General features: G+C 27.6%; 37 protein-coding genes across 40 annotated transcripts; 20 read left to right on the top strand and 17 right to left on the bottom strand.

Moving 5' to 3' along the window:
- Positions 1 to 1,183: 1,183 nt before the first annotated feature.
- On the bottom strand, positions 1,184 to 3,074 carry OCT59_027959 (uncharacterized protein). Its single transcript, XM_025321280.2, has one exon. It carries the CDS (start codon positions 3,050 to 3,052, stop codon positions 1,463 to 1,465), a length of 1,590 nt encoding a protein of 529 aa, XP_025169261.1. The 5' UTR covers positions 3,053 to 3,074; the 3' UTR covers positions 1,184 to 1,462.
- Positions 3,075 to 9,062: 5,988 nt separating this feature from the next.
- Positions 9,063 to 10,186, bottom strand: OCT59_027958 (uncharacterized protein). Its single transcript, XM_025321281.2, has one exon. The coding sequence runs from the start codon at positions 9,971 to 9,973 to the stop codon at positions 9,503 to 9,505; it is 471 nt and encodes a 156-aa protein (XP_025169262.1). The 5' UTR covers positions 9,974 to 10,186; the 3' UTR covers positions 9,063 to 9,502.
- A 2,527-nt stretch (positions 10,187 to 12,713) lies between these two features.
- On the bottom strand, positions 12,714 to 14,240 carry OCT59_027957 (uncharacterized protein). Its single transcript, XM_025321282.2, has one exon. The coding sequence runs from the start codon at positions 14,204 to 14,206 to the stop codon at positions 12,809 to 12,811; it is 1,398 nt and encodes a 465-aa protein (XP_025169263.1). The 5' UTR covers positions 14,207 to 14,240; the 3' UTR covers positions 12,714 to 12,808.
- A 1,228-nt stretch (positions 14,241 to 15,468) lies between these two features.
- OCT59_027956 (uncharacterized protein) lies at positions 15,469 to 17,133 on the top strand (the record flags this gene model as incomplete). The annotated part of the gene is made up of 1 exon (XM_025321283.2): positions 15,469 to 17,133. One exon carries the CDS (start codon positions 15,469 to 15,471, stop codon positions 16,921 to 16,923), a length of 1,455 nt encoding a protein of 484 aa, XP_025169264.1. The 3' UTR covers positions 16,924 to 17,133.
- Positions 17,134 to 17,310: 177 nt separating this feature from the next.
- OCT59_027955 (uncharacterized protein) lies at positions 17,311 to 18,738 on the top strand (the record flags this gene model as incomplete). The annotated part of the gene is made up of 1 exon (XM_025321284.2): positions 17,311 to 18,738. One exon carries the CDS (start codon positions 17,311 to 17,313, stop codon positions 18,736 to 18,738), a length of 1,428 nt encoding a protein of 475 aa, XP_025169265.1.
- Positions 18,739 to 21,176: 2,438 nt separating this feature from the next.
- Positions 21,177 to 22,378, top strand: OCT59_027954 (uncharacterized protein; the record flags this gene model as incomplete). Its single annotated transcript, XM_066146981.1, has 3 exons — positions 21,177 to 21,252; positions 21,433 to 21,962; positions 22,037 to 22,378. The coding sequence occupies 3 exons, from the start codon at positions 21,177 to 21,179 to the stop codon at positions 22,376 to 22,378; spliced, it is 948 nt and encodes a 315-aa protein (XP_065993742.1).
- Positions 22,379 to 23,703: 1,325 nt separating this feature from the next.
- On the bottom strand, positions 23,704 to 25,225 carry OCT59_027953 (uncharacterized protein). Its single transcript, XM_025321285.2, has one exon. It carries the CDS (start codon positions 25,152 to 25,154, stop codon positions 23,736 to 23,738), a length of 1,419 nt encoding a protein of 472 aa, XP_025169266.1. The 5' UTR covers positions 25,155 to 25,225; the 3' UTR covers positions 23,704 to 23,735.
- Positions 25,226 to 26,422: 1,197 nt separating this feature from the next.
- Positions 26,423 to 27,757, top strand: OCT59_027952 (uncharacterized protein; the record flags this gene model as incomplete). Its single annotated transcript, XM_066146980.1, has 5 exons — positions 26,423 to 26,496; positions 26,647 to 26,703; positions 26,790 to 26,865; positions 26,950 to 27,016; positions 27,088 to 27,757. 5 exons carry the CDS (start codon positions 26,423 to 26,425, stop codon positions 27,156 to 27,158), a joined length of 345 nt encoding a protein of 114 aa, XP_065993741.1. The 3' UTR covers positions 27,159 to 27,757.
- A 534-nt stretch (positions 27,758 to 28,291) lies between these two features.
- OCT59_027951 (uncharacterized protein) lies at positions 28,292 to 29,615 on the bottom strand (the record flags this gene model as incomplete). The annotated part of the gene is made up of 6 exons (XM_066146979.1): positions 28,292 to 28,396; positions 28,469 to 28,500; positions 28,642 to 28,663; positions 28,991 to 29,007; positions 29,091 to 29,138; positions 29,567 to 29,615. The coding sequence occupies 6 exons, from the start codon at positions 29,613 to 29,615 to the stop codon at positions 28,292 to 28,294; spliced, it is 273 nt and encodes a 90-aa protein (XP_065993740.1).
- A 644-nt stretch (positions 29,616 to 30,259) lies between these two features.
- OCT59_027950 (uncharacterized protein) lies at positions 30,260 to 33,043 on the bottom strand (the record flags this gene model as incomplete). Its single annotated transcript, XM_066146978.1, has 8 exons — positions 32,782 to 33,043; positions 32,609 to 32,700; positions 32,293 to 32,517; positions 31,799 to 32,218; positions 31,627 to 31,725; positions 30,832 to 31,537; positions 30,693 to 30,767; positions 30,260 to 30,615 (listed from the first exon to the last, which is right to left on the bottom strand). The coding sequence occupies exons 1-8, from the start codon at positions 33,017 to 33,019 to the stop codon at positions 30,260 to 30,262; spliced, it is 2,211 nt and encodes a 736-aa protein (XP_065993739.1). The 5' UTR covers positions 33,020 to 33,043.
- A 1,823-nt stretch (positions 33,044 to 34,866) lies between these two features.
- OCT59_027949 (uncharacterized protein) lies at positions 34,867 to 36,054 on the top strand. The gene has a single exon (XM_066146977.1). The coding sequence runs from the start codon at positions 35,141 to 35,143 to the stop codon at positions 35,882 to 35,884; it is 744 nt and encodes a 247-aa protein (XP_065993738.1). The 5' UTR covers positions 34,867 to 35,140; the 3' UTR covers positions 35,885 to 36,054.
- An 81-nt stretch (positions 36,055 to 36,135) lies between these two features.
- OCT59_027948 (uncharacterized protein) lies at positions 36,136 to 37,385 on the top strand. Its single transcript, XM_025321288.2, has 5 exons — positions 36,136 to 36,302; positions 36,373 to 36,530; positions 36,632 to 36,757; positions 36,830 to 36,889; positions 36,967 to 37,385. The coding sequence occupies exons 1-5, from the start codon at positions 36,152 to 36,154 to the stop codon at positions 37,183 to 37,185; spliced, it is 714 nt and encodes a 237-aa protein (XP_025169269.2). The 5' UTR covers positions 36,136 to 36,151; the 3' UTR covers positions 37,186 to 37,385.
- Positions 37,386 to 42,894: 5,509 nt separating this feature from the next.
- Positions 42,895 to 44,415, bottom strand: OCT59_027947 (uncharacterized protein). The gene is made up of 7 exons (XM_025321289.2): positions 44,086 to 44,415; positions 43,910 to 43,986; positions 43,747 to 43,827; positions 43,457 to 43,602; positions 43,281 to 43,389; positions 43,096 to 43,216; positions 42,895 to 43,031 (listed from the first exon to the last, which is right to left on the bottom strand). Exons 1-7 carry the CDS (start codon positions 44,387 to 44,389, stop codon positions 42,958 to 42,960), a joined length of 912 nt encoding a protein of 303 aa, XP_025169270.1. The 5' UTR covers positions 44,390 to 44,415; the 3' UTR covers positions 42,895 to 42,957.
- Positions 44,416 to 44,562: 147 nt separating this feature from the next.
- On the top strand, positions 44,563 to 47,311 carry OCT59_027946 (uncharacterized protein). Of its 2 annotated transcripts, XM_025327841.2 has the most exons (11): positions 44,563 to 44,890; positions 45,020 to 45,138; positions 45,212 to 45,297; positions 45,355 to 45,468; positions 45,543 to 45,673; positions 45,742 to 45,821; positions 45,888 to 46,016; positions 46,093 to 46,384; positions 46,461 to 46,587; positions 46,658 to 46,805; positions 46,889 to 47,311. In XM_025327841.2, exons 1-11 carry the CDS (start codon positions 44,571 to 44,573, stop codon positions 47,284 to 47,286), a joined length of 1,944 nt encoding a protein of 647 aa, XP_025169271.1. In that variant the 5' UTR covers positions 44,563 to 44,570; the 3' UTR covers positions 47,287 to 47,311. The 2 variants fall into 2 exon arrangements, with proteins under 2 accessions (XP_025169271.1, XP_065993737.1); XM_066146976.1 differs by having other exon boundaries at positions 44,563 to 45,138.
- Positions 47,312 to 48,127: 816 nt separating this feature from the next.
- On the bottom strand, positions 48,128 to 49,555 carry OCT59_027945 (uncharacterized protein; the record flags this gene model as incomplete). Its single annotated transcript, XM_025321290.2, has 1 exon — positions 48,128 to 49,555. The coding sequence occupies one exon, from the start codon at positions 49,553 to 49,555 to the stop codon at positions 48,128 to 48,130; it is 1,428 nt and encodes a 475-aa protein (XP_025169272.2).
- Positions 49,556 to 49,580: 25 nt separating this feature from the next.
- Positions 49,581 to 54,174, bottom strand: OCT59_027944 (uncharacterized protein; the record flags this gene model as incomplete). Its single annotated transcript, XM_066146975.1, has 16 exons — positions 49,581 to 50,535; positions 50,627 to 50,711; positions 50,790 to 51,190; positions 51,272 to 51,350; positions 51,448 to 51,522; positions 51,596 to 51,654; positions 51,729 to 51,864; positions 51,946 to 52,047; positions 52,126 to 52,190; positions 52,268 to 52,310; positions 52,383 to 52,619; positions 52,714 to 52,734; positions 52,810 to 53,219; positions 53,291 to 53,305; positions 53,563 to 54,007; positions 54,099 to 54,174. 16 exons carry the CDS (start codon positions 54,172 to 54,174, stop codon positions 49,956 to 49,958), a joined length of 2,829 nt encoding a protein of 942 aa, XP_065993736.1. The 3' UTR covers positions 49,581 to 49,955.
- A 653-nt stretch (positions 54,175 to 54,827) lies between these two features.
- On the top strand, positions 54,828 to 56,722 carry OCT59_027943 (uncharacterized protein). The gene is made up of 8 exons (XM_066146974.1): positions 54,828 to 54,847; positions 54,985 to 55,037; positions 55,118 to 55,535; positions 55,600 to 55,630; positions 55,723 to 55,765; positions 55,851 to 56,138; positions 56,207 to 56,267; positions 56,335 to 56,722. Exons 3-8 carry the CDS (start codon positions 55,206 to 55,208, stop codon positions 56,389 to 56,391), a joined length of 810 nt encoding a protein of 269 aa, XP_065993735.1. The 5' UTR covers positions 54,828 to 54,847; positions 54,985 to 55,037; positions 55,118 to 55,205; the 3' UTR covers positions 56,392 to 56,722.
- Positions 56,723 to 56,978: 256 nt separating this feature from the next.
- On the top strand, positions 56,979 to 58,357 carry OCT59_027942 (thioredoxin-disulfide reductase). Its single transcript, XM_025321292.2, has 2 exons — positions 56,979 to 57,284; positions 57,357 to 58,357. Exons 1-2 carry the CDS (start codon positions 57,003 to 57,005, stop codon positions 58,185 to 58,187), a joined length of 1,113 nt encoding a protein of 370 aa, XP_025169275.2. The 5' UTR covers positions 56,979 to 57,002; the 3' UTR covers positions 58,188 to 58,357.
- A 64-nt stretch (positions 58,358 to 58,421) lies between these two features.
- OCT59_027941 (uncharacterized protein) lies at positions 58,422 to 60,207 on the bottom strand (the record flags this gene model as incomplete). The annotated part of the gene is made up of 9 exons (XM_066146973.1): positions 58,422 to 58,633; positions 58,691 to 58,893; positions 58,975 to 59,189; positions 59,264 to 59,324; positions 59,389 to 59,511; positions 59,587 to 59,702; positions 59,769 to 59,840; positions 59,915 to 59,988; positions 60,066 to 60,207. 9 exons carry the CDS (start codon positions 60,205 to 60,207, stop codon positions 58,422 to 58,424), a joined length of 1,218 nt encoding a protein of 405 aa, XP_065993734.1.
- A 108-nt stretch (positions 60,208 to 60,315) lies between these two features.
- OCT59_027940 (uncharacterized protein) lies at positions 60,316 to 61,869 on the top strand (the record flags this gene model as incomplete). Its single annotated transcript, XM_025330768.2, has 5 exons — positions 60,316 to 60,543; positions 60,606 to 60,713; positions 60,783 to 60,800; positions 60,877 to 61,267; positions 61,331 to 61,869. The coding sequence occupies 5 exons, from the start codon at positions 60,316 to 60,318 to the stop codon at positions 61,423 to 61,425; spliced, it is 840 nt and encodes a 279-aa protein (XP_025169277.1). The 3' UTR covers positions 61,426 to 61,869.
- OCT59_027939 (uncharacterized protein) lies at positions 61,529 to 66,223 on the bottom strand (the record flags this gene model as incomplete). Its single annotated transcript, XM_025321293.2, has 20 exons — positions 65,974 to 66,223; positions 65,799 to 65,907; positions 65,500 to 65,722; positions 65,274 to 65,438; positions 65,124 to 65,205; positions 64,803 to 65,037; positions 64,646 to 64,734; positions 64,336 to 64,554; positions 64,169 to 64,272; positions 64,000 to 64,081; positions 63,763 to 63,921; positions 63,521 to 63,691; positions 63,079 to 63,457; positions 62,851 to 62,978; positions 62,627 to 62,782; positions 62,344 to 62,559; positions 62,154 to 62,265; positions 61,895 to 62,073; positions 61,675 to 61,824; positions 61,529 to 61,600 (listed from the first exon to the last, which is right to left on the bottom strand). The coding sequence occupies exons 1-20, from the start codon at positions 66,142 to 66,144 to the stop codon at positions 61,529 to 61,531; spliced, it is 3,201 nt and encodes a 1,066-aa protein (XP_025169278.1). The 5' UTR covers positions 66,145 to 66,223.
- A 126-nt stretch (positions 66,224 to 66,349) lies between these two features.
- On the top strand, positions 66,350 to 69,275 carry OCT59_027938 (ribose-phosphate pyrophosphokinase 1; the record flags this gene model as incomplete). Its single annotated transcript, XM_025323323.2, has 8 exons — positions 66,350 to 66,413; positions 66,483 to 66,556; positions 66,629 to 66,725; positions 66,808 to 66,943; positions 67,020 to 67,174; positions 67,257 to 67,861; positions 67,946 to 68,253; positions 68,322 to 69,275. The coding sequence occupies 8 exons, from the start codon at positions 66,350 to 66,352 to the stop codon at positions 68,488 to 68,490; spliced, it is 1,608 nt and encodes a 535-aa protein (XP_025169279.1). The 3' UTR covers positions 68,491 to 69,275.
- A 256-nt stretch (positions 69,276 to 69,531) lies between these two features.
- Positions 69,532 to 73,201, top strand: OCT59_027937 (the record flags this gene model as incomplete). 2 transcript variants are annotated; one of them, XM_025321294.2, is made up of 9 exons in its annotated part: positions 69,532 to 69,613; positions 69,682 to 69,810; positions 69,881 to 71,142; positions 71,214 to 71,346; positions 71,770 to 72,407; positions 72,513 to 72,561; positions 72,628 to 72,714; positions 72,800 to 72,959; positions 73,042 to 73,201. In XM_025321294.2, the coding sequence occupies 9 exons, from the start codon at positions 69,532 to 69,534 to the stop codon at positions 73,196 to 73,198; spliced, it is 2,697 nt and encodes an 898-aa protein (XP_025169280.1). The 2 variants fall into 2 exon arrangements, with proteins under 2 accessions (XP_025169280.1, XP_065993733.1); XM_066146972.1 differs by lacking the exons at positions 71,770 to 72,407; positions 72,513 to 72,561; positions 72,628 to 72,714; positions 72,800 to 72,959; positions 73,042 to 73,201 and adding an exon at positions 71,445 to 71,449.
- Positions 73,202 to 73,429: 228 nt separating this feature from the next.
- On the top strand, positions 73,430 to 74,998 carry OCT59_027936 (uncharacterized protein; the record flags this gene model as incomplete). Its single annotated transcript, XM_025311674.2, has 1 exon — positions 73,430 to 74,998. One exon carries the CDS (start codon positions 73,430 to 73,432, stop codon positions 74,741 to 74,743), a length of 1,314 nt encoding a protein of 437 aa, XP_025169281.1. The 3' UTR covers positions 74,744 to 74,998.
- Positions 74,657 to 75,704, bottom strand: OCT59_027935 (uncharacterized protein). Its single transcript, XM_025321295.2, has 4 exons — positions 75,639 to 75,704; positions 75,366 to 75,552; positions 75,229 to 75,285; positions 74,657 to 75,159 (listed from the first exon to the last, which is right to left on the bottom strand). The coding sequence occupies exons 1-4, from the start codon at positions 75,659 to 75,661 to the stop codon at positions 75,007 to 75,009; spliced, it is 420 nt and encodes a 139-aa protein (XP_025169282.2). The 5' UTR covers positions 75,662 to 75,704; the 3' UTR covers positions 74,657 to 75,006.
- Positions 75,705 to 75,804: 100 nt separating this feature from the next.
- On the top strand, positions 75,805 to 76,775 carry OCT59_027934 (uncharacterized protein). The gene is made up of 6 exons (XM_025321296.2): positions 75,805 to 75,933; positions 76,001 to 76,095; positions 76,182 to 76,199; positions 76,274 to 76,362; positions 76,434 to 76,487; positions 76,575 to 76,775. Exons 1-6 carry the CDS (start codon positions 75,819 to 75,821, stop codon positions 76,654 to 76,656), a joined length of 453 nt encoding a protein of 150 aa, XP_025169283.1. The 5' UTR covers positions 75,805 to 75,818; the 3' UTR covers positions 76,657 to 76,775.
- Positions 76,776 to 76,864: 89 nt separating this feature from the next.
- On the bottom strand, positions 76,865 to 78,672 carry OCT59_027933 (uncharacterized protein; the record flags this gene model as incomplete). Its single annotated transcript, XM_066146971.1, has 2 exons — positions 76,865 to 78,569; positions 78,642 to 78,672. 2 exons carry the CDS (start codon positions 78,670 to 78,672, stop codon positions 77,137 to 77,139), a joined length of 1,464 nt encoding a protein of 487 aa, XP_065993732.1. The 3' UTR covers positions 76,865 to 77,136.
- A 2,190-nt stretch (positions 78,673 to 80,862) lies between these two features.
- On the top strand, positions 80,863 to 82,871 carry OCT59_027932 (uncharacterized protein). Its single transcript, XM_025321299.2, has one exon. The coding sequence runs from the start codon at positions 80,973 to 80,975 to the stop codon at positions 82,491 to 82,493; it is 1,521 nt and encodes a 506-aa protein (XP_025169286.2). The 5' UTR covers positions 80,863 to 80,972; the 3' UTR covers positions 82,494 to 82,871.
- A 1,063-nt stretch (positions 82,872 to 83,934) lies between these two features.
- On the top strand, positions 83,935 to 84,483 carry OCT59_027931 (uncharacterized protein; the record flags this gene model as incomplete). The annotated part of the gene is made up of 1 exon (XM_025333816.2): positions 83,935 to 84,483. One exon carries the CDS (start codon positions 83,935 to 83,937, stop codon positions 84,481 to 84,483), a length of 549 nt encoding a protein of 182 aa, XP_025169287.1.
- A 39-nt stretch (positions 84,484 to 84,522) lies between these two features.
- On the bottom strand, positions 84,523 to 86,850 carry OCT59_027930 (uncharacterized protein). The gene is made up of 9 exons (XM_025321300.2): positions 86,563 to 86,850; positions 86,406 to 86,479; positions 86,251 to 86,335; positions 85,980 to 86,171; positions 85,569 to 85,909; positions 85,475 to 85,494; positions 85,199 to 85,390; positions 84,912 to 85,120; positions 84,523 to 84,838 (listed from the first exon to the last, which is right to left on the bottom strand). Exons 1-9 carry the CDS (start codon positions 86,778 to 86,780, stop codon positions 84,673 to 84,675), a joined length of 1,497 nt encoding a protein of 498 aa, XP_025169288.1. The 5' UTR covers positions 86,781 to 86,850; the 3' UTR covers positions 84,523 to 84,672.
- A 1,137-nt stretch (positions 86,851 to 87,987) lies between these two features.
- OCT59_027929 (uncharacterized protein) lies at positions 87,988 to 89,913 on the top strand (the record flags this gene model as incomplete). The annotated part of the gene is made up of 7 exons (XM_025327842.1): positions 87,988 to 88,199; positions 88,273 to 88,346; positions 88,419 to 88,503; positions 88,579 to 89,114; positions 89,183 to 89,394; positions 89,468 to 89,676; positions 89,745 to 89,913. The coding sequence occupies 7 exons, from the start codon at positions 87,988 to 87,990 to the stop codon at positions 89,911 to 89,913; spliced, it is 1,497 nt and encodes a 498-aa protein (XP_025169289.1).
- Positions 89,868 to 91,962, bottom strand: OCT59_027928 (uncharacterized protein). 2 transcript variants are annotated; one of them, XM_025311675.2, is made up of 6 exons: positions 91,781 to 91,962; positions 91,519 to 91,655; positions 91,386 to 91,457; positions 91,086 to 91,219; positions 90,457 to 90,994; positions 89,868 to 90,389 (listed from the first exon to the last, which is right to left on the bottom strand). In XM_025311675.2, the coding sequence occupies exons 1-6, from the start codon at positions 91,932 to 91,934 to the stop codon at positions 90,189 to 90,191; spliced, it is 1,236 nt and encodes a 411-aa protein (XP_025169290.1). In that variant the 5' UTR covers positions 91,935 to 91,962; the 3' UTR covers positions 89,868 to 90,188. The 2 variants fall into 2 exon arrangements, with proteins under 2 accessions (XP_025169290.1, XP_065993731.1); XM_066146970.1 differs by having other exon boundaries at positions 91,386 to 91,655.
- Positions 91,963 to 93,040: 1,078 nt separating this feature from the next.
- OCT59_027927 (uncharacterized protein) lies at positions 93,041 to 94,427 on the bottom strand (the record flags this gene model as incomplete). The annotated part of the gene is made up of 6 exons (XM_066146969.1): positions 93,041 to 93,088; positions 93,171 to 93,363; positions 93,440 to 93,517; positions 93,619 to 93,717; positions 93,801 to 94,255; positions 94,359 to 94,427. The coding sequence occupies 6 exons, from the start codon at positions 94,425 to 94,427 to the stop codon at positions 93,041 to 93,043; spliced, it is 942 nt and encodes a 313-aa protein (XP_065993730.1).
- A 459-nt stretch (positions 94,428 to 94,886) lies between these two features.
- On the top strand, positions 94,887 to 95,813 carry OCT59_027926 (uncharacterized protein; the record flags this gene model as incomplete). Its single annotated transcript, XM_066146968.1, has 7 exons — positions 94,887 to 94,974; positions 95,045 to 95,053; positions 95,120 to 95,150; positions 95,219 to 95,247; positions 95,334 to 95,388; positions 95,478 to 95,509; positions 95,584 to 95,813. 7 exons carry the CDS (start codon positions 94,887 to 94,889, stop codon positions 95,811 to 95,813), a joined length of 474 nt encoding a protein of 157 aa, XP_065993729.1.
- Positions 95,814 to 98,138: 2,325 nt separating this feature from the next.
- Positions 98,139 to 99,031, bottom strand: OCT59_027925 (uncharacterized protein; the record flags this gene model as incomplete). Its single annotated transcript, XM_066146967.1, has 3 exons — positions 98,139 to 98,179; positions 98,260 to 98,449; positions 98,897 to 99,031. 3 exons carry the CDS (start codon positions 99,029 to 99,031, stop codon positions 98,139 to 98,141), a joined length of 366 nt encoding a protein of 121 aa, XP_065993728.1.
- A 7,907-nt stretch (positions 99,032 to 106,938) lies between these two features.
- On the top strand, positions 106,939 to 110,001 carry OCT59_027924 (uncharacterized protein; the record flags this gene model as incomplete). Its single annotated transcript, XM_066146966.1, has 5 exons — positions 106,939 to 107,127; positions 107,211 to 107,539; positions 107,648 to 107,662; positions 107,736 to 107,939; positions 108,017 to 110,001. Exons 2-5 carry the CDS (start codon positions 107,224 to 107,226, stop codon positions 109,999 to 110,001), a joined length of 2,520 nt encoding a protein of 839 aa, XP_065993727.1. The 5' UTR covers positions 106,939 to 107,127; positions 107,211 to 107,223.
- A 7,333-nt stretch (positions 110,002 to 117,334) lies between these two features.
- On the top strand, positions 117,335 to 117,652 carry OCT59_027923 (uncharacterized protein; the record flags this gene model as incomplete). Its single annotated transcript, XM_066146965.1, has 1 exon — positions 117,335 to 117,652. One exon carries the CDS (start codon positions 117,335 to 117,337, stop codon positions 117,650 to 117,652), a length of 318 nt encoding a protein of 105 aa, XP_065993726.1.
- Between the last annotated feature and the right edge of the window lie 4,244 nt (positions 117,653 to 121,896).

Below are 121,896 nucleotides of genomic sequence, written 5' to 3'. Positions count from 1 at the left end.
GATATAAAAAAAGTGAGTTGCGGTATTGCGATTCACTTTTTTTATATTGATTTTGTGAGTTGCGGTATCGCGATTCACCTTTTTATATGATTTTAATATAAAGATGTGAATCGCAATATCGCAACTCATTTTTTAATATGATTTTAATAATATAAAAATTGTATTGCAATATTGCAGTGCATTTTTTTATAATTTATTATTACTTAAAATCAAATTTACAGCAAACTATACATATATAATCTAATATAATTTTATATAGATCTCTTATAACCTACATATTTAATGTTTGATTTCTATCTAATATATATTGATACTTTATTAGCTAGGACTTTTTAGGACCTGTTCCGCTTCTGGTCCAAAATTTGGACTTAAAGATCTGCAGACCAGGTCCTAGGATCAGGTCTTTAGGTCCAGGACCTAGGACTTTACCATCCCTACATCACAGGGATTTATTGTTGCAGTAATTTCGGCTTTAATTTTGCCGATTTCTTCAACGATAGTGGTGTTGATTTTGGTATCATGATCGTTTTTCTCATTGACGATTTTTGCCCAAAAAGAACCACATAAAGATTAAACCTACACAAGTGGATATTTTCGGAGAACATTTTCGCAACGACAAAAAACAAAGCGGTTAAAGCCATAAAAGTCATATTTTCTCGACGTTAAATAGATGATGCGTCTATGCAAAGAAAATCCGATTAAAATATTAATTGTGGGAACGCACAGATATTCTATTATCAAGCGAAGATAGGTAAAATTGAGTTCGACTGGTTTATTTTTGCTAAATTGTTATTTGTTTATTAACTTTATTTTTTTTTTTATTTCTAGCTACAGAATGACATTTTATTATTATCAACTGAACTGATGGGCTTTATTATACTAGTGAATAAGAATATCTAATAAACCTTTCAAAAACTGCAATCAGGGAAAACCTTGATGTTCTTCGAAACAATGTGAAACGAATAATTGGAATAATTGTGAGGTTATTAAAAGACAGGATAACGGCATGCATGTAATGAATCAGAAAGTAAAAGGCGGTATCCCTATACCTGAAGAGCTTGCGTGTACAAGAAAAACAAAATAGATAATTTTTTCTGTTTAATTTATTTTTATTAGTACGCGACTATAACTATTTGCCTCATATATTTTATTCGTAACAATAAAGCGTATTTTTTTTCTGAATTTATTTTTAAATTTTGATATTTATACATACATCATCTGGTCATATTTCATATCGAAGATCCATGGATCCAATGACAGTTCTATTAAGCTCAATATGTGGGGAAATGATATATAAAATAATAATATTTAATTACTATTACACTATTCTCTTTATAAACAACAAGTTACATAAAATCTAAAAATCGCCAGTATAAATAAAAATCAAACATATTAGCTTCAGAAAACGTCTATGCTAGTTCACTAAAAAAAAAGATGGTTAAATTCAAATAATTTCCCCATTTTATTGGTCCAAAGAAGTTAATCCAAAATGGTTTTTTGAAGCTTCCAATCTTTCATGTATCAAGTCCATTTTTGATATAAATATATCCTTTTGATCCGTATTCCATTGACCTTTTAACAACAATCTTGCCAATCCCCATTTTGTTGTCAACGCTTGCAATATCAAAGTGTTCAATGCTATTCCAGAACAAGTATTATTTCTTTCTGATATCTCCTTTATCGTAAAGAATATTAATATTAATAATGAAATAATATTCATAAATAACCAAATATATAATAAAGGCCAATATTGTATAATCGTTACTTGAATATTATTACAATATTTCATCAGAAATGTATCATTGGTATACTGTAAATAACTAAGAGAATAGTTATTTTCCAATATTCTATCTACGAGAACTATAGAAGATGCGGCCATGTATTTAGCAAAGTCCATTTCTAATCCAAAAATGTATCTCCCATCATATTTGTAAGGATCAATATCTGGATTGGAATTTCCATTTGATAAGGTCAAAGCATCATAATTAAATCCTGTCATTTGAACATTTAATACTAGCGTATTTACTGCGCTAATGGGTACAAAATTTTTTATCGAACTTTGTAATGAATTGTTTTTTTGGGTAATATCCACCAATCCGATTCTTGCTGTATAATTACATTGTACAAGAGTTACTATATTACTTTTTAAAGTTTTCACTGTATCATTCAGCCATCCTACTTTACTTTGATCTGTGAAATAATCAGGCGACACTTGATCAGATAAAATAATAGCAAAAGCAATTTTGTAATCACCGGCATTAGTCAAGACGTATAATCCCTGGAAATCCGATATAGCAGCATTGATGTTGATGTTGCTATCTAAACTCGTCATATTTATTAGTGGAAAAGTTGCCTTAGATGGTCCAGCAAATTTGTCAGTCGCTATACAGGAAGTATTTACCACGATCGCACTTAGATTGTAAATATTTACTTCATTTGCAGAAAATAATAGGTCTTTTCCAACATGAGCTGCAATAGCATAATTTGGATTTCCCAAAACTGTGATATTATTATCGATTCCATTTTTTACTATTGTAGTTGCTCTTACAAGTCCTGCTGGGGAAAGACCACCCATAGCAAATGAATTTAACCCACAAGAAGGTGCGTCTGTGCAATTTATCAAAGCGTGAGTTTTTCCTTCATTAAAATCACATGCACCTCCAATTTCGCTTGTACTTATTCCTTTGGACAATCCCCATGCTGTAGCCGTTGCTAATAAAGCCAATAATAAATATGCCCCAACTTCTATGGAACTTATATTTGTAATACATGAAACAATTCCGGTTTTTATCGAATCAATAGATTCTACTATTCTTATCAATGATCCTCTATCTCTTATTTTTTGCCATTTTCTTGTCGTTAAATGAATAAACGTAATTGTTAATATCGATGTTGTTACTTTATCAACTATTGAAATTACAAGAGAAGCTGTTCCCACATCAACTGTGATGTACCCATTTCTAGATATATAATATATAGCAATGGATATTAATATAATTGTGCTAAAGCACAGAATAACAAAGAAAATATTCTTTATTTTCTCGATGTTCATAATACGAAATAATTGTTACATTAAAGAGTTCTGAAACTGTGTACGTACATTTTATATACTTATTTGTGCTTTGTAACGCATTCCATATGCGGTCAACAAATACCACCCGAAAAATTCTGCGGTCACGTGATAAATTGTCGTAAATTTATCACGTGACAGAAAATTGGCACGTGTATTACAAATTGTAACATTTTTTTTTTATTTTGAATAACCACATTTTATATGAAACAATAATCTAAAATCGATTCATTGAAGGAATTGAAGTAGTCAAATTGATAAGTTTAGAAAAGAAAATAAACAAGCTGCAGAGGTAAATGCTGTGCTCAAGCTCAGATTCAAAAGAGCTAGGAAAGAAAAATAAAACAGATACCGCCAAGTTCACTGCTGAAAATGCTATTTGATCTAAAGACTTTAATTCATTATAGGAGATTATAGGTATAAAAACCAAATCATTATTAGAAGTCTAACTCATCTGAAATTCTTTCATATATAACACAATAATCTTTGTTGTCATAAACACAAAATGAAGGATCTATACCAAATGATTTATTATATTGTTTAAAGAAATGGATTTTCATATTCCAAACTCATAAGTACCTTATAAATATTTAAAAAAGGTCTCTTTCTTTTACACGATCAACTTTCCTTTACAATTCCTCAACTTCAATCTAGTTATAGATTCACTTTTGCCATTTCTATCTAAGAGTTCTTTTATTTCTCTATTTGGTATGTCAAATATTTCTTCAAATGAGGGTTAATAAATACTACATATTCACATGAGGCAAAACTAGGGATGTTATCTAGTTTCAGTAAACCAGAGTTTGTTTATGGTCATGTGATTTTACTAATAATATTTAAAGTTTTAAACTCGATCAGATTCAAAATCAGTTTTCGAGCATATTTGAGCGTAATAAGATTAAGACATGACAAATGAAGAAATACACCTCCATTTAATTATATATTCAGTTTCAAAGCATGTTTTAAAATCCGAGTTTTATAGGTGAGTTTGAACTGGATTCAAGTTGGTTTGGACCAACCCATTTGAAGATTTCTTTTCATACAACAGAAATATCAAGAGTTTCTGTTCCAAGTGACTTTTTTTCAGATTTTTTTTTCCAAGTTTTATTCAAGACAATATTATAATTTTTTTTTTTACAATATTTGTTCACTTCAAATAATATGATTAGTAATCGAAGGTGAGAATTTTAAAAGTCTATTTTCCTTTTTAGTGGAACTGAAAATGGAAAGATGTTTTATCATCTTTTTACCCTTAAATTCTTGCTAAATATCCAGTCTCTACCAAGAGCGCTCCTCCATAGGGAAAGTGACCTGCTATGAATTGTGTATTTACCTTTTACTTATTTTTTAGGTTAAACCAGCCTATCACAATAATCCCAGCATACCATCTTTCTGATATCTTTTAATAATATTCCCACCACACACCATCACGTCTATGATGTATAATCCTTCTGACAAACATATGACCACCAGTTATCTTATAGCCTATGCCTATACCAACCATAATGCACTTCTGGTCCCAGATTATTGTCAAAGCTTCAAATTTTTTTCTGCAAATCCTATAAATCCTGTGGAATCATTGATAAGTTTAATGACGAATCATGCAAATCTATCGGCTATGAAGTAAATACATATCCAATATTTCTTTTTTGGGTTTTGGGATAAGGATGACACCTATTTATAGAAAATATACATATGTATCATTGCTAACCTGCGATGTCAAGTGTATCTAATCATGTAACGCTTTATTAATAATTTTTCAAATACTAAGATGACACGATATAGCATTTAATAAGTAGTAAGATTGCAAAAGTTCATTGTGTAGAAAAATCAAAATCATATTATAAATATAAAATTAAAGTTCAATATGATAATTATGCTAAAATCAAACTTGCCATTCTGCAATATTAAGCTCATTAATAATTTATTATATACAATAGATAGACTATACCATTTGATGTCACTTTTTATTTTTTAACTACGCTTTAGTTTTAAATAAAAAGACTTTAAAGCAAAAAAATGATCAGTGGTTTCCAATTAACACGCACGACATTTCCGAAAGAACCTTTTCCTATTTATTGTACATTTTTGAAGGTCCAAATATTCATAACATGTGATACATTCTTTAATTGACATTAAAATTTTAGGATATTTCTATTATTTTGTTTGTGAAACCGTAAACTTAATACAGCTAGTATCATGTAATTCCGGCCCGAAGAGATACGTGAACATTGAGTATTGACATTGTATAAGTTTTTAACTCCGTTGTATTAAATCATTAAATGTGTGTCGTTCCTGTAATTACTGTATCGCTGTAGAACTGATTGATATTTTTGGTGATTTTGCGTTTTTTTGTCACAATTGCTTTAGAAAATTTTGACCAGATTAATTCTTTCATTTCCCATGTGTCAATTAGCTATATTTTTTAATTTGGACATTATATTGAGGTTAAATGTTAAAAAAATCTATAATTTTATTTACTAGACATTATTTACAATTTTACTTGAACGAAAAGGGACTAATTATCTGAAAAAAATTTCAAAATATTTACTTTAAAAAAAAAAAAAAATGTTTGTATTACACAAAAATTACAAGTAAAAAACTTGCCTAATCAATTCATAATTTCCACCTGGAATTCAACCCTTTTTTAGATGTTCATTTAGGAAAATTTTGGGTTTTTCACGAAATTTTTTTGGAAATCGATTTCCTTAATAGGTCGGTATGACTTTTTAATTTCCATTTGAATTAGTCAAAGGGTGAAAGTCAATGGTAGAACATAGTAAGGCACTAAGGCTGATTATCTGTCTCACGTACCCTTTCCTTCCTTTTTTCAGTATTTTTTTAAAAAAACAGGCCAGAATTAGAAAAATAATTTTTTAATTTTGGCCAAAAAGTTTATTTGTATATCATACAAAAATACATAAATTATATTAATTATATTCCAATTATAATTCCAGCCAAAATTAACGATAATTCTGGTCTTTTTTAATATGATGTATGTTACGCAAATTTTCATTGGTTATCATAGTTATTAAAACCAATTAACCAATTCTGCGGAGAAGGTAAATATGATTTATAAAACAATAAATCCTCTACAATATAATAATACTTTGTAAAAAAAAAAAAGTTTGTTCCATGTTCTACATTTACCTCAAATTATAGAATCATGAATCTTTTACAAAAGTAGAAATATAATGATAAAAATATAAGTGATAGAGACTTGAGAGTGTCTCATTGTCTCACTTGTCTCACTGTCTTCTTTTTGTTTATTGATAATAAAATTTATTGTATCCAAATTATAACGAATTTTATGAAACAAAATAATAATAATTCCATACGATTATTTATGTTATTCATAGTACGTGATATAGTAATGCTTTTTGATCATTTAAAAATGAGAATATGATATCAGAACAATAAAAAGGTATTTTAGTATTTTTTACCATTTTAATTACTAAAAATTATTTCTGCTGCGGGTATAACAATGTATAAATTAAATAATGATTGTACTTGTAAAATTTTACATATTATATTTCACATAATAACGTATTGTTTGAAACTTCCGAACGTACAGTCATCGTCAATCAATAAGAAAAGATCATATATTATTGAACTTCAAACGATCGTTTGATAGGAAAGTCCCTGTCTGTATACTTAAAAAAACTTTTTGGCATTATCACACAATATGAATAATTTTATTATTTAAATACAGTATAGAATGCGAAACCTTTGAAAATCAATTTATCATTTATTATAAGTAAAATAATCGATTCATTCAATATGATAATCAAATTATCAACAGTTAATCTTTTTATTCATTAACCTTTTTTATTTTTCATTATAATGTAACAAAATCATTTTTCGATGAAACACTAAAACTAACCCTTTGTTAGAGATCGATGATTTGCTGAAACTTTAATCACGTTAAATAAAAATGATTTACATTTCAAAAACCCGAAAATAGATGGTTTTTCCCTTTTCAAACATGCATGGCATAATATAATATTTATGTTGTATGATGTCGTGCAAATTGTATTTAATTACCAACAATTCAAAAATTAATAATAAAAAATGAATTTAAAGTATCCAATGAAATTTCGTAAAATAATTATGAACTTGTTATTTTTTTAAAAGAAAAAAAAAAAAAGCAAAAAGAATGTATAAAAAAAGAAAGCGTTCTAAAACAAATAACAGATAAAGGGGATTTAAAATTTTATACTCTCAATATTTGCAATATAAAATAGTATTCGTGTATATAAAACTAAAAGTATATTTTTTTTTTATGCGCCAATTATAAGGAGCTCTTAAGGATGGTTTTAACACATTCATATATTTTATTGGTTGAAAACACTGTTCGAAGGTTGTTAGAAGAACAATGTATCATTAATCATAATTTTATTATTATTCAATTATTGTGCGACGACACCAAGAACGAAGTAGAATCCTAACGGGTCAACCATATGATAAGTATTGTTAATAAATTATATTGTCCTCTATTGGAGTCATTGGGAGTCCATAAGATACGTTGTTCATGTTTCTGCATATTATTTAAAAAAGTCGAGGATTCATATATGTTTGCGATTTTCTTCATGATGGATTTGCTGTTGATTTCGATTGTTGAAAAAAAATAAAAACAATTTGTCTCCATTGTTGACTTCTTCTGTTTAACTTTTGGTTTCGTTATTTGTAACTTCCGATAATTAATGATATTAATTCGGAAACTCCTTTTAGCCTCAGTTGTTACAAGTTTCTTGCATCTATCAAGTTCCTTTGTAATACGATGACATCTTAATATTACATGTAATGCAACAGGTTGTTTTTGTATTTTTTTTAAAAAAAAGAATAAAGACAATTAGAAGATATTAGAGATTATTTTTATTTTTGAGATTGATATCGTACGGTTAATATTGAGTTTTGAAAAGTACATCAATTTTATCGAGAGAATTCCAAGTAATTGCGAACGAACGAGTTGGAAACCATCAAGAAATAATTTTAATTTAGAAAAGTGATTATTTTCTTTTTGATTCGTTTAAAGCCTTAAAAATGATATTCGGGGGCAATATATAAAAAAAAATGATGTGCAATACACAGATATGCAAACATTTAAGCTGGATTTACGGCAAGTTAAATTACTTTTATCCCCTTCATATCCATATTTAGATTAGGTTAAGTTGAACCAAAAAATTAACGTGTAACATGATCGTTTACGATTAAGTCATTTATAAAAATTGTCTTACCGTTTAAGGGTTAGGAGATTTATAGTTAGTATGATTGTATTATGTTCCCCATGTATTATTGGGGATAGTTTTTTTTTTAAGTCGTTTTTTTTTTCGAAATTACTAAAAATTACCTTCATTATTTTATAAAGAACATTATATCTTATGAATATCAAATGTAAAAGTGAACAAGTTTAATAAGATAAAAAAACATACATATACATATTATAAATATATATAAAATGTATTTTTTTCATATGAAATAAAAATACGCCATATGGATCAAACATAATGGCTGAAAATTTTGAAAATGAGGTATACAAAAAATTATTATTTATTTATTTTTTTTTTTTAAATAATAATAACAATAAAAAAATATATATTATTCATTTTCTAATAATAAGATTTATTACGTTTAAAATATGTAGCTTTTCTCCGTATTAAAAAAAATTTTATATGTTTTTTCTTTACAATAACAAATTCGGCGTAAAAAACTTTTATCGCAATTGAAAAAAAATTTGAAATCAATTAATAAAATCTGTGCTTGATTTGCTTAATTTATGTAATGACATGCATATTCGAATGTAGGATAATTATTTCGTGGATTACAATGACAATGTGAATCAATTATTATTCGAGGAAAATTACGACAGACTTTTTTATGTACAAAATGTACAAATTTAAAAAATTTAATTGTACAATTTACCATCATTGCATATGAAAAAAAAAAAATTATGATTGAAATTTGTAAAAAAGTTTTTATTTTTTTTTATTTTTTATTTTTTTTGTGAAATCTATTCACGAATAATATTTTTTTTAAAAAAAAAGATTTTTGAAAGAAAAAAAAAAATAGAAAAAAAAATGATTTTTTTTTGGTTTTTTTTTATATATATTATAAACAATAAAATAAAATAAATAAATAAATAAATAAAAAGTAAAAAAAAAAAAATTTTTTTTTTTTAAACTTAAACACAATTGATGCTTAGAAAATAAAAATCTTAAAGGGTTGAAAAATACATATAAATTTTTTGATCTTAATTATTAATTAATTAATTAATTTTTTTTTTAATGCTAAATTAAAAAGGGTTGAGAAATTCTATTTTACATGATTTTGATTTTTTTTTTCATATATATGTAATACATATATATGTATATTAATTTTTTTTTCTTAAATTCTTAAAATTTAAAATATTTTTTTTTAAAAAAAAAAATTGATTTACGATCGAGTGTCTAATTCGATATTATTTTGATAAAAAGCGATCCAAACGGCTCTAATTGCAGGACCAAGACCTAAAAATTCTATATTTTTCCATACATCAAAATAATTATCTTGGGTAAGAGTATCGTACAACTTATCGGCATCACCATCATATAAAAATTCTAATAGGGATTCAAAAGTTTCAGGAGAAGGAACTCGGATTTTAATTATACTGTCATTTGATTTGACACCTTCAAAAACTTGTTGAAAGAAACTGGATTGTAATATTAACCATTCTTTATGAATCCAAAATGGTCTATCTATCCCATCAACTTGTAATTCCGCAATTGACGACGATTTATCATCAAAAAAATTTGGTCCTATTTGATGTAATTTGGATATAATGAAGGTAACAGGAATACCATCAATTAATGATGTGGCTGCGGAAGATAAGTATCGAATTCTTAATTGGGAAGTTGCTCTTGACATTTTTATTGGTTGTTTGTTTTTTTATTCAAGGTTAAACAGGTTAAACAGGTTAAACAGGTTGAACAGGTTGAACAGGTTGAACAGGTTGAACAGGTTAAACAAAGAAAGATTGTATTGTTGTTATTTTTGTTATTTGGAAAGAAATTGAATTTCCTTATATAACTTTTTTATCTTTTATAAGATTAAGATTAAACTGTCAAAATCTTTAAGTGCGAAGAAAAACCAGGTCATGAACCATCCTATATTTATTCATTTTTTGGTATCAAAAAAAAAATTATTGTTTCTTTAATTTACTGCGCATAGACAATATACAAGGGTTGTCGATCGAACGGTATTCAATTTAATACCTAAAATGGTATCCTTTGTTTCAAATTTTTTTTTTTTTAGGAACGAGGAACAATTAAATCTCCTGAAACACATGTTTAAGACATTTTAATCAAAAAAAATTTTAAAACTTGGAGAAATTTTATTTTTATTTTATTTTATTTTATTACTTATTTATTTATTTATTTATTTATTTATTTTACACACCTAACACACAAACATTTTTTTTTTTTTTTTAACATTCATTTTAATTTTTACAATATATAATGGACAATACAATATGTATAAAACCATTCTCCGAAATCCGAAAGTTATAGTCGTAAAATGATTTTCTGTACAGTCTTGTTTATTTAACTGAAACTCTATTTTGTTTTATAGTTTAAAATATTATGTATATAATTATTATATTATTATAATATATTATATATATTATTATATATTATTATTATATATTATTATTATATATTATTATTATATATTATTATTATATATTATTATTATATTCTAATACAATCATATTTTTAAAAATAAATTAAAATTGACTTTATTTAGTAATACTTTTTTATTTATTTATTTACTTATTTTATAAAAAAAAAAGTCGTAAAATTTTTGATACAGATTTCCCTCTTTTTTTTTTTTTTTTTAATATTCCGAAACAAAAAAAAGTTTAAAAAAATGACACCATGTTTAATTTTTTTTTAGAATAATAAGTGACCAAAACCGCAGTAAAATTACCATATAATGCAATCAATTCAACAAAATATTTCTCTTTTGTACAATAATTTACAACATTCCCTTTTTAAGGAGGTCATACCCCTTCGATGTATGTAAATTATAAAAAAGTGATAACAATAAAATTATATTATTTTAATTGTCAAGTTTTAAAATGTTTTATTATTATTATTATTATTATCTTTTAAAGCTACGAATACGCCATACGCCTTGAATCCTTTTTTGAAACCTTTTAATCTTATCAAATAATATTCATATTTAAAAAAAAATAATAATAATAACAATAAATGTTCAATTTTGTTACAAGTTAAAAAATATACAGTATCTTATAACAAGAAAGCTTGATTAATATATTAATACCGCAGGCAAAAAAAAAAATTATTTGTTTAATAAAATAATAATGTAACACTAAATATTTATCATCATCCCCCTTAAAAATGTAAAAAAAAAAATTATTGCTCCCTGTGAGGTTCGAACTCACGACCTTCAGATTATGAGACTGACGCGCTGCCTACTGCGCTAAGGAAGCCAAATCCCTGTTAGGTTTGAAATTAAATCATATAAAAATATTATTATTATGAATCCGATTATCGTTATAGCGCCAACACTAGTATAAATATATATAAAATATTAAATTATTTTTTACACGTTGCCATGTCACACCCCCATTAGTGGCACTACTATAAAAGTTAAAAAATTCTTATTACTACAAAAGGAAATTTTGTGTGATGTATGTTACACATACAAATTCATATATTATAATCGATTTGAAAAATTCGTGTAATGTTCATCAAAATTTTTTTTTTTTTTTAAAAAAAAAAAAATCTTCATCAAAAATAAAATATTTAAAAAATTTTCAGCAGGTTTATATCCATTAAATTGTAAATTTCCTCCTCTACCTCGGGACGAGCAATAAAAGAAATAAAAGTAACAAGAAATGCATCAGAAGAAACAATTTCCATAAAGGAATGAGAAACGATATCAATAGAAATTAGTTATTATAATACAGTTAAGTATTAGTAATATTGTATGACGCAGAAACAAAAATTTAGTACATGATAGAATTACTATGTGAGAGAGAACGTACCATACTTCGAGAAAGTTAAAAGTAAATTTCTATCAAAATAACAAGTCATATCAGCACCTAAGCTAGTTGATTATTATGTCTGGTAAATAGGAAAATAATTCAACTGTTTCCTCTTGAGTTTTCGAGCAACTTCTGTTAATGTTTACTAATTTTGACATAATTAACAGTTTGATGATTTTGATCACAGTTCAAGAATGAAAGAAAAATTTTCTTTTGCAAAAAGATTTGGTGGTGTATAGATGACAGAAATCGATGTTACAATTGATTTCCATCGCGAAAAATCGGAAAATAATAATACACGTGAATAATTTCTGGATCAAGATGAAATGTTATTCCGTCAAAATCTATTTTATGGTTGTAAACGCGAACTTATTGCTTAATCAGTCACAGTTAAGATAAATAGCGAATTCCTTATGTTATAAATCATAATTTACATTGTTATATCGCAAAGGTATTTTTTTTTTTGATATAAATTATTTTACAAAATAAGTCTATAAGTTAACGCACATATAATAGTAATTAATTCCAATCGCAAATCACAAATATAAAGTAAACACATTTAATTCATTCAATTCTGTAATTAAACTCTAGGAATAGAACAAATTATAATAAATCTTTACTTTTTATTGATTTTAATGAAAAGTAAAACAAGTGATCGTATAATAATGGCGCAGTAACTATTACTAATGTTATCAAGTTCTACCAAATAATGGTTCAATTCTCGCCACTCCTGGTAACATTAAAGACACAGCAGGATAAACTTCATCAGGTAAATCGCGAAATGCTATAGGATATCTGGTTCCATCAATAGTAAAAGAACACGTTCTTTCCCCCATATTCAAACGTACGGTAATTCGACTTTTTTCATTAAACTTTTGTCCGTACTTGTTTTTGAAAGGGTCCTTATCTTTTTTATGATGACAGATAAATCCATTCGATCCAAGAACCCAACCGTATGAGTGTTGCCCAAGCCACGAGTTGTTATTAACATTAAATCCATTATCTGCACAAATTCCAACCCAAAAAGATTTACACATTCTTTCAACCACGATATCCCACTCAACTATATCTTGTCCACTAAAAGGAAATTTTGTTCTAACCCATTCATGTGTATTAGATTGTGAGTCAAAAATAAAGGGATTCTCCAATTGTCTATACCTTTTAACCTTCCACTTAAAGGCATTTTTAAGCATAGAAAAGTAATTTCCAGCCAATAAAGCTTGTTTACGATAAACTTCTGTCAATATATTTGAATCAACTAAATCTTTAATAAGTTCATTTGAAAATACAAGTGGATGTATTACTTCTAAATTCACATAATTAAGTAATGTCGATGTCTTTGTTACAATTTCGGACCTATACTTTATATGTAACTCTTCCTTAAAAGGTATATTACGATCCCATTTTTGTGTATCGCTTGAATCAAGAATTCTAACAGTTTCAGAAGAAGGTAAATATAATTCATAAAATGCTAAAACCTCTTCTGAAATTTCGCTCGCGGCCCAACATGTGATATATCGAAATAAATCATAACCTGATGATAGGGAGAACATATTTGTTTCTTCCTCTTGATTATATAATAAAATATATTCCAATGCTTTGGAACTCAAATTATGATAATCGATAGACTTTAGTGAAACTAAATCAATTAGATCACATATAATATTAGCCAACTCTCTACAAGATGATTCTAAAATTCGGGATAAAATTTTTGACAAAATATTCATCTTATCCTCCATATTATTTTTAACGAATCTGATAATGTGAAGCATGAGTACTCCAAGTAAGAAATAATCAGCACAACATAAAGCTTCAAACACTATTTCAGGTTTTAGAGTTTTTTTTGATACTTTTCCGGTATAGAAAAATTCAACAATAACTTGCAAAGCTTTCGAAGAAAATTCTTGAAATTCTATTACATCTTGAGTAGATTCTTTCATTTCACTTAATAACATACGTTTAAATACTTCTGAACGCGCCACTAATATCAAACGATGAGCGTTTATTTCTTCTCCATCGTTTCCTTTTATTTTGATATCACTAAGTGATGGATCTTGTAATATGCACATTAAATCGCTTGACAGAGACATTTTCCGATAGTTTAATTATAATGTTTATTATGTTTAGGAAAGAGAGAAAAGAGAGAAGAGGTAAGATTTTACGAGTGATTTATAGTAGTTTATAAACTGCGCCTGATTTGCACGCTGATGCATAACTAAATTTTACTTCCGCACGCATTCCACTTTTCCAAATTAAAAAATTTCTTTATCTAAAGACATGACCTGATCATTTGATCATTCAAAAAAATTAAAAAAAATTATCTCTACACGATAACCATGTTTCTTTAATTAGTATTCGTTCATATAAAAATATTTTACATTATTACATTTACGGATTTAAAACGCGAAGTCGCGACTCGCGAACAATTTGTTCGTGTGACAGATTCACGACCATAATTCACGTGACTTAATGTGGTTATCTCGTTTATTTTTAATGTATGAAATAATAGATAATTTTAAATGTACTTTATTATACCGTAAATATTAAACAAACGTACTATCGCCGTTAAATTTATACATGAAAAAATGTACCGAATTTCAATTAAGGATTGTATTATATTTTAACAAATCTACAATTACATTATAAATGTAGATAAAGTACATGACTATTTTTGTATTATTTAGATACGATCACTCGTGAAAAGTTAGTGTCAATTATCGTGCACTTAAGATAATCCAAAAGGAAACCGTAACGCAAAAATACTGTATTACAGTTATCACGAAAAAGGAAACGCGTAACATTTTTTATATTATACTTTTGTAAGTATAAAAAATTTTACATATCCATACTTCGTAATTTTTTGATAAATTTTATTGATTTATTTTTCTTAATCCTTTTTTTAATATATTGAAATTCTTATTAATATTTTCTTGCTTAAAATTTATAATGATATAAATTATATTTCTTTTATTCTTCGAATAGTTAATACGTTTAATCTGCTACGTCATAGAAAGAGCATTATCCTTAAAGTTCAATTTTTGTCTTCTAGTTAATTACGCACCTCTACATAAAAATGAGCTTTCAACAAAATAAAAGGCCTTAAATGCTTTAAATGGCATTACAACGAATTCTTTATCCCAAAAAAATATATAAAAAGGGATATCTTTACCTAAAGGAGAAAAGATTAATCGAATGATTCATGTGACTTTGTGATACAGTGATGCATAAACGCTTTATGCTTTAATAATTAATGTTATTGTCGTTTTTATTGCCATATTTGCCATAGTGTGATATAAAATGCTCAGCCTTAAAATTCAACTGCAGCAAAATTTTTTCCCTCATCAACTCAATAATGCAACCAAATCCGGCGGAAGCATTTCTATTAAAAGATATAAGAACTCTAGTGAATAATACTTTATTTAGTGATATCAAAATAAAAGGAAATGACGGAAAAGAAATAAATGCTCATCGAGTGATATTAGCGGTGCGTTCAGAAGTATTCAAACGTATGTTATTAAACGGAATGAAAGAATCTTCACAAGAAGTGATTGAATTTCCGGAGTTTTCTTCAGATGTTTTACATGTCATTATTGAATATCTATATGCTGGAAAAGTGACAGAACACACTTTAACAATTGAAATAGTTGCTGAAGCTTTTCATAGCGCTGATTATTTTTTACTCGAACAACTAAAACTTCAAATTATTGAATTTTTCAATAATCATCTAAGAAATAATACTGAAAACAAGTTGAATCTTTCTGCTAAAGTTTTATCCCGACTATTGGAGTGTATGGAATCATCTGATAATGAATTTATTGATCTACTATGCGATTCAATTAACTCAGTTTCATTAAAGTCGATCGAATATTGTAATTTAACTGTCAATGCATTGGAATATTGTTTATCAAATGTCAAAAGAAAAGAAATCATGATGTTTTCCTTATCAGAATATGAGTTATTTCATTATATAATATTATGGGCTGCAAGCGGAATCTCAGAAGAGGCTTTATCATTTTATAAGTCATGTCTACCTTCTTCAGAAACAGTCAAAAGTCTTGATAGGAATAGCAATCCGCTTATTTATATACATAATATACAAGGTCATGCAAAGTATCAGTCAATGATGTTAACAAAAACATCTCCTTTACTTAATCTTGTAAAATTAGAACGAATTCATCCATTTATAATTTCAAATATTATTGAACCCCTTAATGGCTTGATTGATTCAAAGACTTTAATAGATGTATATCGGAAGCAGGCATTATTTGCTGGAAAAAGCGCTTACTTTGATTGTGTCTCATTTCAGTGGGATGATAAAGCTCATGGTAGTAATATATACCTAAATAATACGTCTCTTATTACATCAAACTCTTTGTCACATGAATGGATTAGAACGACAATTCCTATAAGCAGACAAAGTAGTATATTTGAGTGGAATATCATGGTTGAGGAAATGTGTAATGGTTTTTGGGTTGGAATTTGTACAGAAAAAGGATTTAATGTCGAGTACAATTCATGGCTTGGGAAACAAGCATATGGCTGGGTTTTTGGTTCTAATGGAGTTATTTGTCATAATACACAACAAGAAAATGGACCTTATACAAATAAATACGGAAAAGAGCTTAAAGAAAATGATAGAATAACTGTACATTTGGATATGGGAAAAAGAACTTGTTCATTTTCCATCAACGGAAAAAGATATCCTATTGCATTTCGTGATTTACCTGATGAAATTTATCCTGCTGTATCTTTGAAGGCACCGGGAAGGGCGAGAATTGAACCTCATCAATATAATTCAATAAAATGAAAAAATGTAAGGTTAGTTTATTTTATTTTTCCAGTTTTTAAATCTATTCATGTTTAAATTTCTTGATTATTTATGTTACAGTATTTAAAATTACAAACAAAATAAGAGACATCTTATTAGATATATTCAAAGTTAACAAATAATATTGTACGATGAAATTATACTAAAATAAAATATTCCCTTAAAATTAAAAATTTTATTGTAATGCAATTTTGTACATTTCCAACACATACGTTATTTAGTCACCGATACGACTATCTAATGTGATCATCATTTTTGTGTATTTATTTTTCATATGATTTACCTTTTTAAGTTAAATTACTAATGTTCAGCCTAATAAAATTCGTTCAAGTTTCTTTAAATTTCTAACATTTTTTTTCCTCAATAATGTATGCAGAAACACTATCAAATGATTTAAAATCTCTATTAAATAATACTTTACTTAGTGATATCAAAATAAAAGGAAATGACGGAGTAGAAATAAACGCTCATCGAGTGATATTGGCGGTGCGTTCAGAAGTATTTAAACGTATGTTATTAAACGGAATGAAAGAATCTTTACAAGAAGTGATTGAATTTCCAGAAGTTTCTTCAGATACTTTACATGTTATCCTTGAATATCTATATACTGGAAGAGTGACAGAACAAACTTTAACAATTGAAATGGTTGCTGAAGCTTTTCATGGCGCTGATTATTTTTTACTCGAACAATTAAAATGTCAAATAATTGAATTTTTTAAAAATCACCTAAGAAATAATAATGTAAATAAGATAAATATATCCGCTAAAGTGTTGTCCCGACTTTTGGAATGTATGGAATCAACTAATAATGAATTTGTTAATTTATTATGCGATTCAATTAATTCAATGTCATTAAAGTCAATAGAGTATTTTAATTTAAATTTTAAAGCATTAGAATATATTTTATCAAATGTCAAAAGAGAGGAAGGAACCAAGATATTCTCTATATCGGAATATGATTTATTTCATTATGTTATATTATGGGCCGCTAATGAAATTTCAGAAGAGGCTTTATCATTTTATGAGTCATGTTTGCCTTCTTCAAAAACTCTTAAAAATTTCAATAGAAATAGTAACGTCTCTCTTGATATATATAATATACAAGGTCATGCAAAGTATCAGTCAACGATGATAACAAAAACATACCCTTTACTTAATCTTGTAAAATTAGAACGAATTCATCCATTTATAATTTCAAATATCATTGAACCTCTTGATGGTTTGATTGACTCAAAAACCTTAATAGGTGTATATCGAAAGCAGGCTTTATTGGCTGGAAAGCACATTTGCTTAAATGATATCTCACTCCAATGGGATGACAATGCTCGTGGTAGTAATATGTACTTAAAAAGCACGTTTGTTGTTGTTTCAAATTCTCTTTCACATGAATGGATTAGAACAGCAGTTCCTATAAGCGGGCAAGATATATTTGAATGGGATATAGTGGTTGAGGAAATATGTGATTGTTTTTGGGTTGGAATTTGTACTATAAAAGAATTTGATGTTGATTACAATTCATGGCTTGGGAAACAAGCATATGGCTGGGTTTTTGGTTCTAATGGAGCTATTTGTCATAATACACAAGAAGAAAATGGACCTTATACAAATAAATACGGAAAAGAGTTTAAAAAAAATGATAGAATAACTGTACATTTGGATATGGGAGAAAGAACTTGTTCATTTTCCATCAATGGAGAAAGATATCCTATTGCATTTCGTGATTTACCTAATGAAATTTATCCTGCTGTATCATTAAGAACACCAGGAAGGGCGAGGATTGAACCTCGTCAATGAAATATTTTATTAATTAATTCTGAAGAACTTTTTTTTTAATATGACGATATTATTTCTGGATTTTAAGATTCAATATTAAGGTAAACCATAAGCATATTCAAGAAACTTTTAATAATAAATAAATCTGAAACTATAATTGATTATTGTTTTGATTCTGACTGAAGAGTAATATTTTCTATTGTGTTACTCTTTGTACATGTACACATTCAAATTTTATAATCTGATGATGTTCTTATCGCAATAATTGATTTTGAATACTTATTATAAAGAATATTACCCAACCAATAATTTACTAAAAACAATGTAATTATTACTCTTTTTTTTGAATCCACGATCACAACAGACTTTCAATAATGCAAGCGGAAATAATCCTATCAAATAATTTAAAATTCCTATTCAAGAATGTTTCATTTAGTGATATCAAATAACGGAAAAGAAATAAATACTCATCAAGTAATATTAGCGGTGCGTTCAAAATTTTATGGAATGAAAGAATTTACTCAACGTAATTGAATTTCCAGAGTTTTCTTCAGATATATTACATCATGTTATCCTTGAGTATCTACATTGTAAAAGTGACAGAACTTGACAATTGAAATAATTGCTGAAGCTTTTCATGGCGCTGATTATTTTCTACTCGAACAACTTAAACCTCAAATTATTGAATTTTTGAAAATTATCTAAGAAATAATACTGAAACGAGTGGAATCTTTCCGCTAAAGTTTTATCCCGACTTTTGGAATCTATGGAACCAGCTGCTTTGTTATGCAATTCGATTAATTCAGTTTTATTAAAGTCAATCGAATATTGTAATTTACATTGGAATAATATTTATTAAAAATCAAAAAAGAAACCATTATGTTTGCCTTGCCAGAATATGATTTATTTCACTATATAGTACTATGAGCTGTAAAAGCATCTCGGAAGATGCTTTATCATTTTATAAATCATGCTTACATTCTTCGGAAAAAAGTCTCAATAGGATTAGCAACTCTATTATTTATATACATAATATACAGTGCAAAAAACAATGCAAAATATCAATTAACAATAATATCCTTTACTTAGTCATGTGAAATTAGTACGAATTCATTCATTTATAGTTTCAAATATCATTGAATCCTTAATGGTTTGTTTAACTCAAAGGCCTTAATAAATGTATATAGGAAGCAGCTTTATTAGCGTTTGCTTGGATTGTGTATTTAAATAATACATCTGTTCATTCTGCTGTTTATATGTCAAAATACACAAGAAAATACTGTAGACCTTATCCGAATGAATACGGAAAAGTGTTTAGAAAGTAATAGAATAACAGTTACTTTAATGCAATTTAACAAAAAATAAGGAAGTTTGAAACTTCCAGTTTTTTAAAAGAACTATTACCGTATCGCTAGGGATGGAGGATGGAAAAAGTTCGGTTTGAGCGACTTGAATCGGTTCGTTCCATCCGGTTTAGTACATCGGTTCCAGATCGAGTTTAATAAAATTTTGATATATACTGACTCGGATCTGGACCGAAATGACAAAATGTTTTTCAGTTTGACTCTGTTCAACTCAACAGTATCGATTCGGACTTCGGAACCGAACCGAACCGAGCGAGTCGCCTCATCCTACGTACCGCACTGCACAAGATACCCCGGGCATAATATATAATACCTGACTTCAGAAGTTATATTGTACCTGGGACACCATCTAATACCAGCAATACTAGAAGGATTTAATATATGAAAGATTTTTTTATTTATAATAACCATTAAAATATGTGGAAATGAAAGACGTATTTGACATACTGGCGGTGGATACTTTACATGGGAGGTATTCTCAAAGGGGGATATCTTGCGACAAAATATAAACTTTCAGCTTTTATTTTGTTATTTGCTTGAGCGTTGGCAATAACATCCGCTAAAACCTTCTGGTTAAAGAACGACAACTATATCCTAATTGTTCACAGAATGTCCTTGTCTGCCATATAACTATATTGCGTCAGAATGATGCATCACATTTTCCAAAAACAAATATGTAAGAAGAACTCTGTTCCATTCATTTCTTCATGAACAAAGTATATAACTCGAACAAAAAAAAGTTTATTAAATAAGTTCAAACATTGAAAATTTCTTTACAGCTTATTCTAAAAATTAAAATGCTAAGATTTTTATTTAACCAACAAAATAAATATAATAATGATTTTCACGTGAGAATCATAGATATTTATTTATAAACTCCTCAATATAAATAGTTCAAACGTGAAATGATACAAAAAACTGACCAATTTAATGATATCTGTCAGCAAATATGGAAGCTCGTGTTGTATATGAATAACTTTTAAAGTATTTGACAAATTACACAATTCCAAAAACTGTCTTTAATGGAAAAAAAAACTTAAATACAAGTATATTTCTTGAATTCTCATATGAAAGAGATTTTTTTCCCTCCCAATAATGCAGACGAAAATAACCCTATCAAATGATATAAAATCATTATTAAATAACAATTTATTTAGTGACATCCGTCAAAGTAAAAGGAAATGATATAACAGAATTAAGTGCTCATCGAAACATATTAATTGTACTTCAGAAGTATTTAAACGTATATTATTAAATGGAGTGAAAGAATCTACTAAAGACGTAATTGAATTTCCAGAATTTTCTTCAGATATTTTACACGTCATCCTTTAATATTTATATACTAAAAAAGTGACAGAACAAACTTTGACAATTGAAATAGTTGCTGAAGCTTTCCATGGCGCTGATTGTTTTCTACTCGAACAACTAAAACTTCAAATTATTGAATTTTTTGAAAATTATCTAAGAAATAACACTGATAACGAGTGGAACCTTTCCGCTAAAGTTTTATCCCGACTTTTGGAATGTATGGAATCAACTAATAATAAATTTGCTGATTTATTATGCGATTCAATTAATTCAGTTCCATTAAAGTCAATCGAATATTCTAATTTAAATGTCAAGGCATTGGAATACATTTTATCAAATATCACAAGAGAGGAGGAAACCAAGATGTTCTCCTTATCAGAATATGATTTATTTCATTATATAATATTATGGACTGCAAGCGGAATCTCAAAAGAAGCTTTATCATTTTATAGGTCATGTTTGCCTTCTTTAGAAACTGCTAAAAGTCTCAATAAAATTAGCAGCTCTCTTATTGATATGCATGCAAAATATCAATCAACAATGATGCCAAAAACATACCCTTTACTTAATCACGTGAAATTAGAACGAATTCATCCATTTATAATTTCAAATATTATTGAACCCCTTAATGGTTTAATTGACTTAAGGACCTTAATAGAAAGCAAGCTTTATTGGCTGGAGAATATGCTTACTTAAATGATGTTTCATTTCATTGGGACGACCATGCTCATGGAAACTACATGCGTTTAGATAAATCAGTTATCTCACAATCTTCTTCACATCATGAATGGATTAGAATGAAAATTCCTATAAGCGGACAAGGTTTATTTGAATGGGATATTATGGTTGAGAAAATATGTGAGTATTTTTGGGTTGATATTTGTACAGAAAAGGGATTTAATGTTGACTACGATTCATGGCTTGGGGCACAGGCCTATGGTTGGGTTTTTGGTTCGAATGGAGTTATTTGTCATAATACACATAGTTAAATATGGACAAACCTTCAAAGAAAAGGATAGAATTACTGTACATCTGGATATGAGAACTTGTTCTTTTTCCGTTAATGGAAAAAGATATCCTATTGCATTTCGTAATTTACCTGGCAAAGTTTATCCTGCTGTATCTCTAAGGGCACCGTGAAGGGCAAGAATTAAAGAAGTTAAATTATAATTCATTTAATACCTTTTTTTCTAAAAGAAAGAAAGATATTTATTTAGCATTATAATATAAATTGTGTTTAATTAATATGTTAATCTCTTTACTTGTTTTCACTTTTTTGTTTAAGATAAATTTACGTACTGTATTTGTGGGGCAAATAGAAATCTATAAAATCTTTTTGCTGTATCAACGGACCATGGATTCTCAGCCTGTTAATTAATATGATATCGCTAGTTTCAAAATCGACAAATTGTAATGTACACACATATCATGGTGACTCAGTGGTGACTCGCTGTGAAAAATTAAATTTAATTAGTTAAGATAAAAATTATAATTCGTTGTAGACAATAGTTAAAATTAATTTATATAGTAAAGCAAAAATAAAAAATAAATAACATTTAGTGAATGAGATTTATTTTTTAAAAAAATTAAATCACAATCAAGATCTTGATCCATTTGGCAAGCTTTTTATACACTAAAATCACATATAAATTAATTATGACGTCGGATTCCCCTGGGCACTGGCCAGCGATTAATTCCTGTGCAGCCATTACATAACTTGGATCTGCGATACTTGAGACGACTTCTTTGCTATCGGGTTTAACTGGCATGCTTATGCCTTAACACCAGAATAACAAAATTTGGTGATCTAAAATATGTAAATTCTGGAAATTCAATTACTTCTTAAGTGGATTCTTTCATCCAAACTCCTAAGTACATCTTAACATCACTTGATAAGCATTATTTCTTTGCTATCATTTCCTTTTATTTTGAGTAGAGTTGTCTACTATAAATTTAAATCTTTTGGTAACAATCTGTTTTCTTCATGTGCTGTCATGCTGTCATTACCGAAAAAAATTCTTGAAAACATTATACACTTCACCGTATATAATCAATCATCTGATAAATACGCGTTCATATTGGTTTGTAGATCAAAAAAGGATAAAAATTTTAAAAGAAAGCATGTATCTTGTCAGCCAATAAAATTTTATATTCTAAAGTGATTGATTTGTAAAATATCATCTTTTATATGAAGTAATGTATAAATTAATGAAATGGGTTACATTACTTTCATATATGCAATTGCAATTGTTCTCTGATTTGTTAATTCTTTACGAGATTTATTATTACATCGGATGGATAAATATAGTCATTCTATTTCAATTTTAACATTTTTATTTATTAAATTTAATAATTTTGATATTTAACATGAGGTTCAATTTTCGCTTTTCCAGGTGCACATAATGATACAGCTGGATAAATTTCGTCAGGTAAATCGCGAAACGCAACAGGATAACTTATTCTATTAACAGAAAAAGAACAAGTCCTTTCTTCCATATCTAAATGTACAGTAATTATATCCTTTTCTTTAAATTTCTGTCCGTATTTATTCGTGGAATTTGATGAATTATGACAAATAACTCCATTCGAACCAAAAACCCAACCATATGCATGGTTTCCAAGCCATGAATTGTAATCAACATTAAATCCTTTTATAGTACAAATCCCAACCCAAAATTGACAACACATCTTCTCGACCACAATATCCCATTCAATCAAACCTTGTCCGCTTACAGGAACGGCTGTTCTAATCCACCCTTGTGAAAGAGAATTTGATGTAACAATAAAAGGACTTCTATATAAGCACATATTATAACCACAAGTACTCCACTGTAAGGAAGGAACTTCTCTCGAAATGTAAATGTATTTTCCGGCTAATAAGGCATATTTCTTACGTATATCTGATAATTTATTTGGGCTAATTAATCCACTGAGAGGTTCAATTATATTGGAAATTACTAATGGATGAATTCGATCTAAATTCACATAATCAAGTAAAGATGAAGTTTTTGTTATCATTGTCGGCTTATATCTTGAATGAATTTCTTGAATATTAAAAGGGATATTAAAATTCCATTTTTGTAAGTATGTAGTATTAAGATTGTTAACAATTTCCGAAGAAGGTAAACACGATCTGTAAAATGATAAGGTTTCTTCCGAAATTTCATTTGCGGCCCATAATATAATATAATGAAATAAATTATATTCTAATGTCGATAACATATTGGTTTCTTCCTTTTTGATCTTTGATAAAATATATTCCAATGCTTTTCCATTTAAATTACAATATTCAATCGTTTCTAATGGAACTGAACTAACTGAATCGTATAATAAATTAGTCAACTCATTATCTGACGATTCCATATATTCCAAAATTTGTGATAATATTTTAGCCGATACATTTACCTTATTATCAACATCACGATTTTTAAAAAATTCAATAATTTGAAGTTTTAGTTGTTCAATCAAGAAAAAATCAGCACAATGATAAGCTTCAGCAACTGTTTCAATTATTAGGCTCTTTTCTGTCACTTTCCCTGTATATAAATATTCAAGAATGACGAGTAAAGTATTCGAAGAAAATTCTGGAAATATTAAATCTTGGGTAGTTACATTCTTTCCACTTAATAAAATATTAAATAATCCTGAACGCGCCACTAATATGCTTCGATGAGCACTTAATTCCTCTCCATCATTCCCTTTTATTTTGATATCACTAAATAAAAATATGGACTTTTCTTGTGCATCAACAAAATTTGATTGCATTTGTTGTTTATGCAGTCTGAAAATTAAAGAATTTCCAGTCGAAATTAATTTTGTTATTGAAATACCAAAAATGAAAAGTTCATGTAACTTACAATGTTGCATTTGACCAATGTGACCATCAACAAAAAATAATGTAACGTAACATCTGTAACATTAGTATATTAGTATTTTTATTTATTTAATTAAAAAATTTAAAAAGAAAAAAAATGCAGAAGTTATAAGTCCTGTTCCTATTCTGCATTGTAGTATAGGACTACCCAAGAGAAATAAAGAAGCGCTTTTTGTGAAAGGAAGTGAACGTAGCGTTAGTTTATAAATAATAAATATTTAAAGCCACTATTAGTTGTACTTTTATTATTATTATTATAAACACCAGTACCTAAAAACCTACTTTATATTCTGATACAATAACTATAAACTCGACCAGCTCTGGAAACTGCTCTAGAAAAAGCTTGCTTACGGTTATCAAAGTTGACGGCCAAAAGGTTAGAACGAATTAAATTCGTTAAGGACGTCGAGAAGATGGTTTTTAAACGACCTATCTTGAAACACGGACCAGGTGGTCTAACATATATGCGAGTGTTTTGAACAAACCTTATGCGCTTATTCATGGACACTTACACGGAGAAATATAGTTGAAAGGAAAATGAATTCAATTCACGCTAAAATCGCTGCGGATTACATCGACGTCCAAATTCATCAACCTATTCGATATTAAACTGTCAAGACCAATTTCTCCTATGATCGGTGAAAAACGACGTAAATACATGCAAATGTTGGACTTGTAATTAAAATTCTATGTTAAATAATGGTATGTTATTATTCATAATTCTTGACTCACTACTTTAAAAGGATATCTATTTATCACTTTAAAAATTAAGGATGTTGACGTAATGGCTTTAAACGACTCATTTTGAAGCACAAACCAAACGATCTAGCGTATTTGCGAGTTCGATTGTGTAAACCCCTTACGAGAATCTTAATATTGAGATTGAATACATAAGATGTTCAATCAAATTCCACGTTAAATAATGGTATGTTACTATTAGTAATTATTGCTATTTTATTAACATCAAAGGAATACTTATTTATCATTTTATAAATTTCGTTATAGTACGCAACCCCCTTTTTGATATCTCGCTTTAATCCATAATCTTATGGAGTGTTCAGAGCTGACTGTATATACTTTTAAAAATACTATCCATTCAAAAAAAATCATTCATAAATGATCTAAATAGTTTAATTATACTATTTTTTTTTTGGTAAATATGAATGTCAATTCTTCCCTATTTTCCATAAATCCTCTTATTGAAAGCAACGACACTCATAAAATAGTGTTACCGTATATACGACGCCTACAAAAGTTCACTATGAATAGCGTAACGAATTGTTTGTTACAAGTGAACAAGATTTTACATGTTTCATTTTTCTGTATTAATCTTAGGGGGAAGATGGAGCTTTTGGAAGACCTTAGCTGAAGTATCACTAGTAGGGCTTGCCTTCGCAAGCCACCACATACTACGAGTCTGGAATATGGTTTAGCACCAACGTAAGTTTTTCAACTGGAACGGGTAGTGTCTTTAGTAAATCTCACTGCTAATTTTTTAACTTTAATTATTGACAGTGATTGTTAAGATTGAACGCTCTTCTCCATGAATTTGTAACACCAAAAATTTTTCGTATTGAAGTTCCGAGACCACAAGACCACAACGTAATTATAATTATGTATAAATATTAATCAATATTGAATCAAATTAATTTAATATTAATTCTTATTTCTTTTTTTCCCATATAGTATAGCGATGGATATAATTCGAAGATTGTGAACTTGATAATGCTTGACAACAATGTTATACTACCAGGTATATTTTGCAAAGTTTAAGTAAGTTTGTATTAAGATTATTACTTAAAATATAATATTTAACTTTTATAGATAAAATCGACGTGATGGATTTATCAGGACGATGTCATTGTCGTTGTGCGGTACTCCAAATTATCAAATAATATGGAAGATTCGCCAACAACTCTGATTGTGAAATTCCTTTTTGTCTTTTGAATATTTCCTCCACCTTACAATCTATTCGTTCCAAGAATTACAATTTGTTATTTCTCTGCTCTATGGAATATATACTGATCATGATATGGCTGAGCGACTATTACGATTACACGATCAAAAATTATGTAATGTGAAAGTGGAATGAACATAGCACCGGCATTTTATAAACTTTGTGAGAAACATGAAATAGAATGTAAAGTTTTTTTACTGCTTGTGGATGAATTACCAACATATGTAACGTCACTAAGGCTTGGAGATGTTGAAAGATTATGAAAATGTTGTGAATTATTTGTAGATACCATTACCGCTCACACTAAATTAAATGGTTTTCCTGATCAACGTGGAAGAAATTAAGCTGCTAATTTTAATTTTAGTAAAATATTATTTATTAATTCTAAATAAAATTTTCGTACTAGATAGTTTTAAATAAAAATTTTCGTACTAGGTAGTTTTTAAATAAAAATTTTCGTACTAAATAGTTTGATATTTCTAAATAAAAATTTTCGTACTAGATATAGTTCTAAATAAAATTTTTCGTACTAATACCACAAAATAACTTATTATATATAATAGTTCAAATATTAGATCAAATATACCAGAGCATGAATTTTAGAGTAGATTAATAATTAAAAAAAAAATATATTATAATTGGACAATTTCATTTCAGTTTTTTTTTTTAATAATAAAAACATTTTATTAAGTTTAAATATAACCAATAAAAATACAAATATAAAATTATAAATAAGAATATGGGGAAACAAATTATGAATAGACGTGGGAATAAACCTGAATAACTCCTTGTATCTATGGAATTCTTTATTTTCAGATGCGATTCTCTCCTTAAACAAACAATCAAAACTAAATATGGTTCAGATATATTATCGTGTTTGTGTCTTTGTGTCTTTACGAGTTACAACTTATGACCGCAAACGCTGACAACACAAATTATCAATTATGTTTTCGTGAATGCGGCCATCGTGCACAAACCAAAGATAATCATCATATTCATAGATAGCCAATTAAATATTAACATCCTTAATCTGTTATCCTTACTCCGTTTTACCCGAAACTTGAAGTCCATCTAGACGCATTTTACCCATTCTATTTTATAACGCAGATTATAAAAGAATAAAACGGAATAAACGTCAATAACGTCATTTAAGGCTAGATTACTATGTAATCTTGTCTATAAATGAATGATGTAATTAAGATATAATTCATTGCAGAACGAAACATATAAAAAATACAATCCATTTACCTCGTTTAACAAATCACGTGATGATAAGTAAACTTATCGATCTGTTTTCTGCACAATGCAAAGAAAATTCTAATCAACGATTTTCTCTGCCTTCATATGTTTTTTCGTATCTTTACAAATTATTCCCGATGAAACTAATACGATACACTACTGCAGTTGGAACTTAGAATTACGTTCCTTCAAAATCTTTAACAACTGGATAAAATATTTGACATTATTTCCCCAAAGTCAATGATTAACCTCTGTCCACTCATCTACTGTCAATATATAATGAATTGACTTTTCAAATTTCAGAAACGGAGAGTTTTATTCTTCCGATACGGATAACTATATGGCATGTACTGTCACAATATGGCCATCTGCACAACTTAAAACTAATAGGAATGCTTTATTATAAATAGTATAAAAGTCAACATTCTAGTATAACCCACATGATCTCAAGAACCCGGTTGCTTATATGCGCAAATAAAAATTCGATTTCTTTTTTTCAAATATATAACAACAAGTCCATGTAATTTATACCTGAGGTTGTGGCAATGCTATACAATTAGAATAATATATAAATTGTAAGTTTTTTTTAAAAAAAAAGAGAGAATTGGTAGATGGCAACTAAAAAACTTACAGCTCTTCAATTCAATATTTAATGTAAAAGGTCCATAATATAGTTTTACTATCTGGCAAATAAATTATTCAGTTTCCTCAAAGTAACAATTATCTTTGTCAATGAAAAAAAATCGACTTTTTTTCGAAACTCCAGAAATAGTAAATGTACTGATTAAGGAAGAATGCAATATTAAAGTCAGACAATTTATTCATTTTCACCTAATGAGTCACTTGTTTTACAACGTTAAAAGCTTTCTTCCTCAGTCTCTTAAAAAGAAAAGATTTGTCTTATTAAATATTTCTATGATACTTCGGAATTCCGCGTAAACTATTGTGGGTAAAGTTAATGAGATAAGCCGAAAGTATGAGGTTGAACCTGGTACAAATATTATGGGTAATAACTGATATGAAAGATTTCTACCGGGTATGCTACTGAGAAATTTGAATGTAGATCATTTGATCACGTGATTACGCGGTTTTGTTTTAGTGATATACCCGAACCGAATCGATGAGAGAAAGTTGCTTTGATCTCATGTTGGACCATCAGCTATCTCGGAAAGATTTTATTTTGCGCATTCACAATGGAAAGCTCATGCGATCTTCAAAAAATGATAAAATAAAATTTTAAACTAATCTTGTATTTTAATGACTTATTAATGATTAAATTTATAATAGAATAAATAGATAAATAAAATGAATAAAATATAAACATTAAAAACTAACGTGTTACTATATCCATTAAACCTGAATTAATAATTAAAACATCTTTATCTAATATTTTACAGAAATCCATTAATTGATTTTACATAAATATGCCCTTTCTCCTATCAGCTATTAATATTCCTCTCTTATTCCCTTTATTGATATATCCAACATTAATTCTTTTAGTCTTTTAATATTTAGATATTATATATAACAAAATAAATAAAAAAATCCATCCATCAATTCATTATTTTTCCTTACTTATTCATAACCCCAATATTATAATTTAATACGCTAACTTCCTAACTGTAATAAATAATAATACTTTTGAGTCAAAATCAAATAATATTAATAATATTAAAACAAAATAAAACAAAATAAATAAATAATATATTTAATTAAACCTTCACTTCTCTAAGAGAAGTTAGCTCCTCTTTTTTCTTTCTTTTTTCCCTTTTTTCTTTACTTTCCTAATTTACATTCTTTTTAACTTGCTCTAAAAATCATCGTTAATAAATGTCTAAATTCATGAAATTGTTGTTCATTAGCAGTTTTAGGTAATAAAAATGAAACAGTTTTAGCATCATTTTCTTTTGCGGTAACATGTTTAGGTAATCTACTATTTTCAATCATAAAACCTTTGGTACATTTTAATACTAATTCACCTCTACGATAAAGTAATTTTTCATCTAAATTTGGATCGGAAAATACATCAACATCTGACGGTAACATTAAAAATGGTAGTGATATTGTCGAAATATCAAATCTGTTTACTGTTCTTAATATATTACGTAATCCATCTATTACACGTGAACGATATGTTAATTCTGATTTTTGAATTGCTATGAAAAAAAAAAGGAAAAGGTAAATATTTTACTTATATAAATCTATTGATAAATAATATGATTAAATAACTTACATTCAAAATCAATCACCAAATGAAATACTACATGAACTAAAGGTAAGTTGGAATGTCTCGTAATAAAGAAATCACCTAATTATATAAACATTTTTATTAGCAATAATACAATTAAATTTTGAATAAGTAGTATTCATACCTTCTTTTAAAGAAGAACTATCAATAGGATAATCATTTTCAATAGCTTCTAATTGAGTTTCAACCTTATCAAAATGAAACTCCGTAGTTTCATTACATCTCTCAAAAAATTTTTTATTGGCACTTTTTCCTAATTTATATTTAGGCCAATCTCTTGGAGTTAATAACAAAATGATAGCGGTTAAATCTTGAGAATATAAATTAGCAGCAGTTTGAGCTATATAAGCCATATTACGAGTAGGTTCATTAGAATATTCAAGTAATTCATCCATATCAGAAACTAATAATCTAAGATTATGAGTAACTTTAACTTGATTTCCTAACGATATTGTAAACGATTCAACTAAACGAGAATCATCCATAATATTATTCCCATTTCCATTGCCTTCTTCAAACCCAAAATTTTCCATAGCTCGATTAAACCATACACTTAATTTTTTAACGGAAGAATTTTGTGATTGGGTCGTCATATTTTTTTGTTGAAGAAACATCATTGGTGTCCAACCTTTTTTCTCTTGTTTTTGATTTTGGTGTGCTGTTATCTGCAATTGTCTACCGCTTGATTTGGTACGACGTAAAGATTGTTGTTGTGTTTGACTAATAATTGGAGTTGAAGAACGTCGTGGAATTGGAGGTATACTTGTTCCATTTGCTATTTGTGCATTTACTTTATCTAGATTTTCAATTAATAATTCCAACGCTTGTTCCTATATAATAGGATAATAAAAATCAGGAAAAGTTAAATCAAACAAAATTATTGTAAATAGATAAAATCAATTATAATATAATGTAGTACCAAGTTTCGATTGGTCATCTCGAGAGCTGTTTTAGCTTGATCGACTGTAAAGCCAAGGCCAAGTTCTTTTATCTTCTCTATTGAAAGTGAATCATATTCCTATAATGAAGAATTCAAAAGGATTAAATTACTAAAATAAATAATAATATATTCGGAAAATAATCATACTTACATTAATATTTTCATTACCATTACCCGTTAACTTTTCATCAAAATTATTCATATTGATAGGAGATAAAGTAGGTGAACATACAACATCAGCTAAACTACTAATACTTCCAGCCCTACTTCTATTTCCAGCAGATTTACTACCATTTGTAGATTTGTTTTCTAACTTTAATAATTCTTTTGATAATTTATCAGTTTGATTTTCTTTTTCTTCTCTTTTCATTTCATTTATAACCTCTGATACAATTTCTCTACCATCTAATCTGAATACCAAATTAACATCCATTGTATTACATTGTTGTTCCGTTAACAAACGTTGATGCGCTTCATATAATTTTAAAACAAAATTACAATATTCTTTCTTTTGCAATCTTTGAATTTCTTCTAATTCTGATATTAATGTTACCTTAAGAAATTCAACTTCCTTAAAAAGTTAATGTATTCAGAAAATTAGAAAATTTTTTATAAGAAAAAAAAAATTACAAAAAAAGTCAATACCTCAATTTGTCTTTCCATTACACCATCATCTAATCTATTATTGGATTCTGCCATAGATTCAACCTCTTTTAAATGTTGTTCACTAATATCTGATATCTTCTTTTCTCTTTTACTAATAAAATCTTTTAGCGCTTGTTTATAATTATACTCCAATTGTACAAAAGTATCAAAAATTGATGGTACTGGTGAATGAACTAATGTATGATATGCTTTAGGAAATATATCCTTTTAAAAAGTAAAAGAAATAAATTATATTTAAGAATCAGATTTTGCGACTTAAATAATTTTTCTTTAAAGAAAAAAGTAAAAAACTTACTTCAGCTGGAGCATCATTAAAACGAACTGTATGTTTTTGATATTTTGCTACAAGTTCTGATCTAATTTGGTCCGCTTCTGATTCATTTTTAACTACGAAAATAAAATTCATATATATTTCAATTAAATTTTTATTCTTTTAAATTATTAAATTCCAATTCATATCGTACGTACCTTTAGCATCTATTTCCATATCTTTACGCAAACTTTCCAAAATTAATGCTTCAATAGTAGATAAGATTGATAATTCTAAATAACATGGTATATTATTTTCCATCATAAATTGTCTTACTACATCTAATAATAATTGACCTTTTTTAACTGTTATTGTAAGTTTTATGGGATTATTATTTGGCGGTAAACTTAAATCTAAAACTATGTTTAAATTTTTCAATACTTTTGTTGTGCTCATGGTTTAGAATTTTGGAGAATTGTATGTGATCCTGAAGAAGGATTAATTATTAATTCGTATTAGATCCAAGGAAAAAAGATTAAATCTGTGAAACGTTATACTGTACTTATCCAAAAAAATGACGTACCTTGATTAAATTCTACGATTAACCAGTTTAACCGTCAAAAAAAAAAAAAAATCTTGTAATAATTGATTTTTCCAATTCGTTTATATGAAATATATCATAATTAGATTTTTGCTTTTTGTGTTATATTTATTTATATCTAATTGTTTATTTTCAGAAAAACAAGAATTACATTACCTACAAATCTTGTTTAAATTATTTTTTTTTCTCGATTTTTAAATTAAAGTCTACTAATGCGAGTAATTAATTATTATAATTAAATTAAAAATTTAAAAAGAAAAGAAAAAAAAATTTCTTTAGCAGTTAAGAAAAAGAAAATTTTCGTTAAAAAAAGAAAAAAAAATTTTTCAAGATAGTTTTTAATTAGAATTTGCATCGTTTGTTTTGATTAATGTATAAACGTATAAACAAAAAAAAAAGTGGGTTTTTTTTTCTCATTCAGATTAAGAAATGATCCGGCGGATACCTGAACTACCTGAACGCCAATTATGCACGTGCCACTCTAATCAGGAAGATCGTGGCTTGACAAGTAGGGTATGCGCGATAAAGTACATGACTACATGAAGTACATGAACTACATTAGACGTGAATTGAATAATAATGTGGGGGAATCAATCTAATTGCGGAGAAAATAATGACCTACTGCGGATAACTTTTATGAAGAATGACATCCCATATCAACAATATATAAATTTGAATAAATTGTTCATCTTGAGAAAAAAATTTGATAGTAATTAATTAGACATTGAATATAATATAGATATTGTATGAATATGCACATTTGAACAAAACATCAACAAAACAAAAAAAAAAACATTGGAATAAAAATAATTATTCTCGCGTGTACATAATGAGATACGATACATGTAATATGGCATAATTATTTCTTTTTGTTTGCATCCTTCAAACGCTTTGGACTCTCTCTCTTGCATATAAAAAAAAAAAAAGGAAAATACTCTTATCAAAGCCTCAATATATTATTTCGGTTATAGGTTCGCGTAAATTGGATCTTTTAAGATAATCAATAAATTAACTGATATAGGTTTGTGCTTGGTCAACGTGTTTTGACTGTAACACCTTAATTATATTCTCGTGTTTGACTTGTAGTACGATAGAGAGATAATATAGTATTTACTGCGCATATATATATCACCAAAAATGTATTCATTCATAAAAATTTAAAGATTTAGCTTAATTAAGTTTAAAGTTTAAGTTTATTACGTTTTTCGTGATACATAAAATTTCTTAAGAGGATATGATAGGACAATTTATTTTTGACAATGGGTAAAGTTAAAAAAGCATATTGTTCAAAGAAAAAGTTATCAGTAGAGTATTAGCGGCGAAGTAATAATCTAAGTTTTTTAAAAAAAATCTTTTTTCAAGTGAACGCCAGTTCTTTTATTAGCGAAATGCACATATTTTAAAATACAAACATTTCACCTATTAAAAGATACATATAATAAAAAAACTAAACCATATTTTTCTATAGATCGACTTCTTTATTTACCAAATTAATTTTTTTTATTTATAACACAAGAAGTTTATTAAAAGTATTGTTTGTAATAAAACAATGAGAAATTTTCAAATTCAGTCAATAAAAAAACAATATTAATTATTATAATATGATATGGGAATCGTTTCTATACTAGTAAGCTTTTTATTTTATACTTTAGGAGAAATTAATATATATAGACTTTGTTTGTGAACTTATTTATTTCTCCTTTGGAGCTGTTTCATAAAAACTTATTTGCTGTCAGTCAGTCATTCAGGAAGAGAGCAAGAAAAATAAAAATCATCAAATAAACGTTAAAATAATATATATATATATATTTATATTTATTATATATATATATATATTCTTACACACACACATTATATTTCCTTTTTCCTTTATTTTTTTTTTAAAAAAAAAATAGTTTTTCTTTTCCTTTAAAGGAATAAAATTTGAAACATATTTTTTTTTATCAATAACTTCGGAATAAATAAAATAAGAAAAAATGTCGACAGCAACATCATCAAGAATGACTTCAACAATTCCACAAAATTCTCCTTATCCACAAAACGCTGGATTTCCACAAAATACGTATCCACAAAATTCATTTTCATCATATTCACAAATCCCAAGAAATCTACCGCATCAACAAAATCAATATCATCAATCCGTTATGCAAGTTCAAGAACATTCATCATCATCATCATCCTATTCATCATCTTCTCCCTCAACTTCATCACCAGCATCAGCATCATTTCCATTAAGCGCACTTCCACCTTCATTCGAACATAGTCATTTAATAGACGGCATTCCTGTAACATACATTCTCGAAAAATTACATTTATTAGGTCCAACTTATTATAATGATAAAAAAACTGCTTATGCTGAACTTCATATTGATTCTCTTCCTAATACTTTTTTCGTTCATAAAGAATATCTTATACTTCAATCAATCTTTTTTCGTCAAATATTTGAAAGAGTAAAAATTGGTGATTGTATAACAATCACTCTTCCTACCGCTCCTGAAACTTTTCAACCTATATTGGAATATTTATATACTGGTGATGAAGACAAATGGTATGATACTATGACTATAGAGAATTGGTCAAATATTTATAAGAATGTCCAATTTCTTGGATTATGTTCTGAAGCTAAAGCTGTTTGTATGACTTTCTATGAAAATGAAATTGAACCTACTTTACATGATGAAACTGATTGGTACACGCCACATATTAATGTGGCTAAGTAACTATCTCTATTTTACTTTATTTTTATAATTAGTTATTAGTTTGTACAGATTATTTTAATTTTATGTATATTACAATCTTTAATTTCTTACTTATTCAAAAAAAAAAAAAATGTAATTTATTTGACAAAAATCTAATAAAATTTTTTAAAAAAAAATTTTTTTTTTAATTTATAATGCTGCGGCGTATGAAACTACCTTGTGTAACATATTTTAATATAAAATTGATGATTCTAAAACTTTCCCCATTTTCCGTTTCTTTTTTTAAATATGCTTACCTTCGTTTTTATCTTATCATTATTGATTCTTTTACTTTTCTTAATGAGATTATATAAAGTATTACCACTACATAAAGATAAAATTACTCGATCTATACATCTTCCTAAACCACCATTTAAAACTTGTATAGTATTAGGATCCGGTAAATTTTCAATCTCTCTTTGATAATCTTTTCTTTTTTTCATCTTAATTAATTTACGTTTAATTTATAGGAGGTCATACAATGGAAATGTTACAATTGGCGGAAGGATTGGATTTTCAAAAAATTTATCGACCAAGAATATATGTTATTGCAAATAATGATCATTTAAGCTTAGAAAAAGTTCATGAATTCGAAAATAGAAAAACTGGTGATAAAAGTAATAAATATGTAACTTACGCATATTTCAAATATATCTTGTTTTTCTATATAATTATATATAAACTAACTAACTAAGCACATTATTTATTTTAAATGAAATTCAATATAAGTATAAAGTTCATAAAATACCAAGAAGTAGACTAGTAGGACAATCATGGTTAACGACTCCGTTCAGTATTTTTAAAGCATTATTAGCAAGTATAAACTTAATATTTGAAAGAGATTCACCTGATCTAGTAAGAAATTCAAGTATAAAAATTTTTATTGATTAATTTGAAATTTTACTTATTCTTTTTTTTTATTAATAGATAATATGTAATGGACCAGGAAGTTGTATTCCTGTTTGTGTTATTTCTTATCTTCCAAGAGTAAGCTACAAATATTGAATTAAATATTTATTATAAATAATATATTATTTAAACCTATTATTCTTTTTTTTAATTAGATAATGGGACTAAAGTGGATAAAATTAATTTACGTGGAATCATTTGCTAGAGTTAAAACATTATCATTAACAGGAAAATTATTATATAGATTTGTGGATAGATTTTTGGTACAATGGATTTATCTTATAGAAAAATATCCTAGAGCTGAGTATATAGATATTTACCGGTTGAATGATGACAAATCGGGAATTAGTGATCATTCAGCATCCACTGAATGACTTCAAATGATGGGCAGTCATTCGGGATAATCAAATAGTTATTATTTGGCATACAATTCGATTTGATGTTTAAATTTACAAACTGATTGATAATTTATTAAATACTAGTATATCATTCAGTATACAATTCAGTATGCCGATTGACATTATTTATAATCTGATTTATTATAAATTAAAACCAGTATATTACCAAGTGAATCAAATATTCAAAATTTATATTTATACAATAATATTATTATTCCTTACTATACATTTATTATAATAAATTTTTATTAAAATTAAATTAAAACAAACTTACGCACTATCTAGCTATTGTTTTCATTATCATCATTTGATTTTTCTTGGCAATTATCTACAAATATTCTTGTATAAATTAATTATTTATACAAGTTTACACAAATTGACTGATCTCACAAAAACTATAGCCTAAACTAAACAAGTTGTACTAATTAAAATTGCTCAGCACCATTGAAAATGGCCAGAAAAAAGAATTTGAATAATACTATTTTTTTTAGTAGAGAAATTTTGTGAAATAAAAACAAATCAAAAAACTTATAAAAATATAAGTGAATTATATACTACTTTAGTGTAAAGTATAATTATTAAATTAATAGAATCAGCTCAGTTAAACTATTAATAATATAGAATAAAAGTTAGAGTAACAAATAAAAAAATATAATTTTTAAATATTAATTAAAAGAAATGTAATTTTTAAAAAATAATTATTTATAGAATTAGGCATTTCAAAAAAACAGCTTTTTCTAATTTTAAATTAATACATGATAAATTTGTTTTAAACATACATCTATATCTAATATTAAGTTAATAACTAAATACATGCAGCAAAAAAATATATACAAAGATTTATTATTAGTAAAAATCCAATAATTTACTTTTTGAATAAGAAATTTATTTAAAATAATATAATTTTAAGTAGGCCATTAATATAATTAATTGATTAGCAAAATTTTTATAAAATTCCTCAAATACTTTTATATAATAGATTATCTAATATAGGTATTTGTTATATATTCTTTATATTAGCAAACAATACATTAGCAATTCAAATTTTAATTTATTAGAAAAAATACATTATAAAATTAAATTATTCAACTAGTTAATAAAAATGGAAAATTTTAACTGAAAAAGTTAATTTTTATATACAAATCCAAAAAAAATATAAAGATTGCATTAAAAAAATTTTTGATAAAAAATATATAATAGATTTAAAATCTTATGTATAAAAGTTACTTATATAATTTTTCAAATTAAATAAAATTTTACAATTTTGAAATATAAAAATCTTTAATATAATTAATATTTTTTTATTAAATTAATAAATTTAAATAAAAAATAAATTATTTAAAATAATATAAATTTAAAATAAACTTTTTAAATATAATAATTGTATATTATTATACAGACGTACTTACCGTATTTTTCCAATATTAAGCACCACTTTTTTGCAGGAATTTTGTGCGAAAAGTTTAGGGGTGTTTAATTTCGACAGTTTAGAAAAATGCCTTTTAAACGTCTTTAAATTAATTTAAAATTCATTTAAAAAAATTTTGCAAAAAAAAAGTTTCAGTAGTTAAATTCTTTTATTTGTAAATATATTTTTCAATAATAATGTAATTTTGTAATTTTTGTTTTTTTCGATAATATAATAAAATCAATAAGTAGTCGGAGAGGTGCTTATTTTCAGTTTATGCTTGATATCATGCAAAGTAAGGGAGTGCTTAATTTCAGGGAGATGCTTAATATTGGAAAAATATGGTAATAATAGTATAATGTAATATAAAATATTACATCAGATCATTATTAAGTACCTATTATATAAGCCTAATAAAACAATTATTTGACATATAGTCAATGGAAACAATATCAATACATTGAATATATTACAAGTAATATAATGCAGACAAATACTATCTGATTAATAGGCTAAAATAATTAAATTTCAGTAAAATAAACTGCAAAAGAGTTCAAATTAAATCTTTTACTTGAACTAACTTTATAATGCTGACCTGAATTAATACTAGTGTAGCTAAAATATTAGTACATCTTAATATATGTTATTATAAAGAAATTAAGAAAAAGTATCAGTATATGTTACATTGCAAAATTATATACAATATCGATATAATATAATTTTTTTATTATACATGAAATAGGATAATAAAAATTTATTAGTACAGAAAATTATCAGTATACCAGGAATCGGTACATAAAGGTTTGACTATATATAATTTCATAATTGTAACATTATAGAATCCTATTTATTTCTAAAATAAATTACCCCAAATCTTAAGATAAGGTTTATATATTTATATATAAAATTTGTTAAAAATCCTACTATAAAAGAAAAATTTATGTTATATTATTATAATTTTTTTTTTTTTAGTTAAATAATTAATAGAATTTAAGTAAATCCTAAAGTAAAGTTTCATATAAAAGTTAAAATTTTCTACAATAATATTTATTAATAGAAAGTAAAATTCTAGTACTATTGTACTTTACATATATTTACGATAAAAATATGATTAGTGAAATTACCGAGTAAATTTTACCAATTATATTACTTATTGTAAATATTAGTATGAAAATTATTAAATACAATAATTTATAAATTTTTATATTTTAATAAAAGAGTTGATTACCCTTAGTGCAATTATATTGAGATTATAGATTTAATTTTACTAATCACAGAAATTATAAAAATTTTACTGTAGATACTACCACCAATAGCATAAAAGTATAGGGATTAGTATAGAAGAATTGTATTATAGTGAATTAGTATATACTGGTTAATGATATATTTCATGATATTCTCTTAATGTTTCTTAAAAAATCATTATGAATCCTATTATCCTGTTTGAATGGTCACTATTAGCATACCATTTGGATAAGTTTTTGTTTTGATAGTCATTTTACAATACCATTAAGGATGTAATGAACTTACTGCGAGAATTCATTATACTAAATGGAGTTTATAAATGGTAAAATCTCAAGTGTAATATCTTAGTAGTAGTTTACCTTTTAATAGGTTTAGATTGATTGAGATATTTGTAAACTAACAAATATATAAGATTCTAAAGTAAAGTTCAATTTTTCAATGAATTTGATATACTGGTAGTGAACCTTAGATGGCTAAGTAAATCACTTTTAATATAAGGGAATTCAATACCTTTAGCAGCATATTATCCTAGTAGTCATTACTATTACTATTAGAAGATTTACAGCTGTGATAAGCTGAAATAATAATTGCAGCTTATAATAGACTTTGAATGAACCATATCAGTAATTCTAGTATTGTAGTATTTCTAAGTTAACCACTATAAAAGGATTTTTAGATGTTCACTCCATTATATCTGCTGTATATGTTCTACACTTTTTTAATCATATAAATGGATTGTATTATAGTTATGAACTCTACTACTACTGAATAATTTAAAAGATACTAAATTAAGTTGTTCTTATCCAGTATATATGGTATATATCATAGGATATAGGAGAATTCTACTTACTTATAAAATAGATCATCTCTAGACTTAAGATAAAAATTATATATAAAATTCTTTGCAGATCTATATAAAGCCATACAAACTTGATTTTATAGTTTTTATAATATAAAAATTTCATCAATAACCCGGCAACCCAGCTTTTAATTTTTTTTTTCAAGAATTTTATATGCAAAATTTTTTTCAATTTTTAAAAAATTCTCACCTGATATAGTAATAATATAAAAAAATTTTTTTTAAGATTTAACAAAACTGACCCAGCCGGACTATGAAAACTATTTTTACCACTTTGTGTCGCCTAAAAGAAAATTTTATGTTATATTATTATGATTTTTTTTCTTTTTAACTAATTAATTAATAGAATTTAAGGAAAAGTAATAAAAGGTTAATTTTCTATGTGACTTTTATTATAAGTAAGTGGGACTCTAATATAGAAAATGTTATTCCATCCAAGACTTAAAAAGTGTAAATAGTTGGGTTTAACTATTGATCAACAGTTCTAATGCCTAAACATAACTGCTTAAATAATCAGTATTTTAATTAAAAAATATTCTTAAAATAAAAAAATAAATAAAAAAAAAATTATATTTTAATAAAAATTTATATATAATAATTTTATAAGATACTCATGAGATATATCTACCTTTGCATTTAGTACATTGATAAAAAATACCTGCTCCTTTTAAAGGTAATTTTTTTTAAAAAAATAAGTAATTATTATTATAATTAAAAATCTATGGAAATCTATAAAAAATGTAATTTTAATATTTTGTTATTTAATTTTAAATGTCTAAACTATTTGGTTTTATTAAATAATTCAATTTAGTATTATTAATACTACATATAAATAGTATGTAAAAATATTATATTTTGAATAATAAGATGCATTTTAAATTATAAAACATATTTTAATAAAAAAAAAAGATAATTGATTATTTAAAATTTATTGTTTATAATAAATTTTTATTATTTATTATTTTTCTTAAAAATATTTAATTATAATAATACTATAAAATTACAATTTTAATCCAAATTATAAAAAATTTTAACTAATAAAATTATACTTATTAGTGCAATTTATTTCAAATTGGAGTTATTTATATGAAAATTATTCAATTTTAAAAGTTATTAATAACTTTTTTATTTAAAAATCTGACTGGTAGTTTAATAATACTTGTTTCAAAAATAAAGTTACTGGTTTAGATTTGTAAAATTTTAAATTTTTAAAGTTCTAAAAGTTTTTAATTATCTTAATTTTATTGTTAAATATAAACTTTTAGTATCATAATTATAATAAATTAATGAATTTTGCTTAAAAAAAATAAATAATTTAATTTATATTATCTTTAATTGGTTAATATCAAATTCAGATTAAATTAGAATAAAATAAAATGGCTAAGTAAGTTCCCATAATAATAAAATTTTCCCATCTGGGAAATCCTAAAAGCACGTGTAAAAAAAATTTCTGCATAAATCTTAAATTTTATATCAAATATAATAAATAATTTAATATTAAATGATATAATAACAGATAATAAACCTTTGTTTTAGAATGTTTAGTTTAGTATAAAGTGAATTCATTATATACTGAACTAGTTTTTGTTCTAGGTAATTTAGGCTAAATTTGTAGTACTAGCCAGAATTATAATTTTGCTTAACATAAATTTTCTAGAATTAATATATAGTCACATGACTATTTGTAGAAAATATACTGGATTGGCATTTTTTATGAAAATTTAGTATAACTAGAGTAATTAATTATAAAAAAATTCAGGAAACTTTGGTTCAGTATAACAAATTTATGTTATGGTATTACCACCCAATAGAATAAGGGATAAATCGGTGAAATCAACTTTATCAAGGCGATAAATATATAAAGTTTCGATGCCAATAGAATTAAAACAATAGTGATCGTAAATTTACGTTTATATGTAACAAGTAGATTATTGTTATTATTTCTGGAAATAATGGAATTGAAGTTGTATCTTTGAGGAAGGAGAGAGAATTAGAAATAAGAGGTACAAGTAAGAGATACAAGTATAAATATTTAATAATGAAAAATTTTACCGAATTTTATTTATATTAAATATTTTACTTCACAAAATATTATTATCTTAAAATAATTTCACGAAGATAAATAAACTATAATTTTGTATAATATTAGAAACTTATTAATGTAATTGTGAAGTAAATTCCTTTATTGACATGAGAAATATTGCAAATAAATCTAAATTCTTTAATCATACAAGCTTCACAATTCATTTCCTATAGTTACCCAGTAATCTCTCAAATTATTTTTACGTCCAAATATCTCCAAATAATTTCCTAAAAAATGCATATTGTATAAATAATGAAGAAAAAGAAGTTTCTAATGGATAATAAACGTTACCATTTGGGACCAACTCTTCAATCATTTCATATAATTCTTCGGGTTTTTGACTTTGTCCTCGTCGTTCTGAAAATATCACATCCGAAGAAATCGAATGATTACATCCCGGAGGGTCTTCTCCCTATTAAAATGGTTCAACAAAATTAATCAATAAAATAAGAGTAAAACACATAGAAATCTCTTACCTTTCTTCCCATTAAACATGTTTCCTTCGCGTGTTGTAGATAAAATCCATGTCCTTTGGCCATTCTTCTATTCACCGTTTGCTTAACCCATGTGATGTCATCGCAGTACCTAAATTTAGAAATAACGTGACAAAGTGAATCACAAATAAAAAAATTAAATCACATTCTCAACTTACGTGTAGCCCCATTTTTTCATCATTTCGAATGCCTTAGAATATTTATTATTAATGACCCAGATAAACAAGAATCCATTTTTCTGTAATTTAGGAATTGGCAATTCTTCGATACAAACATCCGGTAATTGTTGATAGGCTATAGCTACCTTTATAAAATACATATATACAAAAGAAAAAAAAATAAAAGATAATAACTTTGTTTGGTGAGAACAATTACACGAACCTTTAAAATCCGTCATTCACTTGATGCTATAAGAAAGAATGATAAGAGAATTCATATAATACTCTACACCGCGTGTTGGAGCATGTGTCGCTAATTGCCATGGTGGATCCATTAAAATTACATCAAATTGACATTCTTTAGCAAATTCCTATTTGTGGACGAGAATTAGTTATAGAAAACGCGTAAAAGAGAATTCTAAAATTTTGAATATCTTGTATTTTGGTACTTACGTCCCATTCAAATGTTAATACATCAGCTTTAATAGGTACGCACCATTCCGGAGCTTCAAAATCTTCCCAACAAATCTCTGTAATTATATAAAATTAGTATAGATATATTGTAAATTCTAACGTTAATCATTTCAAAATTCTAAATCAATAAAGTCAAAATGCTTAAAAATTCATACCTTCGGCAATTTCTTTCTTTAATTCATTCTTTTTTGTTTCTTTATCTTCTTCATTAACACCATTACTTCTACTTCTATTTTTTGTAATTGCTTCTAAATTCGTAATTTCTTCTATTAATTCATCAATTTGTAGTTTTAATTCTGTTTCCTTCTCTAAAAGAATTATTAACCTTGCGTCTAACGAGGAGTCTTTTGATAAATTATTAGAAGAATGGTTAGTAGTACAACCAGCTTCAAAAGGGTATGCAAAACAAGTTTCGTTGTTAGCAGCTATTGGTGACGTTAATGTTTCGTTTTTTGACATGGTCAATATGGTCAATAAAGTCAGTCACGTAAAAATTAATGCAAGATCTTTTTGGGAAAGATCACTTTTATATGTTTAACACGACATCACGTGCAAAATTATGTTAGACACAAATTTCACGTGATTACAGATTTTTTAAAAAAAATGCTCACCGATCTAAAATACTCTTTTCTGCTCAACTATGTCAACAACTTTACAAACCACTAATTTTTATAGAGGGCCTCATGCAAGTATTTCAAAAATACTTCTAAATTCTTCATCATCTCTTTCATTTATTAAGGATATTTTAAAAGATTTTATTTCTTCTGAAAATGAAATTGATAAAGAGTATACTTTTAATAAAGGATTGGCAATATTTTATATGTTGCAGTACACAAGTAATAAAAAACTTAATGATAATCGACTTTGGAAAAGTGATAAAGTTGAATGGGTTAGAGCTTTACTGAGTGTATTTGAATATGAAAATAATTTCTTAGGATTTGTTGGTTTGGCTGGTTTCTTGTAATTATAAAATTATGTTAAATTGGATTATTTTGTGTGAATAGTGGCCATCAGCTACCAGTTGATTTATAAGCAAGACTTGAAAATAAACAATATTTTATTTTATTTTTTTATTAAAAAAATTCATAGGAATGGGTATCAACTTTTGAAATCAAATAAAAAAAGAAAAAAAATCGGTGAACTTATCTCTGAAGTAGAAAATGCTTTTCTGAAAAGTATTGATTCTATAGTTGATCAAGTCAATGAAGGTAAAATAATAATTTTTTTTAAAAGATGTACCATAAAATTAAATATGTTAATTATTTTGTCTTTTTAATTTAGATGCAAAGAAAGAAACTATAACATATATATGTGCACAATGTATTTCGTTCATTTCGATAGCACAATTGCGAGAATTAAATTCAAAGGTAATAGATATAAGTTAACTTAATTATGACAAAATTATTAATTTTTGTTTATACTAGACAAGATTGATGCATTTGTTGATGAGTGTTGTGTTGGAAAATCCTCGATTATTTCAAGATGGAAAATTTCTTGATGAAATTGAACAAGATATAACTAAAAATCAGAGTTGGAATGTAAGTGAATATAAATATTTTGGTTTTTTAAAGTTCTTTATTATATAATTATTAATACTATTAAGTAAAAAAAGGCTAAGTCGTTTAAAGTTCTTGAAGAAAAAGTTAACGACATATTTTTCAAGGAGCTATCAAAAATTTCATTGGCAATATCAAAATTAACTCAAATTGTCAACAATAATGATATTTCTTCTTTACTTTTAAGGTATTGTAAATCTATGAAAGAAAATTATTTTATATTTCTTACTGACTTTTTACAAAAAATTTAATTAGGATTAATAAATTTTCCATTAATCTATATAAAACATGGGATGAGTCTCCTACGCTTAGTTTAACAAAAGAAGATTCCTTAGGTAAATATATATAAAAATTTAAATTGCCATATTTTTTAATTTAACTGAAATTATTTTATTATGTAGAACCTGAAAATAAAGAAAATATGAAACTCCTTTGGCAAGTTTTTAAGTTTATTTTATTTACAATTACAATGATATTTAAGTCCATTGCTGATAGATCATTATTTGAGCCACATATTTTTGAAAATCAAGGTAAGTTAAAAATATACAAATATATGTTTTAATATATTTATCTTGTAATTTTAAAGTAAAGTTTATTACTTTGTAGAAAGAATGATGATTTTATTGGCATACTCTTACCTATATTTTATAACATCAAAATTTTCATTATATGGATTTTCAGTATATAAAAAAGTATTTTTTAATATATTAAATCAAATAATTGTAAATAATAATTCAGGAGAAATGATTGATATTATAAAAAATATTGAATTAGATATGAATGTTTATAAACCTCATGAAAAATGTAGAGTCGTTTATTATTTACTTGTTATTGAACAAGTTATTAAAGTATTAGATGATAATTATTTGGAAAATCATATATTACCAGCATTTGACAAGTATCCTTTCTTAAAAATGATTTTATTTTTTCTTAAAAAAAAATTATTCTTAATAATTAAATAATTGGATTTACAGAATTTTGTTGAACAATGATGATGATAATATATTTGAATCAGCAAATGCTGTTATATTATCAATATTTTATAATCAGAAAAGAGTTATTAAAGAATTAAGTTTATATTATTGTAATTATATATTATCAGTAAGTAATATAGGGATTTTTTTTCTTTTTAAAAAAGATAAATACAAATTAATTTATTTTAATTTTGTAGATGTATCCATCAAAAATCGATATTAGACAACTTAGAATTGCTTATACAGCTGTTTTAAAATCATTATCAGATATTGATGATACTTTAGTTTGGTTATGTCTAGATATACTTATAAAAAAAATTGAAAGCATTAGTAATCCTAATACTGGTAATTAATATTTTATAAGAATAACTAGTTTTTTTTTTTAAGAAAATATTAAATATTAAAGATTGTTTATTTTTTTTTATTAGGTTCAATTTCACAAAATACAACAAATAAAGATTTAGAACAACAATTAATAAATCAACAAGAACAAATAAATCAAAAATTAAAAGTATTTGAACAAAAAAAACAAGATGAACAAGAAAATTTAGTTAAAGCAATATTATATTTAAAAAAAGGTCATTTACTTTTAACTTTAATAGATCAAATTAAATCTATTAATTTAATATTTATGGAAAATTTACTAACAAAAATTAAAGAGTTTTTTAAACAAGAAAAAGAAAATGAAATTAAAAGTAATAGCAATATTGGATTATTTGCTTTACAAAAAGTTTTATTTGATGTACTTAGTAATGAAATTGATTATACTAAAAAAAATGTTGGTGTTAATTGGTGGTTAAATGAAGGTAGTAAATTATTGGATTAAATAAAGGGTAAAAATTGTTAACAAAAATTATAAATTTTTGATATTAAATTTTACTTATTCATTATATAAGAGATTGACCATTTTTTTACAATTTACAAATACAGTATAAGTATTACTTATCCCCTGCCATTTACACAATAATAAGTGTTTTATAGTATATTGTGAGTATTTTATTGTTGAATCTTATTTTTCTTTTGCTTGGTTTTTTTTTCATTTTTAAAAGATTTTAAAAAAATAAATTTTTTAAATTTTAAAAAGCTTCTATTATACTTGAAAAATAATATTGAGATTACAAATAAATTAAAAGAAGCAAATCTTTCCGAATTACTCAAATTTTCAAATCAGTCCATTATAGTATAATTAATAGTGCAAAATTTCCTAGAAACGGATAAATAAATATATATAAAATTAGCTACCCAGTAGGTATAACTACTACATTTGCATAATCGTGTAAATGGTGCCGATCAGGGGATAATATGAAATGTCCAATAATTTTATCAGGCGTCATTTATAAATAACTGATACTAAAATTAATATATTGGTATAATTATATTTATTTTAAAGATTAAAAGCAAAAGAATATTTTGATAGGCCATAGTGGGTAAATTCAAACATTCCTACTATTAAGTATTTGTATTTATATTAATAAGATCTTTATATATCTAAATTGGCATAATGTACAGTACATTAGTTGAATCTTATATGTACTGGCTAGAAAGGTATTTTACATGTGAAAAGAAGTTATATCAATATTACATTTCTTTTAATGCTTTTTCATTTACCAATTCGTTTAAATAATTTTAAACTTTATTTCAAACTTTTAACTAATATAAGGTATTCATTAAATATATCCATAAGGTATTTCAATTTCCCAAGATTTTCTTATTACCTCTACACAATCCAAAGAATAAAGATAATCAAAATCATTCAGCACATCATCATTAAGATAACCGTCCATGACTTTTAATAGTTCTAAACTTTGTCTTAATTGACTCCAAATATATAATAAAAGTGGTGGTCTATCAATCCACATCTTTAATAATTTATCCAAATTCTCAATTGATAATAAAGAATTATGGTAATAATTTACTTCATCCAAACATAAAATTGTTAAAGAAAGAGGAGCTTTATCTGCCAACAAATTGAATAATTTGTCTATGTCAGATGTACAATAAAATATTATTTTAAGTCCTTTTAATTTTAAGCTAGAAATCAATAGTTGTTTTAAATCATCTAGTATTGAATCTTGATACCAGATTGTTACGAATTCAAGATTTGGACAATTATTAATGACCGTTTGAATATATTTACGTAAAGATAAAGTCGTAGGCGGAGTATTAATATAATTCCAATGAATCCTAACAAGAGTACCTTCAGTTTTCCCAATGAGATTTGTGTAAACTTCAAATGGTGTCAATTTATTATACTTAATTTCCAACACTTTCAATTTAGGAAAATAAGCCGCATCTGATAATCTTGCATCAATTTCTTCAAATAATTCCAATTCCAATCTTTTCAGATTTATGAAAGAATAGAAAGCATTATATGGAATACATATTTGACCACAAAATCGTACATGCATTAAAGTGTTCGCTTGTATCGCCAATGCTTCTCCGATTCTCTCATTTTGTACTCCTTGACTGTCATCAGATCTCAAATAAACAAATTGTAATTCATGTTGTACTTTTATTAAAGTTGCCAACCCTTCGATATCATCATCACATGTACTAATGTAAAGCCTTTGTATCTTATGACACGTTTTGGAAAGTTCAAAAAAAAATTCTGATGATGTGATGGTATCACAATGTAATTCACACAAATGCGAAAGGCTTGAACTCAAATAAATATTTTCAATTCCACGTGGACAATAAGGGAAATCCAGATGAACTATTTTTGTACATCTGGTCAAAAATAATTTAATGAATTCTTCTTGTAAAAGTTTTGCATGCGACATGCATCGTATTTGTTGTAAATATATATACTGGCAGTACTCAATATAATTAAATAAAGGCGAATGTTGCGTTGGTGGAGAAATATCTATGTTGTTATTCTTGATAAGTTCCTTTGATTCATCTGTTAAACATGAAAAATACGTTCTTGATAGACTAATTATGATATGATCGTTGTACCCGAAATACCAAGTATTTCTCCACAAGATTGGAACAATAATTCTACAGAACAACCGATTTACTAATAGACATGAATATAAAGTTTTGTAATCATCATATATCGATTCAAATATATCCTTGATGCATTCTTTTGGAAGCATTATATGAACAATTGAAAACGTATTTAATCTGTCGATCATTCATATGATCTAATTTTATTAACCAATCATTTTTAAAATTTCAGTCTATTCTTAAACATTTGCATTTTTTGTTAAATTACATAATTATAATTATAATAATAGTATAAAAGACGAGCTTTTATAAATTAATTTTAAAAATATTTTTTTTAAAAAAATAAAAATATTGGTTGTACTCCGATACCCAAGTAATTAAGTAATAATTAAATTGAAAAAGGAATATATATAATGCGAGAAAAAAAAATTCTTCTACATGTAATATCGTAATATGTGAAACTGGGAATATACTGTACAAATACAATGATTGAAAAAAGGGGGGGATAAGGAATTTCTATTATATTTGTTAATTAAGTTCTTATATTAGCTATTGACGTCTATATGGATATTGACGATCATTGTTCGTTGGATAATTATAAGTCCTTTGTCCATTATATAGAGTTTCATCCGAAATCGGATAATTATAAGTCCTTTGTCCATTATATAGAGTTTCATCCACAAATTGATTTCGTGATGAATTTGAATTTGGTGAGCTAGGCGAACTTGGTGATCTTAAATTCATTGAACGTGGAGACACAGGAGACACAGGAGATACTTGAGATCTGTCAAATACAGTTGGTCTTTGAGATGATTGTAACGGTAGTGGGTGTATTAGACCTGTTCCAGCATATGTATAATCTGGAGAACGTGAACGTTGCTGTTGATGTGCTGGTGTTGGTGTTGGCATAGGTGGTGCGGATCTTCCCTCATAACCGTTATATGGTGTTGGATCAACCCAATTACTACCATTGTGTGTGTTATAACTATTACCGTAATTATTATTATAATTATAATTACTATAATTATTTGAACTTGAATATCTATCATCTGGAGGTAGAGAAGGAACACGTAGTTTTGACGTTTGAGGTCGTCGCCTTTTACAGCAGCGATATGCGCACTGTATTAAACTACAAATAGAAAGTAATTAATTATGTAAGTAGTTTAATAATATATATGAATGGTATGAATAGTGATTCATAAGATATTCTATTTACGTACCAACATAACAAAAGTGATCCTATTATTGCCACAATTGGAATTGCAATTTTTTTATTTTGATTAAACCAGCTTGAAAGAGTATTACCTAGTTATATTGAAAGTATTAAAAATAATCGTGAAATCTTTCGTGCTGTGGTCACATATATATAATAAATACACTTACCTATAGACCCACTGTCACATTGTCCTTTGTTACATTTTCCTCCAAACCCACACGGAGTACCATCCACGAAATACCCGCTCATTTGAAGACATGAATTTGTATCATTCGGATTAGCGCAACTTATAGTGCAAGATGTATCGGATAAAGCTGAGCAAGCTTTCGTAATACCCATGCGACTACCACGTAAAAGGCATTGATTATCTCTGGATGTACATTGACCTCCGGCGCATGCAAGATTAGGTGCACAGGTGGTTCCATCTTCAACATGTTTATCAGGTGGACAAACTCCAGATGTTCCACTACAAACTTCAGAAATGTCACAATTATTTGAACCGGCAGGCCGGCAAATCTCATTAGCAGGTTTATATTGACAATTTCTACAACACATATCGTTCTTGTCACTAATGGAACAATATAATCATATTAATAAATTGACTAAATCAAATTACTATATATTAGATATATGAAAATTATTTACTTACGCGCAAACTGCATTACTCTTCAATTTACATGTTGCACCGTCGCAACAGGGGTCATTGGCACAATCGTCACTAGTACCACCTATACATATGTTTTAAAATTAAAAATCTAATGAGTACTGTAACTTTGTTAATCATAATTTAGATTTACATCATAATAATCTAAAGCTATAACATACAATCGCATTCTTCATTGTCTTCTTTCAATCCGTTGCCACACATAGATTGACTAAGGATGGATTTGGTGCCGGGATCTATATTTTAATATCAAACTAATTTCAGAAATTTTATGTAATAAAATATGTACATGTTTATTGAGTCACAAACCTTCAAGACAACCACCAATATTTGGAAGAGCTTGGCATATATCAGTAATTGAACATGGACTATGTCGAAAATCAAAGTTATCTGAGTTATTATAAAAATCTTAATAAAATTTGATTAATCATAATCAAAATACCTGAATTGATCAGTAACCACGTTACTTGTTGGATTCATTAGATATTGATTATTAGCACTACAAACTGTACTACTCAATGGACAACAGCCACAATTATTGCAAGGACAATTTTCATTAAGACAGTCATGAATAGCACCTAAGTTAAATCAACAATAATTTTTTCAATGATTTAAATATAAAACAAATTGACATTTCTAAAGCAATAACTTATAATTACCAAATCCATGACCAACTTCATGTGCAACAACCTTCCATTCATCTTTGACAATAGTAGAAACACCAGTACCAGATACAGTTGCCTTTCCTAACTGACCTTGATCTGTAAAGATAACACAATATAGAATCAATATTAAAATCAGCTAATTTAATAAAATTATTATCATTATTACTACTTTACCTTGTTGAGTTGCTTTCGTTTGACATAATTGTCCCAACCATGCAACACCGACTTTAGTACCAGTACTAATATTTATAAAACGTATTAAGTTAAACCATTAAAATATTTATTTATTTTAATAAAAAATATTGATTTAACTTACTTGCATTTGGACATGAGATGCCATAAACTCGCACCATCATCAGCTTTTAATAATAATAGATACTTTAAATATATATACAAATATATCTTAAAAAGACATAAATTTTGTTACTTACGAGTTTTACCCCTCCACCCGCTAAAGTCGTTAAGACGATCGTTTATAGTATAACTTTCGTCACATAGTCGATTAAATGGATATGCAGGATCGGGAGTTGTGGGGCAATTTTTGTTTAGGATCTCAATTTTAATAAGACCGAGAGTCACATTAAAAGTTTTTTCATAAACGGCTGAGGCAGTGCCCCAATCCTGAAGAATTTGTTTTCGAGCAGCATCAGGGGAGTTATAATTAGTGACTGTAATTTTATTAGTTTTTATTTAGTAACTACGTTAATATTAAAATTATAAAACGATAATTACGTACATATAAATGCAAAAACTTTTACTAACCATAAGTACAATCAGCAGCCGCTCCCTATAAATAAATCAAAGATTATATTTCCGATGAGAACACGATCAAATTAGAATTATATAATTAAATTATACATGCCATGTAAGCAATTTTTCTACCAGTAGGACAACCGGTAAGGTCTCTTTTCGTCAATGTATGATCTCCAATTGAAAAAGTATTCCACCATGGTTTTAATTGGCCGGATTTCCAATCATTAGATCCAATTATCCGATCGCGACGTCTATTTTCAACGCTAACAATATCATCCATTGCACAAGACCCTACAAGACTTTCGTCTTGCAATGACCTTTTAGTATTTTTAATGTCCGAGTCACGATAAATGACCATAGTAGCCGATCGATGAACAGGATGACGTGCAGATGGATTGGGTATTTCTGGATCATCTTTAAATTGAGTTATCTTAAAATTTTCGGTTGATTTTATACTATACAATTCATTATTTAAACTAAATGTTCCCTCAAAAAGAGGATGTCTATTATTTTTGCTACATTTTACAAAATAAAATAAAAATTAGAATTTATTTTAAGTTAATACGTAGCAGAAATTTCAACTTACCTATACTGAGTTACACTAAATAATAGTAAGAATAAAAAAAATATATATATATAGTTAATAAATATTCACTAAATATCAAAAAAGAGGGAGAAAAAGAAAGGGAAAAAAATTAACAATTAAAGGCAAGTTATCAATGTAAAAGACTATCAAGTAACTTCAATTGTTTTATGTGGCTTATTAATTGTGGCTTATGAATTATCATACTTGTATGAAATAATTTTCATAGTGCTATCCTTCTGAGCTATTTCTCATAAAAATAAACTTTAGCATACCCGCCATCATCATGAACTTGGATTCTTGCCCATCCGAGAACTCCTGATGAATAAGATAGTTCCTCTGATAAGCTCCTCCTTCTCAGTCCAATCGTGTCTTCGCTTAATCTGGTGTCAGTTGAGTCTATGTCCAGCAAGACTCCCTTATAAAGTCTGTGGTCTTCGGGTCTTAGTCTCGTTGTTGTTTTAGTATTATTAGAATGATGGATAACAATTGTTGCTTCTGGGTGAAATAAATCTAAATTAGGTTCGAGGTGAATGCTAAACGTACGATTGAATGCAATAAACTGAATTCGCAATGAATCATCGTGTCTCAATGAACTATCATCATATATATCTCTGCGAATTATTGATGTTTTTTCAAAGCGATCCCTAGGGAGTATTTCCATGGAAGGATTAGTGACAAACTCCAAATAAGTCAAGGGCTCCTGAACCACACTATGTGCTAAATTTAATGGTTAAGATGTGAGTATAATGAGTTAACGAATTTTGCTTCAAAAAGAAAATATTAAAGTCTGGGACAAAAAGCTTCTCACCTCTAGACAATAGTAGAACAAATAATGAAGTTATAAACCAGAGTAACAAACGAGACGAGGAGGGTATGACCTCCATGTTAAAGTATTATATTTTATTTTATAATTTGGTTTAAGAGGAGGATAAATTATAAAGAACGGAAGCTCTCCGCAAAGAAAGAGGTTGGAAATAGAAAATAGCAAGTTTCGGAAAGAAGGGAAATATTTTTTCGCTGGTGAGCCACAGACCTTTTTGGTGAGAGTTAAATTTATTGATATATCACTTTGCTTTATTTACCACTATCTGCTTTTTTGTATGGCGGGTTTACAGCTTCTTCTAATAACTGCAATATTTAATATATATTGAGTGGTACAAAATTATATTACTGGTGATAAAATAGTCATTTTGAAACTTGTGCTGCTATGCTGCTAAAAATTTAAGTGTTTAAATCTATTTATATCCGAATAACCCTTTTCTTGGCTGCATAAAGTATTTCATATTTAGTTTTAGATGATCTTGGTAAAAATTACAAACTACAATAAATTTGTTTAAGAAATTTCATTGTAGTAATGAAAATCTCAGTGGATGAGGAGTAAACCCGGAGGAAAAAGCTAAATAAAATTTATTTTTAGAAATTTTATTTAGAAATTTTTTTTTGTTCCACAATTCATGTGATCAGTGTTTATGTGTCACAAAAATCGCTCATAATCTTATTAAAGCAATAACTGGCTTTTTTTTCGAAATTTTTCTTTAGTTCCTTTAAGGTGACTAGGTGAGCATACTGTGAGCATATTATGCACATGACCTATAAAAAAATTTGCAGTGTTATTACCGTATTTGATGATTTGATTATATGACGACATATATTGTAACACATTATCTTCAAAATTCACGTTTTTTCTCTCCTAGACTGTTTTCGCAACAAAATATCCATATTTGTGTTGTTTGCTTTGTATGCAACGGTAAGTATTTGTTGAGTAGGGTTTAGATCGAAGAGCTAAAGACGTATAATTTTTGTTGATTTAACATTTATATATAAAAGATAGTCATATTTCTGAAAATACAGTTTCCGTATTGTAAATATTTTCGCGTTTGGTTTGCATAGCAAATAAAGAGAATACAAAATAAATATGACACGCAGTAAAGCAGAAGAAGAAGTAGATGTTGCTGATCAGTTTTTGAACTATGACGGAGAGGTAACGACCGTTGAAGCGGAGGGAACTTCAGTTGACAACGCCGAACAAAATACTTCGACTACGAATAAGACACAAGAACAAGAAACAGATACTTCTAAAGGTGAAAATCCGAATGAAGATCCTTCAAATGAAAAAGAAAACGAAGATCCTAAAGAAAGTGCGGCTCAAGATCAAGCAAAAAGTATTGAGAAAAGTGATAAAGAAGATGATGAGTCCGGAGAAGTCTATGAAGTAGAGAAAGTACTCGATCATAATAGGAGAAGGGTAAGTTATAGACGATTTTTTACGTTAACTTATGTTTTTTATAATTAATTTGATTTTTTTATAGAATAAAACATATTATCTAATTAAATGGAAAGGTAAGTTATTTAGCGATATTAGATTTTTATCTTTGTAGTTAATTTTATTTTTATTTAATTATTTGTTATTTATCTATCTATTTTAAATAAAGGGTATAGCGAAGAAGAATCTACTTGGGAAGCTGAAGATAATGTGTATGAATAATTTATTGATAATGATTTTTTTATATTGAATATAATTGGTAACGAAGTTTATAATCTATAATATTTGCATTAATAGTTTCGCTGAAGAGTTAGTAAAAGATTATTGGGCAAATAATAGTGAAGAAGCCAAGCAAAAGGAGACCAGAAAAGGTAGGAAAAGAGGTGCTGCTGCTCCTCCTCCTACCCCTATTAAAAAAGAAACAAAGAAAGCACGTACTTCTATTACACCTAAAAAAGCGAAAGTAGCTAGATCTAAAATAGATGAAGAATTCGATCATGACGAAGATTGGGAGAGCTCAGTTTCAGGAGTTGAAACAGTTACTCGTGATGATAAAACTGGAGAACTACTGGTCTATTTGAAATGGTAAATTGTATTTTATTATTATTTGTGAAAAAAAATAATTATAATACTAATATATTTATGTGTTGAAGGAAAAATGGGGATACCTCGAGACATCCAGCTAAAGAAGCCAATATTAAATGCCCTCAAAAGGTAAATTTCATTTTACATTATGTTAATTCAATTATATAATTAATAAAAATCAATTATTTTTTTTTAGATGATAAAATTTTATGAACAGCGCCTGACTTTTGCTGCTCCACAACCCAAGTCTTAATCTATAAAAGGAAATAAACAAAGTTCAGTGATGAACTTGTTAAATATTAATTAGACATATGAGATCACTGCTTCGGTTTGGCTAATCTTTAATATGCATTTTATTTCTTAATGTGGCCTGAGTGTAAATAGAACATTACTAATTGTGTCTCCCGCTTTTATATTCGATTTTATCTACTTTTTTTCTTATTCTTTCTCGGGCGGAGTTATTTCTAATTGATGGATGAATGATAAGAAAAAATTATAATAGTTATGTACGGCAAATGTATGGTTGATATGCAAAATAAAAAAAAATCAAAAAAAAATAAATAAAATACTTCATCTATTTTCCCAAGATTTTTTTTTTTGTTAATTTGATATTAATTAGAATTTTTTATTGGCTGAAAAATTCATGGCCAATATCGGTTTACCACTTTGAAAATTTCGACGCGTTCCTGTACCACTTTCCATATAATTATACAACTATACACCTATACAAATCTTAATTTGATATAATTAGTATAATTCAAATTTTATTTAGTAAGCAGATCAATTTGTGTTACAATGAAAAATAATTCAAAAAAAGATTGATTTTCAAAGATTTTATACATATAATCTGCCTTTTTTTCGCTAATGATATTAAGATCCACAACATTTGGTATTCGTTCAAATTTTTTATTCAATTCTAATAAATTTAAAATTTTATCAAACATAAATATACATACTTTTCAGAGAATTTCTAATTTAAAACGAATAACTTTTCAAACAATTCAAAAAAAAGATATGCATGCAAAAGTTATTATTATCGGGTCAGGCCCTGCTGGACATACTGCTGCACTTTATTTATCAAGAGCAACTTTGAAACCTGTATTATTTGAAGGTTTCCTGGCAAACGGGTTTGCGCCGGGTGGCCAAGTAAGCAATTACTTCTGAAACCATTTTTTTTATTTATTTTTGTAAACATTCTAATTTAACAAATCCTTTTAGCTCACTACTACAACTGATGTAGAAAATTATCCGGGATTCCCTGAAGGAATTATGGGTCCAGTTATGATGGAAAAATTTCGCGAACAAAGTTCAAGATTTGGTACAGAAATCATTACTGAAACTATATCAAAAGTTGATCTTTCTTCAAAACCATTTAAATTATGGCGTGATGGAGCTGAGGAGCAGGCATTTGATACAGCTGATTCATTAATTATAGCTACTGGTGCAGCTGCTAAAAGATTACACCTACCTGGTGAAGATATTTATTGGCAAAAGGGAATTTCTGCTTGCGCCGTTTGTGATGGTGCTGTTCCCATTTTTAGGAATAAACCTTTAGCTGTTATAGGTGGTGGAGATTCTGCAGCAGAAGAAGCTTTATTTCTTACAAAATATGGATCTCATGTTTATGTAATTGTTCGTAGAGATAAACTTCGTGCTTCTAAAGTAATGGCAAATCGGTTACTTTCCAATCCAAAAGTAACAGTAATATGGAACACTATTCCAATTGAATGTAAAGGCGATGGCAAACTTCTTAATCTATTGATCACCAAAGATACCAAAACTGGCGAAGAAAAGGAATTATCCATAAATGGTTTATTCTATGCCATTGGTCACGTTCCTGCTACTGAATTAGTAAAAAATCAATTAGAATTAGACACTGATGGCTACATTATGACTAAACCTGATACCACTTACACTAGTGTTGAAGGTGTTTTTGCTGCTGGTGATGTTAAGGATAAAAAGTATAGGCAAGCTATTACTAGTGCTGGATCTGGCTGTATGGCTGCTTTAGAATGCGAACGTTGGTTAAGTGAACACTTCCCTGAATAAATTAACTTATGTACTATTATATATAAAGTTTCTTTAATTACTTTCTAACTCAAACAATAACATGAGATTTGTGCATTTAAGCCGTTTTAATTATATTAATAAATTTTAATTTTTAACATATGACGCATGTCTTCTCGAAATTTGTAATAAATATACGCAGTAATAAATACAATCAATCATTTTTTTTCTATATGTAAAATACAAAAGTTTAAAAGCTAAATCGTCAATCAAACTTCACCATCCTCGGTTATTTATTCCCGGTAATGCGTCTCGGTTTCTTATAATGGGAGTTCTTGGAGGTTGTGAAGGTTGTGGAGATTGTGGTTGTGGAACTATGAAATTTCTTGACATAGGTAAAGATGGCCGAAAATTTGTTGATATTGTGTAATTTGAAGGTGACGGGTTTTGATATTTTGATGCAGAAGCAGCCGATAATGCTCTCGATCCTATGGTTTAAGTTTGTATTAACAATAATACTATAAATACTTAATAAATTTACTTACCGGGATCTATCCTCAATACATCATGTCGCGCAATTCTATTACTATTACGTAACTCACTCCACGTCATACGCGTACTAGAAGCTGTTCCGGGTCGAGAAAATGTTGTATTAGAGATTTTTCGAGGATATTGGTCGCAATTACTTTCGGAAAAAGAAACTGAATAACATTTATTAGATGGTGATGGCATAGCTCTAGCATCACGTCTATTGAATATAGTGATAGCAATTTCATTAACTGAGAAATATATATCCATATCAACTTTAAATGAATGTCGATCATTTTACCTGTCACTGATACCGTCGTAACCATCAACGCCATAATTCCATGATATCTGATTACTATAAGGGAGTCCATTATTATTTTGATGTTCAAGTTGGGAAGAATAATTATCGTATTTTTGTTGCGACTGCTGTTTGAAGATTAACGGCCTCATCGGTGAATTTATTGAAGTCGATAATGTTAACCGTTTAGGTGGGTTTGGAGTTTTCGGTTGACACGTCTTTAGAAAAAATTGCTTAATAAACAGGATCAAAAAAACAAATGCGAGTTATAACAATAATATATGTCCACTACCTGACTTGGCGAAATATCAAGATCACGATTTTGAGTTGGTGATTTATGGAGCTTTAGCGGACTAAAATTCATGAAAATCACTATTAAATTGTAAAATAAAATCCATATAATTCATAAAATAAAACCTGTTGTTTAATTTTATTGGTGATTCTATTGGCCTTTTTACTGAAGTACTTGAAGTGTTTGGTCGAACTTCTTGCAATTGAGATTTTAAACGTCGATTTTCTTCTTTAAGGTTTTGTAGCTCACTTAATAATTAAATTGAGAATAATAAATGTAGTTTTATGAATTCAATTATCAACAATAATCTTTTAACACATTACTTTTTCATGTCTTTGTATTGAAGTATTTCATTTTTCGCTTTGTCAAGCATCTGTCTTTGTTTGTGTAATTTATCTTTCAAAAATTCAATTAATGAAATTGTATTGGTTTTCTGAAACTAATTGAAAATATTACGTTAATTAAGATTATCGATGTTATCTAAACATTTTAATCAAAATCTCACTCGCATAACATCGGCGGCTTCATCCAGTATATCATAAGTGGTCCGAAAGAATGCACCAAGATTAGGAGGGAGCTATGCATTCAAATAATAACTAAATTTCATTAGGGATACAGTATCTAAATTAAAGAAAGAGTTTAAGAACTCACGTTATCGGTCAACTCTACAGCTGCACACCGTGTATTGCAAACAGGACAAGTGTGTTCTGTAACATTAGAACTATCTAGAGAACTCTCAAATATTATGTAATGAAAACTCCCACAAAAAAAAGTATCCGAAACGCGTGTAAAATAGTCATACCATGACTTGCTTCGCCATGCTTATTTAAACACGATTTGCATACTACATGTCCGCACTCTGTTAACCAAAACCGTATTTGGTCTTCTTTTGAAGACGAAGGATATGTAAAACACGCGTTGCAATGAAGAAATTCAATATACATTGTAAAATGACAAACTATAAAATGTCGCGTTATCGCGTCTAAATGTCGATCATCTTTATCAATGTTGTACAAGATCTATAAATCAACTGAAAAGTTAAATATCCGTAAATGTCTCTACAAATTTTGCGAAATAAGCCTAAAAGGCCTTTTTGGAAACTTCCTCAACACCGCTTGCCAGTTCTCTCTCTTTATAAATCATTGCTTAATACTTCTAGATCATTTCCTGATGATCTTCACCAAAAATATTTATTTTACAATATTCGTCTAAATTTTAGGCTAAGGAGGCATGAAACTTCGATAAGTAAAACCGTTGAATATTTAAAAGAAGCTCAAGAGGTAAAGTGAAAAGTCGAATTATTGAAAGAATTTACCTGTTAATAAACTTGATATTTTTAAAGTGCAAGTCCATTATAATAAAAGCACTTAAAGGAAATCAAGAGGCTTTTCAGCACATTGATGATTTAGCTTGGGGTAGGAAAGGTAGACTTAAAGAAGTTCTGGATATCGTAAGTTAATTTTATTCAATTTTATCGTTCTTTACAATAAATGTGACTAATATATTTCCATTATATCAGTTGGCAAATTGGAAGAGAGTAAGATCATGGCATGTATTCATTATTGTTTCAATCAAACAATAATTCTAATATTCTGTAATTTATATCTTAATAGCCTAAATTACACAAGTTCGTTTTGGATACACGTACTCATGGTGCTCGTACTCTTGATCCTCATCCTGCTTATAGAATTCCTTTAGATAAGCGCTTATATACTCCACCAGAATACAAAGAATTAGAAAAGAAATTGCCAAAGAAAAATCATTCTTTTGGATCTGATTTAAAAATACACACAGTAGTTACTCAATTAGGCTATAAGCTTCAGCGAGTGCGGGGTTTGAAACAACCTACTTGGATTTCCATGATGATGAATAAACGTATAAGAGCTCATCAGAGACGTATTGATAAATTTCATCAGCTGGAAGAACAACTTGAAATGGTTAGAATAGAACAACATATGTTGAGCATGTTAGATCCAAAGTTAGCCGAAGAGGAAAAAGGTTTTGGTAAGTTTACTATATATTTAATTTATATTTCTTCTTTATTATTTATTATTTACCTTTTTACAGAAGAGAGAATACTTCAGGAATTAAATGAAAGTAAAAAATATCACGATAAGATGATAAAGTTGCAAGCAAGAAAAGAATTGGATGTAGACATTTAAAAGTTATTTGTCTTTTTTAATGATTTTCAAACAAAGTTTTATGCTATATATTATTATATGTTATAAATTACTATTAAACATATTTGTTTTACATATAACTGGTCTAATCTTTTAATTTTAAAAAGTTTTGAATACTATGATTCAAAGCATCAATTTCGGCTTGGTAATTTTTAAGCTATTACAATAAAGTAAATCAATTCCTACATTAGTTTAACAAATAGGTAAGAAAAACATTATTAAGTTAGTTACCTTAGTTTCATTAGCTTCTCTTACATCTTCTGGAACCTTGTTTTCGTAATCGGGGATTGAAGTCTTTTTCTGAAGTGATGATAGAGATTGAGTTGTTTTCTCGAGCTTATTTTGGAATTTTGTAACTTCAGCATCAATATCGATAAATCCCTAAATAAACACGTAAATTGATTTATATATTTATGTAATATGTACAAAAAGGAAATATTATTCTTTTTACCTTAACCATTAATAGTACGTTTATTTCATCATTTACTGTGCTTAAAGCACAGCCAGCTGGAATAGTTTCGCCTTTCTGGAAAACATGCACAGATTTGGCACTTTTTACTAAAGTAATAATGCTTTGTTCATGTGAAGTTAGCAAATTTGCAGTTTTCTCAGAGGCAGTCTGAACGAATACTAATATGTTTTAGAGATATGAAGATTATAATGAGATTTAATAAGATAAATATTTCAGAAAACTAAACAAATACACTTGCATGAGGCATTAGACTGAATATTATATTCAGCTGTTAGAGACCGAGCAGCTCTTATTACAGTTAATACAAGTTCAAATTGTTCTTCTGACTGTAGATTATGATACTCTGGTTCCTATGCAGATATGTTCTTTGAGTGTTATATTAAAGCTATTATAACAAATGTTTACAAATAAAATATAATTTATCATACCTCAACAGGGTATTTGGCCTTAACGATCGTTGGAATATTGTCTGCAGAACGTCGAGGCAAACGTTGATATAATTCTTCTGTCACAAATGGCATAAATGGGTGAAGTAGCTTGAGACCAGCTTCTAAACAAGTATATAATGTGTCCTGAGCTGATCGTTTACGATTTGCATTGTCAGTAATTGATGTATCGGCATCTGTTAATGGTTTTATCAGTTCCTATATATTTAAATATAAATTATTAATTCATTTTGCAAAAAAAAATGGAGTTAAAAAATATATTTACAATATAAACATCACAAAGTTCATATAACCAAAAGTTATGTATTGCAGTAGTAGCAGCCATAAAGTTTCTTTCATGTAAAGATTTGTTTGTTTCTGTTGCACTTTGATTTAATTTGTGTAATATCCATTGTTCGGCTAGCGACTCTTTGCCAGTTTTCTAATATAGAAAACATTTGAACAAGTTAGTTGATTGTTAAATTTAATATTGACTCAAAAATAGCATACTTTAGCATTTTCTCTTGGTATGAAATCGTCTCCTAATTTCATTAATGCAAATCTAGTTGCATTCCATAATTTATTACAGAATTTTCTATATCCTTCCACACGAAGAATATCAAGGTTTATATCACGACCTAAAAATTTATTAATAAAATTAAATAGCAAGATGAAGTATAAAATAAAATAAAAATAAAATCAAAAAAAAAATGAAATGACTAAACTATATTTAATTACCTGCTGAAGTGTATGCACACAACGCGAATCTCAATGCATCAGTACCACATTCAGGAATACCATTTGGAAAATCAGCTTTTTGACCAGCCTTAGCTTTTTCAATCTCGCGTATATCAAGATTACCTTCATATAATTTAGCATGTAATTCCTCTAATGATATACCTTGAATTACATCTACTGGATCAATTACATTGCCTAAAGATTTACTCATCTTTCGCCCATGTGCATCTCGAATCATCGCGTGACAAAAAACTTCATTGAAAGGAACATGTCCAGTTAGCTTAATACCCAACATAACCATTCTAGCTACCCAGAAAAATAAAATATCCCATCCAGTTTCTAAAAGCGATGTCGGATAAAAACTTTCTAAGTCGCTTGTCTGTGTAATAATATTATGTTAATAAAAGTAATCATCAGACTTTTGGGAAAATAAGAAATCTACCTTATCAGGCCAGCCGAAAATAGAGAATGGCCATAATCCGGAAGAAAACCAAGTATCTAACACATCTGGATCTCGTTCTAAGGTCAACTCAACATCCGGAAATTTTTTATTTGCTTTCTCTTGAGCCTCTTCTATATTACGACCTGATACCCAATATTTTCCATCCGAGGGCTGGCATTTTTTTTTTTTAATCAATCAGATATTTTTAAAGCTTGAATAAAAAGATTATAAAGCCTACATACATCTTGGTCCTGGTTCGATAATTTTATAAAATAAGCAGGAATTTGGTGGCCCCACCATAATTGACGCGAAATACACCAATCCTGAATATTACCAAGCCATCTGAACCACTCTTTTTCTGAGGTATAGGGGGAAATGCGCAATTTTCCATCCTTCACTGCCTATTTCATTTGTAAATATGCTATTTTAATAAAAAGCAAAGTACAAAAATATTTATCGTAAGGAAAGTAAACACAAACCTTCATTGCGTTTTTTGCCATATCAGAACAACTAACCCACCATTGAGGTTTTAAAAGTGGTTCGATAATGTCTCCTGATTTACTATTAAAAAAAAAAATTTCTTGTTTATTAATGTTTATACTACTGAGAATGTAAAAAAGAAGGCAATTTCGGGTATAAGCCACTTACGAGCAAACAGGAACGGTCATAGGGTTTTCTATCGTTCCAACGTATAAGCCTTTTTCTTTAAGTGCATTAACAACTGCCTCACGAACATGAAACCTTTTCATTCCCTATAATATTACAATATTAGATTTAATAAATATTAATAAATGAAATAAATTATTATTGCTTACTTGGAAAGGAGCACCGTTTGCATTTAAAGTACCGTCATCATTTAAAATATTGATAAATTCGAGATTATGTCGTTTACCAACTTCATAATCGTTAAAATCATGGGCTGGTGTAATCTTGACAGCACCAGTACCGAATGTCATGTCTACTACAATATCGTCGAGGACAATAGGAAGTTTTCTTCCATTAAATGGATGAACGGCGAACTTGCCATGAAGATGCTTTATTTTTAATAATCAAGAAATTTCCCTTAATTAGGAGTTGCAATAAACTTATAATTACTTAATTACATGTTTTAACAAAAAAATTAACCTTATAACGCTCATCTTTTGGATGAATAGCAATGCCGGTATCACCAAGCATTGTTTCAGGACGAGTAGTAGCAACAACAATTTTTTCATCTAAATGACATATAAGATATTTAATATATAGATTAATTAATATAAAATTATAAAATAATGATAAATACCAGAATTTTCAATAGGATATCCAAATGATGTTAAAACACCAAATTCAAATTTTTCCTCTGGATCGTACCCTGGAACTGATAATAGTATACGACCGGATATTTCTTTATTTTCAACTTCAAGATTTGATAAAGATGTGTTAAGTCTAACACACCAGTTTATCAACCGAGTTGATCTGTAAACAATTCCTTCTTCTTGCAATCGACAAAAGGTTTCAATGACAGCTCTACTTGGTTTCTAAGAAATTTGAATAACTGATATATATTAATATTTAATACCAATAATACCAGTAGAACGCGTCAAATTGAAAATTTTATGCTAACTTCATCCATTGTAAAAACAGCTCTTTCCCAATCATAAGAACCTCCAAGTCGTTTTAATTGTGAATGGATACGATCGCCATATCTTGTTTTATTGAATTAGTCAATTTAAATATCATAAAAAAAAAATGAAATCCAATGACAAATACATACTTATTTTTCCATTTCCAAATTTCATTAACAAATGCTTCACGTCCAAGATCATGACGTGTTTGCTTCTTTTCAACCCATAACTTCTTTTCAACAACAGATTGTGTTGAAATACCTGCGTGATCAATCCCTGGATTAAATAATACCGTTTTGCCTAACATTCGATTCCTAATTAAAATATAGAGTTAAAAAATGTGCGAAATAGATCTAAAATCTATTACTTATATACCATCTACTTAAAGTATCTTGGATAGCTACGGTCAAACCGTGGCCAATATGAAGGGAACCTGTCACATTTGGTGGAGGAGCGGGAACAACAAATATCCCTTCGGGCTTAGGTTTACCATCCGGAGTCAATTCAGGTTTGAAAAAGCCTTGATTTTCCCACCATGCATACCAAGCAGCTTCAACAGCTTTTGGATTATAAGCGGAAGCCATTGGTTTGGACATATCTTTAAAATAAATGAAAGAACTCTGATAAATAATTAATTTCACGCGTTATCCATTCAAGAATTACGATTATAATACCTTTCTTTTCACCAGGGGGTGTATTATCAATAAATTCGTCTACTTTCCTGGAGGCTTTGTCACTTTTTGGCTTCTTCTCTTTTTCCTTCTTTTTTTCACCTTCAGTTAACTAAATATAATTTAAAAAAGTATAAACAAAATTTATTGTATAATATGTTAGTAATAAGTCACTTACATGTGTAAGTTTTGCTTGTTTAGCCGCATATTTTGCAAGTTTTGCTTGTCTTTTTGCCTCATTTTTGTCGGCATTTTTTGACTTTGCCGTAGTAGACACGGGTGTTGTATCAGACCCTGCGGGAGTTTGACTAGATTCAGAACTCGGTGTTTGTTCCTTAGTGTCATCCATTTTTGATTCGAAAACGGATATTTTTTTTTCTGTTAAAACTCGGCAAACGTGGTATTCGTGGTACGACACATTTTCTGTCAAATTTGTACAACCAAAAGTTCTAAGCCCAAATTTAGAATTAATGGTATTACGATTATTACGATCAAAATCTTAAGATTTTATTTTCAGTAGTATTTTTATAATTTTCATATTTCCCTTTAGAAAGATGTCAAACGTGGATAAGGCCGAAAAGAAAGTTGCTTCAAAAAAGTCTGCTAAAAAAGCTGATGGTACTTTGTAAAATTTGGCTTATATCTTTATTAAAATACTATATAAATTTACTAAATTGTCTCTAATAGCCCATATCGAAGGAGCCTCTCAAATTGGTATTGAGGTTCGAAAAGAGGTTGACTTTTCTACATGGTACACGCAGGTATTGAAGTTACTGTGAAGTTGATAAATTTAAAATGAACAAAATGAACAGAAATATAAATTTATCTTCAAGGTGCTGAAACGTTCTGAAATGCTAGAATATTATGAAGAAGTTTCCGGATGTTATATTATAAGGCCTTTGGCTTATAATATATGGCAAGAAATTCAGAGTAAGGCATAATGAAGATTAAATTATTAAATTTGTAATATAAAATTTTTTGATCTAATTTACGCTCAAATGGTTATCGAAAGACTTTTTTGATGCTGAAATCAAGAAATTAGGAGTTGAAGATACTTACTTTCCAATGTTTGTTTCACAAAGACAATTGGAAAGAGAAAAGGACCATATCGAGGGCTTTGCCGCTGAAGTTGCTTGGGTTACTAAAGCGTTTGTATCACAATGCTATTAATTTAATTTTTGCCTAATAGTCGAATATTGAGATAAGAATATAATTTTCAAACAGAGGATCTAGCAATATTGAAAATCCTGTCGCTATTCGTCCAACATCTGAGACAGTAATGTATCCATATTTTGCCAAGTGGATTAGAACTTACCGTGATTTACCATTAAAACTTAATCAATGGTGTAATGTCGTTCGATGGGAATTCAAGAATCCTCGTATGTTATTTATTTATCATTGAATTTAAATATAACTTCATGAATATTATTTTAAATAATTGATTTTTCATGTCATTTACAGAACCTTTTATTAGAACACGTGAATTTTTGTGGCAAGAAGGGCATACTGCACATTTTACTAAGGAAGAAGCTGATACTGAAGTGTATAAAATTTTAGAGCTTTACCGTCAGGTATATGAAGATATGCTTGCAGTTCCTGTAATTAGAGGAATTAAGTCTGAAAAAGAGAAGTTTGCTGGTGGACTTTATACTACTACTCTTGAAGGTTTTATTCCAACTACAGGTCGTGGAGTTCAGGCTGCTACTTCTCATTGTTTGGGTCAAAATTTTTCGAAAATGTTTGATATTGTTATTGAGGATCCTAAAGACGCAAAGAAAGTGCACGTCTGGCAAAATTCTTGGGGCATTTCCACTCGTAGTATTGGTGTAATGGTAATGATTCACGGCGATAATAAAGGTTTAGTGTTACCTCCCCGTATTGCTGCAACTCAAGTAATTGTCATTCCCTGTGGTATTACATCAAAGACTACAGAAGATGACAAAAAACTTGTAGAAAGCAAAGTAAATGACGTAGTTGAAGAACTGAAATCAGTTGGAATTAAAGCTAAGGCAGATCTAAGAGAGAATTATTCACCAGGATATAAATATAACCATTGGGAATTAAAAGCAAGTCTAATAATACTTACTGTATTTATTTTTATTTTATTTATCTTATTTTTTTTCTAATTCGCAAAAATTATTTTTTTTTAGGGTGTTCCGATCCGTCTAGAAATAGGTCCACGTGACTTACAAAATCAACAATCGCTTATGGTTCGTCGTGATAATGGCTCTAAGGAACCTATTCCTTTAGCAGATCTTGTTTCACGTATTCCCGATACTCTTAAAATTATTCAGAAGGACATGTTTGAACGTGCCAAAAAAGTTTATGATGATCATGTAAAAATAGTTTTAAAATGGGAAGATTTTGTTTCGACCTTGGATGGTAAAAATTTTGTCATGATTCCATGGTGTGAAGAGGTGTCATGCGAAACTAGTATAAAAGAAAAAAGTACTAGACAGTAAGTTTATCTTTAAAAAATCATGTATTTTATATATTTTAAATAGTAACTCATTTTATATTTAATAGTGTCACTAAAGAAGAAGCAGAAGATGAAAAAGCTCCATCGATGGGTGCCAAATCTTTGTGCATTCCTTTAGAGCAGCCCAATGATCCACCAATTGTTCCCGGTGAAACTGAATGTATTTCTTGTGGTAAATTAGCTAAAAGATATGCTTTATTTGGAAGAAGTTATTAAATATTATAACTATGACTATATTTATAATAATGTACTTAGATTTAAAATATTAGTAAATCTATTTAAAACTGATAATAAATAATAATATGCATTTAAGATTAATGATTTTATAACTATCTAAACAAGTGATGCAAGTTATACTTCCAGATCATTCCTTTGTTAAAACTAATTGGTTTTTTTTTCAAACTGTAAACCGAAGAAAATGCAGTTTTCGTACATCTTTTCATATTTTTAATAAGATTGTGTAATGTTTCCTACTCATTTCTTTTTATTCTCAAATATAATCCACCTTCAGGTTTCAACATACATGCAAACTCTTCCTATTATAAATATTGTATAAGGTTTTATTAACTCGCAAATAAGGTTGGCCTCAACTGTTTTTAAATAGTTGCGGAATTACGGCTATATATAAAACTTAAAGTTGCGAGTTGCGAGTTGCAGCTACATCTCTCTACTCAACAAATCAATTTAATAAAGAAAATCAACGAAATGCTTGGATCCAATAAGGCAATTACTGAACATTTGGTAACATTTTTCTTAAAAGTTATACCTAATCTAGTAAGCTATCCCGCTACTGAGTCCTGATGCTTAGATTTATAAGGAACTAATAATATTTTCCTATCACAGAATAAGTACCTGGTCTTTTAACATTATCCGAATCTTATACCGCTTTTAAGACAAATTTTTTCTCTTTTTACTTTTGGAACATTTACGGGTGAAATGGTCAATTTTTTGAAAGGGTACGAATTTTCATTGATTTAGGTGTATAAAAAAAATCCGAAACTAATTTAGAAATATCAGATTGGCGGAAATCTTGTAGATCTATTTGGACAAGACCGAAACAATACCTAACTTATTTAGTTAACCGTTCACGTATTAAGAATTAACGTATTTAGATTGATTTTTAATTTCACAACAAAATTTGAAAACCTTTATCCAAATTTGATCAGGCCAAAAATATTACCGTATCTAGCATATTTAAACTTCTTGAATATATGGACATCACTTAACTTTCTACCTTAATATTGAAAATTAGGAGATATGGCTTCGAAGTCATTTTCAGAAGTTTCATTTCCGGCTTCTACCTCATTGCCATCTTTTACTTCAACTATGAGGACAAAATGTAAGAAGTACAAAAACGGTTTGGTGTTTCTTTACATAAATTGGTAAAACTGTTTTCTACTGTTTTAGATGTTATCGGTGTCTGTGCCATGGATAACAAAGCAAGATCAAAGCCCATGAGAAACATTTTGAATAAATTACTTACTTTTGAAGAGTTCGAAACGGTTATATTTGGTGACAAAGTTATACTTGACGAAGGTTAGTACTTTTATAAAGCATGCATTCTGTGTAATTGTGTATTTATTACTTTTTTATTTTTCCTATATAGACGTCGAGAATTGGCCAGTCTGCGATTTTTTTATATCATTTTTTTCAACAGGTTTTCCCTTAGACAAAACCATTGAATATGTAAATTTACGTAAACCATTTTGTGTCAATGATCTTCCTATGCAACGAATTCTTTGGGACAGACGCCTTGTATTGAAATTGTTGGATGCTTTAGGAACACCTACACCAAAACGCCTTACTGCTAGTCGAGATGGAGGGCCAAAATGTGATTCTTATGTGAGAGAGAAATTAAGAAAATATTTAGGTAATGATGTTGACAATCTTTCATGTCCTCCAGCCGTTGTCGAAATGATTGATCAAGATACAATTAGTGTCAATGGTGAAACTCTACGAAAACCTTTTGTTGAAAAACCAATTAGCGGCGAAGACCATAATATTCATATTTATTATCCATCAGAAATGGGAGGTGGTGGCCGTCGCTTATTCCGTAAGGTTGCCAACAAGTCAAGTGAATTTGATCCAAATTTGTCATTGTTTCGAACTGGAGGTTCATTCATCTATGAAAAATTTATGGACGTTGACAATGCAGAAGATGTTAAAATATACACAATCGGTCCTAATTATGCTCACGCTGAAACACGAAAATCACCTGTGGTAGATGGACTTGTAAGAAGGAATAATGATGGTAAAGAAGTTCGTTATATTACGACACTTACACCAGAAGAAAAGAAAATGGCGAGTGATATCTGCACTGCTTTCGGACAAGTTGTGTGTGGATTCGATTTACTTCGAGTTCATGGAGAATCATATGTCATTGATGTTAATGGTTGGTCGTTCGTAAAAGGAAATGATGAATATTATATTAACTGTGCGCGTATTTTGAGAACAATGTTTATGACTGCAGTTCGAAAGCGCAAGGTCAGCATTGATTCCATACCAAATGAACTTAGATTTGAGAATTCGTGGCGACTTAAATCATTTATATCAGTTCTTCGACATGCTGATCGCACTCCAAAGCAAAAGATAAAATTTACTTTTCGCAGCCAACCATTTATAGTATTATTAGGTGATAAAGAGGACGAAGTTATCTTACGTAAAGATTATGAACTACAAGAAGTTGCTGAAGCTACACGCAAAGCTATCCAATTACAATGTGAAGATATGGTAAAATTGGAACAGCTTAGCTTAATTTTACGAATGAAAAGGGACTTACCCGGAACCAAAGTGCAGATCAAACCAACTTATAGTAAAGAGGATCAGTCTTTCGTCAAACTTCAACTTATTGTCAAGTGGGGTGGTGAGGTTAGTCAATCAATGAATGAACTTTGAGTTCTGAAAATCATCTCACTCTAATAAATGTTTTACTTTGACAGTTCACACATTCTGCTCTCTATCAATCGCGAGATCTTGGAGAGAACTTACGTAAAGATCTTCTGATAATGAACAGGAGCGTGTTTGATGATGTTAAAATGTATACTAGTTCAGAAAGGAGGGTCAGTGCTACCGGTATGTTAAAGTTTAATATTTATTATTCCTTAGTTGTTTTGAGGAAATATTAGAATTTGTTTTGCAATACCTATAAGTAACATAATTATCAAATTAAGATTAAATTCAACAATGTCGGTATTTTTTTTTCTTTTGAAACTATATATGATGAGAAGATAAGAAATTAAAAGTGATCTTTGCCCTGACAACAAATTATTGGTTCATATTAACATTTCATATTATATAATGTTAATGTATTAAAAATTTCTTATTTTCCTTATTATTTAAGAAAGAAAGAAAAAAAAGTTATCAGAAGTCTGTGAAAAGTTATAATTGCAAAATTAAGTTTTATAACAAAACAATATAGGAAATATATACATGATTATATTAATAAATTATTATAATTATTAAAAAAAAATTTTTTTTTTTCTATAATTTTCTAAGCTGATATATTCTCCAGAGCATTTTTAGACATCGAATATATTCCAGAAGGGATTATTGAAATGCGAAAGGAAATGTTGGATGATAGTAATGCGGCAAAAGAACAAATGGATGCTGCAAAAAGCCAATTATGTACTCTTTTAAAACCTGGTGAATCTACAAAGATCAATGCTATATGGCCCGACGATGTTCCGGAACCACGTATAGTAGTTCAAGAAGCGATAGAACTGATGAAAGAACTACGTGAGATTATGAGAGAAAACTTCAATACAATGGATGTTGAATCAATACAACTTCGATGGTGTTGTTCAGAAAATCCAAATTTGTTCAAGGAGAGATGGGAAAAGTTGTTTGAAGATTTTTGTGACGTAGAACGAAAAAAATTTGATCCTAGCAAAGTATCGGAATTATATGATAGTATCAAATATGATGCTTTGCACAATCGACAATTTTTAGAAACTATTTTCGTGAAACAATCAGAGGGTAATAGTGCCTCCAAAGTTAAGAAATTATATCATATGGCCAAAATATTGTTTGATTTCGTAGCACCACAAGAGTATGGTATAACTAATGAGGATAAACTTCAAATTGGACTTTTGACTTCGAAAAGTTTGATACAAGACATTATTAAGAATTTGGAGGTAAATGAATTATTAATACTTATTATAATAATATTATATCATAACCGGACGCGTGAAATTTATTTAATTTTTTTTTTCTTTTTTTCTTTGATAAATTTCATAAAGGAATCAAAAACAAGTCCAACTCCATGTACAAGATTGTATTTTACTAAAGGTATAATCTATAGTGATATAGTTGATTTACGCTTTTTTTTGTAATAATATATTTTTTCTTTATTAGAATCTCATGTTCATACCCTTTTAAATGTTGTATTCTTGTCCGGTCTTCCTACACGAATTTCCAAGAATAAAATACCGGAACTCGATTGTAAATATCACAAATAATTTAACCAGGGAAACTTATTATTAAGACTATTAACGCTTTAATGTTGCGCCAATTTCTACTTATTAAGATCTCACCCAAATAACTTTTGAACTATACGAGCGTCATCGCGGGTTGTCCGGCGACAAGGAATATTCTTTACGAGTAGCATTCAGCCCCGGTGCGCATGATCCCAACATTTTGGATTTACGTCTAGATGCTAGACATTGTTTGAATGTAGCTCCTAGAATGTAAGAAATTATAATCTTTTATTGAAAAAAATTTTTTTTGACACGCAAATTGACAATGACAAACACTTATTACCAATCTTAGAAACCTTACGGATCATTTGCCTCTCGATGTAGCACTTTCCTATTATAAAAGTAGGGTATATAATACTGACATTAAACCAAAAAATGTAGAACTTCCACCTGTTGTTCCAGTAGATAAAGATAATATTACTTCATTACAATTAAGTAAATCTTTCTAAGCCTATGTATTTAATGTCTAATTATTTTTGTTTGTTCGAAATTTTGTATTTGTAAATCGTTCATATTGAAATTGTATGTAACAAATAATTTATAAAGTAATAGTAATTAATTTATTCTTGAAATCTACCAAACATGAAAATGTTTCATAGTTGATCTTTTACCATAATAAATTTTTTGCATGAATGGTTGCATATATGAACAAAAAAGCTTTTTTTTTTTAAATACGTAACATGACTACTAGAGAAGAGGAACTTAAAAAGAGAAAAACATATCTTCAAATAGCAGGCACTGCCTGTTCAAATTGTCACAAAACTTGTAAAGAAGCTGGAGTAACTTCTCTTTTACGTTGTGCACGCTGTAGAATGTTTCATTATTGTTCTAAAGAATGTCAAAAGGCCGATTTTCAATTTCATAAAACATTTTGCAGTGCTATTGAAGAAGTGAACAACACTGAAGAAGCTTGGTATTCATGTAAAGGTGCAGAATCTGAATGGAACAAACGCAAGATCTATCAAATGCAATTATTAAGTTATGTACTTGACAGAGAATTAACTGACTATGAAAGGCATGCGTGGCTGAACCAACCAAAATGTCAAATATGTTTTAAATGTCCGAGAGACTTGAAAAAGTTAATGACGTTGGTCCCATGTCCAAATTGTCAAGTTGTCTTTTGTTGTTCTTCTGATCATTGGGAAAAACATCGTTCAAAACATAATGATTTATGTGCAACATATCAGATCATGCTCGAATGTGAAAAAATCAGATATCTACCTGATCAACCTTTATGGGCTCCAGAAGAATATGATGAAAATAAATCATATCCTCCACTGCCAAAAGATTGGAATGAATATTTCAAATGGAGAAAGGCTTCTCATGTGCTTCAACATGACTCTTACTGTCGAGTCATTACAAATACGCTCTCTTTGCCTCTCACAATTCTTGCAGCTCTTAAAAGATTTTATGATCGTGATCAATTACATTCTATTAACGATATGGTAATCCATCTTGCCGGTGCAAATCAATACGAACTTTTAGCGCTGATGGCTTTTGAAGAAATAATGCACGTATTAACAAATATCAAATCTCTACAACTTGTAATGGTTGGGTTAGAGATGTTTTCGAAAAATAATGGATTTCCCTTGCAATGTTGTCCTCGATGCACTGAAGAAAATAGGAAACGCATTTGTTCAATGTATCCAATGACTTATCATGATTTTGCCACTTCTTTAGATTATAATAAACCTCACTTGGTTGTTGGATTTAACACAGGCCTATATGAAGATGATACCGAGCTTTGGAAACCAACAATCGATTGTTTGTTGGATAAAAATTTGCCATGTTCTTTCACTTCTTACTCTAAAAAAGAAGCTATTGAAGATGTTAAAATACTTAAGAAGTGGGGTGCTAAAATTCTTACGGGATCCAAAGAAAATAAATGGAGAAGTAATATGCCTCTTGCCGAACCTCAAGAAGTTGATAAATTTTATTATAATAATTATTATATAACATTATTTCAAGGAAAAGTCAATAAAGAGAAAAATTAAGAATTAGTATTATTATATTATTATATGCTGATTCTAATTTGTCGATGAATTTACTACACATATTTTCTAAAACCTCGGCGTAAAAATATTATTTTCTATATTATTATAAATTTTTCTCGTTTTTTAATTTAAATTATTTAAATTAAAATTGTTCTTTGTAAATATTCCTTTTAATTACATATAAATTAATTAGTTTTATCTTCTAATGTAATTCTATATAGTTAAATTACTAAAAATACGTTAAATTATTAATTCAAATAAACTCATCGAAAAAAAATATAATAGAAAAATATCAATGTTATCAAAACAAGAAAAATTAACCACCACGTGAAATGACTACTTTGAGTATTTGATAACCGTTTTAACTTATCCATAGTACCACCAATATATGAGCTTGTCCCAGAATATTCATCTGACTTTATATTTATAAAAGAATCAATTAGCTGCTACACGAATAATATATAAATAAATATAATAATACTTACCATAGTTGAAATAAGATTATTTGACTCTTTTACACTTTCACCTATGCTCAATGCAATCTGAAAATAATCGAAAAAAATCAATTAAAATCATTCAATCATAATAAAACTATAGATACATTTGATACATTTGTACATACCTCTTTAAATATCATTACTTTTCCCGTCAAACCTTCAATTTTTTCGTCATTTTGACTTTCTAAATCTAAATGTGGACTTGTTGAAGTATAATTAGAAGAAGGTGTATTGGTTCTTAAAGCTGGGCTGGTTCCTGAGGCAGATGCACCAGTAAATAACGCCGCTCGATTTTGGTGGTTATTGTAAGTTCTACATTTAAAAATACAACAATTGAGAACAATTTTAACAGGAAGTGTATAAACATGAAAAATCCGAGTTATGTTTATTATCCTTACCTTACACGTCTTGCTTGATTCATTATAAGAAACTTTTTGAACGGCTGCACTAAGAATGAAAAAAAAATAACTGGTAAATTATTATCAGTCATGCCATTTTATTACCCATAAATTTTGTGTAACATAGGGTGTGATAAAATAATTTTTTATTTCGAAATAACGAAATAATAAATTTAAAATATGAACTGTTTTTGGAATTCTCGTCTTTCACTCCTTAATTCACGTACCGTTAAAAGAAAACTATTTGTTCGTAGCTATGCAACTGAATCTGGTTCTCATCAATTCCCTAAAGAAGGTATAAAATTACGTTTTTTTAAACTTTGTAAACTTTTAGCTAAATTATTAATTCTTGCAATTTAAAGGATTTGGTGCTCCTATATGGAGAAGAACACTAGGTGTTGTTATATTTGGTCTTATATGGTATCAGGCTGACCAATACTTTACAAAAAAAGGAGAGGTAATTGATATTATTATTAAATTTTATTTATTAAGAGTTTTTTATTCAAATGTTATTGATTTTCCTTTTTTCTTTTTTTTATTTAGAAACATCCCGTAACAAAGGTAATTTAATTAATTATCCGATACAATTTTTTATTCTAAATTAATTATTGTTATTGTGAATTACGGTTGTAAAGTGGATCGAAACTTTGATGATACCAGAATCTGAGTATAAAAGACGAAATCTGGCGCATCTTTATTTATCTGTTGAAGCTGCGAAGGATAAGTAAGTTTATTTTCTTTTAACAAAAAACAATCTATTATTAATTAATCTAATTTTTTAATTTAATTTTATAGGGTTCTTTTTGGAGAAGCTAAACCGCCTCCTATTTATAGACTTAAAGACCCAGAGTAAATATTATAATTATTATTTTTCCTTATTGTTTAATGCAATTTACAAGTTTTTAATTTAAAAAAATTCAAACTTCCGATTTTTAGTCAATTCGAAAGAGCTAGCCCACACTGTATTGAGCCTGGATTAGAAGTAGATTTAACAGATTTAGTAGTTCGAAAGGATTAAATTTTTCTTATCTCGTAGACTGTTCAGTTTTCACGTGATTATTTAATTACTTTGCATAAAACTTTTATTGCACTATTTCACATGATAAAATACCAAAAAAATGAGTTCTCTTTTATAAATCTTTTTTTGTCATATGATTTTCACATGACAAGTAATTCAAGAGCTTTATTATTTTTTGAACAAGAAACTAACGACAATGATCAAAATTACTCGTATAAATCCATAAGATACTGGAATATTCTTTATTTTTACTTTTCGAATTTTACTTATTTCTAGATTTGGTAAATGATTTGAACTGTTTTGCCGATGCTTCAAAACTTGGTCAGAAATTTTTAAAATTTTGTGTTGCTTTAATTGATTCCTTGAACCACTTTACCTATCGTAAATTGAATTTCACCTATTTAAAGCATAATAACCTAACCTAATAGGGAATTATAGTACCAATCTGAATTTGAGTAATTATTCGAGGAGAAATATAATTTATCTCATACATTCTTCCCAATTAACTATTTTAGGTGGAAGAGTAATATCTACACTCATGTTTAAACTATTATTATCATCATCACTAACATGTTCTTCGTGTTCTTGTTGTTTAATACCAGATGAATAAGAAAATTCATCATCATTCTCATCTATTAATAAACCTGTATTGCTAGTGCTAACATTTGTTATATTATCAAAGTTTGAGAATCTCCTATTCATTATCCTTTGTGGTCTATCTAACATCATAGAAGCATTTATAGAACTATTATTACTATTGTTATTATCTTCCATTACTTCCATATTATTAACATCATAGGTGTTATAATTTGGCCAACTCTCATTATCCAATAATTGATGATGTCTATTTTGTCTAGTAAAATAATTTTTATTATAAACAGTTTTTCTTATTATAAATGCAATTGCAATTAAAGCCAAAATTATTGCAAATATCATTCCCGTTATAGCAGGACCCGAAGATGAATTAAATATTTTACCATTTGGATTTGAAGATTTAGTAGGAGAAACGCTAGTAGAAGGTAAAGTTGATATTGTTGGGGATGGAATTATTATTACGGTTGGAGAATTACGATCGCTATAATGTTGACTATCATTATTGTCTTCGTTATTATTGTTGTTGTCCTTGTTATTATTATCATCGTCATTATTATTATCGTTATCGTTATTATTAGTCTTAATAGTCCCTTTAGAATTGTTATCGTTATTATTATTATTATTATTTTCTTCATTATTATCAATAGATCCTTTAGAATTGTTATCGTTATTATTACCATTATTATTTTCTTCATTATTATCTCCATTTTTATTGTCACTTTTACCTCCATTTTTATTGTCACTTTTACCTCCATTTTTATTATCACTTTTATCTCCATTTTTATTGTCATTTTTATTGTCATTGTTATTATGAGAACTTTGATCATTAGAAGAAATTGGAGGAGTAGTATTTGAAGTATTTGAAGTATTTGAAGGAGTATTCGGAGATTTAGGATTATTTCCCGAAGGCGTGGAAATTTCTTTACCATCATTTGATGGAATTAATGGAGGAGTTTGAGTTGGAATAGAAGGGAAACTTTTACTTGGTGAGGTGAAAAAAGATTGTTCATGAGAAGAAGTAGTATGTATTGAAGGATGAAAATTTGTTGTAGTTGGTAAATTGAAAGTTGAATTTATATTGTTAATTGATATACTACAAGAAGTGTTGTCACTAGTTTTTGTTTTGATTGGAAGATTTGTTGATTTAATAATTCCTTTATTATCATCATTAATTTTCTTTTCTTTTTTATTGTTTTCTTTTTTTACTCTCTTTCTTTTGGTTCTCTTTATCTCATTTTTTATAAATGGGGTAACTATATTTTTTACTTTTCGTTTTTTTATTTCATTCTTTCGTCTATATTTTCTAGTTATCATTGAATCTAAGTAAAGAAAAAAGGTGAATGATTGATTATACTGTATATTAAAAACAAAAAAATTGATTGTATATTTACCTATACATGTTTTATTCTTTTCGAATACCATTATTTTAAATAAAACTATACAAGATTATTTACAAAAAAAAGAAAAAAGAATGAAGAGTGAGTAATGGAAAATTGTTTATTAGGTATCACGTGATTCTCTCTATCTTTTTTTTTACCTACAAAATATAGAAGAAAAAAAAAAAGAATTGTTAAAAAAAATTTAAAAATATTTTTTTTTTCAAAAACAAAAAAAAGAAAAGAAAAGAAAAGAAAAGAAAAGAAAAGAAGAATGATCTAGTAATATTTATATATCCATAGAAGTTAATGTACATTAGGAGTTTTTATTGTTATATTATTTTGTTCATTATTTTGAACTGGATTATAATTTTTTTTTTTATTTTTCGCTTATTTTAGATTTTTCGTGTAATTTATGGATTTTATGGATTTAAATAACTTACAAAAATTTCGATATGGCGCAGAAAATAGAGTAAATCTTTTTCGGCCGTTATTTTCGGAAAACAATTTTCGCTAAAAAAAAAGGCGCCATCCGACCTTAATGAAAAAGATTTAAACGAGTAAAAATTATTAAAAAAAAAAAAAAGGAACTAAACTAGTAAAGAAAACAAAAAAAAAAATCATTTGATCTTTTAAAAAAAATTAAAAAGATACGTAAAAAAGATTTTCTTCAAAATTTACTTTAAAAGAAAAAAAAAGAAATTGCTGGCGATCTATCTGTTTAACTTTTAAAGTATAAATATCATGCGGGAAAAATTATAATGATTTTTTTTTTAAAAAAAAAATGAAGTTAAACTTACCCTAAATAATGAATAACATAAATAAAAAAAAAATATCACGAAAGAAAAAAAAATTTAAAAAACTCGACATTTTTTTTTTAAAAAAAAACATTCAAAAATTTATTTATGTGAATGGATAGAATACAAAATAATAATACACGCGATAATTTCAGTAACACGAAACCATGGAATTAGGAAATTGAATAATAATGGCCGTAAATTCTAGAATTTGTTGTAAAAATTAACATTTATGGTATTTTTTTAAAGTTGTTACTCAATTGATGTATTCACAAATTATTATAAGTAAACAAAACAATATGGTTTAAATGCCGTATTCTTTAAAAGTTCTGACGAATAAAAAAATGTTTATCGACTAACCATGTGAACCGTTCTCAAATATTCAAAGTTTCTTTTTAAGGTAAATTTCGTCTTATCGTCGTACAATATATTGTACATACAGTATTTTGGATACGATTACAAGCTAGAAATTCCAAGCAGATTTGAATGAAAAAATTAAATGGATGCGTGGCGTAGTAAATCCAATTATATTTAAAATGTTTCAAATAGTACAACGCAAAAAAATGTCGGAGAAATAATTATAAATTTTATGACATGTATTTCTTGTTTCAGACAAATTACTTATTCTAACTATATTTAGAAAACAAACAAAGTATGAAATAAATTAATATAATAATAATGACAATGTATATTTATGCTCTTTCATGTAAAAAATACAACAAAGATATAACGATATGTCACATACACCTAGAAATAACCTTTAGCATATACTAACTTAGATAGGTATAATACTAATTTTAAATTAGTAAATTAATATTATACCCTTCCGTCCAATAAATACTCTATTTGTAGATTTTAACGAAGTTAATAAAATGTATACAACTCACTATGATTCAAAATCGTTTCGGTCTTGGTCTTTTTTTTTCTTGAAACGTAGAATAGTTGCGAAACATATGAAATTTCATAATTTTCATATATTTGGTATTGTCTTTGTATAATATATTTATTTTTTTAATATATTGATGTATAAATTAAATCATACCAACAATTTTGAAAGTTGAAAATTACCTCAGTAAAATGCAATTGAGACGAAACTAGTTAATTAATTTGGTTTCAAGCCACATTTTCAAGCCATACATTACGCATGTCTTATAATATCAGTTATTATGATTGGTCATCATGCATCAAACATTATCATAAGGTCGGACATAAACCTCGGCCGCGCCACTTTTAACGCATAACACCATTGTTTTAATATAATATATATTTCACTGACTGTTGTATCATGTAGACATTATTACATCATTAGGCGTTTCGTCGACAATGTGTGTTCATGCATTTTAGGAAATGAAAGATAAATTGGAGAGAATATGTGGTGTAACCTATATTATTCGACTTTTAAGATTTAAATAAGGGTAAGAAATTTTTATTATAAAATTGTCGAAAAAAACTCCTCTTTTTTTTCATTTTTCTCTTCTTATAACACAGATTTTGAATTTTTTTTATCACACAAATTAAACACAATTATTACACAAGAAAATTTTAAAAAATGTTTCTATTAAAAGATTTTTCTCGAGATATTGGTAAATTACTTGAAAATAGTCGTAACACACATGACATTATTATTAGAGTAGGAGAAGGAACATCACAAAAAGATTTTAGAGCACATTCACTTATTTTAAGAGTGAGAAGTAGATATTTTCAGAATGAATTAACAAATATTGAAAAACTTTATAAAGAAAATGGAATAATTGTTTTTGATAAACGAAATTATTCACCAAAAATATTTAAAATTATTTTAAAATATTTATATACAGGAAAAATTGATTTAAAAAATTTAGATACATTTGACATTTTACAAGTGTTGATCACTTCAAATGAATTAGAATTAACATGTTTAATTGATTTCATTTTACAATATTTGATAGAAAATCAATCAGAACATTTATATCGTAATCCTTTAAAATTCCTTCATATTTTATTATATAATTATAATGAAATATTTTCTTCCTTAAAAGAACATTGTATTAATATTATTTGTGAAAATCCCATGAAATTTTTATTCAATTCCACGGAATTTTTATTATTGGATAGATCTATTTTATTATTGATTTTAAATCAAAATTTTCTTAATGTTAAAGAAGAAATTCAAATTTGGAATTATATTTTAAAATGGGGTATAGCTCAAATGCCTTCATCTCAACTTATATTTAAAACTATTAATAATTGGTCAAAAGAAGAAACAAATACTTTAAAAGATATTTTATATGATTTTATTCCATTAATTAGATGGAAAGATATTCCATTAAATGATATTACAAATAAGGTAGCCCCTTATTCTAATATTTTACCAAAAGATTTTTGTTTGGAAATTTTTAACCTTCATCATAATATTACTTCTTCTTCTTCTTCTTCTTCTTCTTCTGATTCAATTATTAAAAATTCTTTATTAATTTCTTCCCGTTCCCCTTTAAATTCTCTTTTATTAACATCAAAGAAATTAACTTATATATCAAGTTGGATTGATCAACGAGATAAGAAAAATTATTATTCTTCAAAAAATTTACCTTATTCATTTAAATTACTTTATAGAGCAAGTCGTGATGGTTTTGATGCTAAAAAATTTCATACTTTATGTGATAATAAAGGTCCAACTATCACAATTGCAAAAATATCTAAAAAGAATCTATTGATTGGTGGTTATAATCCTTTAGATTGGAAACAAAATTCTGATAGTATTGATGATAAAAATATTTATCAAACAGAAAATAGTTTTTTATTTTGTTTTGGTAAAGGTGAAAAGAAAGTAAATTCTGATAAAGATATTGATAAGAAATCTATAATTAAATCAAGAATATCTAAATTAATTAAGGTTACAAATCCTAAAAAAGCTATTTATTATGATCCTACTTGTGGTCCTTGTTTTGGTGGTGGTTATGATTTAGGTATTATTAATAACAAAATGGTTTCTTATGGTTCTCTTTCATATAATGGAATCAATAAATTTATTAAAAAAGAGTCTCATTTAAATTTAGACGATTATGAAGTTTTTCAAGTTGTTGAGATTTGATTAGCATAGCATAAGTTTAATATTATCATAAGTTTTAATTAGTATAAGTTTAATAAGTTTAATTTTAATCATAAGTTTAATTATTTAATTAGAATAAGTAATCAGAATAAGTAATTAGAATAAGTAATTAGAATAAGTAATTAGAATAAGTTTAATTATAAGTTTAAATCAAAGTTTATGATATGATTTTTTTTTAATTTAAGACATTTTTTTTTTTGTAATAAAGAAAATTTTAACAATTATTTTTATTTTTATTTTTATTAATGGGTTCCAGTTAGAAACCTAACATGGACGCGATTATAAGTAGAAAATTACATATAAGTCAAAATTGACAAAAATACTAACTAAACTACACGCGAAAATAATCTACTCAAACCGGTGGGCAAGAAAATTTTAACAATTATGACAATTATGTGATTTTTGCGTACCAGAAGGTTCTTTTATTAGTCTTGAGCGTAACATATGACGAAATACTACGCAAAGTGACACAAAAAGTTCATTATCCGCTTCACTCAATGATACCGCCGATTGGTTCTATCATTGCACATCATTCCAACAATCTCCGCAATGAAACAAATCTATTGTTTCCTCACCTGAAGAGGAATCAAAGAAATATAATTTCCTTTTATATAAACAATCCCTTTTTAAAAAAACATGATGGTTCATTATTTTATTTCTAGTTAATCCTATTATTAACTTAGAAAACCCTTTCAATAATGAAAAGAATTGAAAGACCTAATAATACTTATAAATTGTTGTGATCTTCCAGAATTAAAAATTTATATTTGGGTCTTGAGTTATTCTTTCATGAAATCTATGAATTGTTTCTTTGATCAAATTTTACTATTGTAATAAATCATTTTAGCTATATAATAAGCTCGGATGTTAATATCTTAAACAAATTTGGTATCAATCATCATTTTTTACAGGAAAAAGTTTCAAAGTTGATCGTAAATATTGTTCCACAACCAGAATATATATAAATATATATTATATATATGTACTACGATTTTGCTATATTTAACGAATTTTCTTTATATATTAAGTTTTGTCAAAGGTAATTCCGTGATTTGCGAGAAGACATTAAAAATGAATGCTTTATTTCCTAAAATTTTCAATAATAATTTTTTTTAAAAAGGTTTAAATGTGTAGAAAGAAAATTATAAATATATAATGCGTACTTTATTTATTTTTACACAGTGCCGATGAATGCCGCAGTATTCCTTTCTTTACTCGCAATACGCAGCTACCCGTTTCATCGGAACCATTTTCCTATTAGTTTCATATATTTATTACTATTTATGTAAACGGATGACTAAAAAAAATTTTTTTTGTTTAATTTAGTCAAAATTAGTACAAAACTGCGGTAGAATTATATATAAAAGCAAAGGTTTTATAAAAAAAAAAAAGAAAAAAATTTCGAATTTCTCTCTAAACAAAAATGGATACAAACGAAAATGAGAAATATAATATATTATTCAAAAATTACGAAAATTTGGACAAACCTTTACCCCCTTTAGAAAATCCATTTTTTCGAGATTATTATTTAGTTTATATTAATACAACGTACGACACAGAACAACTTCGTACGAATCCTAATTACTTAGCTCATGAATATCATAATTATACTACTTATTTAATAAGTTTAATTACAGATCAAGAATGCTTAAAACCAAATTTTCCACCAAATATAAATGTTGAAGATTATGTACCAAAATTCGAGAAAAGAAAGAATATCACTTACCGTACGGGAAATTCTTTTATTATATACAGAAAATATTTTTCTGAATATTTGGAAAGTTTAGAAATTAAATTACATCAATTATTGATCACGAGGTTATCAAGTGATTATTGGAAAAGAGAACCTATAACCGTTAAGGCCTATTATAAAAAAATTTCGGATCAAATAAATAAAATTTATAATCAACAAACTATGAATTTAATAAAATTAGCCCCCGAGCCAGATAGTTTATCAGATAGTTTATTTTAAACATTTTAAAATATAAATAGTTAAATAAATATGTAGTGTACAGTATACTTGTAGTCAGTTAAATTGTTATATTTTATTATATGTAAAATGTATTGTATTTCTTTTTTTTTTTCCTCTTTAAAAGGTAATTAAGTTCCTATAAAGTTCATACGCAGTTTCGTACTTGTACTACACAACTCGCATTTTAAATCATCGATGATAAACTTTGACTAATAAAGGATTTTTCATAGGTAAAGTTAAAGAAACGCCAAAATCAGGTGGTAATTTTTGTCCTGGTACCATTTCAAATTTATATTGTCTTAATACAGCAGTTGCCAACATTATGACTTCAGTTGTAGCGAAATTTTGTCCAAGACTAATAACAGAAATGACAATGTTGAGTGACACGATATTTTATCCCACTATACCAATAATGCATATTTACATACCATATTCTTGGTCCACAATTAAAACTGGTGAATTTGTATGGACTTGGTTTTAATCCATCTTCGGAGTTTAAGAATCGTTCAGGATTAAATATTTTTGCATCTTTGCCCCACGTTCTTTCGTCTCTTCCAGCAGCCCAAGAGGACCAATTTACCATTTCACCAGCATAAATTGGTATACCATTTGGAAGTACGTCATCTTTAAGACATACCTATAATGATTTTTTAAGTATTTTTCCTGTGAATAAACTTATTATAAAAATAATTTTTGATTAGATTTTGATTATTACCCTAAAATTGTTTGGTACTGTTGGATGTAATCGAAGAGTTTCGTATAATGTTGCGTGAGTATATTGAAACTGTTTTATATTTTCATAACCTGAAATTGGTTCTTCTTCTGAGAGTAAAGAATTCGCCTCTTTTACTAATTTTTCTTCAATAGAAGGATTAACCATAACATTATACATCATCCAAGAAAGGGTCTAAATAATAATGGAAAATATCAAATATACATATTTATATTAATAATATTAATATATACGGTATTTATGTATTTATGTTATTACCTGCGCGGTCGAATCACGTCCTAAATTATACAGATTGTTATGAGGAGAGTGTAAAATACCAAAATAAAAAGTTTTTTTTTAAAAAAAAACGTACCAGCAATGATGAAATTTAAAACAACATCTATTAACTGTTTATCTGACATATTTTCTCCATTATCATATTTAGCTTCCATAAAAAGATTTAGAACATCTGTAGCTTCTCTTAGAGTTTCTGGATTCTTTCTACGATTTTCAATTATTTGATATGCAAATTCTGTTAAGTATTTACAATCTTCACGCAATTTACGACCTTCTTCTGTGAATAATTCTGTAATATTCCAGAAACTATTTTGTAATCGTTTGCCTAATGCTCCTTGAACGAAATCAAATGATTGAGCAAATTTTACTGGACTATCTGTATTCGTTAAGCATTTAAAGTCCAATCCAAATATAATCCTTAAATTTAATGATAAATGAGATAAAAGATTTTTTTTTTTTTCAAAAAAAAGATAATTTTAAAACTTACTTTCCAAATGAATCCAACGTAAACCTATAAAATAATTCTTGTAAATCAAAAATTTCTCCACTATTCACTTTTTTTTCCATGATTTTTAAAAATATTTTGGTTTGTTCTTCAAACACGACACATATAATTTCACGAAAATTTCTAACATTAAATAACTGACTAAATAATTTTCTTTGCATTTTCCAATTATCCCTATTAATATATCAAAAAATTTATGTTAATGATAATACGAAAAGGTTTATGTTGTGGCGCAGTAAAATCATCTTTTTACCCGGAAGTATTGAAAATTCCATCTCCTAGAAGATCGTAAAGGATTTTATATAACTTATCTCCCTTAACATAACCTTCGAAATTCGCTGTAAAAATTGTTTCATATTATCAGAAATTATTATTTTCTTCAATAATAATTTATATAATTTTTAATACCTTTCATAACATGCTCTAAACATTCGGGATTATTGACAGTTATAAATCTACCAAATCCTGGTAAAGTATATGTTCTAAATTTAAGTAAATTAATCGTTAATTATTGTTGTTATTATAAACTGTTTTTTTTTTAAAAAAAAAAATTTTCATAACTTACGCATTTGGACCGTATTTCATTAAAGTTTCATATAAGAAGATTACAAATCCATTATTATCATGTTTAAGAACATCAAAAAGATTTCCAAAGAGCGGTAAACCTTTTGGACCATTAAGATCTCTTCTTGGATTTGTACCAATACTTCTATCCGGATATTTTATCAAAAGATAAATCAAAATTCCTACGAATCCTACGAGGATAGTTATAATAATTGTCATCCTTTTTATTTTTTTAGCTTACGATGAGAACAAAAATATGTATATATATTTCGTTTTCCGTGATTTAATTAAAATATGAAATAAAACCAGTTTCAGTTCGCTTTTTTAAACGTTTTCAATGAGACGAAGAAGGTTAATTAGTTTATTTGAAACATTCACAACATTCATAATTCCCAAATATAGATTTAACCTTTCTTTAATTGTGTTCGGTGCGCCATCGTATTATTTTTCACATTGCACATCAAACAAACAAGGATAGGCCTTAATTACGAGCTACATAAACGAAAAAAGGCCGGAAAAATATTCAAGCGACTTTAGTGATTCAGAATAGCATATACCGTTAATTTAACCCAATTATAATCTCTCAAAATCAAGCCCAATACGAAGTGAAATCATCCATTTATACTTGGGAATACAATTTTTGGTTGAATTCTTTTGTTTTAATTCTTTGTTTAATTTATATTTTTACCTCTTTTTGTTTTGATTTTTTTTATGTTTTTTTTTACGCCTATTATCTTAGGTAATAATAAAATAACCGGATAGAAGTATAGATACAAAACCAAAAATGTTTGAATAGTACTTTTACTTTTCCGGAATTGGATGGATTTATTACAATTAATGATCCTGGTAGAATACGTTATAAAAAGTGAGTTTTCACTTTTCAAGTATCAATATAAATGTATTACTTAATTGCGCCGTCTCGAAATTGATTTTCAGTATAATTCAAGTATAATTAAGTATATTTAAGTATAATAAGTCATTGATACAAAAATTTAGTTTATTTCAAGTATTACGATGTTACATTGGTTACATTGCACATCAACAAGTCCAATACAGGATAGGATTTGACATGTAGTAATACAGATAACAATTTAGGTTAATTAAATTTTTAAAATATCGGAGCAATATAATTTCTTTTATTCGATTTTAATAAAAACATTAATGATTTACTTGCGATATTAACCAATGATACAATTGCTAATTGTCATCAATCAGATGGATCTACAATTTCTCTTTCAAATCAATACGAAATGAAGTCTTTATCATTCATTTATTTCTTTTTTTGTTCAGATTCTTTGTTCGAATTCTTTGTTTAATTCTATATTTTTATTTTCTTTTTTGCCTTCCTATTTTTTATAATTTTTTTTTTTGCTCTTTTTTTCTTTTTTTTTAAAAAAAATATATTTCTTATACTTTACTTTTGAAAATGATATCCATTATAACATCAATATTCATTATCCTCCTAGGTATTCTTCTTTATCTAATAATAAAATATCCGGATAGAAGTATAGGTACAAATGCAAGACCAGATCTTACGGGACCAAAAGGTTTACCGTTAATTGGAAATCTTTTCAAAATAAGAGAGAAAGGGTTAACAAAATTTATGTATGATGTTTTAATGATTTATGGTCCAATTGCGTGAGTAATTTAATGTTATTCTGTCAGTATAAAATGAAATTGGATTGAAAATTTATTAATAATGTTTGGACAGTACTTTTACTTTTCCAGGATTGGGTAGATTTATTACAATTAATGATCCTGAAAGTATAGAATATGTTATGAAAAGTGAGCTTCAAGGAATTTATAAAATTTCTCTTAATAATTATGTAGATCCTAATTAATATCTTTTTTTTCCAGCAAATTTTGATAATTACATAAAAACTCCTGGTAGTAGAATAAGATTACTTGACTTGTTAGGTGATGGTATATTTAACGTTAATGGGTACGCTTTTAGAACAATACTTTATTATATATTACATATGCTATTAATATATTAACATGATTATTTTATTTTTAGACAAATGTGGAAATTTCAACGAAAGTTGGCTAGTCATTTATTTTACGGAAAAAATTTTCGTGAAATTATTTGTGTTGTATTTGAAGAAGAAACCAAAAATTTTTTAAAAATCATGGAAAAAAAAGTGAATAGTGGGGAAATTTTTGATTTACAAGAATTATTTTATAGGTTTACCTTGAATTCTTTTGGGAAGATTACATTTGGATTGGACTTTGATTGTTTAACAAATATTAAAAATCCTGTAAAATTTGCGGTTGCATTTGATTTAGCACAAACAATAACTAATAAAAGAGTTACAAATCCTTACTTGTGGAGGTGTAATGAAATGTTTACAGATGAAGGTCATAAGATTCGTGAAGCTTGTAAATATTTATCGGATTTTGCCTATGATATAATTAGGAAACGTCGAAGTAACCCGGAATATTTGAAAAATCCCAAAGATATTCTTAATCTTTTCATGAATGCCGAATATGAAAATGGAGAAAAATTAACCGATAAAGAATTAAAGGACATTATAATAAATTTAATCATTGCTGGTAAATGTGGATTTTTTTTTTTAGTCGACTTTGCTTAAATAATGATTTGTTATATGATAACATTTTAGGACGTGATACGACCGCGCAAGAACTCGCGTGGATGATGTATAATGTAATGGTAAATCCAAATGTGGAAGGAAAATTAGTAGAAGAAGTAAATTCTTTACTCTCCGAGGATAATCCAATTCCAAAATATGACGATATTAAACAATTCGAATATACACAAGCCACATTTTATGAAACACTCAGATTACATCCGGCAGTACCAATAAGTATAAAGGTAGGGAAAAGATCCTAATTTATATTTTTATACGAAATGATAAAAATTAAATCATTAAAAACTGTTTGTATAGTTATGCCTTAAAGATGATATGCTTCCAAATGGTACACCAATTTATGCTGGTGAATTAGTGAACTGGTCTTCTTGGGCTACTGGAAGAGATGAAAGAATATGGGGTGAAAATGCAAAAATATTTAGTCCTGAACGATTCTTAAACTCTGAAGATGGTTTGAAGCCAAGTCAATATAAATTCACTAGTTTCAATTGTGGTCCAAGATTATGGTAAGTTACATATACATTCTCTGCGTATATTTAATTACTTTATTAATATTCTCTTAATAATCGATTAGTCTCGGACAGAATTTTGCTACGATAGAAGCTATGACATTGGCAACTTCATTATTAAGAATATATAAATTTGAAAGAATACCAGGTCAAAAATCTCCGCCTGATTTTGGCGTTTCTATAACTTTACCAATGAAAGATCCTTTATTAGTTAAAGTTCATCGAAGAAATTAGATTTCTCTTTTTATTTGTTATTTGATTAGTATTAATATATTAAAAACATTTCAACGATTCAATCATAGACATCATAGTTATCATCACAATTACTACCATTTAAATAATTGCTTGCGCTGTCAATCATTGTATTAATCCACCATAGATAATTAAATTAATAAACATTTAGAAAGTTCATAGTGCAATTGGTAACAATTTAGTTATAAAAGAAAAGAAGACCAATTATTATGACGTTAAAAAAACTTTAACCGGTCAAATTGAAAATAATACGTAATTTATGACTCTATGTTTTCATCAAGGTCCTGAAAATTTCCTTGACTAGTTATAAACTTTCTAATTAAATCATTAACTTTATCAGGACATTCTTCTTGGATAAAATGGTTAGCTTCAGGAAAGTTTACAATTTTCAGATTTGACACTAATTTTCCCAAATTAGATAAACTTAGATCTTTATGCATCGTTGGATCTTTGTCTCCCTACAAAGTTAAAAAAGTTTTAACAGCAAAGATAATTGAAACGGTTTAAAATTACAGACGTACGTACCCATATGACTAAAGTAGGAATTCCAATGAAACCAGGTTGTTTAATTCCGCGTCTTTCTTGTTCTTTGAAAAATCCATTTATAGCGTCACCTCTATAATAATTTAGTCCGCCTGTAAGACTAGCATGATTATCTGCACAAGAAATTGCTTTATAAATGTTAATGTCTTCTTCACTCATCGTCTCTTTTGGAATTGTTCGGAATATTTCATCGTAGATTTCAAGGTCTCTTAATAAAAGCCAAGTTTCTCCTATAGGTCTTGATAAACCAAATATATATGTATAATATATTCCAAGGAGCTGATTTATACACGGTCGAAATTTTTGCCAAGAAAGGGCAAATGTAGACATGGGATTTCTTATTAAAGATTTTAAGTTGCGATAATGGATGAAATCGATTAATCGAGAATGAAAATTTTGGTAAAATATAGCCATATGTGGGCCATTTAGTATTATTAATCTGTCAACATATCCGGATTGATCCTGATATTGATCCCATTCCCAACTTTGCGCTGCAGCCTGCCATGCAATTAAAGAACCCCTATAATTAATAATAACAGGATTGATTTAATTGATTTTTTTAAAAAATTCATTAATAAACTCATCAATGTTATACTAATATTTTAAGTTACCAGTCATGTCCAATTATACATGCTGCACGTCCATTAGAAGACAATTTTTGTATAATTTCACGTATGTCCGTTAATAATAAACTCGCCTTATAATGACGCACCTCACATGGTTTATAACTCCCTCCCGCACCCCTCTATAGATCAAATAAAAAGTTATGAAATATGATAAATGTGACTTTCTCTATATATTCGGATTAATAAAAGTATCATTTGAAGTTTAGAACTATGCAAAGCATCAATATTTTAATGTCATCAGCATAATTTCTGATAATCTGAACAATAATCGTATTTATTATTTACCATGTCTATAGCCACTAAATGATAATCCATATCTTGAAGTCCTCGAAGTTGATGTCTCCATGCGTACCAAAACTATGTAAATGTAAAATTAGTAATAATAATAAATGTTATAATACAAATGTTTTCAATATACCTGAGGAAATCCATGCAAAAATAAAATTAAGGGCTTAGATACATCCCCAACCTCAACATAGTGGAAAGTTTTCCCTTCGAGTTTTAGTGTTTGGTGATTTACAAAATCAGAACATTCAGTATATAATCTTGACTCGTCTACAAATAAAAGTAAGTAGTTGATTTTTTCTTTAGCAGAAATTTCTTGAAGAATTAATTAATTGGTCCATTACATAGCGTACAGTTCTTGAATGCTTAATATTATGGATAACCTGCATACTTACAACTACTTCTGTCTTTTACGGTAAAAACATCTTTCCGTTTAACAATTATATCTTTTAAAAGGGGAATACATACCAAGAAAATAAGCCAGAAAATTCCAAGAGAATAATCAAACATTAATTTGGCAATATTTTCAATTTTATGTAAACTCAACATTTTAACAGAGAAGAAAAATGAAAAGCATAACGAAAAAAAAATGATGCATTTAGTTATTTAAGCACATGTTCTCACATGAAGATTTAGTTATAACCCGATATAACCTTAATTCTGAGATACTGTGTAACAGTTAATCTCATTTACACGGGGAAATCGCAACCTAAAAAAATATGATCAGTCTTAACAGGACCTGGAAAACTTCTAATAGGGGTTACCGCCAAACATGATTCGAGGCTATAATTAATTTTCAAAAAGGTCACCGCCAAATTAATTAGTAAAAGTCACGTGTTGGTTCGCAACAATAAGAATTTTTTTGTGAAAATCTTTCCTTTCTTGGCCCTATTACTATATTTGAAATAGAAACATGTGAGTAAACAGCAAAACAACCAATCATATTATGGTTCGCACTCCTATTTTTTTTTGATTTTTTGGCGGTAACCTTTATAATTATATAGTTTTCCAGGTCCTGTCTTAACCCTGTATACCATAAGCCGTGACATATAACGGTGACAATTAGATTTTCTCCGGACAAACCCTAAACCTAACCCTAATCCTAATCATTCATTATTACTCTTGTTCCCCCTATAATTTGCATAATGAAACGGCACAACCTACAGAGTGGGGATATTTATGATATTTATTAATTGATAAAAGGTAGAAAGTATAAGATTATTACATTCTTTTACTTGCAAAATGACCAAACTAAATGAAATTATTGTGGACCAAAGTACCTTTAAATGCGTCGTAATAATTATTAAGATTACGTTTTAAAGTTTTCTGCTGCTTATCTTAAATCATCAAAATAAAATAAACTATGGAATAAAACAAATAAATACTTTAAGTGCTGTTTTTAAACAACACGAAATGACTCTTTATTATCATAGGTCAATTTTTTATCGAAATAAATTTATAATGAAGCTAATAAGTAGCAAATACAATGCTCAAATAAAGTAATTCAGTTGAAGATTCTCCGATAATATGATTTTATGAAGCTGATAACAAATATACTCTGCTATATTACATTTAATAAGTAAATGAAGAATACGCTAATTATAAAATATGTATGCACAAATAAATAAAACAAGTGTAATCAAAGGAAAAAATAATTATTTTTGCATCAACAAGTCAAATTCCAACAAATCTTCATAACTAACCTATTATAAAAAAAAAAATAAACAAATATTAGTTACTTAAAAATTTAAAATTATAATTGGTTTAAACTATATCGTTTTTTACCTTATCATTCAAATTAAAATTATTTTTTCTTGTTTTATCCGCTTCTGTTTGATACCATTTTTGCTCCAATTGATTATTTTTGGAAGTAGTAGTCTTATTAAGCCAATCATCTAATCCATTTAAATCGATCAAAACGCTGACAGGTTGAGATTGAAAGGAAATGTTCTCTTCCTTTTTGTTATATTCGTATTCTCTGTTATTTAATGATTTGGATTTATTATTATATAATTGAAATTTTTAAGTAAGTATGTACATCTAAATGAACTAACCTATGTTCCTTAACTATTTTCATTTGCTGCATCATATTGTTTGACGGATTAGAAATTTCCTTAATCGGATTTGTACTTCTAATGACAGCAATTAAAAATATTGAATTAAAATTTTTTTTTTTTTCAAAATAAAAAAAATAATAAAATAAAAATAAATTAATATTTCTTTATTTATTTGCCTATTTTCCTGCAATTCAAATTTAAAAGCATCGAAATTGAAGCGAACTTCTTTTCTTGACTCAACCAACTTCGAGGAGAATAATGGCACAACTTTAGTACTATGTAAAAATGAACGTATATACTCATTAATGATAAAATTTTTTTTTAAATTAACAAATGAAAAAATTATTAAAATCACTACTCCTCATGTGCAGATGTCAAATTTAAAGATTTCGAGTCTTCGAAAATTAAAGTTGTATCATTTTTGGCAGAAAATTTATGAAGATGATTTTCTCCATCAGACTTAATCAAAGTTTCTCGTTGACTTGTTTCAATATATTTTAATGTTTTTTCATAATTATCGGAATGAATAAGATCATCTTTGGGAAAAGATATTTTCATATCAACGAGACCTTTAGCATTAGACGCCTGAATAGGCTTTGACACTTTGGGTTGATTAAATTTCGTGATTGGTTTATTGTCGCAATTAGTAAGATCAAAATATTTCTGGATGTCAGTTTTTGAACTTGATTCGATCAATGAAGTAGTTGATGATCTTTCGAAGGTGTTATGATTTATATCCCAACAATCCCAAGCTGCGATCATCATTTTTTCATCATCATCTGGATAACACCATGTCGGATCCCAGTTTGGTAGCTGAATAAATAAATACGTATATATTTATATATTTATATGTAAATAAAATACGAGATAAAAAAAAAAGAACGAAAACGTTATTAAATAACTTTATAAGTCTCACTTCCTTTTCATCCATGTAAGGATACAACTTCTTTCTATCAGATGGTTTTATTTGTTTAATTTTTGCCATTATTTAGTTTGTAGAAAGTTGGAAATATCTACAAAAAATGGAAAAATGGCGTAGAATATCATAAGAAAAGAAAAAAAAAGGTTTTCGAGATTAAGACAAATCCACTTATTAATAATTGACATATTTGGCTAATATATGGTAAAATGAGTCATTTATGACTTTTATTGTCGGAACAATGGGCAATAAGCAAACGTAATTATAGTATTAGTATATTAAAATCCACCTATAAAAAAATATTAAGAAATTCCGCAGCATAAATTGTCTTGAGGCACGGCACATTCGGCACATATTATGGCTTAGACAAATAATGTCTAAGCCCCAATTACGCAAAGAAAAAAGAACCTTTTATAAGCCTAATTTTTCAATTTCAATCGTACAACTTCCTTTTTATCGAGAATAACCGGGGACTATAAGTTATTAAATTATTCTAGAGATCAAATAAATCATAAAAAATATTCAATGATATTAAAAAAAATTTGTAAATATTTTTTGGGAATCTTATTAGGACTTCCATTATTTATCTTGATTTTAGCTTGTCCTGCTTTAGGTCGGTCAGTTTTTTTAATTATAATTAAGTAAAATTTCTTTGTTTTTAATCTCTCTATGTTGTCTAGTAGATTATCGACGTATTTGTTTTCCTTAAATTTTACTAGAGATTACCAAAATCATACTTTTTATACGATCTAATGGAGAATTTCCGTTATACTTTGCCCTTGAAATTTCGTAAGTTCATAAATTTTTAATTTGCGTATAAAAAGATAATTAGATTATATTAACATATGACCGTTTAGTTATTTAGTTGTCGCGATTTTTGGTCCATGTAAGATTTGATATTTATAATGATCGAATATTATTCATATCTCTAACTTTGCAGAATTTCAGTTTTGTTAATAAGTCTAATTATAGCAAATTGTTGTTTTGGATCGACGATATCGAAACATGGATTACAAAAAATTTTAATGTATTTATTATTGAAATATATTATTCTGAAATCTGAAATTGATTTACTTTTTAAAAAAAGAAATTACTAAATTTATTATTTTAAAATAGGTGGTTACTTTTGCTATGGATAATTATTGCAAGTAATTATCATATTTATAAAATTATAATAATTATAAAAAATGATTTAATTTTTAAATACATTCTTTTATGACAGTCTTATACACGCATTATACGTGGAATGAGATGAATAATATTCCATTTTTCTGTCCATCAACATACGAATATATGTTTGCAGAAAATAGAATAGCATGTCAAATAAGAACCGCTAATTTATTATCAATGTGGTCTTTTCTTTTATTGTCTATACTTTGGGTACAATTTTTGTGTGCTGATTGGATCGATGAAAATTTAGTCATTACCAATAAATTAGTTAATGATGAATAAAAAAAATAAATTACAGCAAATATTTTAAATTTTATAAATTTACTTTCCCGATATGTTTGTAGCATAGTGCAGTGATATATTAATAATGTATAAAAATAAATATATGGATTAGTCAATAAAAAGGAAATTCATGTCAATTGTTTTACCAGAACATTAATTTCTTCGCCTGCACTTTCAATGTTGGTTTCTTTTAAAACAGCAATCCCGCACCCGGAATTTAAGGCTGAATTGGTATTTAGCTATGATCAAATAGCCAACGGTTTGGACTATTTACAAAAAAAAAATGATAATCAACTTGATTCAGTACAAATTTTTTTTTTGAAAAAGGTTCAATTTAATAAATTATTGTTGAATATTATTCTGAAATATTTTTTATTGTAAATTTATTAAATTTAAATTTTATTATTTTTTATTCTATATTATTAGTAGATTACATGTGATTACGCAAATTTAATTGTACATTTGTACATGCAAAAAATAGGATTGGAACGTAGCCCTTAAAATAAGCATCCAACAATTATTAATTCATGATTCCACTTATAGTTGCATAGACAAATCAATTTTCAATACCCACTGTTCCACGTTATTGAGAAAAGGAGATAATCGTTCGACATCAATAAAATCATCAATATTTTTCTTTGGCGTTAGCTTGAAGCCATCATATATGTCATCTGGAACTACAAACACAAGTCGAATTTTGCATTACCATCCCTTTTGTAGCATAGCGAACATCCCTTATATTGTCACATTATTGCCGATCATTTGCCGATCATTTATTAATCATCTTTTCAATATTGTCACATAAAAAAATACTATCTTGTTAATATATAAAGCTGAAATGATGTTTGATTTGACAATTTTGAGGGTAAAATTGATCAATATTAACAGAAATTATATCAATAAATGTAAATTTTTATAATTAATAAATAAAATAAAAATTCAAATTTTATAATCTTAAGATCCAGTAAACATATTCTAATGAATTATATACTATTAGATTGGTCTCAGTGAGAGGATTTGAATGGTAGTAAAATCATTGCCATCAGATCCATATTGGCGAAGTTATTGCATTTTAAAATTTTGTACTAAATTAAATAGTAATATTATTAGTATTAATAATTGCAAATATTAATTTGGCCATAACTTTTGTGTTACCTAAAATTATGTTGTGTTACTTCGGCCATTAATTTTAAAGACATTAATCTATAACTCATAAAAATTTCAAGTTTTGCCCAAACTTCTGTAGCTTCACCCGAAGCTTCAAAGTCTGATTAAAAGATGATTGGCATATATTAATTAATTGAAAAATTTGGCCTAAAACTAACTTTGGCATTACATTTTATTTTGGCACAAAATTTTTATATTAAACTGTTAATACTTTAAACTATTAAATAAAATAATTTAATGTGATTTTTTTACACATTTATGGTTTGAAATAATGCTTCAAAGTTAATGTGATGTCATATATATTATGATCGGCAAATGATCAGCATGTGATAATAAGCATGTTCGCTATGCTCCCTTTTGTAGGCTAGCATATTTGGAATTATTTTGACTAGCTCTTTTGTTTGATGAGGTGGTTTTAAAGCACCATAAATTGAAACATATAATTCGGCATAATGAATAGATCCACTGCACCAAAATTTTTCACTCTTGGTCGGACAGTTATATTATCAAGCTGCTCAGCAGTTCAAATATATTCAACTTTTTTATTTGCATTTGTATTCTCATTTTACGATCATTGTTATTCTGATCCAGGCTGATTATTAATAGACATAGGCGCATAGCCTTATTAAATCGATTAAAAATGATATTAATCTTAAATCCTGACATAATTATTTTAAATGATTTAATGATTTATAGCGAATTTAGCGTTTTTAGTAAATTATAGCTGTTTATTGCTTTATGACGAACTTATACTATTATAAATATCATATTCAAATTTATCACTTGTAAAATATATACACATTTAAAAAATTCCAAATAAAATCTTTATTATATTTTTGTAAAATAATACATTAGAATGGCTAAGTAAAAAAATGAAATAAAATGACTTCTTAATATTGCAGTTCATTATGAAGGTGCACTTCTTTTGACTTGATTCACATATTGAATTAATAGTTCTATCGCATCCTGTAATACACATTTATCACAAAATTTTTGTTGCAATGAAAAATCTGAATCAGAAAATATTATTATACAAACACACTTATACAAGAATACACAAGTAAAAAACTATGTAAATTGCCATTAATTTTTATTTATTCTAAATTAATTACGAACAATTAAAAGTTAAAGATAGTATTTATACTTCTTTCAACATCCTTATTCATGTTGTGGAGGCACAGGTGATGACGTATCATCGACTAATTTGTTGATATAATAGCTTGTTAATATGTTATTTAAATGTTAGAATCGATAGATATACACTTTTTGGTGTACAAACCTTCCATAGAGTTATCACGCTCTCCAAGGTCATAATCTTTAAGATCATCGCCATCGTATGAATCTTCCTGAACTTTTGAAAAAATTTTTGAGGTTTCATTAACAGCCCAATAAAAATCATAATTAAGCTCTTCAATTAATTTTGCTATTAAGTCTGAGAGTTCTCCCAGGATTTTGGCTGCAACTAAGGCCTCTTTTTAAATATATAAAATTAGAAATAAAGGTAAAAAGAAAAAGCAAGAGGACAATTGACTTACTTTACTGAAGACTCTATAAGTGAGAGATCGTATTCTGGCTTGAACTAATCTGGCCAGATTTCAGCTTTATTTTGTTCATTAAGGAGAGACACTGCATATTGTATGTTTCTGATGGCTGAAATATCTGGAATGGAGAGAACTTCCTATTCAGCTTTAGTGTATGCCCTGGCACACTTGATGAGTGCTTGGTGATGTGTCTTAATGATGAAAGATTCAAGCAAGATTAGATACGTGGATTTCTTTGGCAACTGAAGAACTGCTTACCTCATCTTCTTCACTCCATGCTACTTTTTGTACTTTCTTTGGTTTCCTTTATTTGCATTTGAAGACGAACATATTAAATATACTTAAATTTTGTTACAATTATAATTAGATAAATACCTGTACGTTTAGAAATGCGTGTATTTTGGCTTTTTCTAGTTGCGAGTGGTTTGAATCTTGGTGCTCTACAGTACCTCGTGGAATGTCTGTACTGTTTGCAGATAAAGCAGATTTTATTGTTTTTGTTGTTATCATTTTTTCGTTCTATATTAGTATACATCTTGGCTATATAATGAGAATGTAAAACAAAGAAAAAGGTTTATATACAACTTATATGGTGTTAATCACATGAATCTGCATGTGATTGTGTATATCATTATTATGTGATTAAAAATTTTACGGTTCCTAAACATAAGACATATAATTAATGCAATCAGATGCCAAGTTTAAAGTTTCTATTGTCATAATTTCTCATGTGAAATAATGACTCACATTTATAAAGTTTAATATATTTGTTAATCTGACCCATTATTAGGGGCATACCAGAAATCACGTGATTATGCTCAATGATCCCCTTACCCACTATGTGATTGAATTCTGATTGGCTAAAAAAATACATACAGTATAATATTAATATATATATTAAAATACAATTAGTTTGCTATTTAATAATCCAATTTGCATAAACTTTTTTTTGTTTTGTAGCTCCATTTATGCTTTATAAAATAAAAAAAAAATTTGACTGCTAGATGATAAAATAATTGCAAAAAAGCTTATTAATAAATAAATTAGCATATATTATATATATATTATAATACAATAAACTTTTTTTTGTTTTGTAGACCTCTTTATGCTTTACAAAACAAAAAAAAATTCATTAAAATTGAACTGCTATATAGTAAGTTAATTGCAAAAAAAACTTTTTAATAAATAAATTACTATATATTATATATAATATATATATTATAATACAATTATTTTACTATCCAATAATTCAATTTGTATAAACTTTTTTTTTATTTTGTAGCTCTCTTTATACTTTATAAAACAAAAAAAAATTATTAAAATTGGACTTTTAGATGGTGAGATAATTGCAAAAAAAGCTTCTTAATAAACAAATTATATATTATTTATAAAAAATATACTATTACCATAAAAAGGGGACGTCTAAAGCGGAGTCAAATCACGTGACTTCGAAAAAAAATTATTTTCTAAATAAAATTTTTCGCAATATATATACGACCTTTTAAACATATATAGTGAGTGTATTTTGGCCTGCTCTGCAAGTTTACTTAGAATGACAAAATGAGTTTTGAATGCCGTTTTCGATTTATTTGACTTTTCATTTTTGTCTATCCATTTTTGGATATGATCGGCAAAAAAGCTTTTGCTAATATATAAAGTGAAAACCAGTATTCAAAATCTACCTTTTAACCTTAAGTAAACTTGTAGAGCAGGCTAAAATACACTTATTTTATGATTTTCAAGTTTATGTTAAACTTGATTCATAAAAAAATTAGTTCACTCATATTATATCGAATCACGTGATTTGACTCCGCTTTAGACGACCCCCATAAAAAGTATATTGTGACACCTGATTGCAGGACCTGACCCCACCCACCCACTAAATCACATAATTTCTGGCACGCCCCTTACAAAAAATTATAAACTGTATATAATAAAAAAGTATTTTATTAAATAAATATGACTTATATTGCATAAATAGAATCATAATTTAATAGTTTTATATTAATATAGAATAGACTAATATTCCATATATGTAATATATTTTCTGTAACATTTAATAGATTTAAATATTTTTTAATACTTTTTTTTTTTATTTATAGCAAATGTTTCCAATAAATTATAAGCTATATACAATATAATCATAAAATAAAATCAATAAAATTAAATAATTTAAAATAATAATAATAATAAAAGTAAACCTACCAAAAATTCTAACATAAAATAAATAATCATATAAATATTATATTAAATCAATTAATCATTACCCAAATCAAATTCCTATATTAAAATAATAAAGTGATGATAAAGGTTTATAAATAAAATGTACTTTTTGATATACAATTAAAGATGAGGACTAAAGAGTCTTGAAAATATTATTAAGGAGAAATGTAAATGGGAGTATATATCATTTGTGTAGTAGGATTAAGGCCATCTAAAACAATAATTTCATCCTCTGTGATTACAGATCTATTAGTATAGCAGGTTTTAAAGTTTCAATTATGATTAAGAGAATGTTTGTCTTGAACTGTAATATTACACACTTATTTCCATTTGATAATACATTTACATCTGTCTTTTCATAAATAGTTTTTGAAAAAAATAATGGTTTGCATTAGAATTTTAAATTCTAATAATTTACACTATCAGCTCGTGATAGTTTAAGATTTATCTTCAAGTGGGAGATTGCTGCTATATTGATCTTTGCCTGTATGACGTTAAAAAGTAAGCTAGTATATTCAAATAAGTCCAGTGAAATACCAAGAAGTAAGTATATAATGCGTGATCTAATATAAGGAGATAGTTTTTGAAATTCATTAGTATTATTAAGGAAATGAATAAGTTCAGATCTAAAATAAGTTCTAAAATCCACTATCTGTGTACAAGTTGATAAATGATGTGTGGTTTCCTCATATATAAAATAAAATTGGCATTTAAGGTTGATACAGTGCGGTACCTCTATAATAGGTACCTCTTATATCTTGTGATCTAATGGTCAGAATTTTATAAAATTTTAAAAATTTTCTCAATTTTTTTTGCTGATATAATACAAAATCACATGACTTAAAATAAATTTGATTGGCTGATGCAATACCTAATGTTAATTAGAATTATGCATAATTTTTTATATATAATTTATTATTCATTATAATTATTTAAAGTAATTTGATTAAGTATATTATCAGGAACTTTTCTATGGGATTTATATTTTTTTTAGCAAGTTTTCCCATGATTCCTTTTTGAGAAATAGATATAATATAATTTGTAATAAATAAAAACTACCAAAATTTTTTTTGAATTTTTTTTCAAAATTTTTTTAACAAAGTATGGGTAAGTTTATAAGCTAAAATGATTTATTTGAATAAGCACTATCAAATGATTATTTTTTTTTATGTTATACAAAAATCACTTATTCTCAAATTTTTCCCATTATAATAAATTACCCGAACTTCAAACTTATGTAGCACTAGCAAAATTTATTATTTTTTAATCTAACCCGATAAGTTTAAAAGCTCTTGATATGCTTTATTAAAATTATTGGTTAGAATTTTAAAATATTATTTTTTGCTAATGCGACATCTTTTTCGAAAACGTCACATTACGACTATAAAATTGGGTTGGTTATGTATACTGCACCGTAAAATATGTAAATTTTAAAATATTATTTTTTTGCTAATGTGGACATCTTTTTGAAAATGTCACATTATGACTATAAAATTGGGTTGGTTATAGAGGTACTGCACTGTATATAGAATAGGTTTTTTTTGCTTTAAACACGTGGCTATAAGTAGTTGATTATGAAGAGTTTTGATAATAAATGACTAAAGGCTATTGTATTTAGTAAAAGTACATTTAAAATTTAACTTGTTTATTAATAGTAGATCAAATTGGTTGGCAACATAAAATCTCTTTTTGTTTAGCCTGCGTAATGTTCTTTCCTTCAATATTTACTTTTAGAAATAAATGAGCAAGCTCAACTTCTATTGTCATGTTAGTTGTAAGCTTCTGATTCTCATAATAATTTGTATATCATCTTCATCTATCAACTTCGAAGTCACATCTTGTATAAAATCTTGGGCTATTATATAATTGTGGGAAACCTTAGTTTCTTTGGGTAGTATTTGAAATGTTACTTCTGGTATCGTTTCTCCCAATGATTGTGAATTGCTTTGTTATAGTGTTTGGAATCGAATATATTCGAATATACTCGAGTATTCATTTAAATTTATAAAGTGTATTCGAATAATATTCGAATAAGTTAAATTTCCTTTTATAGTAATGATTTACATAATTTTTAGCCTGAATTATGATTTTAACCCCGCAGTTAAATTTAAGGATTTAATGCCCAATTAGAATTTTAACTATACTATATATGGCTAAATGAATACTCGAATAACCACTATGCTTATTCGAATACTCGAATATACTCGAGTTATTCGAATAACTGTTACATAATTCCAAACACTATTTTGTTAGCTTCAGTTTTTACAAATCATTGGGGTCTTCAAGGAATATATTAGAAGTATTTTGAGAAGTTGAATGCTTGTTCTGATTTTGGCATAAAAGTGCTGACTTATGCAAAAACTTCTTCTCCCTGTTTCTCTGTCTCATCATATCACTTACCTTTTTCTTACTCACTAAGACTAAGAATTCATCAGTCTTCCTATTTTCTAACGATTTATTAAATATACTAGGCCAGGGTTGTGGTAATATACCTGTACTAGCAAAATTCTAGTACGTACTGTACTAGTAAAAATTTCGTACAAGTACTAAGTACACTGTACTAATACAATTATTACTTTTTAGGATATAATTTAACCATTTTAGGTAGATATCATGTGATCAATATTGTTTATATTTATAAAATTAACCAATAAAATTTATTAATAGTATGTACTACAAATAATTTTTTCAGTATGAACTCGAGAACTACAACAAAAGACCAAGAAAGAGTACGAAGAGACAGTAGTCTCAGCAAAACTGAACAGAACTTCCTGGAGTCGATACAGAATAATAACGCTGTACGCAGAAAAGAAGCTATAAAAGAAATAGTTTTAAAGTGTTCAGCAACGTCTTTCGACGTTTACATAGATGAAATAAAAAGACTCTCATGGGAAAATTCAAAGTTGCGGCAGAAAGATCACATGATAGACAGGAAAGGCAAGATGGAGAAAATACAAGAACGAATAATATCGCAGAAAAATGAACAAATAAGAAAAATTTCGCAAGAAGTAGAGAAAACGAGATCAGAACTAAAAAGGTTAAGACTGGCGTCAACAAAGAAATCGATCAGCTGAAGAAATCTAAAAAAGGAAGATCGACATCAAATAGGAGAAAACAGGAAGAAATTGTAGAAATACCAGTTTTACCAGAAAATACCTATAGGCCAAGAAAGCACGTGACATATTTTTCTATGATATACCAAAATATTGGAGCGAAGAAGACGTAAGAACGAATCTAATGAAAATAGGAACGGTTTTTAGACTGCAAGTAAGAGGATAATACAAATACAAAACCGTTAAGGCAAAAATATCTTTGAATGCAAATTTTGAATAAACTTTCAAAGATGGACATTTTGGGATTTGTATTAGCAAAAATTTCATCAGATAGTATGACGTGATACTAGGGTTAAAAGGACGTCAAGAACGGGATTAATGGCAGACTGTGAGAGACCTAACTAACGAAGAAATAGAATTGATAAAGAAGGGAAATATATACGACTTTACGAAACAACTGCAGCAAACTTCCAAGACAGCATTCATCAAAATTATCAAGATCACAAAAAATTGGAAAGTGATAGGATATTTCAAGAATCTCAAAGAAATGGAAGAAGCAGTTGAGGATTCATACACTCAAGAAAATATCAATAGAGTTTATTTGGTTAGTGAAAAATAAGAAGACGATATACAAAGATGGTGATGACAAGTCGAGAATAAAGAAACTGAATGAGAAGGTAATTCAGGATAAGGAGACAGCAATGAAACCAGGGTTGGGATCGCTTCTACGACCGGCTAGTGAACCGATGACACCCATGACACCACCAGAGAGAATTTATAGAGAACTAGGAAATTTCGCTTCACAAAAAGATAGCTTGTTGCATCCATCAAAGGAAGAAAAGCCAATAAGGACAAACAAAACGCCAGACGAAGAAAAAGTAGTTGATATGATCAAAAATTGGAGAGTTAGAGAAGAGGATATTCCAGACCATAATGACAAATCAGAAAATAAAAGAATGCAATCTCACCTGAAGAAAGATAACGTAGCACCAGAAGAGGTGGTTGAAATCATAAAAGATCACAGAACAACAAATAAAATTAATTATGTTCAGTATCAAGAATCAACCTTCGATGGATCTCTGGTCGACAAATTAAAGAAAGTGAAAGATATTTTCATTCAAACGTCCAACGAAATGGAATGGGAAAAAATCAATATTGAGGTTGTGGACGAACTACGCAAGGAGAATAATATAAGGACTTGGGAGGAAGCAAAGGCTTGGGTTTTGACAAAAAACAATTTTTTCCGATTAGGACAAAAAATTATAGGTTTAGCGGAACAAACGCAAATATTCACAGAATATACAACCCTAAACGATAATTTCAAACAAAGAATGGAAATTGAAAATCGCTACCAAAATAATAATAAAACTGGAGAAAAGAGACTATTACTGGAATCTCTGAAGAAAGAGAGTGAAACAGAGAATAATGACTACGTTGATGAAGAGAATACATCTCCCTCGGAATGCTGGGTAACTAATCTGCAAAATTCTCAGAATCAGGAAATCCAGTTTACGATGAAAGATGAGATTAGAGAAGAAGATGAGAAAGAAGAGGAAGAAGCCATAGCATCAACATCATCACCAAAGAAAAAAAGCAGAAAAAAGAAGAAGAAAAAGGGCAACAAGAAGAATTAGAAATGATAGAAGAATGAACAAAAGGGAAGGAAATATATTTTTAATCGAAGTCACATGATTCACGTAAAAAATTTATCCCGATAACAAAAATAAAAATATATATAACTTTTTCTTTTAGTAATAGTAGGGTAGAATACTAACTTTTATTTTTGTAGGATAAGGAAGATTAGGTGGAATAAATTTAGTTGAGTGTGGGGTCATTAGAACTCATCTTTTAGAGGCTGTCATATGCACAGTACTCAACATTATTACATATTTCATCCTTTTTCCTGCACATTAAAGTGATTATAAATAGTTAGGTTTCACAAATAGCTTAGTTTGCCTGTTTTATTCGGTATAATATTTATTTTATTTTATAATTTTTCTGTAATGTATTTTTTTTGTTCGAAAATTACTCTGTTATAGGGTTGGCACGTGCTTGACACGGTTGGCTCTAGGTATCTTTTATATTAGAGTAGTATAAATTTTTATCAAGATTCTAATAAAGATGCATTACAGTTTTAAAAAATAAAAAAAAAAAATTAATAGTATGTACTAAAATTGTATTTGTACTAAATTTTCAAGTACAAGTACAGTACTTAGTACTCTACTATACTGTACTAGTACTGTACTAGTACAATTCCCAACCCTGTACTAGGCTGTGTTGTAACGTCAACAATAATTTGCTCCTGCTTGATTTTTCTGACATTACAATTGAGTTCTGCAATGAGTTTAGCTTTTTCTTTATCACTCTGCTCTAATTTTGCAAGTCTGGCCTCATTCTCCTCTATAGCCTGCTTTAGTTTAGCATTTTTAACTTTAACCTTGGCATTTTCAGCCTTAATCTCAGCATTCTCAACTAGAAGCTTGATACGCGTTGTTTTAATAAATCAAGTTCAAATTGCATGTTCAATAATAACTTTTATATAGAACACGATTATTTAAAATGCATTTTTACCTAAGTGGGACTTTAGGTCTCACCTTTTTTTATTTACTAATACATCTCTATATTCCATAAAAAATATACTTAATATAATGTATAACATTTTCAGCTTGAATTCTTTATTGATGCAGTAAATAAATTACATGATTTGATAATACATAGACTTGTTTTACAATGTGAAATGGTGGGCATTTCTATACTAATGCCTACAGACCCACACCATCATCCGAACTATCTATACTAATATAATATCTCAACATTAATCCGATTTCATTTGTCCTTAACATCGATATTCTAGATAGAACAAAAATGGTCATCAGTTATGCAGAGCCAGAAATAAATTAACAGTATTGACCTTAGTAGAACTCACCAAAAGTTTATATTCCCCTAACAAAAAAAATAGATATTAGCTTTGTAAGCTCTGAGTCGCTTCCTTGTAAATGTACAGTCATAACATACAGTATCTTTGTTTGCGTAATGTCTTCCCAACTGGGAATTATTTTGATTGGTACTCTCATGTGACATCATGACATGTGGCTGATTTTTGATTGATAAATTTTTTAATTTTTTTCGATTTTGTATTTGGTCCTTGACACATTGCTGACTCTGTTCGTAATATTACTGACTCACAGTTCGTAGTAATTAGTCAACAACCATTTATGAAAATATATATATATATGACATATAATCAAAATGTCAAGCTATTCTTCGCTATCTCGAGTACTTTTGCCATTCCAGGTACAAACTAAATGAGGAAAAAACCCCACCCGCTAGGTTTAACGTTTTATCCAAAATGTTTTATTTGTATTATTACTTTTTTGAACTTTGTTTCTAACTCTCGATTTTCGCGTTTGCAGATATACCGACATCATGGTATTTTGTCTCGTTCAAGGTGACGCTATTAAAAACTCTTTTCCGATTGATATTAGTAGTCACACGACCGTTGGGCATCTAAAAAAAGCTATAAAGGACGAGAAACAAAATGCCTTTATTGGCATTGACGCAGACAAACTGACATTATGGAGAGTCGATATTGTACAAACCAAGGAAAATCAAGAAATGATAATAAAAGAACACAAAGGAGTAGAGTTGCATTCATTCGAATCTGTTGGAACTCATTTTCAAAATGTACCCCTTAGCACTAACATCCGTATCATCGTCCAACCGCTTCTGCCCGCCACTACTGGTAAGTGTCTCCCAATTTTTTACCTCTCGAACAAGGAAATTGCAGTAACAAAATATCGAGTTTGGTCTCACATTCCCCAATCATGATTTTTTTTTTTCAAACAATTAGAACCCGGGAAAACCAGTAAGCGCGCCAATCTTTATTGCTTGAACTATTCTAATACCGATTTTAATGTAAATTTACCGCCTCTCCTTAGTTGGAGAAATTATTAAAGAAATTACGAAGGATTTGAAAGAGCGTAAGCCTAAATCATCTTACGAATCAAATGACATGCCACTGCAACAACGTGACTTTGGCGAGGCAACGAATAAAATTGAAGCAACCGCAGTAGCTAATATTGAGAGAAAGATAGGCAATTCGAATTATTGGTGTATCGTCAGCGCAGGAGCCCCCGGGATAGGTAAGTTTCTTAGTTTCTTATGTCTTTTCTAAATGATTTATATAGATTGCCATCTGTATCTGAAATTCCTTGAATAGGAAAAACTCGATTTGGAATAGAGCTTTTTGATTACATCAAAAAAAATTGGAATCCTCCAAAACAATGGGGTGATGTACATTTTGAATATCTCTATATGAATTTTAGGAATGGTCTTTACCTTAAAGAAGATGACAGCGAACTTATACCAGAGGTAATCCTTGGATTGCGGGCTGCTTATGCATTCTTCATTGAAAAAAAATATGCCATCACTTTCGATATATTCTGTGTTAAAGCTCTTGTATACGACAAAAGTATTTTCAAATTTGATTCCGTCATTTATTATTACTATGAATCTCTGAAGTTCTCCAACAATCAAAAATTATTCTTGTATCTTCATATTGATGAATTTCAAATGATTGATGAATGGGATGCATACAATAAAACAAAACAATTCTTTAAGAATATGATCCGTGGCATTGCAAAATTCATGACTGGTGATTATCCTACTTTTATACAACCATTCCTCTCAGGAACAACACCACGAGCTATTGCTCAACAAAAACAAGCTACGGATATCTCATTTCAGTTTGTTGATTGTCCATTATTGGACATTAAATCGATGATTCGAATTATGGACCATTTTGCGACAAAATTTAAAGCACCAACAACATTATTAGACTTTGAAGCACCAGAAGCACCAACTAAAAAAGACGCAGCAAACAAAAAAAAAGGCGTAGCACCACCAACAACAAAATACGTATATAAGTGGAAGCTTTGTGCTCCACTTTTACAACTTCTGATAGATACTGGAGGTTTGCCTCGTGCACTTGAAAAACTCTTTGACGTATGTTTTAAGACAATAGGTGGTAATGGAAAAAAATTCTTTGAGGACCTAGAGTATGATTATGATAATATTTTCTCAATCGTTAAGAATGATCTTGAAAAAATGTACGACATTTATAGAAAGGTTGACGATGAAATGGAACTTTACATGAATCTTTTGTACCATTGCGTTGAGGGGATCCCTGTTGAAGAAAATAAGCGCTTAGATAATAAAAAAGATAATAAAGAAGATAATAAAGGGACAACAGTCAAAGATCTGCAAACCGACGGGCATTTTGCTCTCTCTTCATATGACGGTCGAGATTTGTTCCTTATTGAAATGCCATTTCTTTTTGTTTGCATTTATAATGATAAGTTAAAGATTGTTGATGTAGAACTTATGAAGAAGGCCTTTAGTGTAAATAATAATTATATGTATTGGCAAGAATGGGAATTATTTGTAGCACATCACATTTCCTTTCGCGTCAATCTGGCCATTAAAATGGGGAAAAATGAGCTATCTCTTCGAAATCTACATCCTGGTGCTTATGGAACGAAAGAAGACTTGGATATTGTTATGAAATTGAAAAGGCTCGGTATATATAGGTCGAGAGAGCAATTTCCATTAAATTTAATAGTGACGGATAATTCTGATGGTTCAAAGATCCCCTGGGATAATGGGCATTGTGTTGGTACTTCTGCTGAATCTTCAGACATGATTTATGTTATGGAAGGTGTATCTGGATTTTTTTATATCATAATGGTTCAAAACAAATGGGATTATGGCTCAGAGGAGATAAAAGAGGAAAATGTTAGTGATGAAAACAAGAAGAATGTTAAGAGCATCAAACGTTCTAACCTTGAAGGGTATGAAACCAAAACGATCATATTTACTACACAACCATACAAGGGGAATAAAAATCTACCAGAAATTCTGATCGTCTCAAAAGAAAATTTTAAGAGCTACTTTGGCCCCGTTTTTTCAGCACGAGCCACATTTTCTCTTACTAGGGATATCAATCCCAATTTTTGGGATATAAATAGGTTAAAAAATACTCTTATGGGAATTGGTAATGCTTCTATTTATAATGTTGCTGCAAAACGGCCATATATTAGTGAGGATCATTTTTATAGTGTGAACCCAAGGGCGGTTAAAAAACAAAAATTAGACCTTTTCCCATTTGATGTACAAGGCACTGAAATATATGCACCCATCATTTAATCGAAAATTAGGGATATGCTCTGAAAGAATCAAGCTTTTTAGTCTTCTTGTAGGTGTTATGTTTGCTTTAGGCTTTATATCAACGTTTTAAAGTATAACAAAAAAAAAAATCTTTTAATGTAAGAATGATTAGTTTTATTGCTATAATAAATTTAATGCACAAGTATTAATTTTAAATTGAATTATGTGTAAAGTATAAAATGTTATGTACATTTGCATTAAATTATGGTTGTGCTTATAATTATTGGGGGTTTTTTTGTTTACTTGCATGAGCATTTACAATTATTTTCTTCCTATCATCAAATATAACAAACAGATTTGTCAATAATACTTTGTTTCCTTCCAACATCAATTTATACCCACTTCTCCCAATATATTATCTTCTTTCTATGTTGAATGCCAAAATTGTAGTACTAGTGGTCATTAGCTGGTGGTCCTCCTTTGGTTATTTCTGTTTTGCAATAAAAGTATGTTAATTATTTTTTCGCTTCTTGCTTTTGGCATAGAATAATAGACATAATGTTAGCGTATTTGAAAATTTCTTGGACACATACCCAACTAATTATTGAATCAATAAATACTTACTATTATTGAAGTGAAAAGTAAACCGCCTCTTTGATAGAGACCCCTATTTTTCTTCATTCACCTCTTCGAGGGGATGTGGTATCCAGAAAATCATACATATTTTTTTTGTAGACATGAATTATGTATTTCCAAAAAATAACATATGTTACAAAATTCTTTAGGAATGAAGTTCTTAATCTCCAGTTTTAGATGGAATTCCAAAGTGATTCGTTTAAGTGCAGGGAATAAGACACTAGTAATAGTAGTATTATTAATAATATAATTTATGTGTTCATACAATTTTTGCACTATGTATATACATGCAGTTTCACTATAGCAATTGTGACTTCAGATCATAGTCTCGTAGTTGAGAATTTGTAATTACAAATTAATGATCATAGATTGAATGCTCAAACTTATTGTACAATAATTTCGGTATAACATCAGAATGACTAAGTATCTGGCAAATAAAATGGTAATGACGTAGTGTTAACATATTTAGAAATTTCTTGGACACAATATATTCTCCAAAATAAGAAAGACAATTACGAATAACTCCTTTACCTAGTTAAGTTTATTTTTTGTATTTAAAGTTTACGTGAAATGTACAAGTTAATAAACATATAATTTCATTTTAACATTTGATATAAATGGATGTTATATTACCTTTTAGATATTTAAGTTTCTGGATACACTTGTTAGATTTTCATTTTTTCTTTGTTGAATCTCATCATCAAACAATTTTAAAATTGGCTCATAAGACACGTCAACTTTCAATCTATCTATTTAAACAGGGTTTTGTGAAATTATACCATTGGTAATTGATAAAATATAAAAATACAATGGATTTATGAGATTGTATATATTAATATATATTAAAGCACCATTTCTCATACATTTTATACATACAGTATGTGTACCATATGTGAATTTTTTGTAATATTTATTAATATAATGATAATATAAACTAAAACATCATTTCCTTAAATTAATATATCAATAGTTTGAATTAACTGGCCCATCTCGATTACCATAAAGGTTATACTTGCTAGTCTCTGTTAAATCCAATGCTTGTTTATTAATATCACTATAAATACCATTATTATTGTTGATATCCCCAGCTAATTGAATGAAATGAAATAATTAAAACCATAAAGATTATTAAAACACACACTGGTCAATAAAGAGTTATCAGAACAAATTTTATATATCTGATAGTCCTATTGATTCCGATCTGAATGAAATTCAAGCAGATTGGTAATATTTATATCAGATATTTTTATTAAACATATTAGGAAGTATCAGCATTTTGATAAATGCACAATGTATTTCCGATATATATATAGTATAATTTCTGATATTTGTATAATATAATTTCAATGTAAATTTGATATTTACAAATAATTTATTTTATAAATTTAATAGCCTTTCATTCCTTATTTAATAATATTTACATAAGGCTATTAGGTTAGAAAGAAAAATATATAGACAGATTGTCTATTGAATTTATTTTTAGTTTCACACCATTCCATATTTGATTATATTTACATATGGCAAATTTTATTTGAAAGAAAAATATATAGACTTCTTTTAGTAGTTTTATCAAATTAATTATAAATGAGTTCATCATTCTGTATTAAATAGTATGTACATACAGCTTTTTTTTTAAATAAAGAAAGAATCATACATGCACGTTATTTATAACGTGTAGTCATACGATTAAAAATTTTTTTAGCTAAAATTATACAGGAGTATTCAAGAAATGATATAGATATACAAGAATTAAATGTTAAAATTAATGAGCTTAGTATGTGGGATATTGAACGCTTATATGATTTTACATTTTTAATAAAGAATCAAGTTAGTTGTCAGTTAATAGAATTATTAAGGTGCTATAAAATAACTGAAGAAAAATTGTTGTATAAGGTACTGAAATAAATAACTGGGAGAGTTTTATTAGAATTCAAAGTGCTTATTTGGGAACCAAAGAACAAGTTACAAATAAAGGAAGAAAAGTGGTGCGGTATTAGCGTTAAAGATAAAAAAGCTAAGTCACATAGTAAACGCACTGAAGTGGATGTTAAAAATGTTGGCTGTAATATGTTAGAAAGTAATTGGAATAAATGGAATGATTTGGCATTCCATCATGGCGGTCATTAGGCAAATTTTTAGGTAGATCATGACAGTCACCTTTGAATTTGAGGTTGCATCATGGTTTTTAACAATGATGTGATCGTTTAGGTGATAGGTCGACTTGTTCTTTATGAAAAGTAGTCTTGTTTCATAATGCTTAATTCTTATATGTATTTGTTTATCTTATATTTTGTAAGTTTATATATGTAAGTAAGCGTGATTATAATAGGACATAATCGCATCTATAATAAAGTTTTAAAAAAAAAAATAAATAAATAAATAAATTTAATAGCCTTTAATTATATATTATAGTTAAGACTTCAAAGATCATGTCTGATTTTTATAAAATAAGCTTTTATTATTTTAGTTAAAACTTTTACGTATTCAAATAAGTTTAAATAAGCTTTTATTGTTTTAGTTGCGTTTGAATAAGTTTAAATAAGCTTTTATTGTTTTAGTTAAAACTTTTACATGTTTTTAGTTTATTAAACTTCTACACGTTCTGACTTTACAAAATTAAATTTTCATTTAGACTATTAAATGAACTTTTCACATTTTAGTTTTACAAATTATTTCATTTTTCTTTTTTTAAAGTATATTAAAGAAATGTCACAAAACAGTAATAAATGTGTCCAAACAGCTAATGTAAGCTATATTCATATTTGTTATTTTTCATTTTATTTGATATATCTAATGTATTTTTATATTTTTTTTAGTTATTTGAAACTAGTGCTCTACATGAGCCGAGCCAGCTCATAAGCTAGCTCAAGCTTTTCAAGCTGAGCCAACTAAAGCCAAGCCATAATTAAATTGGTTTGGTAGCTTACGAGCCGGCTTAAAAGAGCTTGAGCCAGTTATTAGGCTCAGCTTAAAAAACTTGAGCCTGTAACAAACTTAGCTCAAAAATCTTAAGCTGATTTACAAGCCAAACGAGCTATTATATAAAAAACATTGCAAAACGTTTTCACAATATTTTTTTCAATATTTAATAAAGAACATTACGAAAATGTTTATTTAATTAAAAAATAATGTTTTGCAATGTTCTTTTTAATAATTTTAATGTAAAAACATTGCACAAATGTTATTTTTACATTAATTTAATTAAAAATAACATTTTGCAACATTTTTTAATAATTTTAATGTAAAAACGTTACGAAAACATTATTTTTACATTAATTTAATTAAAAATAATATTTCATAACGTTATTTTTAATATTTGAAGTAAGAACATTGCAAAAATGGTTATTTAATTAAAAAATAATGTTTCACATCATTTTTTTAATAATTTAATGTAAAAATATTGCAAAAATGTTATTTTTACATTAATTTAATTAAAAATAGCATTTTTGCAACGTTATTTTTAATAATTTGAAGTAAAAATATTGTGAAAATATTTATTTAATTAAAAAATAATATTTTGCAATATTTTTTAATAATTTAATGTAAAAACATTGCAAAAACATTATTTTTACATTTTTTTTTTTTTTTTTTAAAATGTTGAATCATGTACCATTTTATTAGAATATATTTGGACTACATAATAATCACAAATATTCTATAAATGATACTTTCAGCTCCAGGCCAGTCCGATCAACCATTAGATATTATATTACCAATAAAATTAAAATTAAGAATAAAAGTAATCAAAAAGCATAGCAAAATAATATACCATAATCTAAAAGTATAAACAAAAATAAAACATTAAAAGAAAAACAAAAACAAAATTAAAATTAAAAATAAAATTAACAATAATTAATAAATTATATGTCTAAAATTATAAATAAAAATAAATATAAATAAGAAAAGAATAAAAATATTATTTTTGTATCTATTAATCCAATAATTTTTTGCTCATGTATAACGTAATTTTATCAACTTTCTTTTTTATTGGAATCCAATTCTCACATATGTATTTCCTTACAAAGGTATCTATAGATTTCTTTACCAAAGAGACTGATTTTTGTAATCGATCTACTTTTCTCATTTGTAAATCTTTAACTTTATTTGTAAGTTGATTTGAATTGTTCTTTACTTTGAATTCTGAAAGTTGATTTGAATTGTCTTTTGCTTTGGATTCTGAAGTAATTTTATCTGTTCGAGAAATACCTTCTCTTTTTTCCCATAAAATAACTTGTTTACATCTTGGTTTTCATATTAATTCTTTAAATGCTAGAATGAATTGAATTAAAATGTTGGCCATAAATGTCTGTGCCTTAGCAAGAGATATCTTGAAGTCTTTTTGTAATCTTATTGATAGACAAGTTTCAACTTTTACTTCTAATGCCAAATGTTGGAACTTTTGAAATTTTTCTGACTTTGCTGTAATTCCTAATATGTTTTGTAATACTTTTCTAATAAAATCTTCACCTTGACATCTAATTTGTTTTTGTTTCAAACATATAATTATAGATTCTTTTGTTGTAATTTCTAATATTTTTTGCCAAGCTACCTCATATGCCTGATATTCAAATAAATGGTTCCAATTTTCTTTCTTATTATATTTTAAGGACCCCGGATATCTCCAAAACAGGTCATAAGTCACACTTTTGGCAGATTGGCCCATTTTTCAGGGCTCAAAAAATCGTTTTTTGTAAATATCTCGGCATCCAGTGGTCCAATTTTGATGAACTTTTTTTTAAATTGTAGAGCTAAATGAGGGCTACAAAATAAAAAAAAGTTCATTAAAATTGAATTACTGGATGCTGAGATATTTACAAAAAACGATTTTTTGAGTTTCAGCAAAAAGGGGTGTTTTTGGCTAAAAGTCCATTATGACCTTTATATTAGATATCCGGGGTCCTATATTTTATAATACATTTCATTTCCTTATAGAGTTTTGGTTTTCTTATTGCTAAAATTGATCCTAATGGAAGGATTTTATAAAATAATTTTGCTATAAAAGTCCATAAATAGTTGATTCTCATACTATTGCAGTGAAATCCCTTGCAATAATGGAAAATAAGCCAAGTAATTTTCCAGTCTATCTGATTAACATCTCCATAACATAATTCCTGATTATTTTTTAACAATGACCATTCAGTAGCTTCACCTGTAGCTAATATTTTCAAAATAAATCTTCTAATATTAACTTCAATAGGTTTATCTATAAAAACAGGAAAATAAGATAATATATTATTAATAAAATCTACATTATTCCTGAATAAATTGTTTCCACATCGTCCTTTCTTTGCTAATTTATCAGCTATATCATTACCTATTATGCCACTATGACCCTTTATTTTAACCAACTTTAAATTTATAAATGCTTCTCTGATCAGCATAATTATTTTAATAATGATTAGATTATTGGTCTTTTTAAGCCATGTTCTAGTTGTTGAATTAAAAGCTGAATTAATTGAATTAATAGCACCTAAGCTGTCTGTATAAATAGTTATATTAGAATTTTCTGGTGCTGTCAACAATGCCAAGAAAATAGCTACTATTTTTGCCCTGGTTGATGATGGCCATAAAGATAAACATGAATATACTGAAAATTCTCCTAATTCATTACTTGTATAGAACATCAGCAAGTTTGAAAAGTGTTGATTCACACCAGTATACGTGTTGATCAACACTAGCTAGTTGTTTAACGCGTTTTACAATATTAATCAACACCCGTACTTATACTGAAGTATATCAGATAAATCATTACTTGGCGCCAATTGTTGATCAATTTCAAACTTTTTGGGAAGGAGTGGGATTAGACAAAACTTCTGAACATTTATCCAGAAGATTGATAAAATGCGTAGTAATTGCTTGTTGCTACGATATACCAGCTACTAGAAAATTATGTGGCCATTATTCAGCTGTCACAGATGCTTAAAGGTTGCAAGAAATAGAAATTTTAGTGGCATGGATGATATTGACGAGTGGTTTGTTGCTAAAAGCGTGAATAGTCATCGAGAAATGGCTTTGGAATGGAGAAAATGTAAAAGCAACGAAGCTAGAAAAAGACATGCGAAGCAATATCACGCGAGATGGTTAGAAATACTCCGTTTGTCTTATTTCAATCCGATACGATTTTTACCTGTGGACCTGATACATAATTTATTTATAGGAATTGCATCATTTATCGTAAAACGGCTTTGGTTAGGACATGGTAAAATAAATATGGATGATCTGACGAAAATTCAAAAAAACATGAACAATATTCATTCACCATCAGAAATCGGTCGAATTTCTCATAAAATAGATATTGGGGAAGGATTTTCCAATTTAACGGCTAACGAATGGAAAAATTTTTTCCTGATTTATGTCAGAGTCGTTCTTTGGGATTTTTTGGACCAAGAAGATCGGAAAATCTTAGTACATTTCAGCCAAGCTTGTTCTATATTAGTCCGAAGGATTGTTACAATCAAAAATTTAGATGACGCACATGAAATTTTGAAACTTATCAAAATGAATTACGGAGAAGTTTCAATAACACCAAATTTACATCTTTCATTACACTTGAACAAATGTTGTAAAGATTACGGTCCTCTTTACTCATTTTGGTGTTTCTCCTTTGAAAAGATGAATGGAATTTTTGGTTGGTATTTACAATAATATTATTCAAATTATTCAGAATTATTACTTACGATTTTACAATTATACAGAAAGTTTACCTAATAGTAGACGAAAAATTGAACCGGAAATTATGCGATTTATGATGCAGAGTTCTCAAATTGAACGAAGATTCAATACATTGGCTCTAAATCATCAGGCCATTTTTCAAATACTTGATTTAAATGATGATACAACTGACAATAACGAAAATGAATCTTTCGAAAGTAAGGAATTACAGGCATTTTTAGACATATCTGAAAAGCTGGTTTCTGGCGGGGCAACAGGAATGGAGGAATATCCTGGAGAACTTTTAAGTCCAATAAAATTGAATGTCATATTACCGGATGATATTTTGGATTTACTAGTTGATTACTACAATTGCGCTTATGAAGAATATAATTTTAGCTGACCACGGTTAGATCCTTCTTCATCAACCGAAAATTACATTGCTGTAACTGGAAATATCACACAATGTGGCAGATTGCGCATCGGTGCAGAATATTTTGGGTCAATATTATCCAAAAGGTATATTAGAAGCTCTTATATTTTAGCACGTTTTATAGAACAACGTGGAAATGATCATATAGACACATATCCCGGCCAGGTACAATTCTATTTCAAACATACAGTTCATCTTCTGAATGGTCTGACGGAACATTATTTGGCTTTTGTGAATTAGTATAAACCCGCTGCGACCGCAAACATCAGATTTTTTTTCCAGCGAAGATTCTGATGATTTTACGAATAATCCGGAACTTTGGAAAAAGGAGTTTTTTAATTCTTCGGTTGATAGTATAATTCCGGTTCATCACATATTAGGTAGATTTGTTCTAGCAAAATTTAAATACAAATGTATTGAATACTTGGCCATTTTACCGTTAAATAGAAGATTTCACATTTAAATTTACCATAATAAATAATTTTTTTTTTTTTGTGAAATTATCCGATTATTATATCAAATTATTCAATATTCAGTAAATAATGTCGCATTTTTTTAGTAAATGATCTAATTTTTTGATAAAATGTTACATTTTTCTAGAAAATGTCAACAAATGTACATTTTGCAAAAAAAGTGTTGAAAAAAAATAACATTCTAACGAAAAATGTAACATTTGACCAAAAAACATGAAATTTGCATGAAATTTGCTAAAAAATGCGGAATTTTCATAAAAAATGTACCATTTGGCAGAAAATCGGAATATTTGACAAAAAAAAAGCAAAATTTGATTTTAATTGACAATGTTATAACAATGTTATGAAATGTTGTTACAATGATATTACATTGGTAGCAAAATGTGGAATTTTCATAAAAAATGTACCATTTGGCAGAAAATCGGAATATTTGACAAAAAAAAAGCAAAATTAGATTTTAATTGACAATGTTATAACAATGTTATGAAATGTTGTTACAATGATATTACATTGGTGGCAAAATGTGAAATTTTCATAAAAAATGTATTATTTGGCAGAAAATCGAAATATTTGACAAAAAAAAGCAAAATTAGATTTTATTTGACAATGTTATAACAATGTTATGAAATATTGTTACAATGATATTACATTGATGGAAAAATGCAGAATTTTCATAAAAAATGTACCATTTGGCAGAAAATCAGAATATTTGACAAAAAAAAGCAAAATTTGATTTTATTTGACAATGTTATAACAATGTTATGAAATGTTGTTACAATGATATTACATTTGTGACAAAATGTGGAATTTTCATAAAATTGGCAGAAAATCGGAATATTTGACAAAAAAAAAGCAAAATTAGATTTTAATTGACAATGTTATAACAATGTTATGAAATGTTGTTACAATGATATTACATTGGTGGCAAAATGTGGAATTTTCATAAAAAATGTACCATTTGGCAGAAAATCGGAATATTTGATAAAAAAAAAGCAAAATTAGATTTTATTTGACAATGTTATAACAATGTTATGAAATGTTGTTACAATGATATTACATTGATGGCAAAATGCGGAATTTTCATAAAAAATGTACCATTTGGCAGAAAATCGGAATATTTGACAAAAAAAAGCAAAATTTGATTTTATTTGACAATGTTATAACAATGTTATGAAATGTTGTTACAATGATATTACATTTGTGACAAAATGTGGAATTTTCATAAAATTGGCAGAAAATCGGAATATTTGACAAAAAAAAAGCAAAATTAGATTTTAATTGACAATGTTATAACAATGTTATGAAATGTTGTTACAATGATATTACATTGGTGGCAAAATGTGAAATTTTCATAAAAAATGTATTATTTGGCAGAAAATCGAAATATTTGACAAAAAAAAAGCAAAATTAGATTTTATTTGACAATGTTATAACAATGTTATGAAATATTGTTACAATGATATTACATTGATGGAAAAATGCAGAATTTTCATAAAAAATGTACCATTTGGCAGAAAATCAGAATATTTGACAAAAAAAAGCAAAATTTGATTTTATTTGACAATGTTATAACAATGTTATGAAATGTTGTTACAATGATATTACATTTGTGACAAAATGTGGAATTTTCATAAAATTGGCAGAAAATCGGAATATTTGACAAAAAAAAAGCAAAATTAGATTTTAATTGACAATGTTATAACAATGTTATGAAATGTTGTTACAATGATATTACATTGGTGGCGAAATGTGGAATTTTCGTAAAAAATGTACCATTTGGCAGAAAATCGGAATATTTGATAAAAAAAGCGAAAATTAGATTTTATTTGAACTTGAATGTTATAACAATGTTATGAAATGTTGTTACAATGATATTACATTGATGGCAAAATGCGGAATTTTCATAAAAAATGTACCATTTGGCAGAAAATCGGAATATTTGACAAAAAAAAAGCAAAATTTGATTTTATTTGACAATGTTATAACAATGTCATGAAATGTTGTTACAATGATATTACATTGGTGGCAAAATGTGGAATTTTCATAAAAAATGTACCATTTGGCAGAAAATCGGAATATTTGACAAAAAAAAAGCAAAATTAGATTTTAATTGACAATGTTATAACAATGTTATGAAATGTTGTTACAATGATATTACATTGGTGGCAAAATGTGGAATTTTCATAAAAAATGTACTATTTGGCAGAAAATCGGAATATTTAACAAAAAAAAGCAAAATTTGATTTTATTTGACAATGTTATAACAATGTTATGAAATGTTGTTACAATGATATTACATTGATGGCAAAATGCGGAATTTTCATAAAAATGCACCATTTGACAAAAAAAAAGCAAAATTTGATTTTATTTGACAATGTTATAACAATGTTATGAAATGTTGTTACAATGATATTACATTGATGGCAAAATGCGGAATTTTCATAAAAATGCACCATTTGACAAAAAAAAAGCAAAATTTGATTTTATTTGACAATGTTATAACAATGTTATGAAATGTTGTTACAATGATATTACATTGATGGCAAAATGCGGAATTTTCATAAAAATGCACCATTTGACAAAAAAAAAGCAAAATTTGATTTAATTGACAATGTTATAACAATGTTATGAAATGTTACATTTGAGGTGTAATGTAGCATTTTCCCAAAATTTCATAAGATTTGCTAAATCGGACAATATTGTAACAATGCTATTCCAAAAAATTGCTCAGCGTAATGTAGCATTTTCCACAATTTCCTACCATTTTCCAGAAAAATGGGGAATTTGCATTTTTTGAATTTTGAACAATGGTGCCCCTTCGACCTGTGATGTTTTAGCAGTAGTTTATCTTCTAATAGGTTTAGGCTGATTGGAGACGTTCATAGGCTCACAGGTATATAAGGTTCTAAGGTGAGATTCGATTCCTCAGTGAATTTGACGTACTGGTGGGTGATCCCTGGATAACTGGGTTGGTTACTTATAATAAAGGGGTGATCCCAGTACCCTTAGCAGCTTACTGTCCTAGTAGTCACTGCTATTACTACCGGGGGATCTACAACTGTGATGGGCTGGTATGGTAATTGCAGCCTGTAGTGGGCTTTGAGTGAGGCCATATTAGTAGTCTTAGTATTGCAGTACCTCTAAACTAACCATCATGGAAGGACTTCTAGATGTCTGCTCCATTATATCTGCCATACGTGGGTGGTTGCTCACTTCTGACGGGCGCTAGTGAGTAGCATAACTGTGTCAGAAATCCTGCTGCACTACGATCCATCCTTGTGTGGGTATAAACTTGGGTCGTTTTCCTAGTGTGGTATATAAGGGGTAGGGGGGATGAACATCCAGTTACTTCTAAATAATTAGAGTAGGTTGCTTGGTTATCTGTTGCTCAACGGTAGGAGTATATTACTGCAACTGGTGTTGTAATGCTCCCTCCACGTAGCTTTGGTGAGCCGGCTATGCTGATGTTTCCTAAAACATAAAAAAAAAAAAAAAAAAAAATTTGAATAAGACATTATTCGAAAGAAGTGCCTACACACTATTTCTCTGTTGATACAGATATATAAATGTGAATCATCATCAAGTAAAATGACATATTGTGATTCTGATTTTTGTCTACAATATCTAGTTACTTTCCATACTTATTGAATACTATTATGAGCTATATTTTCAATTAAAAAAGAGAATAATGATTGAGGTTGGTCATAATCATCTTCTCTGGTCATTTCTTGCTGATAAAAA

The sequence above is a fragment of the Rhizophagus irregularis genome, chromosome 8, assembly GCF_026210795.1.
Source record: "Rhizophagus irregularis chromosome 8, complete sequence".
NCBI classification, from domain to species: Eukaryota; Fungi; Glomeromycota; class Glomeromycetes; order Glomerales; family Glomeraceae; genus Rhizophagus; species Rhizophagus irregularis.
This window is presented reverse-complemented; position numbering and strand designations above follow the sequence as displayed.

What these genes read in the sequence shown, in the direction of transcription:
- OCT59_027948 (XM_025321288.2), top strand. Translation starts at nt 36,152, where the DNA reads ATGCTTACCTTCGTTTTTATCTTATCATTATTGATTCTTTTACTTTTC. An exon ending in TTGTATAGTATTAGGATCCG is followed by an intron (nt 36,303 to 36,372) that starts GTAAATTTTCAA and finishes TTTAATTTATAG; the next exon opens with GAGGTCATACAATGGAAATG. An exon ending in GTGATAAAAGTAATAAATAT is followed by an intron (nt 36,531 to 36,631) that starts GTAACTTACGCA and finishes ATTCAATATAAG; the next exon opens with TATAAAGTTCATAAAATACC.
- OCT59_027934 (XM_025321296.2), top strand. Translation starts at nt 75,819, where the DNA reads ATGAACTGTTTTTGGAATTCTCGTCTTTCACTCCTTAATTCACGTACC. An exon ending in GTTGAAGCTGCGAAGGATAA is followed by an intron (nt 76,363 to 76,433) that starts GTAAGTTTATTT and finishes TTAATTTTATAG; the next exon opens with GGTTCTTTTTGGAGAAGCTA. An exon ending in TATAGACTTAAAGACCCAGA is followed by an intron (nt 76,488 to 76,574) that starts GTAAATATTATA and finishes TCCGATTTTTAG; the next exon opens with TCAATTCGAAAGAGCTAGCC.
- OCT59_027935 (XM_025321295.2), bottom strand. Translation starts at nt 75,661, where the DNA reads ATGAATCAAGCAAGACGTGTAAG. An exon ending in AATCAAGCAAGACGTGTAAG is followed by an intron (nt 75,553 to 75,638) that starts GTAAGGATAATA and finishes TTTTAAATGTAG; the next exon opens with AACTTACAATAACCACCAAA. An exon ending in ATAATCTTATTTCAACTATG is followed by an intron (nt 75,160 to 75,228) that starts GTAAGTATTATT and finishes ATAAATATAAAG; the next exon opens with TCAGATGAATATTCTGGGAC.
- OCT59_027946 (XM_025327841.2), top strand. Translation starts at nt 44,571, where the DNA reads ATGTCAACAACTTTACAAACCACTAATTTTTATAGAGGGCCTCATGCA. An exon ending in GTTGGTTTGGCTGGTTTCTT is followed by an intron (nt 44,891 to 45,019) that starts GTAATTATAAAA and finishes AAAAATTCATAG; the next exon opens with GAATGGGTATCAACTTTTGA. An exon ending in ATTGTAATTATATATTATCA is followed by an intron (nt 46,588 to 46,657) that starts GTAAGTAATATA and finishes TTAATTTTGTAG; the next exon opens with ATGTATCCATCAAAAATCGA.
- OCT59_027930 (XM_025321300.2), bottom strand. Translation starts at nt 86,780, where the DNA reads ATGACAATTATTATAACTATCCTCGTAGGATTCGTAGGAATTTTGATT. An exon ending in TTTAAATTTCATCATTGCTG is followed by an intron (nt 85,495 to 85,568) that starts GTACGTTTTTTT and finishes TGTATAATTTAG; the next exon opens with GACGTGATTCGACCGCGCAG. An exon ending in CAGTACCAAACAATTTTAGG is followed by an intron (nt 85,121 to 85,198) that starts GTAATAATCAAA and finishes AAATCATTATAG; the next exon opens with GTATGTCTTAAAGATGACGT.
- OCT59_027953 (XM_025321285.2), bottom strand. Translation starts at nt 25,154, where the DNA reads ATGCAATCAAATTTTGTTGATGCACAAGAAAAGTCCATATTTTTATTT.
- OCT59_027958 (XM_025321281.2), bottom strand. Translation starts at nt 9,973, where the DNA reads ATGTCAAGAGCAACTTCCCAATTAAGAATTCGATACTTATCTTCCGCA.
- OCT59_027949 (XM_066146977.1), top strand. Translation starts at nt 35,141, where the DNA reads ATGTCGACAGCAACATCATCAAGAATGACTTCAACAATTCCACAAAAT.
- OCT59_027932 (XM_025321299.2), top strand. Translation starts at nt 80,973, where the DNA reads ATGTTTCTATTAAAAGATTTTTCTCGAGATATTGGTAAATTACTTGAA.
- OCT59_027928 (XM_025311675.2), bottom strand. Translation starts at nt 91,934, where the DNA reads ATGTTGAGTTTACATAAAATTGAAAATATTGCCAAATTAATGTTTGAT. An exon ending in ATTTAGTGGCTATAGACATG is followed by an intron (nt 91,220 to 91,385) that starts GTAAATAATAAA and finishes TTTGATCTATAG; the next exon opens with AGGGGTGCGGGAGGGAGTTA. An exon ending in TTCCTACTTTAGTCATATGG is followed by an intron (nt 90,390 to 90,456) that starts GTACGTACGTCT and finishes TTAACTTTGTAG; the next exon opens with GGAGACAAAGATCCAACGAT.
- OCT59_027947 (XM_025321289.2), bottom strand. Translation starts at nt 44,389, where the DNA reads ATGTCAAAAAACGAAACATTAACGTCACCAATAGCTGCTAACAACGAA. An exon ending in CACATGCTCCAACACGCGGT is followed by an intron (nt 43,603 to 43,746) that starts GTAGAGTATTAT and finishes TATTTTATAAAG; the next exon opens with GTAGCTATAGCCTATCAACA. An exon ending in ATGAAAAAATGGGGCTACAC is followed by an intron (nt 43,390 to 43,456) that starts GTAAGTTGAGAA and finishes TTCTAAATTTAG; the next exon opens with GTACTGCGATGACATCACAT.
- OCT59_027957 (XM_025321282.2), bottom strand. Translation starts at nt 14,206, where the DNA reads ATGTCTCTGTCAAGCGATTTAATGTGCATATTACAAGATCCATCACTT.
- OCT59_027959 (XM_025321280.2), bottom strand. Translation starts at nt 3,052, where the DNA reads ATGAACATCGAGAAAATAAAGAATATTTTCTTTGTTATTCTGTGCTTT.
- OCT59_027943 (XM_066146974.1), top strand. Translation starts at nt 55,206, where the DNA reads ATGACACGCAGTAAAGCAGAAGAAGAAGTAGATGTTGCTGATCAGTTT. An exon ending in TTATCTAATTAAATGGAAAG is followed by an intron (nt 55,631 to 55,722) that starts GTAAGTTATTTA and finishes TTTTAAATAAAG; the next exon opens with GGTATAGCGAAGAAGAATCT. An exon ending in CTACTGGTCTATTTGAAATG is followed by an intron (nt 56,139 to 56,206) that starts GTAAATTGTATT and finishes TATGTGTTGAAG; the next exon opens with GAAAAATGGGGATACCTCGA.
- OCT59_027942 (XM_025321292.2), top strand. Translation starts at nt 57,003, where the DNA reads ATGATATTAAGATCCACAACATTTGGTATTCGTTCAAATTTTTTATTC. An exon ending in GGTTTGCGCCGGGTGGCCAA is followed by an intron (nt 57,285 to 57,356) that starts GTAAGCAATTAC and finishes AAATCCTTTTAG; the next exon opens with CTCACTACTACAACTGATGT.